The following is a 120652-nucleotide window of genomic DNA, read 5'->3' as shown; positions in this document are numbered from 1 at the left end:
AATTAAGGAAATTTTCCTACCATTTACCGACGTTTCGAGAGCCCTAAAATTCTTGGTTGAATGGAAAGTACCCTTGTAGTAGTCATCATTTTCGAACTAATATATCAAACAAGACTACATTTCCGAGAAGCGGAGCATTTTTCGACTAACTTGAAGGTGTTTGGAATTGTAGTCAAACACGGTCTTTCGTGTCTGATATATCTTTTCAATCGAAACTAAAACTAAGGAGAAAATAGAGAGACAAAATCGTAAAAATCTGCTAATTAATTAAGATCAGTTATCTTACGGTAGTGATTTCCTTTGTTTCTACTTAAGGAATTATTAATGAGTTTGAGAGGTTCTATTCAAAAGAACTTTTTCTGTGAGGTCCGAGCGAGTTTCTTTCGTTGTTGTAATGTTGGACTTTCGATTGAGTCGTCCAAAGTCAACTTCTTACTATTGGCAACTAGCTGAGCCACCAGCGAGTTCGGCGAGAAGGACCTGGGTCCGATGCCGTTTTTCATATCGTGCCTGCTTTCGGTCCAGCTCTCCTCGGTCCTAAAACTATCAATGTGAATTTTGTCTTGACCAGCAACCTTCTGTGGTGAACCGCTCACCGCTTGGTGCGTCCGTGAACTGGGAATAGGTGGTAACTCAAACACTTCATCGACGACTTTTGATTCAAAATTACATTTGCGTTGTTCATGTAACTCGTCAGGGCCTGTGTTCTCCGTCTTCGAGAATTCCTCGCGTGTATTTCTGTTAAGCTTCCCCGTGTTTATTCTTGACTCTGTCTGTTCAGGGTCTGATACGTCAACGAAGTTGCTGTTGTAGTCAGGACGTCCATGATGTTCTGGGATAGAGGGCCATTGAAAAGAAGACAGCATTTGTGCTGGAGCTGAGTACGGTGTTCTGGGTAAAGGGGACATCCAGGAGGGGGACATCCGGGAGGAGGTCATCCGAGAGGTGGATATGCTGCTAGGCGACAATACTGGCAAAGGAGCTGAGTTGGCGCGACAAAACGGAATTTTATTTACCTGTTGGGCAGTAACCAGTGACACGTTGTCGATTGAGATCAATTCTTTAGGACGTCTCCGGGTATGTTTTGCTTTGGCCATGCGAGATTCGTTTTCTTGGAAAAGTTTGTCGGCGCCCGAGGAAGGTGGGGTTTGCTGTTTTCCTCCAGTTGAATTTGGTCCGATAGCAGGCAGACCCTGTTTTCCCGTCGCTTTTGGCTTGGCTCCTTGTAAGCGGTAAATCTTCTCGTCTATGAGAACCCATTCGTTGTCTTTCGACATGCCGTATCGTTTGTGGTGTTTTTCCTAACTAGGAACGATCTCAAAGCCTAATGACCCAGAGCACATCATTTGCTTATAAACCAAACACAGTGAAGTTCATCAAAGCATTCGTACGTCAATGAAAATTATCCTTTGGCTTCTTACTAATTACATTAGAAAATTAATCATCTCAAAAGCATTGCCGATAGCCAATCCCTCTTGCGTTCTTTTGATAGATGACGTCAAGAAGCCATTATAGTGCGTGTGGTAATAATAAAGACCAAACACATTTTGTTTTCTCATTGGCTCGTAGCCAATCACGGACTTCCAGAATGTTTCCTTCCGGCCAGTTTCGCAATAGTCAAGATGAGTTGCAACGTCACATCATAATTAGCATTAATTAATCCCTTTCGGTTTTAATTGATTCATTTTCGCCATCGACAAGATTGAACGACAAGTGACGTTAATTCTTAATTAGCGTGTCCTTGGCGGCTAGTTCGCAATAGTCTAAGTCAGGAACGACGCCACATAATTAACATCTATTTACTTTCTTCCTTAATTCCCTTTTTCCTTGGTGGCTAAAAGTCTAGATCAGACATGTAAGAGCAGTTTGTAGAATGGGAAATATCGATTCAAAGAGCTACCCCAAGGCGACCTATTTTGTACTTCTTGTCAGTAAGTCAAGCTCCCGAAAGTAGTAGAACATCGACCGCGCCGCGTACGCAGGGTCATGGGTTCCACCACATCTGAGAGCTTGCGTCACTGACTGAATGACGTCAGTGCCATTCTGTTTCTAAGAATCTTGAAGTTTATCATAATTTGTGTTTACTTAAAGATATTTTTTGTTCACTACTGTTTTTTTCCAAGCATAGTCCTAAAATGATGCTGGTTCCTGGCATGTTGAATCTAACGCGATCTGATCCCCTTAATTCTTTCGAGATTTGCTTCACACAACAAAAGCACCATCTTGTCTGGGCTAAATCTAAGCTGAACATGGAATGAGATTACTAAGGATGGCACTTTTGCTCTCAAAAAGGATTAGAGGAAAGAAGGATGTTTCTGTCTTCCACCACACCCTGAAAACCTCTCCATTAATTAAGATTATGAAGTGTTCGGTACGCGGAAGTGTAGTTGATGTTTTTCGCTACCAGATGATCACTGCCTGGCGAGCTGATTCTTGTTAACCCGGGTGTTCGACGCGCTTTCGTGCGGCTTTTGAATGCGAATTAATATGGCTACAGTATTTTTTGAAAATACCATTTTGAGGAAGTCGACAAACCGGCTATGAAAGAACGCGAAATGAAGAGGAAGATTATAGCAGGCAAAGTATTTTTTTCGAGTTGTCGAATGCGAGGAATTGTTGAAATAGATTAAACTCGGAAAGGTTATGTTAATTTTGGCCTCGCGAAGAAAGCCATTGTTGCAAATAGGAACCACAGTATATGATCGACGGTGTGAGCTTTGAAGCTGTAGCTTCTGTTGACTGCAGTCCATTTTAGTGACAAAATACCATTTTTGTAGCAAAATTTAATTGGAGCCGAAAAATTTGTTGGGGGACTTAAACCTCCCCTACTACGGCTCTGACATATGAGATAACAAAGTTGTCGCGAGAAAATAAAAATATTAGTACTACCTGGCGAAAATTGCATGATCGCTCAAGGTTTGCTTGCAATCAGAATCAGAACCTTTCGACTATTACTTTATATTAACAAATTTACGGTAACTGTTTTATGTCCTCTTCACGCCCGAGGAAGCAAATTCAGCAACAAATCTGCCATCTTAACCGCTAGCAAACCGCTCCCTTTAACTCAGCTACCATTTTTACTAAAATTATTTGCAAATTCAAAATTCTTATCTTTGATTGTTCGATCCTCATCAAGTGACTTCAAATGCCCTCTTTGCAGCATACTTAAATGTCCTTTCCATCTCTGCAAGTCAGCTTTCCTGAAGATTTATATTTCAAATTATATGAGGAGAAATTGAAACTGCTCAAGCCTGCAAACAGCCGATCCTTTCTGCAACCTGGCAAATAAATCAGTGTTTGCGCGAGTAAAACTTTTTCTGGAAAGTCATTTGTTTGATTTTCTAGATGTGCAATAGTTAGAATCTCGAAATCAGCGTTCGTTTCAGTCATAAGAAAGGCAAAATAAAGCTCTTGCGAAATTTCTCTTCCGATTTCGAGACGAAGCGGAACGCACGTGGTTAATAAATTTGAGCTTTCTGAGCTTTCTAGAGGATTTCTTTTCGAAAAGAAAACTGGAAACCTCACCTTTAGCTGGAACGCAGCGGAGAACGTGTAAACCTCTTCATCTCTCAAGAATTCAAGACAGTATTTCCACATTTACGGACAGCTTTGCTGTGGAAATTCTACGATTTGCCATGGATATGGTTACAAATTAAAAACAATCGCTGACAACTTCGCGACATATTTGGGGCAGAATTTGTTTGCACGCGTTTTCAGCCAGCAAATCACAACACGATCCATGAAAATAACATTACAAGGTGATTGTAACTTATTTGGAAAGATTTGAATGTAAGGCCCTGTCCACCACTACGTCCAAGGAATTTGAAAACGGAAATTTCATGCTGAAAACGCATCAAATGTTTTCCGCCCACACTATGCCGGAGGAATTTTAAAACGCAACAATCACTGGTCTTTCTGGACGGATTTGTGTTTGAGGAAAACTCGGTCAGGGAAATCACGTGATTATCGTGACGCCGTCAATTTGAAAAAGCTCCGTTTTCAAAATGTTTTCCGTCCACACGAAAACGCAAAGCCGGTGTTTTCAAATTCCTCCGGTTTGACAAGCGTTTTCGAAAAGCTCCGTTTTCGTGACGGATTAGTGAAGACGGTAGGCCTAACCGAAGAAATAAAGCTGCGTTTTCAAATTCTTCCGGCGTATTGTGGATGAGGCCTAAATTGAAAAAAAAAAAAAAGAAGAAAAAATTAAACGTGTATGTAGAAGAAAACAATTTTATTGCACCAATTATTAAACACAGAACAGATTTGGGAATTAAATAGATTTAAGGAAATCAGGGTATGAAGTTGTAGATCGTTGAGTGGGGGTTTCCCTGGTTCGATTCCCTGTGTCTGCAAAAAAATTGTTTTTTCCTTTATCTGCAATACAAAAACTAAACGTGGAATGAAATAAGTAAGTGTGTAATCTGGTTCAGGTCCTTGTTAACTAAGCTCTTCCATACTCACAAAATGGCTATCATGTGCTGGTTAAGTATATTACACTTTCCCAGAGTGAGTCGATGGTTCATTTGGGTTTTACTAGCTCAATTTTGTGAGTCAGGCTTGTCCACAAGAGACTGGTCAAGCGACGTTTTAGACCTGCTGGCACACGCATAACGAAAGCGGGTTGGCAGGTATACCTTAATGCTCTCGACAGAACGCAAGCCATTTTGAAAAGCGACTAGAAATGGCGCGCGATGCCGCAAAGGACTAGGGCGGAGGAACTCACTCCCTCTGGCACCAGTCTCTCCCTGGCGCGCTCCTTTTTCTGTAATCACCCCAACGAATCTGGCAGTTACCCGACAGTTACCCACACAAGTTTCTATCAATCATCGTTAACAACTGTTTTGTATATTTCTTTCATAACAAGTACCTCAGTATTTCAACTGAAAATGAAAGAGTTAGCTTGTTGTTTTTATTTTTCCAAACGTTACCAGCCAACTAACGGGTGGAATTCCTTCTTGGGCTTTTGATTGATGAATAATTGTCAAGAGTTTTTTAAACTACAAATTAGCAGAGAAATGCTCAAGGGAATGTGACAGTTTTTCGCGATAACAAAGAGCAAGAGACTGTTCTAAGGTAATTGTTTTGTTGACTTTACTTTGCCGTTTACACTATTTTGAGACCTGGGTAAAGATATCAATTGTGTCGTGCTGTGATATAGAGAAAGAAGGCAAGAGACCGAAAAAAATTATCCTTTATATTTCATTTTATATGCACCGTGAGTGGCTGTACGCCAAATCTTTTACTACAACAGCAAAAACACACAACAATTGGGCCGTCTTTAAAATTTGACACAAGCTTGGAAAGCCGATAACTCAATGAAAGGATAACAGAATTTTATCGATTGACACGGTTCCTTGCATTCGCGTGGCTTACGGCAAGATATTTTCAATGCAAGTTGGTTTTCAAAAGTTAACATCACGTCCCTAAGGAATACTTTCTTAACCCACGAGCTTACGAGATTTTGAGTCAAAAAGTCAACCGATTCGTTCCTTAGACACGTCACACAACATAAACGTTTACAAAACAATACAAAACTATTAGAAAAACACAAGTTTAAAACCTTCTGAAGTTCAAGTATAGCCCATTTTAAAGTCGAAACATTTAACACTCTTTCCCGTTCACGCAGTTTTTATCACTGTATTGACTAACGCCGCGAATGCTGTTCAGACAGTCTGTTAAGTAATGTCCATTAGCTTAAAAGATTTAGCGTGTTAAGCGGATGATATTTTCAATTGTGTAAATCAACATCTCATATCGACAATAAATATAATAGAGTGGAAACCTGTATTAAGCAGAAACCGTATTTAGTGGACACCCTGTATATAAGCGGTCACTACTTTTAGTAGGTCCCAAACGTTTTCGTTCCTTTATTTCCTATAAAACGAAGCCGTATTAAGGGGACACTTCTATAATAGAGCGGATAAAAGAGAGGGTCTCGGGGATGTCTGTTCAATACAGGTTACCCTGTGTAAACATCGTCAATCACCCGTCTTCACCCGAGGGGGGAGAGGGGGTAGCAAATACGTGCTCTCGCTCTATGTTATGGGAAACATGGGCGAGACTTGTACGAAACTTTACCTTATTCAACCCTTAGCTACCAGTTATTTCCAGTTACTTTTATATTTGACTATCTTTGCAGCTTGAAAGCCATGCGGATAACAACTATTTACTTCTTAATCATACTATACGCTTTAACTACCGGGAATAGACCTCACCGGTCACGCAAGACGCGGCATAAATGGAAGTCACGCAATCTTAAGAAGCTCGAAAGAACCCTTCAGTTACGTGACGCAGAAACTCACACACATTATCTTCCGGGAGCGTCTAGAAACTACGTGGCATTAAATAGCAGTAATTCACCTTCCTTTGAAGACGTTGTTTTACAGCTTAAAGAAATTGGAATTCTCGACCTGCCGAATGTAAGGTAAGAATGATAGTACACAAAGTCTGTTTCCCCTTAAAACTTTGATACGCGCGCGCGTTAATGACGCGAGAATCGTGCGCAACAAAATATTTGATCTTTCAGATATTCACTTGCATGCACAATGCAGTTCAGCGGAGTGCAGATACTTACTTATTGTAAATAAGTTTTTTAATTTCTAGTATTTTTTAATAGTTAGTTTATTGTGACTGAAAAGCCCTGTTAAAGGGAGTTCCAATAAAGTACGTATGTATGTATGTAACGGAACCTCCATGTGAAAAGGTCGGGGATGCTTGTCGACTCGCTTACGGACCGTGTAAATCACGAATTTTGGTCTCACTTAGCCACTATTCTTCGCGGTCAAGGTATTTTTTATATAAAAGAGAAATACCGCTGTCTGTCCGTTTCATGGAGGAATCTTTTAGGAGTCAAACCTCGAATCACGCCCAGACTGGTCGCCTTAAGTGGTTGAATTCAAATTTTCCAGCGAGCATTCCCGACCTTTTCACATGGAAGCCCCCCCCCCCGGACCTAACACAGGAAACGTCAGCGTTGTTTTGGTAGCAAAGGTGAGCTTCACGAACACATTTTAAAAGCAACCTCTCTTTCTTTTCAGCGTAATACGCGGGTTAAATTCCTCCCAGTCACGGAAAGCTAAGAGAAACGTTTCGTCCTCTTCCAATGCCTCCAAACGATGCGGTCGGATTGAACTTGGCGGAGCCAATCCATGCGGAGGCTGCCGGGCAACAATAAGTGACTATCCCATCGCAGGGGTTGCGACATTGCAGGCACGTGACTTCGATTGTTCTGCTCAAAGTACCTGTTTTGGTGGTCGGGGCTTGTGCCAGAAGCTGATTCGCAATTTTTACTTAATTGTCCGAGATGGCGATCGGGATGTATCCAAGACACTTGAGGTCCCTGTGGCATGTATTTGTGTCCGATTTCCTGCTAAGTGAAGCACAGGTATCCCAATCGCGGACATCACAGTGACGAGAACACGCGAGGACATGTTTTGATAAATAATTAAAATATGCAAAACCCTAATGCGGTATTAAAATTAAAAGTAAGTGGATTGCAATAATCCGACCAATTAATTACGGTTAGTCACACAATCGCTGCACTTAAAAAATAGAAAATCATTAAATATCTGGGTCCTGAAAGGAGTTGGTAAAAAAGGGCGGGGGGGGGGGGGGGCGTGGGGCTAGCCGTAAGGTAAACACGGTATTTAGACACGGTATTTCCTTCAGGACTTAACAATATTAAATTTAATTAAACTAACTACTTAACTAATAAATCACTAATAACTACTACAATAAAAGAAATGATAGGAAACCTGCTTTACAAGGAAGCCGTGCATAAAATCAAAAGAAAACTTACATAAGATTACCATCAAAATCATAATTCCTCAACTTAGATTTAAATTCATCGAGAGAGGGTGACTGACGAATATCCAAGGGTAAACTATTCCACAGTACAGCTCCGCTGTAGGACAGACTTCTTTTACAATAATTAGTGCGGGGCCGTGGAATGGCAAGCGAACTGTCACTATCTCTTAAGTTATAGGTTAAGGTATCGGAAAGGAAGATGAAGTGCGAACTAAGATAGTCCGGAAGCATATTATTTACAATCTTATACATCATTACTGATTTATCTTCAAGGCGTTCACGGTCCAGTTTAACCCAGTTCACCATTCGCAACAATTCATTGGTACTACGATCGTAATTTGAAAAAGTTATAACACGGGCAGCACGATTTTGTAATTTTTGTAACTTTGTAACCGTGGGGATTTCCCAACCCGCATTTTGCCAAAATCATAGTTAGTCCAACTCCCATTCCGAGGATTAAAACCACAAATTAAATTAGCACATCAAAGTAGGAGCTAAAAAAGTAGTTGGGAGAATTTGAGAAAATATTAAGAGAAGGTAGAGTCGATCAGACGCATCTCGTTGCATGCAGTGTAGGGTCAGTTGCAATAACATGGAAACAGAAATCTCCTTCCCAGGGACCGCGATCCCTTTATCACCAAAATTCGAAAACGCGCGGGTTCTGGGAACGAAACTACGGAAATGGCCAAGAAAGAGGCAGGCAATGTTTGCATGAAAGCACCACCACTTTAATAAATACTCATATCTCAATTCTGGTCCAATGTACATTTTTGTTTACTTTTCTTTGAAAATATTACCTTAATCTCATTACAGCCATTTTCATGAGCTTGTTTGAGCGTGAAGAGGATACTTTGAACAAATTCGAGTCGCATTGCCTTAAAAATTTACAAAACAAATTACTGCAGACGTTAAATTTCTTATAAATAGTCCTTTGATCAATAATAAGTTAGTTACTCACCTGCCAGGAGAGTAATATTGCGCTTAAAATCTTTCACATTGGATAATTGACCAAAATCTATGGTAAATTTCTAGCTATTGTTTCGACGACTTTGAAGGTATTACCAAATTCTTTGCTTTTAAACATAATAAACATGTTGTTCTCCAGATCTACGTCTCGCCCATGATTTTGTCGACTTCTTCCCAATCAATTTGACTTCTGGTACTGCCAGTACTCTCCGACATGTTTCCTACAGCCTCGTCAACTTCAGCCTGTAACGCAACAGGAAAACACCTTATCTTATAAGAAAACACCATCCTATTCCGTTATGTAATCCTATCGAAAGATTGCGTGACTAGCTATGTGAGAATTCTCGTAAAAGTATCGTCACACAAGTGAATAATTAAGGTAAAGTTTAACTTTTAGCATAGTGACCCATCCGGCCAGTGCTTATCTCCGGTTTCAATAGGATGAAACCGCGAGTACGAGTAATTCTCCCACCTCTTGATGGAATGCTAGTCCGTCGCAAGGTCCTCCCTTCTCCCGGCATTTAATTTGCCAGTATTTATGCATAGACCTGGCCGCAGAGAAGCAATGTAAAGAAGTTTCTTGTCCGAAAAAGGAAAACAAAACTAGCACAAAACTTCTTAATCCTTGAGAACAGACTAGACTGCCCGACTGTGCATCGATACAACAACTATTCTATCACTCACCAAGAGCTGTGCAACATCGTCAGACGTGCGCATGCTCTGTCTTGTATTCCACGGGCTGACCTCATCATTAAACTCCGGCAACAGACTGTTGCTAGAAGGCACCGCAGGTTCAGGATGGCGATGCCTATGGTCCTGACTACCTCTTGGTTGCCAATCATCTGAAAAATCAGAAATACATAAGGCACATTGATAAAAAGCTGGTCAAACGAGGTATGACCATTACGGTTAAGGAGAGGAATGATCGTAAAATACACGGGAAATATACGCGACTCGACATTTTTAGTAAACACCACCATTTTGAATGATTCCTATACGGCAAGAAACCACGAAGTCTGGGACCAATACCATCTTTGGGACACGTTCGTTAAGAGTTCGGAATCATCACGCAAATAGAAATCGTAGATACGGACATCCTTACAGATTTGGATTCACGAGCGTCTAATTACTAACCGTGTTGCAAAACTAAATTCCAAATTGGGGGACTTTGTGGACTACTCTGCTATTCACAAGAATGAAATATTTACCTTTTCGTCTTGCGTTAAACGGACTGGATCGTTCTCTGGTTGGTCTGGCAGAACTGTCCCTTTGAGGCTAAAAGAATAACACCCTTACTCTGACGTTAAGAATTGGGTGTTCACCCAGCGACCACGTTGTTATTCAACAGGAAATGTTTGCATAACGTAAACAAGCTACGATCGTGGACAAAAGTCCTTGGGACACTTACGTAATGTAACGAATTATCTGTGTTTACAACTGAAGTTTGAAAAGAGCGCTGCTATCCTTTTAAAAACGCGTTGCTCTTCCCCCTCCCCACCCAACACAATGTTGAAAATCAGGAAAAATTGCAGGTAGTAGTTTTCAACATTGTATGGGGGGTGGGGGGCGAGGTTAGGCAGGTGAAGTTGTATTCGCATCTGGCGTGTGCCCAAAAGCACCAAAAGTGCAAATTTCTCCCAAGACTCTTGTTTAGGATTGTAGAACTCTTATGTGTTTACCATAGCAATGATTGACTAATATTACTTGACCACTACGGTGAAGGAAGATTTAACACTTCTTTTAACAGGAACGGAAAAGGCCACAAAATTTAGTATTTAGCTTGGTGAAACTCGACGTGACAGGGGAGTGACAAACAAAATGACAAAATGACAAAATTAAACAGAGTATACCATCTGACGTGACAGAAATGAAATATGGAATGACACGTGACAAGATTCGTGGCATCAAGCATGACAAGCAATGTGACTTCATAACGAGACACGTGACAAGATGTGACATGAGACGCGACACTAGTCGTGACAAGAGACGTTACATAAGGTGCAATACGAGTGTGTCAATGACATAGTTAGACGTGTGCCATGATACGAGATGTAACCTGCGTGACCTCCCCTATTTGTTGCTACCACGCGTGACAAGAGGCGTGACACAATGATAACACAATCTCTTACCTTACTGATGGCGCGCCAGTCCACATCTGATAACAAATCTCTTAGTTCATCATCTCCTTCTAACAAGCTTTCTATTCCTTCAAGGTTTGCTTGATCAAAGGTAGAACCATCGTCAGGAATATCCTCCAGCAGGCGATCTATTTCCGTTAAACTCTCCCCTCCCGGGAGGAAAGAGTCAGTAGGCCGTGTCCTTTGGAAAGTTCTCCCCATAGCGGATGCGCCTTGGGGTTGCCGGGATAAACCATACGCACCTAGAGCCATGGGCGGAGTTTTCCTCATGGCAGCCTCTCTAGCTCTAAATCGTTTAGGTTGCTCCTTCGTGAACTTCCGATATGTCTGTGTCGTTACAAACTCGGCACCGGTCGGAGACTTCGAGCGCCAAAAGTCGTCGTCGGGTAACTGTTTTTCTTTAATAAATTCACCCTTGTCTTCATCGACATTTTTCCCTTGTAGTCTCCCTGAAGCATACTCAGTTGTAGAGACTGGACTGCTGGTTCTTATAATTTCGTGCCGAGGAGTATTTTGAGATCTAAATCCTATATTTTCACGTCCGTGTCTCGCGATATCATCGGAAAATAGCAAATCAACACGATCCCGTTTCTCGGGTAAAGCATTTTCTTTTGTGTGAGCAGATTTTTCTACTTGCCGGTCCCGTTTGCCTTTAAGCGGAGCCTTAGGTAACTTTTTATTTCGTTCATTGGTTCTTTTCTTTTTTCCTGTAAGCGATGTTGAGTAACGCGAGTTTACGTTCTCTCCGTAACGAAGATTTGGTTTGGGCTCGGTGGGCTTGGGAACCGGCTCGGCCAGCATCTCGGAGAGGAGATTGGACGCGGACTCGAGCCTTTTCTGCTTATGCTGGTCTTCTGTTTTCCTTGGTAATTCAACAATAAAAAAAATCGGATATCAGAGGGAGTCCGCTGATCACAAATATAAGGGTAACGAAACACAATAAAGTCTAATTGCGTTACATCTATAGCGTGACCTCTGCGTGATTGTGCCACAAAAGGTACGTTACACAAAATAGTCATTTAACCCCATACCTGCGTTTGACGCTTCTCTCTTTTTCCATAAGCTTCATCTTTTTAAAATTTGTGGAGCCCTGGAAATAAGCGGTAGTTAGAAAGAAACGAAGTGAAGTCTAGAAATGGGCATACTCGAAGCACACAACTAATGAAGCGACAAATTTGCTTGATTTCCTCCCCAACCCTTCCCACCACTACAACCTTTGCTTAGAACCAATCAGTAGGAATTCTCACTTTATCATATTTAAAGTTAGTTTGTTGGCTGCAAGTCACACACGAATTCTCTCCAAATCAAGATTAATACAATTATTCATTTCATCAACATCACTACCAGCAAACGTAACACTAGTATCATCGGCGTACATCCTTGGTTGAGAATGCTGGACGCAATTAGGAAGATTATTTATACATAATAGAAATAGAAGGGGCCCAAGAACTAAGGATTACCAAGGATTACCAAGAATTTTGATTTCAGTTATGTAACTTATCGGTGAGGTTTTCTGTTTATAATATTTGTCTTTCAGTTTTAAGCTTGATTAAGCTCAAACTACACAAAGCCTAAGTAGTAAAAAACATTTTTATACAAGAGAAATTAATATTTCGGTTAACTTTTAAACCTGGGTTAGCGTTAACTGGCTTTCGAAAAACCCGGCCCCGGGGTGTTGGGTTATTAGGGTATTAGGGAATAGGGTTATTAGGGTTTGGGGTGTTTGGGTTATTGGGGTATTCGGGAATTTTTTTTATACTTTTATATCCCAATACATGAATACCCCAATACCCTAATACCCTAATGGCCTATTAACCTAATACCCTAATAACCTAACGCCCTAACACACGGGTTAAACTCTTTTAAAAGCTAAGAAGGACTTTACAATTTTTCACTTAAAAACTCTTCGTACAGTTTATGAGGTTAGAAACTGTTTAGGTCCATATTTTGTCAGGGTTAAATCTTACATACCTTAGCAGAGGTAGTTAAAATAAATGACGATTCATAATTCTCCCTTACATTTCTTCTGTACTTTGACTGTTTTTAGCCGAGTCGGTTTTTCGGTATATCACAAGAGAAATCTCCTGCGATTTTGAAAGACAACCTTTAATTATTTGTTAAATAACAGAGGAGGTTCGTAACTACCTGTGTGGGAGACATGAAGGGTTGGTGTTCCTGTGCTCGCATTTCTTCCTGTTGGCCTCTCCATTCTGCTTGCCTTTCTGAACGTTTCTTGTTCATCCACTCTTTTAAGTACTGCCGGGCTTCAGGGCTGGGGTCCCTGCTGCACGCAGGGAAACAATGGACTTATTAGTAATCATAGATACGCAACGCGTGCAAAGTACCTATGTGAGATGTGGTCATTTCTACACATGTTAGGGTAATTATCTGACCTGATAAGCCGCACAATTTCAACGCTTCGAGTATCCCCTTAATATTAAGACCTTGGACTACCATTACAACTTCTCACAAGCTACTGCACTTCAAAAATAAATAGTAGGTTTTATAGTGGCATTTGTTCCCTGCCTAAAGAGAGTTTAGTCATGGAAGAATCGAGTTATCAACCAACCAACCTACCGAGTTCTTCGCACTTCTTTGTCTTGAAATATTTCTTTCAGCTTGTCTTGCGATAATGTTAAAGATTCCAATTGAGAAGCTTGAGGTTTTTCACACCTAACGATAAGGAAAAACACAAACAAATGTATGAGTGTCATATCAATGTCTTCATATTGTGTTACTAGGGGTAGACACTTACGTTTCAGTGCTTCTCTCCAACCAGAAGTTTAGACCGCTTACTAACCGAGCTCTAGGTCCGTACTGTAAGTTACAGACGGAGATTTTCCCCCTTCGACTTATGACCGAAGCACAAAGCGCGTGAGCCATGAATCGAAGGGGATAAAAAATTAGGATCCGTGTCTTACAGTAGAGACCGAGAAAACGAAGTTAGTAAGAAATACGAATATCTCTCCCATGTGTCGGACGGTTCAAGTCACGCGGAACGTCTTCAAATGACTGACGTACGTCAAAAGCAAAACGATCAATTACGCGACGAAAACAGCTTCAAATTTTAGCGGGACGTACAGTAGAACCTAGCCCGCTAAATTGACCAATCACAGCGACCGTAGTAACCGAGAATTAAAATGAACATGGATACTAGTGGATTGTCAGGGTTACCTGCAAAGGTTTACCTCACTAGAAAAGCATTTACCTTTCACGATCTTGTGTGAACGAGGGCGCCTTTTCCTTGTCAGCGGATGTTTTCACTTCAGTTTCTGAAGAATCCTGCTTCCGTTTATGAGGCTGTTCTTGATCAGAATATTTTTCTTCCCCCTCGCTTGAGGCGACTTTCACTTCTTCGTCCTCCTGGTTCTGTTCGAAGCTTCTGTCTCCGTCATGTTTATCTTTTTCGCCGTCAATCTGTTCTTCGATGTCTTCATTATCAGGTTCACCTTCTTTGTTCTCTTCAACATCAGTTGCGGCGATTGCCTCGTCTTTTTCTGCGCGATCCACATCAACATCAATACTGTCTTCTACGTCTGTTAGTAATAAAAATTAAAAAAAAATCATAACGTTATCTAGCAAGCGTATGTCTTCAGCAATTCGATATAGAGTATACCTTCTGTTTTCGGCAGCCTCGTGGCCGCTTGCCTTTCAGCCGAAGTTTTCCCCCCTCTTCTCCATGGCGCGGGGTCCCCCCATCTCCGAGGCATTCCCCGACGGGACTCTGCGGATCCCCTTGAGGACGAAGCTCTTGATGAGGGGTTTAACACTTCGTCAATACTCTGAATAGCAGATAGAAGCTGGAATATAAAAATAGATCAAACAGGCAGGGTTTATATTGACTTGAAACACTAAAGCCCCACAGCCCTGGGATTGTTTGATAAGCTTACCACGCGAGAACTTTTGAACTCTCTGTCCATATTGTGCGTGATTTGATCCATGGCTTCAATCCTTTCACTCATTTCTTTCATTCTCTCATTCAGGAATTGTGTTGATACAGCTCGTGCACTGGACTGGGGAGCTGTCGGGAAGAGAAGCGGGTAAAGCCTGGAAAAGAATCGAAGTTACTTCTAATTGTTTATTATGCTGTTCAAGGTGGTTCTAACTTTTAAGTCCGTGGATAAAACCCTAGTGTGTGACCATTCAAATGAAAGCTATTGAGCAGTACTTTCATGTGGTACTGTTTATTATGCTGTTCAAGGTGGTTCTAACTTTTAATTCTGTGGATAAAACCTTAGTGTGTGACCATTCAAATGAAAGCTATTGAGCAGTACTTTCACCTGATACCGTTTATTATGCTGTACAAGGCGGTTTTAACTGTTAAGTCTGTAGATGAAACCTTAGTGTGTGACCATTGAAATGAACGCTATTAAGCAGTACTTCCATGTGGTACCGTTTAATATACTTTACAGTATACTGTGCTGTGGTTCTAACAAAGTTCGCACTTTTGTACTGCTGGCGTATCGTTTACCTTTGTATAGGGACGTCCATGGAGTCCATCATGTCTACTGTGACTCTATCAGGTCCTTCCAGATGTCTCTCGTATTCTTGTTTGGCTCTCTCTTGTTGCATCTCTGGCTCGTAGTTTTGGCTATCTTCTGATGCTTGAGGGAAAAGAGATCAATTTTTCCGTTTACTCCGTAATTTTAGTTTCGATTGAGAACTATACGAAACGCACGAGGACTGTTTCATCACATTTCGAAACACCTCGAATTTTATCAAAAATACCCCGCTTCATGTCGTATTTTCAACCCTCTTCCCAGTGTCTAGAAATGTGAGAAAATGTGCCCTCTTGTGTTTGTTATACTGGAGTCCCGATTTTTCGAACCTCTAAGGGAAATGAAAATTAGTTTGAAAATCGGGTAGCTCGAGAAATCTGGGGTAAAATTACAGTGTTTGATTGAGGGGAGAGAAGGGACTTTTGGTTCGAGTTACCGGAAGGTTCGAAAATACGAGGGTTTGAGAAATCGAAATTCCACTGTATAGCAAATGTACTCAATTGACTTGTTTCTTTACGCGACCACTGTAGCCTAGTTTTCGTCGCAGCCATTTTCAAAGTTGGAGAGTTGCGCGATTTACGGATGAACCAAACGACTGTGAAGACGATTAATTTAGTCTGGGTTTGTGGAGAGAGATAAACCAAAATACAAACGGTTTCTACCTGTCCTTGATGTAAGCGCTGTTTCTGCATCAACGCTCTCCGTCCTTTCGGTTTCTCGTTTTTCTTCATCCACTCCATCTGCAGGAGTCATAGGTGTACTTTGAACCTCTAACCACTGTTCATGATCTATATCAGCCACACTTAGAAACTGCCTCCCCCGGGTCGTTTCAGGAATTTTCGGTGCACCAGGAGGGGCACCGTCACGCTCACTTCCTACATTGACTCCAAGTTGCTTCCCTCGGATAGAAACAGGGCGATCAGTAGTAGCTTGGTCATAATCCACAGCAGCTTCAGGGGGGAGCCCTTCGGAGATCTCTATCATATCAACACCAACCTGCGTGTCTTGATCACGTTTGGGCATTTGAAGGTTAAGGAAAATGTCCGGTGGCAGAACTGGCGCGTGAGACGTCACGTGATCAGAATCAAAAGATTCTTTCTCCGTTTGAACGCCCGACGTTACCAGGTCTCTTCTCACTGGAGCTGGCCGCGCAGAAACCTGGTCAGTTTGAGAACTGGAATTAACTTTCAAAACATTATCTCCGATACGGTCCACCAAACACGACTGAAAAAATCCCACGGATTTTACTTGCGATGGTTGTTTCCCTTCGTCAACTTGAATTCCCACGGTACTCTGCTCTCGGCGGGTTTCCGAAGGCTTTCGTATGCCATCTACAGAAGTTCTCCAATCGGGACTTCCCCTGCGATACGCGGCCACTTGCTGGTCGACTTCATGTAGTTTCCGTCCGATTCTTTCCTTGATATACCGCATGGAAGGCGGCCCCGGCATAATCTCCTCAAATTCCCCGGAGTTCAATTCTTCCTCCCTATCTTTGCGTCTTTTCATCGCCCCAGGCCCTTTAGTGCCACGATCAGGCACAGCAATCGGCTCTGGACTTCGCTCAACACGAAAATATTTCTCTTCTTCGGAACCATCAGAAGCTTGATCGGAAATTTCCGAAAGTTCTAATTCACTTTCGCTCAACGTAACGCTTTTCTTCAAACCTTTCTTTGAAACCTCTTTCTGTTGCGTACGCTGCTTGGTATGTATGGTTTTCTTAGGAATTGGACCTTTCTCCTTCTGTTGTTTTACGGGCAAAACTTTCTCAGTTTTTCTCGCTTTCTTTGCAGGTTGTACAGTAATGATCTTTCCCTGTGAAGATTTGCTGCGAGAAGGTGCCCGTCCTCGCCTGCTCTTGAACAAGGGTGACGTAGAGCGAGGTCGAGCCTGCTTTTCCAAAGCCTGCCTTCTTCTTTGCCTGAAAATGGGTAAGGAAAGCGATTAGGAATAATCATCTACTTGGTGTAGTTTTCTGGACAGTAAATGGAAAGAAGGCCTACAATAAGGCTATAAGATATTTCTAAGAGAACAAAAATAACACCCAAATTTATCCTCCCCAAATCATAATTACTCGAGACCCCCATCCCCCTCATAAAATCGTTTTTGTTATATCGTCCCCTTTATTCTTGGGCCTTGCGTACCCCTCTTTCTTCTCACCCTAAAGATAGTTGCTTTATAGGATTGTTTGGTCAATAATGAATTTAAACAAAACAATAAATCTCTTTTAAATGAAAGAAAAGCCTCTCCACCACTATTTTTTAGCGTAAACCCCAACTATTTGTTTCCCTAGGGAGCAGTTAGCCGGTAACAAGTCAGGATAAAGGAGGGGGCCTAGCAACCGTACCCTGCTAAACGCAACCTTGCTACAAAGCAATGTCAAACATGGATGACAAAAACTCCAACACAATACCTGTAGTTTCAACGAGTATAATGCTTTCTATCTCCCAGTCAAGTCAGTTTTGGTCAGTGTTTGAAAAACCGGGTCGTGGTGTTTTGTGGCTAGTCTACAAACGTTCTCTATTTTGTCATTCTGATTGGCTTACCTGGAAGCTGTGTTTCTCTTGTCTTCCTCTACCAAATTCTCCTGAGGTTCAGCATGTGCCTTCACTAACTTCATTTTATTTTCCCCGGAGGGTCGTATGTTCTCTTTCTCATGGGGGTAGCGCGCAGGCTCACTAAAAGGTGCCAGCTTGTCCCTCAGTCCTCTCTCAAAAGCTAGTATTTTCTCCAAAGGAATAAGCCTTGGGGCCTCTGCTTGTCTTGGAGTTTCTAGGAGCGGCCATGCTTCACGAACTGTCGGCGGATTCTCGTAAAGTTTCATTTTACTCAAGGCGACTCCATTTGGGCGAGCCGGAGTTCCGGTCATGCGCAGTAACGCCGGCACTGGCACGGTAGCAGGCCCTTTTGGTCCGGCAGCGTTTTGCCAAATTTCTTTCTTGGGTTGGATTTGTAAGAACTTTATTTTACTCAAATCCGGGACTGCCGGTTGCGGTGTCGGGTTTGATTCGGGAAGATGTAACAACGGGGAGTCTTCGCTTCGCTTGGGGACTTGAAGAAGCTTCATCTTGCTCAAGTCAAGTTTAGTTGACGCGTCGACAACTGGAATATGAAGCAAGGGCAGAACTCTCCTTTGATTTTGATATTGTGTTGTTGGAGGTGGTGGATTGCCAACAGTGTAAGGATCTTGCTGTTGAAGTAAGGAAGCTTGTTGGTGTTGCAATAAAGGAAAGAAAGGACGAGGAACGTCTAGCTTTGGTTCCATGCTGGGTTCCGTTTGAACCCAGGCCGTTCTCTCATCAACGTTCCCGTCACCACGGGTGTTAGTCATTTGATCAGATCGATGAGTCACATGACCTTGGTCAGATGGAATCCCAGAATGCTGCAGTGTCTGCGAGGCAGCTGACGTTACCCTGTGAGGATCAGTTTGTGAGGCTGTTTCCGCACGGGTCGTTTGTTTTCTTTTGTCGCTAGATGGGATAAACCCCGAGCTCTGACTGTCCACAAGCGTTGGTATTCGGACAAGAGGAATGCCTGTCTGCGTGGTGGATGCCTGACTACCATCGCCTGGTCTGCAAGAGTAATGCAATGTATATGTGTAAAGTCCGTTCATACCCTTTGCCTACGATATCCATGTCTACTGACTCAACAGGTCAGTGCCTTTGTCCGCAGTGAGAGTTCGCCGTCGCTAATTTTCATCAACAATACTCTATCGCACTATACACCACCACAAGTGAATACTGTTTTCCACGCGTTCTCATTGGCTAACTCGGAGGTGATTATCAAAGTACTATTCACCCCCAAGCAGCCGAAGAGAAGTGTCCGACCGTTTGTCGGTTTATTGTCGAAAGTGAGGTAATTATTTTGGTCCGCTTGTTATTCAGCTTTTGTGGTAAACAGTAAAACCATTATTTATCTTTGTGTCGGTGAATAGTGAAGGATATTTGCCTCGCCGCTTCGCTTTTTAGTCGTTTGTCTTTTGGAGCAGGACTGAGAGGAGACCAATTTGGTATGTAGTCATACGAATGACAAACGAGATCGAACCACCACTAAGCAGAAGCCCTATTTGCCATTTTCAATAACGACGAATCTGCAACCAGATTAATGATTTCTGATGTAGTTTTGATCAAAACAGTAACCTCACCTTACGACAAGAAGTAACTCCATTTGTCCTTGAGACACTAGCGCTTCTGTGGCTGAAGACTGACTCCACTCTGCAGGTTCCACTGTGTTCCTCTGCTTTGAATCGTGACTGGCCACTGTACCAATATCCTCTTGCTCTTGTTGTGCTACTGAAGATTTCTTTTTCTTTTTCGCTTGGCGTGATGGAGACGTCCTTCTTATGGGTTGTGTTGGGCCTGCAGGGAGTTGTGCTGCAAATGATGTCTTGTTAGTGGTCTTCTCGAATTCTGTTAACATAATTTAGAAAATAACGTAGGTTTAGCACACTAAATAGTTTGTTTATCTTCTGCTGTAGGGTTACACGCAAAATGCCGCGCGGAACGTATCGCGATTCATAGTTTTGCTAACGAGAGAGACGCGGATAGACAAGAGTACACAGGACTCCAATTTGGTCTGTGATAACACGAAGGATTAAAAAGCGAGTCTGAGTTTTTTAATCACGAGTATTTGACGAAATAAAGGGCTCTTGTAGAAATGACTAAAATGCGAGACAAAATTCGAGGACGAAATTTAGTTAAGGTGAAATTTGTGAACCAACTGTGACAAGTTGAGTATATCAAGAACAACCAAGTTTCTTATGGGCATATTAGGCACTGTATCTACTATTTTTTCAAGCGCTCTTTAAATTCTTCTCTTGCTCCAGAATAGGTCTTCGATTTTATTTCTCCGTTTTCTCCTTTGTTTTAGTTTCGATTGAGAAGATATATCAAACGCTCACGACAGTGTTTAACCGCATTTCCAAAGACCTCGGAGTTCGTAAAAAATACTCCGCTACGCGTTGTATTTCCAACTCTCTTGGGTGGGAAATTTGCTCAAACATGGTCTTTCGTGTTTGATGGATTATATCGAACGTATTACCTTGAAAGGGTTGTTTCTCCCAGTTAGGTGCATCTTCTTCAGATCTTTTCTCTGCCTGTTCTTTCTCTTCACCTGAGATTACCTCCTTTTTACGTTCTTTCTTTTTGCCTTTCCGTGAGCGTTTCGTTTTTGCGGGAGTAGAAGTTACAATTGTTTTGACCGAGGATCTTAACTCTATAGCGAGAAAGAAGAACATTGGCAGTAGATAAATAGCAATGACCCTGAAAATAAAGTTCGGCATACACCACGTTGTGGGGTCGTGAAGCAGGGACAAGCCTCTTCGTGTGTACCCATGGGACGCACCTTGCATGGACAGTATGCACGCTGATGCGCACAAAGTGGATATTGATTCATTTCTATATTGCAGCGAGGTCAGTTTGCAGGAGCAGTACACACAATGCGACATCGAAAAATGAGTTCAATTTGTCCCTGTTTCATGACGCACGAATCCAAAACAGCCGAATTTCACGCAACATCTTTCGTGGACAAAATGTTGTCCCCGTAGCAGTCATTTTTCGCAAAAATGGACATGACACACAAGGAAAACTGTCGCTACAACATGCCCACTCTTCAGGAGTGCGCGCCGACCTTAAAGGAGCTATGCCACGGTTTGCGCACCTTGAAAAGTTTAGCCTACACTTTTCAAGTTCGTCGTTTGTAATCCAACTCAATCTTCTCCATCCTTAACCATCCTTGTTCCTTTATGGTTTATTATAATCTCTTTGGTGTTTGTCTATCTCAGTAGAATACTATTTTCAGGTTTCCTTCAATTTAAAGGTAATTTTGTACGTGGCCAAAATAACTCAAAATACCGTGACATAGCTCCTTTAAAGCTCGGTCATGCTCTAGTATGTGTCAGTAACGAGACCTTATAATTACATTTGTACCTGTATCAGAGTAATATGTTGTTTGGCTGCCAGGAACAACAACAGGTCTCCCATTGTCTTGCAGAAAATGTCGCTTTTTTAACGCACCACTGAAGTCCTTTTCCTCGTCCGTTGTAGGACTCTGTACTACGATGTTCGGGATATTTGGTTCACTGTTTGATTTGGGAATACGATCCAGACGCTGAGTGACTCGTAGATCCTTACGTAATGGTCTTGCGAACGGCCGTTCCTCTTCGTGAGCCTTTGTTGGTACAGACCTGGTTGGTTCTGTTGTCTCACCTGCCAGACTCCTCGCGTCACCTTGAGATTTTCGAAGTATATCTGGAGTTGATTGGTGATGATGGCTGTCTTGTAACCTTTGATCTTCACCCGCTATGCTATTTCGTTTCGTTGCTCTGTTTGCAGACCTTTGAATGTTGGAATCGCTCAAGACTTTTCGCAAACCTTTTGGAGGCGTCGTGGCATCTTTCAAAACGGAAGGACGCTCTGTTGCGACATCAGAGATCTTCTTTTGTGGAGAAATCTTCGGTCGGATGACCTTGATATCAACCAGAACTTCTGTCTCTGATACCCAAGGCCAGTAGACATTCGGGAGCAACCACAGACCGTTGATCAGTAGTGGAAGAGCTACATGAACGCGCATTACTGGATGCGACTCGTTTGCACCAGGAATACTAACATCAAAATTACTTGAAGGCAATGACGAACCCTCTAAGGACCATCTACTGAGCCAAGTGAGACTCGGAAGTAATTCAAGCATCAAACTTCCAAGGGTCCTTATCCCAGGAAGGGAGTCTAATCCTGCGACATCATTGAGGCTACTGCTCCTCTTTATCTCCGCCTCTGAGCCCAAACTCGAAGGAGGGAGCTCCGGTTTAGACCTGGACGATCGCACATCTGTGAAGCTCTGGCTCCTGAAAAGGCTGGAAGGACCCTTGATGGGCTTAGCTGCAGTATCGCTGTGAGCTTTCTGTTGTAGCGCGGCCAGAGACTTTGTGTCTGAAGCTAAGAGATGCTTGCTGTACGAAGAGAGTAACGGTACAGGATAAGGAGCTTTGTTGTGTTGTGTCAGCACAGTTTTGGAGACAGTGATCATGAAGAACGTGTCTAAAAACTGGAAATACGACGGCTGTGTCTCAAACAGAGCTGTTCCCACTGCTACAGCCTGATCTCCATGTCTTGCTACAACACCTTCATCATCAGCTGTAGCCTTCTCAGACGCATCGTCCACCTCGAAAAACTGCTCGCAAACTCTGCCAAAGAGTTTTTCTCTATCCATAAGCTCCTCTTCCCAATCCATGCACTTCTTGCGATAATACACTGAGAGTGGTTCATCTGCCTGGTCTTCATTTAACTCGCTATCTTCTCGCAAACTAACGCCTCGGAATTGAGCCATGAGCCTCTTGAACTTAGCTCGTCCACTCGTTGTTTGTACCACGTCAGGGTCGTTAAAGAACTGAGCGGTCAGTTCTGCTGTTGCATAGCTGGGTGGCAATTCGGATAACAGCGTTAGTAAGGTGTCATTGATCTTGTCTGTGGCTCCAAGCAATGAACTGAAAGGACTCAGTCTTGTGGTCCACAGGAGGGTCTCCCAACAGATGGAGTGGATTGTTGAGGCCTCCTAGCGAAAAAAGTGAATACATTAGCCTACAAGCGAACACACAGATAGATGCTCTTATCTCTTTCTCCAGATTCACACGAAATCTCTTTCTGACGTGTTGGGCGTATGAAAATGGGAAACAATTCGCAGAGTTGAAATAAAACAAAAAACAAAAAAAAAAAACAGAGCGGTATCAAACACAGACCTAGGGTACTTATACTCTAATCACCCTGAAACGATTATAAAATATTTTGTAACTAATCTTAATAAACACAAACACAGCATCAGGGGCGGGCATCTCGTTTATTGATGCAGGATACAGCGAGCGTTACATCATCATAAAGAAAATACAGCAGTGAATAAACAGAAAATTAAAAAGCAAAGTTGAAAGAGATGCCTTCGAGTGGCTCTTGCATAACTTACAAATTCTTAAATAGCCTACTAGCCCCTTAGGGATTCACGCCTAAAATACTTCTACGGTTAACACGAACCATACATAGTGAACATACTCCAGTGTAATTAGCGAAACGTTACAAAATATATTTACCATTTACATGGGAAAACCGAAAATTCCAGTTGGAAAATCAAATGGTTCGCGCCATTCCGTTTGGGAGGCTTCAGAAAATATGGGCTGTGATTTGGGTTGATGCTATTTTTCTGCTCTTTTTAGTCTCTCTAGCTGATGTGGATATACTTTATAGCGATTCCCTCTCCCGCAATGTTCAATTTAATTGTTTAATGTTTATGCCTGAAATTTCCAACCGGATGGTTTTTGTAAATGGTAAGCACCCCTAGAGAATCCGAGTCACCTTGTTTAGCCCTAATAAACAGAACCACATGAAAGAACTGCTTATCAGTTTTCAATTGAATGGTCCCACATTAGGGTTATATCTACAGAAAGATAGAATAACCGTGTACAGCATAATAAACAGTACCACATGAAAGTGCTGCCCAATAGCTTTCATTTGAATGTCACACACTAGGGTTTCATCCACAGACTTAAAGATTGGAACCAACTTGTACAGCGTAATAAACAGTACCACATGAAAGTACTGCTCAATAGCTTTCATTTGAATAGTCACACACTAGGGGTTTTACATTGTAGAGCCTAATAATCAGCACTACACGAAATTACTATTAACGTGTACATACCTCCTCACTGCCCGTTGATTGGCTCCGCAGCTGTCTGTATTTCCTGGATGATTTACTCATCTTATCGCGTGCATGCAATAACCACATGATCGAACAGAATTCACGAAAACTGCACAGGACACTCCCAATCGAAGATGACAGCTTTTCATCAACTTTATCTTCTTGATGGCCAGAACTTTTTTTGCCTGAAATACAATAATTTCAAACTAATTATACCTTACTGCACCATCAAACTAGACGAAACGTAGCTGAAGGGTCTAGTTATTCGAACCCTGGCCCTGGTTATTGTTCTACGTTTTCCTGAGAAGTTTAGCCTCAATTTGTCAAGTTCGTCGTTTGTACCTTGTTCCTTTTTTGTTTATTATTATCTCTTTGGTGTTTTTCCATCTTAACAAACTGCTATTTTCAGGTTTCCTTCAATTTAAAGGTAATTCTGTACGCTGCCAAAAAAAACCTCAAAATACCGTGACCGAACTCCTTTAATGTTCTAAGCACAGTAAAAATCTCAAATCTTCTTGAAGGAGCATTTACCACTCTATTGACTCAACAATTCCGAATTGACCAATCAAAACAAAGGACTCGGCAAGTTACCTTTTCCTTTGGGTGACACGTGACTTCCTCTACCAGCTCTTCTCTCATGGAAGCTGAATCCTCGATTAGCGTACCCAGCCAATGAAGAAGGCAAAGGAAACTCTGAATCTGTTCTGCTCACATTGTACCAGCTCTCTGTAGTGACGATAAGCTGTTCTGTGTACCACCTCACACAGGGTACCAGGCAGTTAGAAGCATTCAGCAAAAGAAAGATTTTCTGAACAATGCTGGCAACTTCATTACGGAGTTTCTCCTCTTTCTCGGCAGCAGGCGATACTATCTCCTAAACAGAAAAAAAGAAACGTTTAACCTTAAATTAACAAATAATATTTTAACGTATATCCTTTACAACAGAAACGTAGTTCATTTTGCTGATGTGATAATTCAGTTCAAAGAGATTTATTAAACACACTTTGTACCAATACTAAAGGAATCATAAAATGTTTTTTCGAAAGGTGATAAATGAGTTGGGACGTGCCATTCTTTTTCTGAAAACTTATAATTTTGTTTAACGACCTAGCTCCCAGCCCCATATGTGTTCTATGTGTGTCCTCAACACCCCCTCTCCGCCCCCCCTTTCGTGGCTAATCCCCTTAGGCATAAGCTCACTCGATGAGCAGTTTGTGCTCTTAGAACAAACGCCGGGTCAAAACTATTGTTTAAATTTAAAAAAAAAACCTTCCCCCTCGAGGACCCACCCCCCCTGAACATTTAACAGAAACCTGGGACCTTAACGGAATAACGAAAGTAATTACCTTCCTCAGATTCATTGGTTGTGGGCAGAATGACGGAGGGTAAGGCAAGTAGAACTCCTCTGGAACTATCCACTCGAACAACGACGTCACTTGCTTTAACTGGCTTACTAAACCAGTTAAAATCGACGGCGCTAAGTCAAGACCAGCCACTACTCCAGCCTCCAGGATCCTGGACACCTCTTTCACAATCTTGTCATCCACTTCAATCCCAAAGTCCACAGCACTTTGTTTGGACCTTTGGCTCTTCCGTGCTGTTGTGGAATGAGCAGCTGACTTGTCTTCAGCAGAACTGTCTGGTTGTTCTTCTCCTGAAGAGGTGGTTTGCTTGAAGGAAGGGTCAAGTCTTGACATAGCTATTGCTTGAAGTTTAATGTCTTCTAGTGGTGCTGGGAACGCCAGCTGAATCTGTGGATCTGAAGCGGTTTGTGAAAATCTAGAGCTCAGCGCATCACTTGCGAAAGAAAGCAACATGGCGTTTTTCCAATCCCCCAAGTTCCTAGCTAACCACGCCCCTTCCGAGACCAGCCCAGATACAAGCAGTAATTCTAATGTGTTGTTGGCACTCCAGAGCTCATAAAGACCCTGGTCCCGGACAGCTTGAGACACCTTGGCCCTATCGAGTCCAATATGTTCCACTGCTTGAGGACCCTCCTCAAGCCTGGCACCAATGTTCTTTCGAGCCTTTTCGTGAAATGGCGGAAGAGCAGTAGGTTGATATGGAGGGTACACATAAAGGGAAAGGTTAGAAAAATACGCCGACATGAACCTGGCAAGAGTCTGCACCACTTTGAGACCTCTGTTATCCGTGACCCTAGCGATGGGGTAGTTCTGAAGCAAGATATCCATGCGATGATTTGAATTTGTGTGATGGCTATGCGCTTGAAAAGAACCTTGGGTATATGGAAGTAGTGAAAAGTTGGTATTGCTTTGAAATTGTTCACACGAAAACGCCGGCTCGATCAATGAGTAAACGAGATCCAAGGCAGATCTGAGGTCGTACTGCTGAAGCTGCATATAAAGAATCGACAAAAGGGTTTTGGAGTCCTGTTCGGTTACATGACTGTTCGGGCTTCCCATAATAGACAGCTCCCCTGGGGAATGTTGGGATTGTTGACTTCCCATGTTGTCCCGAGATGGCGACCCGTATCTCCTCGACGGTACGGGAATTTGCCCTTGGACCCCAGTCTCCTGTAGACTAGATCGTCTTCTGGCGAACAAAGAGTCTTGGGATCCGTCAGGCGGTAGGTTGTGGAAGCTGCCTTCCAAGTAGGCGCTGACGCCTGGAAAGACAAAATTTTACAAGATCAATAAGCAATAAGGTTAAATATTTTTTAGGCATAACATAACGACAGGAACCAAAGGAAGAAAAAGACTTTCAACAGGGCTTTTCAAGTTTAGTATACACTCATCAAGTTTAAACAAAGGAAATCATGACCGTGACGGTGCTTGGATATCTGATCTTCATTAGCATAGTTTTTTACGATTTTAATTCTCCGTTTTCTCCTTAGTTTTAGTTTCGATTGAGGAGATATATCAAACACTCAAGACAGTACTTGACCTCATTTCCAAACACCTCGTCGAAATTCGTCAAAAATACTTCGCCACGCGTCGTATTTTCAACTCTCTTCTTGGTGATTGGAAATGCGGCCAAATACGCTCTTCGTGTTTGATATAATAATTACTTCAAGCACCATTAGCTTGACTCAGCGCATTAGAAATAAAAATTCTCCTTAATGCTTATGATAATTACATGAAATTTTGTGTTTTCCCTACGTTGTAAAAACGAAACAGCAGACAGTAAAAAGACAGATTGAACAAAGGCATTAGTTTCTAAAAAAACTGTTGGGCTGCGTGGGCAGGCAAGTGAAAAACTTAGCTATTTATCAACTTGAAATTAATAATGGTAAATTAACCGACTTAAAGAGTATTTGTAGCTGACGTTTAGCCGGCAGTGCAGGCGCTTTCCTTGTGCCCACGAGTTATGGGTTTCAGCTCGCGATCGAGTAGATTCGCCGCCATCTAATTGTCTTAGGAAAACTCCTCTTTTAGCCTCACTCCTACTCCCTATGACGTCTTTTCATCTTTCCCCAAGCTTCTTGTGAGGTTGAATCCAAGATTAATTAAATTGCGCTCGCTCGCCAAAATACGCCTGCATTGCTGGCTAGCTGACGTTTCGAGGGTTACCCCTTCGTGAGAGCAAAGTGCTGTGCATTGCTCTGACGATTCAGGATGAAATAAAACGCAGGTCTTGGGCTAACTAACATATACTGTCTGTAAAACATGCAGAAAAGTGGATTCCTTGGCCCGTAAAAAGTTAGACTACGAGTAGTCCCTCTTTCGCTTTGCCCGTCGTGAAGACGCGAAAGAAAACCGCGGTCACGCTCGACAGACAAAGCGAAAGAGGAACAACTCGTAGTCTAGAAACAAATGTGAAAAGACTCATTTTCAGCCCTCTGGAAAAAGAAAATGCCCTTTACACCTAAAACTCACCCTCGACATTCTCCCGTTTTGCAACTGTATTACTTGGAATCTTCACACCAAGCATCTGTAATTTCTCTTGAATTTCACAAAGTAATTCAACCATTTTCTTCTCAACTGTTCCTTTACTTTCTCCGTCTTGAGCCGAGAACAAAGAACTTCGTCGTCTTTGCATCTTCTTACAACACTCTGAGGTGAAATTATACAACAAAAGCCATGATCCACCGAGATGCGTTTGACACAAAGATAACTGTTGCGCGTGCAGATTTAAACTACTTGTGTCACTGTCTAGCGAACCTCTAGCTTTAACTGAAGGGCTATTGACAACAGTAGCTCCTTCGAAATTCTCTTCTCTCTCTTTCGTGGTACATTCTTGTTGATCCTGTCTCTGTTGTGAAGGAGGTTCATGGCCGGGTAGATGTGACAGTTTTTCACTGCTTGACGAGTAGACAAGACCAAGGACTCGTTCTGCTAGTTTTAGTACTCGTATACTGCCGACAATTTTGTAGACAGCGCTGGTATCTCTTAGGAGCAGAACTTCTCTTACGATACCATGCGTGAGATGAAACGCCCAAGCGAATGCGTTTCTGTGAGTAGAGTCCCACTGGAAAACTTCTAACACCATTCGAAAATATGCTAAAGCCCTGGAAAGTTGCAAGTCGACAACTGGACTAGAACTTCGCCTTGTTGATAAATCGCCAACGGATGAAGAAAAACCTCTTGCTGAACTGTGTAACTGTGGAATGCTCTCAGCACTTCCAAGAAGGAACTGAAAGAATTTTTTCACCACGTTTACAGTGAGGTCCATAGCAGGACCAACGTCTTGTTTCCAGTTCACACCACACGCGGTTCCCAGAGCCAAAGCCACGATGGAAAGGTTCTGGGCGTGAGAAATGGCGTCCAGGCTCCCAGGTTCGTACTCGTGAAGGGAGCTCTCGAGTTCCGGGTCATTCAGTCCAAAGAAACTCATGCCTTGATCTCCACTTGCCAGGCCGTAACCTAAACAAAAACCAAAAAATGAAAAGTTAACTCTCCCAACTGACTGCCATATGTTTCTTTCAATTTTGGTTGTGAGAATTTGGCGGTATATCAGGACGTTTTCAAAGAGTTGTACATCAGAGTGCACAACACTGCAAAATGTGGTGCCAATTGTCTCCAGATGATTTTGTTGTGATACAAGCACATGAAACGTTGCCTTGTGTAAAGACATAGACAATCCCTTTAAGTCCTTTAAAAAGGATGAAACGCTACCTGTTTACGGTTATTAGACATTTTAAAAGCGAACGCCAAATTTAACCGCAACTTTCCAGCAAAGTCTAATGAAGGATCACCCTGCAAGCAGAGCCCCTTCTTACGGTACATATGCATTGTACCGAGAAGATAAAGCAAAAAGAGATAAGAGAGGCTCTGCTCGCAGGGTGATGAAGGATGAATCCATAAAACGTTCTTCTCCTTGTGAACAAAATAATCGATGTGGTTACCTTGACCGAGGATGCTATGCCGTAAAGGTTTGAGCTTAAACTTACAAAAATTTGTTTCGAATTCTTGTTGTCAGCGTTATACCACTTTCTCAGTAAAATGACAAAAGCTACAACTGCACCGCATTTCTTTCGCCAGAATGACTTTGGTTCAATGCTAGTCGTACTAGAATTTACATAAAGCGGTTTTTAACTGAGTGTCGTAAAACCAAAACCAAAGTAATCACGCTGGCCAATCACAATGAACCAATCAAAACTCGAACTAAATAAGTGTGGCTGACGCAAAGCGCGGGAAAATGTATGCGAGTGAGTCACGATTGGTTTTGGTTTTACCTCTGACTGGATGAAAAAGTGGCGTGAGATTTTCAAGCCAATCGTGTAGCGTAGAAACACATAAACAATAGGCCATTTTTGATATATTAAAATTCTAACTCGGTTCTAATGTAGAGCTTTCTATTTACTGACCTGGAACAACAGATGACCCTGTGGAGTTGTTTTCACTTGGAGCGTCTGACAAGAACTCTGTGGAAGTCACGCCGCGTGACACGTTAGCTTCCGACTGCATGATGTTAATTCTGCTGACAGAGGACACTCGAGACAAGTTCCCAGATTGAATCTCTACATCCACATCCGGGACTAATCTGAAAAAAATAATTACAGTAATAATTTTGGAGGTATTTTTGTGCCGCGCCAAATGCCAGTCTATTACATGTTAACACTGAGGGGTTCAGTCTGCACATTTACGCACCCCCCAATCCCCAACCCCACAGAATATAGGTGGTGATTAGTTTTACATCTGGATAGAGCGGTTTTCAATTGAGTGTCGCAAAACCAAAACCAAAACCAATTACTTACCAATTAGACTACTCAACCAATCTTGACCTGTAGTAAACCCAAAACCAAAACCAAAACCAAAGTAATTGCCTGATTACTTTCGATACTCAGTTGAAAACCGCTCTAGTTTGCTAAAACTGACAATTTCCTCAGGAATATTATAAGTTTGGCATGTCTGGTTTGATTGTTGAGGTGAAGATAACCCTGAAAAGGACTGTTGTATGTGGCTAACGTTCTCACAAACTGGGAGAAAGTCATCCTCAGAGTCAAATAAAATCGCTTTTAAAATGCAGTGCACACCTCGTGATGTCTCTCATGAAGCCTGTCATGATACCATGGTAACTGGCGACAGGCGGTAGCTGCATTACTGTTACTAGGTAACCATCAGAGCTCAGAATGACTGGCAGGTGAGGATGCACGGCCACAGAGAACCTCTGGGAGAGGGGGTCCTTTTCTGATGCGCATGATTCTGATGAGTCTGAATGGAAGGCATTTGTGGAGCTCCTGCAAAGAAAAAAAACATAAACCTTTTTACTCACAAGATTGTGGTTAAACAGACGCTTCTTGTATGTAACAAGCAAACCACGAAATAATGCAAAGCTTCAGCAAGGGCCTCACAGGGGGTGGGTTGTGGGTAGCATGTTTCCTTGATCTCTTAAAAATTTTCTCCCTTGTTTCCTATTAATAAATTCCATTGTTTCCTAAATTTTTTTGCCAATGGTCTTCTTAATAGAAACATTTTGTGTCTTGGGTTTAAAAAAGGGCCAAAAACTGCTCAAAACTGGTACATTTTTGGCAGGTTTGTCCTGACTGTAGGTACTCACTGAAATGTTATCTTGGGATGGAGTGGCAGGAACAGTGCAGGACCAGTGTGTAAAGAACAACCTTCTGTGCAAATCTCCAACGGTTCACCAAGCTTGGTTAAAATAGCCACAGAGCCACGCCGAGTGATGCACAACACCAGAAGACTATCTCTGGTCCAAGCCATGTCGGAAATCCACCAGGATCTGAAGATTGAAATGGATGTAGGGGTCAGAGATTTAATAATAATATTATATGTAATCCTAAGTTTGGCATCACTGTTGGCAGCTGCAGTGACTCAGGAGTTAGTGCATTAGACACAAAATCAAGTGGTCTGGATTCAGGCATCACAGTCTAGAGTATTTGAATAGGGCAGTTTATTTTCACAGTGCCTTTTTCCACCCAGGAGTTTAATAAATGGTTACTGTCAATCTGTAAAGGAAACCTGGTTGGCCACAAACCAACTGGTGCTGAATTGTCATGGCTGAGCTCAGTGAGGTAAAACTCATTGAGGTGAGGCACTATGTCATCATCGGCATTGGCTCGTGTCCGAGCATCAATTTCTTCTAACAGAAAGGTCTCCTCTTCTTTGATGGCCTCGGAGGTGATGCACTACATGTTGCACAAAATGGGAATAAATGGAATGGGATTGTACTTGCCTTATGTCCCACAGGGGATGAAGAGGAACAAGTAAAATTAATAAGTAGTGCTATTAAGGGCAACTGGACAAAGTAGCAGTGGGTAACTTATTATGTACTAAAGCATTCCATTCAAGAGTCAATACTCAGCAGTACTCTTTAAAATTCCTTGTCATTTCACGGCAAAGAAACTAGAACAAGCTTCAGCTATGTGGGCCTTTTGGCCTGACTGCTGAATTTAGACACAGTACCTTTCCAGCATTTTCATTACTTCAGCCTACATAGAAGGTTTGATTACCAGCTGTTGTTCAGGAAAGGAGTGAGAGCTGCTTCTAAAGGAGCGAGACTGGACTCGAGACAATGGCAGAAGTGGGCCTAACTTCAACCTATCCGGGGCTGTACGCTAGAAGCGCCTGGGTGCCACAGGTAACTAATTTTTGCCTTTGGGTGACTGGAAAAACTTACTTTTTTCGTATAAGCTTATGTGCTGGTCACCCAGGATTGCATGGTCAGGAACCATTGGGTTTGTAAGTTTTCTTAGATCACAACCTTGCTATCCTTTAAAAAAGATCCATCTTTAGTTAAGAAATTTTCATTCAGCATGCTTTCCTGGAGATTATCAGATTGCTAATAATCACAATTTTCCCAGATGGCCCAATGCCCATGTGCTGTGCAAAATAATCTGACAAAGAACAAGAATCAGTTTAAGATTGTAAACTAACTTTCCAGCAGGAGCGTGTCCATTGACATTCAGTTTGGCTCCACAACCCTTCAAGTCCGCAATCACTGCTACAGCCGTCTGTGACAGTGAGTAAAACATAACTCTGTTGTGTGCCGCAAGCTTCTGGTTCATTGCTAACACCAAGACTTGTCCATCTGGTGATATCCTAGCAATGTATGCCTTTCTTGTCTTGATAACTCTTTCAGCAGGTGTCAGGTTGTACAAAGAGTATTTAAACGTGTGCCATGTTGGAGAGAAAGATGAATCAAGACCTACAGTAAAGTTCACAGTGACACACACTCAGGTTAAGATATTACATGAGAGGACAATAACTAAAATCAGCCAATCAGAAACTGAACTATGTCTTTTAATTATTGCTGGTCCAAGAGTTTTAGTTTTTGGCATTGGACTGGATGGATCATGTGCATTAAAGGCATCCCCAGTCAAGTGTTGATCGATGCCCTTGATTGATACTTGATTGACATCTTGATGGACATCTTGATCGCCACTCAATTAACATCTCAATCAATACTCGGTCAACACTTGATTGACATCTTGGTTGGCAGTTGGTCGAGAGTCAACTAATTTTTGCAGATACAGGTGTACACCATCGAGTGCTGATTGATACATGACTCGGTCAGCACTAGGCCAAGTTTTCATTGAGGGTCGACAGAGTGTTGACTGGGTGCCCATTGAGTACTGATCAAGATTTCAATCAGGTGTCAGTCTAGTATTGACCAAGTGTCGATCGAGATACTGATTGGGTGTGAATCGAGATGTTGATCGAGGGCATTGAGTGACACTCGACCACGGATGCCTTTAGTAAACATGATCCGAAGGGATAACATCTCTACTGCTCTTTTTCAAATCATAAAGTTGTGTCATACACATGTGGCAGGTTAAAATGAATTTCAGGTCAAAATGATTTTAAACCAGTTTCAATTGTATTCTCCTTTGTTCCACATTTATTACCATAATCCTAAAACAAAGAAAAATACAAATTGAACAAGTTTGAAATCATTTTGACCTGAAATCATTTTAAACTACAACATACACAAGGCTTCAACATACCTTGATTTCCAGCTTGCCTTTTGAACAAGCAGCTCTCAAATTGTGCTTTCTCTGGGTAAGTCTTTGTTTACTTTCTTGATTAAATTGGCAGACGACATTGCCTGGGTCTTGCCCATTGGGCAAGTGAGAATGAAAAGTAACTTGCCCCAGATGACCAGATGGCACTATTTCAAGCCCTGTCACTAAGTACTAGACAGTTCTTTTCTGTACATGTACAGGTCACCTGTTACTAGCAAGGGCTGTATCAGTTGACCCAGAATCAATGTTCTTCCATTACAGCCTTTGCACCTGATTTATATGAGAGACATACATGCATGTTGACAACAGGGTACAGAAAGTAAAGAAGGCTTTGTACACATCAAGTCTTTACCTTCCTCAATTTGGGACTTGGAGCCACCTTCTTGGAAGTTGTAGTTCTTTTCGGGCCATAATAAGTGAAGTGTCGTGACATGAATTCTGTCAACTTTGTTGAAAACCCAGGAGAGAGAACAAGAAGTACCACAAACCTTAAAAAAAATCCAAAGTGAGCAGTTAGAACTGATTAACTTCTTCAGATAGTATAATTTTGTGGTTATTGAAAGATCAGACTATGCCTCTGCCATCATTTCTCCAGTTCCTGAGTGTTTGCAATCACTGTAACGTTGAAACTGGGCAACACTGTGAGCAGGAACATTGTAGTGAAACTGTAACATATCAAACTATCACCCAACAATTCTTCATCATTTTTAATTATAATTTTGTGGTCGTTTAAATATCAGACTATGCTTCTGCCAGTTACACACGACCTCTCAAGCATGTGATGCTCCTACTGTTATTGTGTTTAAATAAAGGATCTTAAATAGTAATTACTTAAACTTACTTACTTACTTAATGATTGTACTTTGGATACTTTGGAATTGTTGCATTTCAACCCCCCCCCCCTCCCTTGCCCCCTAAACATTCAACAAAAATACTGCATGCTTCAATTTCATGGGAAGGGTTGGAAGGGATTTCATTAAGGGCCAGGCAACAGGCAAATTGAGTAGCTGTGGGGATGATTTTGCCTGCCTGGTTTGACCATGTAGAAGAAAGTTTTTCTTACAAAAAAGGTCATTTAAAAAAGTGTTGCCCTCCTGCTAAAAATGTAAATGAAACCCCTAGGGGAGGGGGGAGGGGACATGGTGTTGGCAGGTTACTAGACTTCAGGTCCTCTCATTAGTAAGTTTAATAACTAATTAAAACATTACAATTATAACGTTATAATTTTAATGTTATTTTCTTCAATCTCTAGGAAATGGTTGCTCTAAGAATAAAATGTGCATTATTTGAGGCTTACTGTGTCAGTAAAGAACACTCCATCAATTGCTGTCTCTTTGTTTCTTTCATCTGGTAAAACGTAATTTCCACACTGAATCTGATGCCAAGTGCCCTTCAAAGAATCACCAACTGCTGGTCACATGCAAAGAAATATAAAGAAACCTACTGAAAAAATGGACCAATTAGAATTTTTAAATAATTAGACAGTATGACGCAATGTTTTTCTTACAATATATGCAGCACATACCACTGGTGGTGTTTAAGGCTTCGTTGCTTTCTTGTGTTTCCCAAAGAAACACCTGACGAAACCCTGACAATAGCAACACTTTTTTGCCACAATCTGAAATATATAGCAGTGGGTTGTTGTGTTCTAGAAGATAGACGAAAAATATGCAATCACAAATTATTAAAAAACAATTACAAAAGAAAAAAAAGACTTTGTTTTTGTCTTTTTTTCTGACTGTTACTGAATTGCTGGCCAGCTTGAATAATTTTAATTAATGACTTAAGGTAAAATAACTACTTGGGATGAAGCAAAGAAAACACTAAGCCGGCTCATAAATTCCCTGGATTTACAACTCCATAGTAAACCAAGGCTTTCTTTTCATGTGATATTTCAACTGGATTTAACTTCTCTTTCAACTGGTGTAATTAGCTGGCAGCCAGCCCTAGGCTACATCCCTGAAACACTATCTAATTAACTGAGTCTCAAGTGGTCTGAGTTTTGAAAGTCAACAAATGCAAACGTTTACTGATGTTATGGCTCTGATGTAATCTGTGTAAGGCGTTGGACTGGCAGTTGCTTAATCCTGAAATTTTGCATGCAAGTAACAACCAAATCAAAGATATGACATAGATCTCTGACTAGTTACTAAAACAGCACTTGATCTGAGTAAATCACTCTGACTTGTCTCTTGAGTTTGGAAAGAGCCAAGCACGTGAATAGAGATGTCTCATGTCTGTCTCCTAACAACAGGCTAAAAATTTAGTTTTATTGTTGAAAAGCTGAAATACAGTTAACATCCAAGAATCAAGATGACTTACTTGTTCCAGGCTGGACATTTCTTATCTTATCCAATACAGCTGTTAATTTAACTGTTGCTGAACTTTTGTTCCAGATGAAAACTCTCCCAGAGTTCAATGCACCAGCAACAAACAAACCTGTAAAACAAGAGAGACATTCAGTGAGAGGATAATGCAGTCAGTCAGTCATGACAGTCAGTGACCCAGACACTCAGTCAGTCAGTTGTCAGTCAACCACAGGAATCAAGACAACGTAGAATTTTAAAAAAATTTAGGGGAAGGGGAATAGGGGATTCCTTACCACTTGGTGAGATGCCAAACGCTTGCACTTCTTCTAGATAACTTTGCAGCAGAGGAATTTTTTTCTTTGTTTTTCCTGATGGCAAGTAAAGTTGACTGAGACGGTGAGAGTCAAACAAAAATAGATCTCCAACATCCTAGAATGTGAAATAAAACAAAACAATGACAACAACATATTAACCTTTTGTTTTTTGACCATGAGTCCAGTTTAGAAATGCAAAAGGTTTTGCTACAAAGTGCTAATCAAAATCAATTCAGCAGAAAATTCCCATGCTCTATTGATTCACTTTGTCCCTATCTACTATTCAGACATGGCAACCATCAGGCGGAAATCACTTTTCTTGATTTTTAAGCACTTTAAAAAGCGCTTCAAGCTTAATGGACAAAAAAAGAAAAAAAAAAAATCAGTTTTTCGACTTCTGCTGACCTATGTTTGATAATTAGTAAAATTCAGTCTTAAAACACACTATGGTTTCATTCATGTTAAAGACAAAACAACACCATTATTCTGTACATTCAATTACTTCAGAAAATTTTATATGATGTGACAACTAAAATTTGTACTAATAAAAGATAAATAAGGCTGCCTTGTTATCTTCAAATGAAAGCCATAGAGATTATAGTTTGGTGACCAGTGGCAAGCAATTCAGGCCGATATTATCATTTGCTGGCAACTTTGCAACATTGTTATGCAAATGACAACCCTGTCACGCAATATTGAGTGAAATATGAAACTTGCCAGACATGTCACCCAATGTATTACTACAGGATTATGTTTTCATTTTTTGAAACTGTGTTTTCACAGACAGACTTCATGTAAAATACATTCACTGGATACCGGTAGATCAAATGCTGATCCTGGATGATTGACTGTATATAAATTTTAAGTGACAATAATCAACGACAAGTCACTCAACAGCCTAATAAAAATTTCAACTGTTAACACAAAAATTATCACACTAATATCACACTACCATGCACTTGGATGTAAATTACAAAATTGTTGTGTATATATAAGGGCACATTTAAAAATTTTTTGCTCGACAAAAGCATCCTAAAACCCTTCGATTTATTTTAAAGCAAAACCAATCCTAAGAAACTATTTAAATCTACTGACAAACCTAAGTAGTTACAAATGTTACAATATTTGCATGTTTGGACTACCGTAAGTTGATCAACCTATGTTTTTCTCTGGCTCACTCAACTCTAGCAACATGATCACCAAGAATGAAATAAGGCTATGGTTCCTGTTGTTTGATGGCAGCCACGCTATCGAATTTATCAAGAATTCAATACCGATCGGCATTTTCTAAGCTTACCTTTCCAAGCCACGCGAAAGTTGGCCACGGCTTCTTCCTTTTGATTGTGGTCGACGCAAGTACGTCGAGTTTCAGTAACATAATATATTTGATCTACGCTTCATATTCCTTTCTGAAAGAACTGTTGCGGTTCGCCAGGAAAGATCAAACCAGCAAAACAATGGCGCGCATTTTGTACACAAATATTCGTGTTGTCCGCCATTTTTAGCAACTGACCGCCTTATTAGTTCCCAGTTCCCATCTCCCACTCGTCTGCTTTTTGAGAGTGTTTTTGAATTTTTCTAAAAAAAACGCTTTCATTTAGATTTGTTTGTGACTTTGTCTAACTATTAGTCACGTTAGATAATTATTTGCATTAAAATTCGAAATTTACGACACAAAAAGTAGGAAAAGCGTCTTTTAAAAAAATTCTCAGAAAATTCTAAAAATAGAGATTTACGTATTTTGTGGAAACGTGGAGATCTGGTAACTAAGAAACAAAATGGCGATCTTAGGTAGACTTGGAATTTTGTGTCAATGATTTGTTTTATTTATTATGCTTATAGGCTTGTTGAACAGTACCTGCTTAATGTGTAAATAACGTTACTTTGTTTTTTATGTTCTTTCTTGTGCCTCCTTCATGGATGACTCTATAGCGTGAGTACAATTTTTAACACTTAAGAACTGTCAGCTTTTTGATATTTTAAGCTTACATGTTTCATGAAATTTAAAATCTTACTTTCTTTTGATATTGCAATTTTCTAGAATCATTGCACTGTCCTTCGCGGGAGCAATCGGTGTACTTTTCGTTGTTTTGGGTTGTGCTTTGAAGGAATATGGGTGAGTTAATTTATCAAATCTTTGGATTAAATTTTGAAGCTATAAAAATAGCTTTTGAAAGACAGGGGATCAACTCGAATCGCTGTCTTAGATAAGAATGGCAACTATTCAAGAACGAGACGTAAAAAGTGGTTGTCACTCTTCTTTAAATCAGCTATTCGAGTCGTTCCAGTCGGAGTTTTGTACCAGCTCCCTTTTAAAGCCAAATTCGATTAATTGATAACTTGTGTCGAACTTTTTCCTCCTTAGTAAGCACAAATGATGGGTACATTGTATTGAAAAATGAGATCGTTTAGGTGAAATGAATAATTTATTTTCACTAAGTGGGAGCAAAATAATTGTATTTGAGAACACTTGAAAAAGTTAAGGACTTATAAGCTTAATTGATAAACTAATAACTGTGATATAACCTGTTGAAACTGAGTGTCACAAGATTGACAATCAACTGATCTAAAAGTTCATCAATGCTATAAATTATGTTGTGTAAGTCTTACGTACTGGAATATATGACATTAACTTACAATAGGCTATTAAAATCTTGCTAGAAATTCAAGCAGTCGTACTTACAGTTTTTTAAAGATCTCGCAAGACAAGTGTCTCATCTCTTGATACGAAATTCTCATCTTGTGAGACAAGATGTTTGTCTTGTGAGAGAGGGTGGTAAATTACTTTTGAGCAGTACTGTATAAACATTTATCAATAAAAATTAGTCGACTGTCGACCGACTGTTGACCGAGATGTCGATGATGTATTGATTGAGTGTCAACTGTGGTGTCAGTGGAGTGGTGATCGAGGGTCAATTGAGGGTATCGATCAAGGGTATCGATCAACACTTGACCTTTATTACGCATGATGTGGAATATCTATAATAAAGATAAAAAGTGTGAAGTTTTGATCAACCATTTCCCCAACAATAGTTCAATATTTGAATCTTTTAAGGCTGGTTTTCATTGAGGAGCAAGCATAAGTAGAACCCCCATACGCAGATGCAGTAGAGTGCTGCTAAGTAATGCCTTCTGTTAGGGAATTTTCCAAACAAAAGGTGCTAATTATCAACATCTTATTGCGTCTGCAAATGTTGACTTATGCTTATATGCTTATGCGATGGTAGAAACCAGCCTTTACTCTGTACAACTATTGAAGCTTGACACAGGAGCTTATGTTATAATAATTATTGTAATGCCAAAGTATTGGACTTTTCTGTTGAACTTTTCTAAAGAGAACAGTTTGGTATTTGCACTGATTTTTGTTTATCTGTTTTTATTATAGAATATGGTGGCCTATGTTTGTATGTAAGTGCACTCTTTAATTTGAGTAACTGGAATTGTTGTTGTTTCACTTTGTTCACTACAGTCATCCCATTTTTTGGCCCATTATATTAAAACCTCCATTTAAGAATTTTGCCTGAATGCTTATTGGAATTCCTACTTGATAAATTGGTGATATTTTATTAGTGATAAATAGTTGTTATCAACAAGTCACAATCGTATTATTATTATTTTTGACCAGTAGATAGATTACTGAATAGCATCATTTTACAATAGCAAAAAAATATATATGTGTGTGTGAAATCAGTTAGGCCTCTTTTGACTCTGGATGACTTTGAACTATGACTGTACTTGCATGTTACAGTTAAACCTCCAGTGAGAAGGTTAAATCCCTTCTTCAACCTAAAAAACTACTGCAGGGTAACTAACACAGTGTCTGCGTATGGATGAGGCCACGACGGTACACTGTATACTGTAGAAGTCTAGTTATAAGCCCCTTAATTTATATGCGCACCCTCAACATTGCAATGCAACATTGTTCTGCAGCAAGTTGTGTCATCCATATTTCTTCACCATGTAGATTTGGCTGTACATTACATGATGACATTACCTCACTAAAATGCTGCTATTTTTTTTTTTTTAGTGTTCTTTTATGCTTTAGCCCCAGTACCCACTATTATAGCCAAACGGTTTAGTGAAGACTTTTCTTCCAATGGTTCAAAGTAAGTATCATTGAAACAACACGCAGTAAAACCCCACCATATGGCCACCCCATTAGCAGGGCTACCTCGTTATTATGGCCATTGTATTCTGGCTTGAACAAAAGCTGTCAGTCATTTTCTTATTTAAAAAAACCTCTTTAATACAGCCAGATTTTTTGCAGCCCAGTGATGACCAGATTAGCAGGATTCCACTGTCCTGATTGTATAGTAATTTAGAAGCTGAAGTATTTAATTTAATCAAAAACAGCAGCTCTCAAAAATATATCTATTTAAGAATTTTTAGGACTTTATTGTGAAGTAACTGGAAAGACATTGTAAATTGGCTGGCAAATGTAGTTTGAAGAGTCAACCATCTCCTTGCTCCAACCTGCCAAGGGGTGGCCCTTGATGAATGATGAATGCTTTCTTGACTAGAACTTTATGAAAAGGGCGTAAGTATTGGTATTTCGTTTGTTATCACACAGTAAAATTTGTTTTTTTTTTTTGCTAACAACATTCTCTTTTTTCATCGTAGTGTCATGAAAGAGACTGCAATGTTTCTCACTGCCGGAATTGTGATCTCAGCATTTGGTGAGTTATTATATGTCAAGTTGCTAACTATCAAATGACAATTGTATAACTTTGCATTTAACCTCTTGTAGTTTGGATTTTGCCATGATTTGCTCAGTGAATACATGGTCAAATTAACTTGCATGGTCATGAAGTTATACAGTCTGATGTACATGTACGCTGTACGTTCTACATGCACGAGTTGAGGTCCACTAGCTGAGCATGAAATTTGACAATTAGCACTTGGGGGGATGGATCCATCTGGAAAAGTTTGATGGGAGATGGGAGTGGGGTGCAAACTATACCTCAGATGATTTTCAAAATACTATCATTATAATATTATACTGCAATAATATATAAACTATAATTTCTTTTAGGTCTTCCATTGGTTCTTGCACATACTGAAATTGTAAGTACAATAAATTGTAATCCCATACTTTTTTTTGGATTAGGATAGAGAAAATGTATAAATTAGTAATCTTTTTGGTGCTTTTTTCATGACATCAATATGAAGCAATAATAACATGAGAATCTAAAGCTGAAAATTGTGTACAGTTATATCATAGAATTATCAGTTGTCAATCCTTAGAGTGTCAAGGGACAATTACAACCCAATAAAAGTGAAAACAACTCACTTTCCAGAATCACTTTCAGAGTATTTACATAATAAGAAAGTGCTGCACTGTAAAGGGTCACACACTACTATTTCATCCACAGATGTAAAAGTTAGAATCACCTTGTACAGTATACTAAACAGTACCACATGAAAGGACTGCTCAATAGCTTTTATTTGAATGGTTACACACTGGGGTTTCATCCACAGACTTTAAAGTTGGAATGACTTTGTACAGTGTAACAGTTAGTACTACATGACAGCGCCACTCAGTCACTATCATTTGAATGGTCAGACAGTGGTGTCTCATACCTTGTTAAAAAATGAACCACCATGTAATTATAAAGCGTAATAAACAGTACCACCATTCAAAGTATATGTCAACTGCTGTTAAATAGTTTTAATTTCATCACTCAAACACATTTTCTAAAAGGTCTACCATTTAGTGAAGCCCCTTTTCTAATTTTTTTTCCTTATATTCCTCAGATAAAATGGGGAGCCTTTGCCTTGGTGTCTTCTGGAAACGTCTTCATCTTCTTTACTATACTGGCATATTTTCTTGTTTTCTCTGGTGAAGATGACTGGGGATTTTGAAGAGAAAAGCTACAGTCTGCAACTTCCATTTCTTCCAGAGGATAATAGTAATTCTAATTCTAATTGTTTTGTACAGTCTTTCTTCTAAATAAGTTTACTGAAATATGCAACTTTTTATAAATTATTAATTCCTGGTGTTTTTGAAGGTATACACTCTACAAGAGTGTGATTATAATTGTGCATTATACATCTAATGTTTTCTGTTCAATGGCAAACATGCAGAGACCAAAGAAAACACGGAACAATTTAATAGTGGACTGAATTACAGTAGAATAAGAATAACTGAGGATGCATTATTAACAACATAGCTGCTAACCTTAGCATAGTTTAACTGTATAACCTGCATAGCAGGCATAAAACAGGGCAGAGATGGGGCGGTGGGGAGGGGGGGGGGGGGCAGAGCAGTAGCCTGCAATGTGCAAACGGGGAAGGGGTAGGGAGGCAAAAAATGTGAGGCCCCCTCCTTCTATCCCCGCTCTCGCTCTCCCTCCCTCCCCCATTTTGCCTGCTATGAAGGCCAGGAGAGTGGGGATGCAAAAGGAGGGGCAGTGTTTTGCCTCTCCTACCACTTATGCCTGCAATGCAGGTCACAGCTGTAGAGAGGGTGAGATTCCCTGAGAGTAGAATTCCGATTGGGAGGGGAGGGGAGCTAGGAGAAATAGGTAAAAATTGTAATATTGTGTGATATTTTGTAATATAAAAAGCACTAAGAGGTGGAAGCCACCAACAAAAACATAGGAACTGGGAGTAAATGGTACAGAAAGTTAAAATTTCAAATCCCCTTCTCCCAGGCGTTTCATTGAAGTTTTTTGCAGGAGGGCAACTGGTTTTCAAAGGTGGGCAAAACTGTTTGAACTCTAGTTCTAATATAAGAAAAAAACTTTCCTCTAGATTGTCGAACGAGCTGGACAAATCGTCGTCACAACCGGCCAATTTACCCGGTGCCCTGCACCTCAATGAAATCCCCTCCCTCTCCCCTATGCCTTCCCCACCCCCCAACCCATAGGCTCACAAATGGGGTCTAGCTGTGCAAGCTAACTTGTCTCTGTATTATTACCCCTTGCATGTGACGTCACAGGAGTGAGCTTGCTAGTTGGCTTATTGTGAAGACTACTGGCAGTGATGTGGATGCCCATTTGTAAACCATTGGTTACCATTTAGGTTGGGTTTTTTTTTATATTTAATTTAAAATGATATTTTGCAAGATTTCCACAGTTTGTTTTATTTTAGAATTAACACCCCTTAGGCAATGTTAATACAACATTACAACCATCCCCATTACCCGAATTGCTAGCTGTAATTTCAGATCTAGTTTATACCTTGTGGCATGAAATTTTTGTGGGAGTTTAATTTCATAGATTTTGGATTTTCGAGTTTCGCGGGAACAAATTTTCATGAATTTGGATTTCAGACTTTACTCCTGGGAATAATTTTTTTGCGGATTTCATGTACAGTACTTGAAAGTAACAAAACCGGAAGTCATGTGGTCGTTTTCGTTACACTGTTTGCAACCAATTCCATTGAAAGTCAGCTCTGCAAATAAAAGGTGTAAATTTTTGCAAATTTTTTTTGGCGGGAGTTTTTTTTCATGGGATTTAAGTTTCAAGGATTGATGAAAAATCTGCAAAAATTAGATCCCACAAAAAATTTCATGCCCTGCGGTAATATTAAACAGTATTTATAAGAGAATTCCAGTTCACTAGTATACTATTAGTCCCAAACAGTCAGGGGCAATTTGATTTCTCTTTTTATAGCAATGATTTTTGTAAGTATTTGCTGTTCATTTGAAATACCTGCAAAGTGCGTAATTTGGATATTAAGATGATCAGTGTATAGAGTATAACATTAACGGATTGAAGGTAAAATAAAAACCTTCTGGCATGACCTGTGTACAGTTTTGTATCATTTTGAAAGGCAGCTAAAGACGTTTGTTGCGATTGGCCACGTGAGTGGGCAAGATGGGGCCATTGATTTCCCACATTTTGTTACAAGAAAATGTTGTCCTGTAATAACAAATCCACAAAGTTGGCTGGATGTCTACCATATTTTTGTCACACATTTATGGACCTTGACCACCCTGGTCTGGAAAAGCTGTTTTGTGTTTGCCGTGTTTTTATTCAAGATCGACATATTAAGTTTTGAAACTCAAGCAATAATATATAGATTTAGCCAAGCCTAAAAGTGGAGCTCCAATAACGATAAATTAAACTGGCTTGAGCCCGCGATTCAATCAAAAAATTAGTTCCTGGTCAGCGGTCAACTTCAAGAAAACCACGTGACCTCAATTAATTCTAAACCTGAGCGCGCGATATGATCACGTGATACATAACAATTGACCATAACATGAATGTCCAATATCAAATATGTATGCCGTAAATCATGGTTGGGTATATACTTCATGCTAGCATGCATATAGAGCACTTTATGTTTATACCATATATGGTATATCGTAATATGGCAGAAAGATCAACTCACATACACTTCCATACATTTGTATTCATTGACCCTCACCTTTACGCATTCGCCTTCACATTGATTCACTCTCCTTAACTTTTATTCACATGTGATAACAATGGGTTGACAGGCCTACACAACTCCTATCCACGTGTCATAGCCGCTTTGAGAGTTTTGCTCGAACTAGTATATCTTTGAGGATCTGCCCCTTTTGTATTGTACGATAGGGGGATCTTTGAATATTTCGCTAAGCAATAATCCTGTTTTTAGGAGGACATTTCACCAGAGTAGAGCCGTTAGAGGTCATAGGTCTGCGTGGTTTCCGCTGCTATCCGCGTGTAATTTGTTGAGTTTGACACCTCTGTTTTTGGCCACGTGCTATTTTTTTAGCTCATTTGATTGCAAGATATGTTTTAAGCTCTCTAAATATTAGCTCTGGAGGGACAAAGTTTGAAATATTCCGTGAGCATGTTGGTTACTTGCATTTTGTATTATTTCGCCGGGCCCGGCTGTTTGATTTACTGTTGCAAGTTATGCTGCTTGTTATCACGGGTGTCATATTTATCTTTGTCCGGCTTCGCCAGAGATAGCTGTAGCTTTTCTTGTTGAAAGCTATGAGTCTGTCTTAGAGAGACGTTCTTATGCTTCTTGCATCAATTTCATCGAGCTTTTTGTCCTTCCAGTTTGTTCGTTCTGGAGCTGCAAAAGTAGGTGTTCACGCGCAAGTCTGTGGACCGTTTTGCGTGTTGCTTATGATATTGTGTGGTTTTGTTCAGGCAAAAGCTCTGAATTTAGGAGTTCTTCCTATGATTGTTCATCCAGCTCCACGTTGTGGTTGTCATTGCTTTTATTTGCGATGTTGTCAGGTTTTCTGGAGACTGTTAATAGTCCCTCTTTTGTTAGGAGGCTCGTAGCCTTGTAGATCAGGCAAGACCGCGGTTTCGATCCTTCTGGATCTCATCAGTTGCCGATAAAATGGAGTGGTAGAGACCAATACTCGGTAACACTCCGCACCTGGCATATTTTTTTGGTATTATATACTCGTTCGGCGGATCGAGAATTCTTGATTGTGATTGGTAGTTTTGCCACTAGCGAATGGTGGGCATAAAGTCTTCGATCCTATTGTGCACAGCTTGACACTGTGTTTTCTATGATGGCTATAACGCTTATTTTCTCCAGCATGTGTGATTTGAATTGAAGGATAAAGCGTAAGACAGTTATGCGTTGCATTTATACGGCATATCTCCAAGTTTTGGAGGGCTGCGTAGAGTATTTTGCACGCATTTCGTATGAAGTCTTCACGCTCTTTTTCTCCAAATCTTACCGAAGGAGAGAAGATAAGACCATTCTCGTCCCCAGAGGCCGCGCTCCTTTTGGTCGGCACGAAGAATCGCGACCTCTGGGCTGGTCCAACACCGGAAGTCCGCGATTCTGATTGGCTGAGAATACGAAACGAACTCTCATGCAAAGAAAATCAGGTCCGGCCAGAGGTCGCGATTCTTGGTGCTGACCAAAAGTAGCGCGGCCTCTGGGGACGAGAATGAGATATGACGGAAATGCTGTCTTGTGAAGAGCTTTTTCCGCATTCTGGCCGCGTGCAAATTGTAAATTGCCTCGTCGGTTTTTTATTTTTTCGTTCTCGCTCCAATTTTCGCGCGGCCAGAATGCGTAAAAAGCTCTTCGTTGCCTTTGCTAGGCATACCTACCGACACACAGGCAGCACCCCTCGCGCTCCTCCGCTAAGTGAATAAAGCCTGCGAAGACTTTCAAAATTAGGACAGAGGGAAGGAAGAAAACCGAGCGAGTTTAAGGAAAGGGTTCCCTTCCAATTCTTTTCCCAACCTTCACTGTCTCCTACCTACCGGCTCTCATCTCTCGCAACCTATCGCTTGTTCCCAGTTCTTTCAACCCTATCTACCACCAGGGAACATGTCTACAGGCTAAAGCGGGTAAGTGGGGCAGGCTAGCTGTAGCCTGCGTAGCAAGCGTTTCCGTACGAAGAGCTTTCCCGCATTCTAGGCAGCGCGTAAATTGGAGCGGGAGCAAAAACTCGACGAAGAAGGGAGAGGTGGAGCGAGAGAGGGACCCCTCTCTCGCCCCACCACTCCCTTCCTCGTCGAATTTTTGCTCTCGCTCCAATTTACGCGCGGCCTAGAATGCGGAAGGGAGCGCTTGCTACACAGGCTAGGCTAGTTGTGAATCTATTTCCACCACTGAACAGACAAGTGTTCAAATGTTTTTAATAAGTACAGCTCTGCTGCATCCTTCGTACAAGTAATGCCAAGATTGTCATACGATTGAAATAGTCAGTTATTTCATGTTCACTGGCTATTTTGTTTTTACAATGGCAAGGGTTCCCGTTTTAATACTTCTTCTTACACGTCGCGCAATCTGCCAAAAACCCAAAGTTACGTACAGCGTAATAGAAAATGGTTACAATTGCAGTTGTTTTGTTCTTAATTTATCCGAGTTTATTGTTGAGGGTATTTCAGCAGTGACTTCTTAAAACGCTCGTTATAAGTCATTTAATACTTTCAGCCTAAGAGCATTATACACTGTGGGTCGTGTGAACGAACGATGTGATAAATGATGTATGATGATGTACGATGAACAGTCAAATTCTCCCAGCCAGTATAAAAAGAAATGTACGTAAACCAGCGAGGAGACTTTGCATGTTGACAGAGGAACAGTAACAAATGAAAAGAAAAGGCTTTACGGTTACTCCAGTAAAGTAACTGACCTTGTTACCTATCCACTAAAATAAAATAAAACTATCTTGTTAACCTTAGCTTTTATGTACATCACAACAACAAAAAATAAACTAAAAAAAAATTAACACTGATAAAATACATACAAAGCTTTTTACACCTACTCTACTTTAATAAAGAGAGCTGTTCTTTGAGCTATGGCGGTTGTTTTATAAAAAACAAACACGAACTGGATTGATTTTTTTAAATTTACACGTGGATCTCTGCTAAAAGTTCCCTCTCACTTGATCATAATTTTGAAACTGTTGTTAGCATATCACTTGACTTCCATTGAGGAACCGGTAGATTCTACTGAAAAAAAGCACCCTAAAATAAGTCAAACTGCAACTGGAGAGCAAAGGGGATATAACTGCCTCCTGCAAAATGCACTCAAATTTTGGGATTTGACTGTAGTGAAAGATAGTCTTTCCAGCGCTGCAAAGTCGACAGTACTTTACGACTGAAGGCAAAGTTAAACATGAACATAACGAATTAATACATGGTTAGCAGGATGTACTAAGTTGACGGAGCTTGCACAATAAATAACCGTAACTACCTTAATAATGTATGATCTTTTACGCGGTAAAAAGAACCTATGTACAATGAAATAAAGAGCTGATATAAAATACAACAGATCTATAAAAATGCCTGTACTGTAACCAATTGCAATCTTATAACAATAACTTTTGGTCAATAATGTTCGCGATTTAAAAATTCCCCATTAAACTTAATTGATCTTTCTACGTTAATTTTAAAAGTCTTAGAATTCAGCAAGTATGCAATTCCTTCAATAATTCATATGGCCACCGCTTCATTGACACAGGAAGTCAACATCTTCATCACTCTCTTCCAACAGACTCGGATCCAAATCTATGGACGCGTTTCCACTGTTAAAGACCATAAACAGTTCATTTATCATACATGTATATTAAACAACTATTGGATGAGGTTTTTGTGATAACACTAACCTAATCTTCTTTTTCTATATTATACATGGTTTTAAAGAAAATAACGACAAAAGCATTATCGCACCGAACACAGTTTATTTTCGACAAGCTATGTTCTTACTTCGCTGTCCGTGAACTTGACATTGCTCTTCGAAATCATGCATTGCGCGCGCAACCTACAGATTACAGCTAATTCTGGGAAACAGCGCAACCTACAGATTTAATGATCTGCTAGGCAGATTAGTGAATAATCTGTAGGTTGCGCTGCTACGAGCAACCGACCGACTGTGACCAACCGAACGACTGTGACTAATACGGTCAGCAACTCTGTAAATGTCCAAACTACATCTTACAGTGCTAAGGACTGACATGACATAAATCAAAGGATATTATTTTCTTCTTAGGTCTCTTTCCCTTGGGTTTCGTCTTTGCCTTTGTCTGTCCAGCTGGCGGCGTTTTTCGACCCTTGACGACCTTTCTTGGTTTAGGCGCGCGTTTGTCTCGTGGTTTGCCACCAGGAGTTTTAACGTTGCCCTGAAACAAAAAGCAAAATCAAAACCTGTCACGTATTTGCACTGTGAACTTGTTGAAAAGCGACGGAGTCCAGAAGAGAGGTACAAAATTTTTAGTTAATAAAACCTTGTGACTAGGAAAACAAAACAAGACAAAGGTAAGGAACCATAGCAACGGTCCCGTCCACACAATGCGGGAGAAATTTTAAAACGCAGCTTCATTTCTATGGTTAGGCCTACCGTTCACACTAATCCGTCACGAAAACGGAACTTTTCGAAAACGTTCTTTAAACTGCAGGAATTTGAAAAAGCCGGCTTTGCGTTTTAGCGTCGACGGAATATGTTTTGAAAACGGAGCTTTCGAAATCGATGACATAAAAATAATCACGTGATTTCCCTGGCCGAGTTTTCCTCCAACACAAATCCAAAATGACCGGGGATTGCTGCGTTTTAAAATTTCTCCAGCGTAACTTGGAAGGGGCCAAAAATTGACGGTTGAATAGCATACCTCAAGGTCAGTCATCTGTCCCGCCTCTCCCACAGGACTATCTCTTCCACCATTACCAGAATCATCACTGTCTTCTTCCGATGGATCAAGCTTCATCATCAGAAATTTGAACTGACGAAGACACAATTACGTTTCATTAATACTTACAAATGCACAGCCACAAATGAGACCATGTATTAATGACTGGATTTATGAAAAGAATGTCGATGAAAATGCGCTCCTCTCAAAATAGCTACACACTTTTAGTCACGACTACTAAAGGCCTAAAGGCGCGGTGGCCTCATGGTTAGCGCGCTCGCCACCGGATAGAGCAGTCCGGGTTCGAGCCCTGGCCGAGAACATTGAGGTGTGTTCTTGGGCAAGACACTTTACTCTCACAGTGCCTCTCTCTAACCAGGTGTACAAATGAGTACCGGCGAATTTAATACTCGGGCAGCCCTGCGATGGACTAGAATCCCATCCAGAGGGGAGTAAAAATATTCCTAGTCTCTTCATGCTACAGAAACCCGGCCACTTGGTTCGTATGAAGACTTTACCTAATGGCCTAAAAATCACTCCAAGCAATGATAAAGAAAATTGAGATGACCACGAAAAGGAAGATAAGACCGTACATTAAAACAGACTGTCGTTCCTTTAAATTTTTATATCGTCCACTTTGGAGAGCAAGCATCGTTTCTCATAACCTCAATATAGATGAATTGCTTCGAAAATATTTAAATTCTTACCTCTAAGTAGTCGCGGACTAACTGTTCATGACTTCTCACAGCCTCTGGTTCTTCAACATATCGTAAGACTTGCTCAGGATTAAAGACAACTCCGACTTTTCTTGACACAGTCTTGTCATACGTCTTGGTGGGCTCGGACGGAGAATATTTGTGACATTTACTAGGAACAAAGATAGTCAAATTTATCAGTTACTGAAGCAAGTACAAAGTTGTCACCCGTTCTTGCCCGGCTATTGCCTTTATATGCAAGCGTGACGTGAGTCACACAACACTCTCCTAAGACAAAGAATCGTTGTGAAAAACTTGTTGGTATCCTGATAACAGACGTTTTCTTTTCTGTAACAAAATTTTGTCCATCAAATTTAAGTACACGCTACCTCATGTCAGAAGTAAAGCCCTGGCCAAACGGACTCGCAAGTAGACGCAAGTTGAAAGGTTAAAAACTTGGCTCTACTTGCGACTCCGTTTGGCGAGGCCTTGCGTGCACTTCCGTTGACTTGCGATGACCTGTATTCACTTTGGTCGAGATCAAATTTGCTCGCAAGTCGAGGCAAGTTGAGTGAAATCCATTCGTCGTTATATCAACCAATTAGCCAATCAAATACAGCCTTGAAATGAGATTTTTGGGGTCTTGCATGTACAACTGCGAGTCCGCTTGGCCACCCATCGCAAGTCTCCACGCAAGTTCAACTTGCGGCTACTTGCGATTGCGTTTGGCCAGGACTTAAGAGGAAGAAAACCTCTGGGACCTGTGTACTGGATTGGCGTAAGTAGGTGGCTAACGCAAAATTTGTATACGGTGGTTCGTTCTTGGCTTCTTACCTGTCTGAAAATGCATACAATTCCTTTAGGTGCTGTTTCAAATACAGAAGCAGTAGGCAACCTTGTGAAGAAACGCAACACTGCTCGAAGATTGTTGGGTCTGGGGGAATCCGAGCTGAATGTAACAGAAAACAAAAACAGTTTGGTTATATCATACATGAAAAGAGACATTGCGTTTTAAATTCAGATTAGCATGGACTGATGCTCCAATTAAATCTGATAACCCTTGGAATATGACAACACCCTCGGACACATTTTCTATCGGTGAAACAATTAACTGTGTAACAGCCAACTAAATGCACTGATTCCAAATAGACGGTCGGCTAGGTTTGTTAATTGCTGATATCCACTTCCTCACAAATGTCTTTTTTGAACCTTATTTCACCTACCTAAAACAGACTCGAAGGTTTCTTCTTCTTCAAACTCGTTCTCTAAAGGTGGAGGAACATTGTCAACTCCTTCAACTGTTGGCGTTACTTTGGACGTCATAGCCTGTTAAAAAAACATTATAGGTAACTTACAACAACAATACAACTCGTCATGTTAAGAGGCAACCTGCCTTTTACATGTAACATTAATTGCACAACTTAAAGGAGCTCAGTCACAGTTTGCGCATATTGAAGAGTTTTGCCTCAATTTTTCAAATTCGTCGTTTGTAATCCGTGTTAATCTTCTCCATCCTTAGCCATCCTTGTTCCTTTATGGTTTAACACTATCTCTTTGGTGTTTTTCTATCTTATTAAGCTGTTATTTTCAGGTTTGCTACCATTTAAAGGTAATTTTGTATGTGGCCAAAATAACTCAAAATGCCGTGACTGAGCCCCTTTAATGTTTCAACAAGCCATTTCTGAGTTACCTTGTGTCTCTGTTTCAAAACAAGTCCTTGTGCAAAACCTTTCATAGGAAAATGAGTTTGATTTACACTGTGCAAATGAACCTCTAGGCGGAACACATTTTTGTATGAATCGTTTCGCACGAAAACTCGTTTTCACACAGAGGTAGAAGCCAACTCGGAAATGGCCTATTCAGTTTCCGTTCCGAACGATAAATAACAAGAAACTGGTAAAACACATGAAAGACCTTATGAGAAAATTGTGTTGACATGGGCTAGAAAACAGTGTCTGAAGACTCGAGAAGACCCAAAATTAAAAAGATGTGAAAAGTTCTTAAAATTACGAAATTCCCCTTTCATTGGATCAAATGAGTTCTCGTGGAATTAACATTTGAGTTTTCTCAATTCTTTTTTTAATTTCATTGTCTTAAGGATCGAATTCTGACAAAGGCTTGTGAAACCATTTCCTAATCGCACTCGCAATGAAGATGAAACCGTTTGCTTTGACTATCGTCTTAAACGAGCTACGTCACGGCTTGTGCATCTTGAAAAGTTTAGCCTAAATTTTTCAAATTGTTCGTTTGCAATCCGAATTAATCTTCGCCATCCTTAACCATCCTTGTTCCTCTATCGTTTATTAATATCTCTTTGGAGTTTTTCTATCTTTGTAAGCTACTATTTTCAGGATTCCTTCAATTTAAATGATGAACAAGACCTTGTCTCGGAATCAAATTCACAACGTGAAGGGCAGCCTTGCGCACTGAATTTTTTAAGTCGCCATTTTTTTCCCTAAAATACCGTGACTGAGCTCCTTTAATGTGACGCTGAAACTGAAACTGTTTGACTGGGCTTGAAACTAACTTACCTCTTTGAAGGAGTGGAGCATATTTGCACCTGTCACGGATAGGATGTTGTCAATGTGGTAAATGACAAAGAGTGGCTCTTCTTGAACAGAGTAAGGAAAGTGCGCCATGTTATCGGCCACGTACAGCAGAAGGTCTAATTTGGCACCCTACATGAGAGTTAAGAACACGGTGTGTGAACAATCGCGCTGTTACAATGGCTTTGGTCCCGAGCTCATACACTTCCTCTTATCAAAAAAAAAATAATAATAATAAAAGACCGTGTATAGAGACGCTTCTTCTATTCAGAGAGCGCTTTCCATTCGACCATAAACTCAGGTTTGCATTTCCGGAAATTTCCAGCGGCGAATGGAACAGCATTTTCCGGAATATCAGGTAAAGAAGACAACCTTACGAGGTATACCCAAATATTCGGAAATTTTTTTATCGGGAGAATGTCCATTTCATTTCATTTGATTTCTCCCCCAGCACTTCCGAAATTTTCGGTTGAATGATTCGTTTTCTGATTATTTAAAAATTTCGGGATTTTCCGGAACCTTTCCCAGGAAATTTCCGTACCCTTCGTCGCCGCTTTGTAATTTTTGGTTGAATGGAAAGCGCCCCGAGACTCTCTGTGGTCGCTACGCCCAGGTGAGGTCACTTCACTGTCCATGCTGTACCACCAAATGCGATAAACCGAATATACTGTACCATAAAAGATGTATGGGTTACTGACCAAGTGTGAGGTCAAGATAGCTGGATATTGGCCAAGTTCTTTTTTTGCGTGTTTATGGACCGAGACGGAGTCAAGGGCTATAAACTCGCAAAAAAAGAACGGGGCCAATATCAAGCCATTTTGAGCGAACAAGCTTGGTCAATAAAGGATTTATTATATGGCCTTCGCGGAAAATTTTCTTGCGGAAAATGGCGGGTAGTCCCGAGCGGGCAAGATAGCTCCATCGGGCCCGCTCGGGTAGCCAATCACAGCGCAGGATTTGATTCATCTTACCCGCTCACGGAGCTAGCCATATAATAAACAGTCTTTCAGAATACTGGAAGCCGTTGTCTACTGGACGGTATTAGATCCAGCCTTCCCATGCACTGCACTGATTATGTTGGGCACTGTATTTACCATGGCATGGTATAAAATACTTAACAATTAGACCCGTGGCCCTTGAGGGCGAAGGGTCTAATTGATTTAGTATCACCCAACTAGTCGGACAGAAAAGGCAATAATAAAGTTAGCAAATGTAGTTATACAACGCTTTCGGCTGGTATACCAAGGATCCCACTGGTCACTTATATCCAAAAGGTTCGTGTGTATACCAGAAAATACAAGTGATTCGTGGGATATTCCCTGGTATACAACGAGAGAGCGTAGCATAACTAGTAGGCAACATGGATGAAGAGGAAAAAGAACTTTGATTTCGAATTCAAGGGGAAAAAAAAAAAACCCTGGCGTACCTTGTGATCATCAAATATTCTCAACATAGACTGTAAAAGGGACCGCCTTGGCTGTCTACCAGTTCTTATGATGGAATATAAATGACTTAACAGACACTGGTTTGTATCTTTTCTGAATCCTCGGATCGGTGTTGTTTTATCCTGTGGAATGAACAAACAAATAGGTGACCAAACTCGTTAAAGGGCTCACTCACCAATGGCACATCTTAACCACTTTTTTTTCAAGTTTGCCTTTCGACATCGTACTCCGTATTAATCTTCTTCATTGGAAGGCAATCTTGTTTACTTTCGGCCCATTATCATGATTACAACATTAGACTTACTTTGAGGTTTCCTTTAATCAGAAAAATAAATTTAAATGTCGAGACATATATGTAATTCCTTTAACGTCCGAGCTAACCTCTGAATGAAAGTTAGCTGATGGCAGTAACGAAACAACAAGTAAAACAATCTATCCATCCCCCCTTCTGTGAGACATCAATGATCAAAAGGGTGCCTTAAACCGAAATCACAAACCTTGTGAACTAGGCGTTGAAGTTCAAACGACATCTTTATTCCAGCCAGGGCTTTCATCTAAAATTGAAAAGATATCAAACAGTTTGCCAATGAAAGTATCCTTTTTCAAGTATAATCGTATAATAGGTTTCTGGGGTTTTGGTTACCATGCTGGACTCTACATCGAGCACAAAGATGCATGCGAAACACAAGGAAATCTGACTAAGCTTTGGCTTTTAAGCCAAACTATCACCCAACCTCGTTCCAAGAGTCTCACCTTTCCGCCCTCGCGGAGCGAGAGAGGAAATGGAGGGTGGGAATATGAAAGACCACGGAAACAAGGTTGACTAGTACCAACCTGAACAAACATGGAATATTTGCTGTCAATCTCTGACAACTGTTGGTCTGATTTTACTCTCATTTGTTGTTCTTCATCAGTTCCAATGGCGATCAGATATGGAACACACTGTAGAAAACATAGCAAATAGAAAATCTGTCAAAGCTATAAACCAGTATTGAATTCAATAACAGTGCAAGAACAGTGTAGAGCTCTTCTAAGACAGCGTCCACACTACGCGGGAGAAATTTCAAAACGCAGCTTTATTTCTACAGTTAGGCCTCACGTCCACACTGATCCGTCACGAAAACGGAGCTTTTCGAAAACGCTCTTCAAACCAGAGGAATTTGAAAACGCCGGCTTTGCGTTTTCCTGAGGACGGAAAACATTTTGAAAACGAAGCTTTTCGACAACGATGTAGTCACGATCACCACGTAATATACCGAGTTTTCGTCAAACACAAATCCAAAATGACCGGTGATTGTCGCGTTCTTAAATTCCTCCGGCGTAGTGTGGACGGAGAATATTTGATGACTCTTGAATCCTCCGTTTTCTAATTCCTCCGGCGTAGAGTGGACGAGGCCTAAGATATAATGATGTCTTCTACTGTGACCAACAAGACTGGGTTAGACACACACGCGCGTGTGTAAATGGGTTTGTGAATGCAGACCTACACCTATGCAATTTCGTACGTGCCAAAGTTGTTGTTTCAATTGATAGGCAATGCTACCGACCTGTACGGGATGAACAAGACCTTGTCTCAGAATCAAATTCACAACGTGAAGGGCAGCCATTCGCACTGAAGGCTGGGGGTGTAAAAAGCTCTCCAGCACACTCTTGAGATACACTTGCATCACTGCACTAGTTGTACTGTGGAAAGGAAACCATACACACAATCAACTTCAAAGTTCTGTTAAGGAAACAACGTGCTTATAACGTTTATTTTTCTTACATAAGCAAGGCCCTTAAGGACCTTCAAGGACCTAACACAACCTCTAGAAGACATATTACTCAAACAGCACAGAGCTGCTATCCATCTTACACCTTAATGGCAAACTTGAAAGGTACATCTAAGTTTTTTGGAACTATTTACCATTTGAGAGGTTGCGAATCAATAATGACAACAAATATTCACTTTTAAAAAATCTGTTTAGTCTTTAATAACGAATTCAAGTCTTTTAGGGTGCCATGTATACAAACGTTGTACGTCAAACAATACTCACCCAGACTGACTATCCCCCAACTCCTTGAGGTTTTGATTTTCCTTTTCTTTTTCCGCTTTCCTATGTCCTAGAGTAAGACCACAAATGAACATATTATTCTGTTACCTTGATACTGTTACACCATTCACAATTCGTGACTTAAAAAACTATTTAATCTACATCGTTACTTAACTTCGCCTTAACAAACTCGCAAAGTTCAGGAAAATATTTCAATTATTGTTATTTGACATCTTGATTATAAGCTTGACCAACATCCAGTGTTGTCACAAAAATATTTTCGTGTTTGCTGCATCAGAGGTTCCTAGCTGTTTCAAAACATGACATTGTTCTCAAACTAATAGTACTGACATCGCCAGTGATTGATTAGTTACATGAAGCAAAGGGAGGTACGGTGGCCTCATGGTTAGCGCGCTCGACTCCGGAGCGAGCGGTCCGGGTTCGAACCCTTGCCAGGGACATCGTGTTGTGTTCTTGGGCAAGACGCTTCACACTCACAGTGCCCCTCGTCACCAAGGTGTATAAATGGGTACCGGCGAAATTAATGCTGGGGATAACCCTGCGATGGACTAGCATCCCATCCAGGGGGAGTAGAAATACTCCTGGTCGCTTCATGCTACTGAAACCGGGATAAGCTCTGGCCTGATGAGCCACTTGGCTCGTATGCAGACTTTACTCCCCCCCTCCCCACCCCTCCTTTAACTATACATGCACTATTTTAGTGTTTCTCTTACTGTGATGATCTTGAACATGAAGTCTTTTTTCCTCCTCTAAAAGGTGTGTCTGCAAGTTCTTCAATACCTTACAAAATTAAAGGATAAGACTACGTCACAAAAAAAAAAAAAAAAAAAAACAGCAACTCATCCGCGGCTCTGAAAAAGATAATTTTATTCTGTACATTGACAACAACAACATCTTTAGTTTCTCAATACAAACTATATATATCATTACATTTTTAGGCCCAGGTCAAACGTCGAACTTCAAATGAAACGAACTGCAGTGGAACCCCGTTAATCCGGTCACCAACGGGCCACAAAAATCTGGCCGAACTATCGGGGTGGCCGTATTAACGAGGTTCGTTAAATAAGAAAATGACTGACTGAGCTTTTGTTCAGGTCAGAATAAAGTGACCCTATTAACGGGGCGGCCGTAAGGCGGGGTTCCGTGTAAATCGAAATTTGAGTCGATCCAAACGGGTAAAGAATTTAGATCGACCAACACGTTCTATCCGTCAGAAGCAGACGATCCAAATTCAGTTGCACAAACGCAGTTGAGTCAAACGTCGAATTTATCATGAACTTCATTCGCTCAGTTTAGTTCGTCTCATGTGAAGTTCGACGTTTGACCTGGGCCTAACATATGTCGGTCGTATATTTCAGATAAAGTAACTGTTGTAATCCTGGAGGCTAAATGAACCGTTAGGTTTTCGAGTTATTCTCCAGCCTAGCTATGTCTAATTGTAGGACGGGAGAGATTAAGGAAGAATTGTCAGTCTACAAAAAAAAAAAAAATTTACCAATGACCAGTGCAAAAATTGATGTAAATGAAGTAACCTACCTGCAGTTTAAGCTTCAAAGGCTGATTGGGCTGTGATAAGATTCCCTGGTAAAGATCCTTGGCTTCTCCCTTCAGGAGTAATTCACCATACCTCATACAAAGAAACCCTGAAGAGATACGAATGTGATCATCAAGTAATTTTGGAAAGCCGCAACGGCAATATAATGAACACAAATCTCAGTACTACCGAGTAAATTGAAATTATAGTAATGTTTCTCAAGAATTGACATGTTAGGAGCTTTTAAAGGTTTTGCTCCGAACGTCACCTACGTTTTAATCATAACGGTTTGAGTCAGTGGGACTCTAAGAGACAAAGGTAGAGAGTAGGAAAATTTTGTGCCTAATGCAGCTATTATTAGGGAGTTTAAGCAACGACGACGACACCGAGGACGACGCCCAGTAAAAAATGAATTTATATTTTACAAGCGAAATTTGCAATTGTCTAGATCTGTTAGGTACGCAAATGGCTCTAAAAACGTGTTTAAGCTAAATATGCAAAGACGGCGTTCAGTTCCAAATGGAAATACGAAAAATTAGCCGTCGTCGTCTATGGGGAGTTAACAGGGACCTTACGCATATACGACGGCGACGACGAGGACGACGCCGAGTAAAAAATGTGGTTCTATTTTACTTTGGAATTTCGCATTTATTTGGAACTATCCAGTGTGTCTGTCGGTATTAAAACTTGCCCCTACTGAATATGCTCCGAATGCGTTCAGTTCCAAATAGAAATACGAAAAATTAGCCGGTGTGGTTCATGTTCACCAGACAACGCAGAATATGGTCATTTCACGTTGCTGTTTTGCAGAGGACGGCAAAGAAATGTACCAAGAATTATAGTGCACGTGTACAGCCATTGTTCTGCTTATTAAACCTTTTGTTTGGTGACGTTCTCGTTGCCGTTGCCATCGTGTTTTGCGTAAGGTCCTTAACGAAACCACGACGGCAACGGCAACGGGAGCGTCACTGAACAAAAGATTAATGAGCAGTACAATGGCTGTGCACGTGCGTTATAATTCTTGGTACATTTCTTTGCCGTCCTCTGCAAGACAACGACGTGAAATGACCAAATTCTGCGTTGCCTGGAGAACGTGAACCAAGACGGCTAATTTTTTAATTTTTTATTTCAAATTTATCGCTGTGTTCCGAATTTAGTTTTGCGATAGCTTTGACAGTGATAAACAAAGTAAATGACTTTAGAGTATCGCTAGATTCGTAGGTAAAATATAAATTCATTTTTTAACCGACGTTGTCCTCGGCGTCGCCGTCGTTGTTTCGTAAATTCCCTTCTGTTCCGTAGACCACGCAGAACTTGGTCATTTCACGGGTTGTTGTTTTGCAGAGGACGACAAAGAAATGTACAAAAATTTATAACGCACGTGCACAGCCAATATTCTGCTCATTAAACCTTTTGTTTGGTGACGTTCTCGTTGCCGTCGTCGTCGTGGTTTGCTTAAGCTCCCTATTATCACTTTGTCCAGCACTGTGGCGCATTTTGCGAGCTAAAATGGAGAATTTGGCAGGCTAAAATGTATTATAACCCGCTGAAACACTTACAAATAAGCCTCACCGTTTTTCCTTTCGTGTCTTTAACAATTTTTGAAAACTCAAATGGCAAGATATTGTCATTTCTAGCCAGCTTCGCGTGATGTAAATAAAAGTCAGTCAACTCATAAACGCTCGCGTGATTGTTCAGACTGTTTTGTTGTCATTTTTTGCAGTTTTTCTTTTCTCAATGCCTTCCTATGTGATAATAGTGGTACAGTTTATGTTCTTGGGCATAAATGTGTTTTGCGCCCTTCTCGGAGCTCCTTTTAACCCTCGCTTAGCGGCTCGGGCTAAAATGAGTCTGTCCGAGTCCGGCACTAAACGACACCGCGGAAATACGTTTTTTGACGTCACAGTAACTGGTCAGTGGTCATCACCATCGGGCTGTGTTGTCCTTCGATCGATCAGTTCTCTGAGATCGGTATTTTGCTTCGTTTTAAGGTTGAAAATATCCTTGATACTTCTCGTTATTGGTGAGCTTGACGCCCTTAAATGGGTTTTTAATACTCAAGCAATGTTCGTAAAGAAGGGAGGGGAGTCATTTTGTGTGAAGTAATGTGTAGTTTGCTGACTCGAGCCAGCTCGAGCGGACGAAGCGTGGATCGCGTTGCTTCAGCCGCCCTCGCCTCAGAATTGTCAAAATCAACGATGGGTATCCAGCAAAGCAGAAGATTGGTCCTGTATGCAGGTTTTGCAAGGATTTTGAAGACTGGTTGGATTTAAAGTGTAATTTGCGCGAAATGGTTAAGGTACTACATGTAAGTCGGGACCGTTTTATTCACACTCACTTTGCGCCGACGTGTGGTGCTTGTTCATTGAGATTATATTTCGGAACGCGTCCAAGAAACTTTGATAAGAATTTGTCTTTAAAGACTGGCGTTTTGGCGTTTCTATCACCTTTCTGACTTTCTGCGCCTTTTGGAACGGGTGAAATAAATTTTTTGTACCTGTCGTTTGCTGTCAGAATGAAACATTTGTTACATTTGTTCATTTCATTCACAAGATATTTCTGTATCATTAAAGATTGTTTAAGCCTACATTCATATAATGGTGGCGTTTGCGAAGGGAGTAGAAATCGAAAATATTGTGATTTGTTGGCCGCAGTGAACGCTAGAAATACTGAAAACATTTAAGACCGCTCAATATGTTCGGTTCAATGACAATTTTTCCTTGCTTGAGGTCTTTTTTGTTTACATCGATTAAATGTTGATAGTACATGGAAATTTTCAAGACCGTTTCCTTGTACATGTATGCACATGTAACTAAATATTTTAAAATGGCCAAACACCTGTATTTTTTTACAAGAAACCGCTTCCACTTATGGAATGTGGTCAAGTTTCACTTCTTTTGATGCTGAAAAGACATTCAACATTTCAGAGAGGCAGTAATCAACTCCACAATGAAACCCACTAGTTTATTTTGTTTACTCAGTCATTTGAAGCTTTTCGATTTCTATTTCCCTATCTCACATGTGCATTGTATCAACTTATATATATTTGACTGTTGTTGTTTTTCCTTTCATTTAATTTAATTCAGATGAGCTTTGCTCAATCACTACAAAATAATTTTTACATTGCAATCATACATGTACATATCACATGCTTTGAATCAATATGAAATTAATTATGATCCCCTTAGTAATAATATTGTATCATCCTCCCTTCTGTAAGATTCTTACTTAACTTGTAACCACTTTATTACAAGACATTATAGCACCTGATGGCAATAAATTATTTATATGTAATTATATGTATTTATTTTTTTTTCCTGTGATAAATTGGCTAACAAGTGGGTTTGTTTATGCCACTGTGTCTCTGAATTGGCTTACTGTCGTCTACAAACCATTGGTAATATATCTTCGCTGCATCTAACTCAGATACTAGACACAAAAGCATGTATTAAAGAACAGATACATTTCTTACAAATTAATATTTATTACATTTAGTTCATCACTTAAGTTCTACAACATTGCTTTTCTCCAGTGAGAAATTTTGTGCAAAGTCTGAAGTTGTAAGTTGCAAAAACAAGTTCCGTCAGTAGATGCGAATCACTTAAAATCAGGCTTTGGTACAGTAAACTGAATGGCAGAAAGCGAGGAAATTAGAAATTGTCTCAAATACACAAGTGATAAAAGAGGTAAAGTTGACTGAAATCTACAGACTCCTTTTTTTTAGGTTTAGGGTTAAGGTTAGGCCTAAGGGACAAGGTGGGAGGTGCGGTGGCCTTGTGGTTAGTGCACTCAGCAATGGATCGAGCGGTCCGTGTTTGAGCCCTGGTCAAAGACATTGTGTTGTGTTTTTGGGCAAGACACTTTTACTCTCACGGTGCCTCTCTCCACAAAGGTGTACATATGGGTACTGGTGAATTTAATCCTGGGGGTAACTCTGTGATCAACTAGCATCCTATCCAGGGGGTAGTAGAAATACTCCTAGTCGGTTCATGCTACAGAAACCAAGATAAGCCTGGCCTGATGGGCCACTTGGCTCTATGCAGACTTTACCTTTTACTTAGGGACAAGGTACTGCATCAAGTGGGGGAAGGGACAGTGGAGTCAGAACCTCCCACTTCCCATACCCTGTTCTCCCACTTTCCATACCTCTATCTCTTGACTCCCACCCTTGTTTGTCCTGCTCCTGTCCCCTGTAAATTAAGAGACTCAAAACACATCCTAGTCATTTAGCTGCACAGTCCTTAGGCATTTCCTTTTCTTTTTTTCCTTCATTTTCAGCCTTGCTACTCTTACCCACGTCTTTCAAGTGAATGACCTATGACGTAACCACTATCAAAGGGTTTCATTTTGAGCCTCATTTTGAGCCCAAGGGTGAATTTTTCTTTGCCCATCGGCCTAGAAGTCTCTAAAGACACTAAATGAAAGTCAAGTAACATTTTCAGTTCTTGTTTTTGAAAATATTTGTAATATGTAAACAAATATTAATTTTAGAAAGTTATACAGAGTCTCAGGCTCTAAGGTAATGTGGTCAGAAATTGTCTGGGTGGCCTTATAATCAGAAGATTGTTGTGTGAATAAAGGGGGGATAGCCTATTTATAACTAAAAATGAAATTCATTTATTGAGTTTTAACTGGAAGTTGTCATTACCCAGATTTTATGGTATTTTTATTGTCTTACAATAACATATGCATGTATTTTTAATTATCCTTTAAACAGCTTTGTATTCCATGTCTTCTGCCATCTTAAGATAATCAGATGTCATGTACTTCTTGTGGTTTTTTCTAATAGCTAAATAGCTTTTTTTTTCTAAACTCTAATAGCTATGCAACTAGTTTAAAATAATTTTCACACTTTAGAGGCGCTATAAGCAAAATACAGAACTGCAACAATTCGAAATTATGACAAGAAACAAAGAAACAATAATAAACATGAAAATTTAAAATTTTATTTTCGTCAGCCTCAAGCTTCCTGAAGTACAGTATGATTAAAATTGGATATTTTATGATAAAACATACCTTGATGAATTCTTCCTCGAGTTGAGGCCAAATTTTGAACCCTTTTGGGGATTCAGTCCTACACTTGTTACACCAACATGTCCAAGATTTATACGAAGTACTGCTTCGATTTCGGCCAACTTGGTCTATAATTCGGTGATACCGAGTGAGGACAGGATGACCGTGTTTATTTCCGCGAGTGCCCCCAATCGAACACGAGCATGTCTTCCCGACGAATTTGATCGAAATGCCGCTTACATACCGATTCATACGGTTAAAGCCCATCAATTCAACAAACTTGAGAAGTTGATGTCCTCAGAACACCGCTACAGCAACATAAAAGCTGCCTAGTTTTAGCCTTAGGGCACATCGTAACGTAAATTGCCACTGGCTCGCCACTTGCGAGCATGTACTCTCACGAAACAACAACAATTTCACACCGTGTGCAAGTTCAGTTTGTCTTTGGCACAATATATAATATTAACTGAGAACTATCCAACAAATGAGCGGAGTTTAAAAGTTAAGTTTACAGTGTGCGCTCTAAGTTTTGTATCTTTTTGACTGTCGACAAGACTCGCTCTGAAAACAAAGTAAAAGTTGCAGACATTTTGTAGTTTTGTTAAGGTGTACCGCTGACCAGCAAAATACTGTATCGCGCCCCCAAAAAAGTATTTCCGCGGTGTCGCACTAAACTTATTTATGTGCGCTAACTAAACTCTATTAATGTATCATACTGTAGGTTTTCACTGTTGGCATGACAGATATCGAAAAATCGACTTCACAAAACCGGTGTTTAACCCGATGTGAATTAACCTACCTAGTCCTGTAATGGCTTTTTGACAAACTTCTTCATCACTGTGCTTAGTGAAGTAGATGTACACAGCAAACACTCTGTCCTTAGTGGAACCCTGCTTAAAATAGAGAACCAGCACATCGTCATCAGTGATCGGCATCAAATAAACCTGTCACTGACAATAAGGCCATAGCTTTTTTTACTTTTTCAAACGTAGAAATGAGTTAATTAAGCTGGACATCTCGCAATTCTTAACCTTCAGTCAGGAGCCTTTCCACCGAGATGTTACTGGTAATCATCTGAGGACCTCGCTTGCCAGAACTTCAGGCTTCCGTGACACTTTTTTTTATAAGGATAGTTAACTTGTGGAACGGGTGCCTTATACCATAAAAAATTTCGATTCTCTATCAAGTTTTAAGAATCACGTAAAGAAGCGTTATTTTTTCGTTTGCATAACGTCTTTGATGCAGACAATATCCGAACATGCAGAATTGTCTGCCCCAAACGCCGCCGCATTTTTTCTTAATTCTTTTGTGGGTTGGGTTTGGGTTTACAGAGTTCCACGTTGTGACCGCTGGGGTCGCAAATACCAAATTCTTTTCACTGGCGACTAACTTTCCTTGCTTTTCACTGATTGAAATACTTTTGCTGGAGACTAAATCTGAAAACTTAGGGGCTACCTGGCCCCAAGGTTTTTTCCTTAAAGTCGAGCCTTGGTTTAGGTTTTAACTTGGGATGGGTAGGCAGGCCTTGTAAAGGACTTATATCCGTTTGTCTTTCTGCCGGCCACCCATCAAATTTGTAAATAAATAAACATATAAATTTTGCCGAAATGAAAAAATTACAGCATCATACGACAGTTATTTGCAGGAGCCTCCATTTGAATGGTTACACAAATCAAACAAGTGTTTTATTAAAGTTAGTTTATAGCATTGTTACAGTCATATGGTCGAATGTAGTTTGAAAGATGGAGCTTACCTCATTCTTTGGTTTCACATCACTGTCAAAATCGAACTGCTTACAGAGCAGTCCAAGAGTGAACAAGGATCGTAATAGAGTTGGCCTGTTCACCTGAGCCTTGCCAGGATTCTTGCACAGATCTGCTTTGGACTTTGCTAGGTAGCCTAATAATCACAAGAGTACAACAACAGACCATTGATACAAACAGCGGCGACTTGGTGCAAACTCTTCGACATGTTCGGCTATTTTATAGACTGGTTCTGTACGCTTTTTGTTACATTGTGTCTACCATTCCAAAATTTTTCATGACCAAACAGAAAAGTCATATTTCTCTGAAGGTTTTATCAAGATTGAAAGATCATGTATGCAAGCTTTTTTCTGTAAATTCAACATTACTTCATGTAGCTGAAAGTAGTTCAGGCAAAGTTAACCTCAAGAAAATGTTGGTCCGTGATTGTCCATTCTGGGTGACTCAAGGGAGTCCTTTAAGCCCTGCAGTTTGACTTGCACACGATGTAGTTGCTTATTTGCCGCACATGGGTGCATGATAAGTTAATTTATTTACACTGAATTTTTTGCCCATACGTACTTCATGACTTTCCATGAGTCAGGGTCCGAAATTAACTTTTTAAGGCAGGCGCCAACTGGCGACTGAAAATTTTTTTTTCAGTCGCCATATGGAAAAATGTGGTCGCCAAAAAGTGTCAATAAAATTTTTCCTTCGCAGCGAAAGAGAAACCAAAATTTTTGGGCGCCATGGACTTGCCGGAGAAATATTTGCAATCGATGTAATCAGGAATCAAACCAGTACGCAAATCATCTTTTGACTACTTTGACAGATCTACATTTCCACCTTTTGACGCCCAGAGAATATCTAAATCTTCAACTAACTTCCTCACGGATGTTCCGTCTCCACCTTGTAATAAATTATGGAAAGATTTCAGAACATCTTTGGACACCAAATCGCTGAACAAATATTTACGGCGAAAGAACGCACGTGGCCTCTTGCGCCTGCAATACGTATGTTATGGGAAACCGCTGAAAAAACATGGGGGTGAAGCTTCGCAGTGATCGTAGCTGTGAAACGTTGTGGTAGATTTATGAGGAAAATTGGTTTCATAGTTAAAAAGCAGCGGGAAGGTGAAAAGTAAGTGCCCAATTGGCGGGCGGCTTTGAATTTTATTTTAATCGATTTGGCTGAAAATCAAAGTTATTGTATAATTATCGTGGCATGAAATAATTAATCGCTCACTGGCGACCAGTTGTGAAATTCTGGTCGCCAGAGCAAAATTTTTAGTCGCATTGGCGACCAGGAAAGCGCAATTTCGGACCCTGTGACTGAGTTTTTTTCTCTTTGTTGGCCTTACACTTACCATGGTACTTTTGGAAGTAGTCCTTGACGAGCCGGATGTTATGGGTGACTTTATTTACCACAGCACCTAAACAACTTATGCAACTTTGAACAACCTGAAATATAGAGCAAGAGTACAGTACTTCAATAACAGAACTGAAAGGAAAAACCGCTTAACTTTGACTGCAAAATGGGTCTTTGCAATCACAGCAAAAAAAAAAACTCTCTAAGTGTTAAAACAATGTTCAAATGTTGTTTATAATGGCCAATGCGCTTACATGTAGCTACAACTACAATCATAGACAAAAGGTCTTGGGACAAATTTTACACTTTTGGCACTTTTCCGCACACGCCAGATGCGAATACAACTTCACCTGCCTAACCTCGCCCCCCACCCCACATACAATGTTGAAAACTAGTTCCGGCAATTTCACCTAATTTTCAACATTGCATTGGGTGGGGAGGGGGAACAGCAACGCGTTTAAAATGGATATAGCAACGTTTTTTTTTTTCAAGCTTCAGTTCTAAAACACATATAATCCATTACATTGCATAAGTGCCCCAAGGATTTTTGTCCACGATTGAAACTAGTTCACAGGCATGCCACTTAAACTGAAAGAAACAAATATATCAACTCAACATAATAGGCTGAAAAATCCCCAGTGACAGGAGGCAGACCAGTTGACTATTTACAAGCATGACCGAGTTGAACTAGGGTCTACCGAGAAACAACTCCAGCTTAGTGGTCAGAGCGGTACTTGAACAAGCGACCTCCGGATTTCAACTTCAGCATCCCAACCACTCAGCCACTAGGCCAAGCTGCCTCCTCCTAAAAAAAAAGCACTATCTGGGTTCCTACCGTTTGCCCATGTTTGACTGTAAGTCTCATCAAGTCCTCCTCTAAACTAGCGAGGAATGTTTCACTTGGATGCTCCATCAGTGGAACTACAAGCTCCAAAATGCGCGCAACATTATGAATCACAAGGTAATCCCCTTGGGTCTACAGTGAACAGTGACAGAGGAAAAAGAACAAAATCCAGCAAATAAGTCACTCTAATTTTGAAACATACATATACTGGAATAGGGCGTGGCCTCCTGGAACGAGTTTTGCATTCCAAATAAATATAGTTGAACCTTCATACTAAAGTTACCTATAAGGACGTCCTATGGTGGAATTCAGTAAGGAAACTGAACAATATAATGCAACACAAAGCAAGCTCTTCTGACGCCAAAAATATACTTTCCAAAAGTGCCTAAATATACTCGACTCGCAATATTATCAAAACAAGCTGCTGTCTGAGTGTTACAATCACGTACATGTGAAGCAAGTATTATTTTTGTTTTCTTTACAATCTACATTTGAACATAAGCGGGCTTACATGTATGTTCAAAGGGCTCATATTTGGAAGAGAAAGGGACACGTTTGTAGCGAGAAGCTTTATTTTCAATAGTTAACATTTTGTTTTTCATACTTACACTGCACTTTGTACTGAGGTATGGCTGTAATGTCATAGCATGCTTCACTAACAGCTGTGGTTTAATCTTGCTTATCAGGTACAATGTAGACAAGCTTGACACAAGTCTTTGGCTGCTTGAGCCTTTGCCTTCAGACTGGGCTGCAACAACGAGACACATTACTGACACAAAGGATAAAGACCAAGGTTCTTATTAATGTTTCTCTTCGTGAATAACAGGAAATGATGTTCATCCTGGCATTCTATCCTTTCTCAGTGTTCTCAGAGTGTTCTCAATGTGTTTATTGACTTGGTTTTCTCCACTTGGTTGACCAAACAACTTTTATATTCTTTCTAGTTCTATAGAAGGCTGAATGCAACAAAAAAAGAACAGTTTTCGCTTACCAACTGCTCTCTCTTCCAAACTCAACACATTCTCAACCAGACAATTTACAATTTGTCGACTGGCCTCCTCTGAAGCTTTAGAAATAGAATCTTCCTCATTGTGAAGCAGCTACAAAGAGTATAAAGAATTAATAACACTTTTAGTACCAACCTTGAGGTATTCAATAGCTGCACTGAGAACAATGCATTTTTTTGTTGTTTGCATTTAGTTCTTAGAGTTTGGTGTTGGTATTTTCCTTAACTGTCTTTATAATAACGTAACATAATTCCTCCTTATAAACCCCACACCTCTAAACAAAAACATTTAGCAGTGATACTATAGATGTGGAGCATTTGGCAATTTTCTTATTTTTCACTGGGTCGACTGTAGATGCATGTTAAAACTCCTCAATGTATCGAGGAACTCACATTTTCCAATAGCTGCTCGAACCAGTCCCCACTCTCACCACATGCTGCAACCTACGTTGAAGATAGTCAAGTTATACAGACAGTTTTGTAATTACAATTTTTTAAAAGGAAAAAAAAACATTCACTGCATTAAGGATAGATTCCTGGCAGCCAGTCTTTTCTCTTAAGGGCGACTGTTTATCTGCAAACATGAACGCATAAAGGCAGCAATGATGAAATGGGGTTAGCCTCATTTCGAGAGAAAAACAGGCTGCCAACACTCTACATTAAGGAAATAAAGACTTACCACATCGGTCATATGAACAACACGTTTGACAAGAACATCAGAGTTTTCATCGTTCTTGAGTGGAGTAAACCACATCTGCTGAAACACTTTGGTGACCAGTTCCTGAAAAAATTCATTAAGCAAAGCTGACTTTATTTAAAAAAAATAAAAGGCTATTCCTAAAGGGCAGATCTAGCCAGAAAAAGAGAGAGAAAAGATTTGTCTAATTCTAAAAACCAATCCTGTATTACCTTTATTCCTTCTTCATCGCATATTCTTCTAATGATCTTGACACATATTTCAGTAGCTTTTGGAAAGTCTGGATGACTAATGCATATGTCTCTAAGGATTTTGATCACTCTTTTCCTTACACTGATGCCAGTGTCCTGTCAAAATGAAACAAAACACAAAAGAAACTTATGGATTGAAATTTGGTCTACTTTATATATATTTCCTCATTTCTCCTAGTGGGTACTGGGAATGTAAAGTAAAAATACATGTATCCTCCAGTCAAGGATTTCATTGAGGGCTCGGAACCAAGCAAATTGGTTAGCTGCAAGAATAATTTTGCCTGCTTTCTGGACCATCTTTAAGAATTTTTGTCTTATGAAGCAGTTCAATTCAAAAAAAGGTTTGCATGCTGGTGAAAACCAATTCTCTTCCAGCTGAAAACATCAATGAAACCCTTGTGTCTTCAATGTCACATCCTTAGAACAACATATTTAGTCACATCTTGAATAGCGTCCATTCCAACTGTGTAACTAGCATCAGTAACTCTTATGCTATTGTCTTTTCTCCCTTGTACAACTTCAGCTTTGTTAGAGCAGTCATGGGCATTGCACCATCACAGAAGGCAGACCCTTGACCATGACAATTGAACTTAGTATTGGCTTTCTGTTATCAACCCAAGTTAACCCATTTGAGGAAGATTGCAGCGACACTTGTCTGTGCGACTCCCCTCTAGTTACCAAGATGTATACTGTGAACTGCAACAATATCATAGTTATTCAATATTTATCTTGTACAAGTATATAATGAGAACAACTTACAAGTATCCTCTCAATGATCATGTCATAGTATTGAAGGATAAGCTCTGGTTTATTGAGGACAAAACGTCCAATGAGCTCAACTGCCGCTTCTCTTACACTGGTTGACATGTCCACAAATTTTGAATGAACTCCTTTCTGCATATCATCCTAAACATGGACATAAATATAAATAGGCAAAAGAGTTAAAACATAAAACAAGGTAAAGGTTAGAATAAATCATACGTATTTAGTAGCACAATTTATTTCCCTGGACTAATTTCTAATACTATATTAAACAGTTATTGTACATAGTCAACTAGATAAATTACAAAAACAATGCTAAAATACATGTACATGCATTCTTACCCTTGAGAGAATGGAAGGATCGGCGGAGATGACAGCAGAGAGTGCCTTCATTGCCTTGGTTCTGATGGCGACAGCACTCTCATTCAGCACTCTGAGGATCTGTCCAATGTACAAGTTAACATGTACAGCTGTAGTAATGACAAAAATCTAACTACCAAGTGGTGCTTACACTAGAGATGTGTTTATATCAGGGGGAGGGGGGGGGGAGAGGAGGAGAGGAGAGGAGGTGAGGTCAACTCTGCACATTGTTTGCAAAGGTAGAATCATTAATTTTAGTCACATTTGTGTTTGTTTACATGTTTTCTCAGGAACAACATGTATAAGGCCCTGAGTCTCAGTCTGAGTAACTGTCTTAACAGTTGTCTTAACTGAGGTGTAAAGATATCCACTGTTACTGCATGATGATAAGCCATACCTGGCTCAAGTATGCGTCAAAGCTCCTTGAGAATGATCTTGATGAAGCAAGATGTCTTGTGACCAGTGTTGCCTGATCATAGTCTAAACAGTTACTAGATGATCTGCAAAGATCAAGGTATTTCATTGTCAAAGACTATTCCTGTGAGTAGTTCCCAAATCTTTGTACAATTTGTAATAAACCTCATTGAAGGTCTGACATGCCAAATAGCCACTTCAGATACTTATGGAGTTCAGAAAATGCACATATACATATGTATATAATTTGAAACTGGTATATGATATCACAGTGATCACCACTGAATATTCCTTCAAATTTTGATAACAATATATTTAAGAGTTTTTCTGAGAAATGACTGTGTTGGCTCATGAATGCTTCCTATGTTTCAGTCAATGTTTTAGTTTGAGAAAGCACTTTTCTAAAACCAGGCAATTAATTCTCCCTCAATAAACCTCTGAGAGTCCATTCAGAATATTTCAATCCAATGATGCAGCTCTACAAAGGTCCAGGAGGTACATGTACAGCTTTTTGTGTGATTTGTTATGGTTTGGTTTAAATTAATATTTTTGCACACAAGTAGCAACCAAACAGACATGTTACACAAATGCAAAGAGGGGCATTTGTTTTAATATACATCATTAGGCTACAGCAATGTACGGTATCCTGTTTTGTTTTTGTTTGGTTATAAATTTGTTTGTCTGCTTCAGCCAAGACCACATGTAGCTACGGCTGTATGCCTTTCCACAGCAAAACAAGAGAGCAAGTAGTATTCACCTGAAGTTTGACAGATTTTTTCCATCCAAAATAGACAACAGGAAAGCCTTTTTGTCTTCCAGCTTTGCAATGCTTTGTGCTCCTAACAAGGCATCATTAGTCACTCCTTCTGCAGCATCAAGGGGATCATCAGCAGGACTCCTTAGGGAACGCTCGATTTCAATGTGGTTATCTCTAATCCACTGGGCCAGAAAGAACTGCCTAGCAAACTATGAACGAAAACAAAATTAGCTCCGTAAACTTAGAGGAAACAAAAGCTTAGACAATGAGGGTGATCAATCACGAACTGGCTGTGACAAAGTATTTGGATACAAAGATGAACAAGATTTAGATTTAAGATCAAGGTGATTATTAGCTTCTCAAATCTGGGACCCCTGATGTTGCAACAACAAAAAAGGAGAAAGGAAAAAAATATATTTAACTACCATGAAAGCTGCATCTGTGTTTCCCTCAGAATTCAACCAGTTTGTAACAGCTTTTTGTAAGATCTGGTTTCTCTTGTCAGAACGTTCATCCTTATTAAAAACAAAAGAAAAAAACATAACAAGAAAATGTTATCAATCACGATATTGCACATGTTCAAAGTATGCAAACTTACATGTACAACAACATATTTATTCCTTCATACATTTACACTTTTATTAATAATACATATCATGTTTGTGGATTTTCATAATTGTCAAATATAATGTGTCGTGAACCTCTGACTACCTACTGAAGATGAATGCTATCAAAAATATAAACATCATGTTACATGTGTATGTACATTCTGTGAAATATGTTGAGTTACATCTAATTTGCAAACTTAGCAACAGGGACTTACCAAATGAGAAACTTCATCACTGGAGTCATCAGACACTTCCCCAAGTTGCTAAATAAAAAAAACACATTGTGCCTCTTAATTATTTACAGTTGAACCTCGATTATCTGTACCTCGATTATCTGGATTTCTCTACTATCCGGACTTTTTCTCTAGTCCCAATTTTGTCAAGAATATTTGTTAGTCATGATCAAGATCCGTAGCAATTTATTCTTTTTAAAACTATAGCATTGAAAAGTGCAGTCAAAAGTGAGTTTGCTTTGCTTTTAAAGAGCAAAAGCAGCGCTCGCATGTGCCGTAACTAATGTAGCACACTCAAATGAGTTCTGATTGGCTCAGAGTTGAGTGGTTCAAGATGTACAGTAGACCATATTGTTTTCCAAGTGATTTGTAAAAGTGTTGTTTCACGATTAAATGTTGCTTTATTTAAACAGTTTGGTTCTTCATCAATATTCATATTTTCGATTATCTGGACCCTCGATTATCCAGACTATTTTGTCTAGTCTCAACAAGTCTGAATAATCGAGGTTCGACTGTATCAGTAAGAACTTGATTAGGAATATACAAGAAAATTACTAAACAGTGGCTGACAGACAAACAGACAGACAGACAGACAGACAGACAGACAGATGGGCAGACAGACACTGAGCTTGTAAATCTCTACTTGAATCATTTGTTGAACCTTTATATAGGTACCTCCACTAAAATATCTGTGATGCTTTCTGTATCCTGTTGACTGTTAACAGCATCTTTTCTCAAATGAGCAGCAACGACACCAAGATAGTCAATGGCTGAGACTCTCAGGCTCACATCATTTCCTTTGTTGTTAAAGGTCACAATCTACAAAAGAGTGAAATACATTTTATAAATAACTTTAACATCGATTTTAAAAATACTATTTCTTTTATGCCTTCTGGTCCTATCTGCTACTTGGGGGAAAAGGAACTAAACATGGGCACTTTTCTACCTATATGTACATGTATACATGTATTCAGGGCTCAAAAAAAAAACCTGAATTCCAGCTTGCCCTTAAGACAAGTATCTCTAAAATATTGCTCATTCCAGGCAAGTCTTAGTTTGATCTTTAATGATTTGGTTGGCAGTCAACTTGCCTGATCCCGGGCAAGTGAGAATGAAAAGGTACTTCCCCAGAAAGAGAATCTACTCGACCCGGACAGCCGGACGGCACTTTTTTCAAGCCCTGGTGTATGTAGGGTTGTAGTGAGTAATGTCAACAGCATAACAGTCTTGTAAGGCAAGAAACCAGTAAAGTCATTGTTGTTTGAACTTTCAGCAAGACAACTCAGACAAAGTTTTGCCCTGTCTTACATTGCATACATGTACCTGACAAGCACAGGAAGCTGAACTTACCAACAACCTGCCTAGAAGGGTGAGCAGAACCTCTGCAGCAGGCCAGTCAGGTCTGTTCAGTGTAACCAGAAGGTCTTGAAGGAAGTTCTCAAACAGTGGACGGTAATCTTCTTCATCTTTCCCAACACTTATGCATCTACAATAATTTTAGATATGTAAAAGGTACTGTCAACACAGGTTCAAAAGAAAAGACATTTCAGCAGCCATCAACCATGTTCAACTTCTCAAGCTCTGAATTTTCAAAGGCTTCGATTTACCCGTACACTAATTCCTTGGTAAAGGAAACTTGACTATGTTGGTACATGTACAGTATACATATGTATGTAGCTTAACATTTAAGGGGAAATCTGAATGAAAATCAAGCAATTTCAGTTTAAAGTGGACAAAAACCTTGTACCAGAATAATTTTAAGTATAGTATAGTCCTTTTTGCATAACAAAAACAATTACCCATGGGAACTTGAGGAAATAAATTTCAAAGTTCAGAGAAATTGTGCATTTCACCAGAACTTTCAATTGTTTCACACGAACTTCAAACTTTGTTTTTCGACATTTGGTGTTAACAGAAATGATTTCTTTTGAGATATTTAAAACAGTCACACAGAAGTTTTTAATACGATGTAGACAATCTTGGTACAAAGTTTTTGTCCACTTGTTACTCGACCATCTGGTGGATTCCTTCTCAATTCATCTTCCTACAAGCTCAGTTAGAAATCAATCATTAAACATTTCTCAAAATCAGTTCTACCTTTCCCATTATTGATTAACATGACCATTCAGATTCTTATAAGAGAGGAATAGTGATCTTGTGGTTAGCATGTTGGATTCATCTCCAAGAGAGCTCTGGGTTTAATGCTAGCCACTGTCCTTACACTTTGGTCATTGCTTACACTAACCCTTAGTTTCCCTGGTATTAGGCAGTCAGGCTCAAATAAAGGGTGTATACCCTATCCACTGGATAAATCACTATCCAGTGGATAGCATGGTTTGTTTTGCCAACACTTATCTGGCCTCAGTTGTTTGAAGGCTGGATAATGCTATCCAGCCGATAAATCACTATCCAGCAGATAAGTGTTAACAGAACAAACCACACTATCCGCTGGATAGTGATTTATCCACTGGATAGCGTTATCCACCTTTTGAACAACCAGGACCAGCTAGATAGCGATTTATCCAGTGGATAGCGTTATCCACCCTTCAAACAACCGGGGCCAGAAGTATAACCTCCCCCTCCAAATCCTTCATACATGTAGCTGATGACCTTTAAATTACCATTTCCCTGACAATAATATTAAATGTTTTTCCTGCCGGCTGAGCTTGCAAAAGAGGAAGGAAATGAAGTTCTTTCACACTAAATGGGAGACCTGGGTACAAGTCAGGATGCCAGTTTCACGCTCGTTCACGTGATTCAGTTATTCTTTTCTTGCCAGACAGTGCAACAGTTTTCCCACCCTCCCACCCCTTAGTGAGTTCTTGCCTAAAGTTTATAGACCTGTATCAACATTTGGGTAGTTTTTTCCTGTTGTTGACTCCGATTCTGTTATCGTTGTGATGTTGATAGAAATGTGAATAAAGTGCTGTTGCATTGTCGTGTGGCAGACAAATGGCATTCAGTGTGTGAGAACCAATTATTTTGTATACATGCACCAGGGTGAAGCAGGGTGTCATTGAGTAAAATAACTTACTTGTTTAAAAACATTGACAAGAAATTCTGCGCTGTTCTCAAAGCATTTTCATAGGATGTGATGATAAGAAGGTTCCTGTCAACCTGAATTGTAAATAATATGAGAATTATTAGAAAAGTTATCATTTAATGTAAATCACTCTAACTTGCAGTCATGTAAAAAGAGCTATCTAATTATGATCTGACCCATAAGAAATTAAAAAGGGGAAAAATACACCTCACTGTGAGAGCATAAAGAATACGTAGATATGATTTTAAAATCATGTCCGCGAAGTCAACTTTAGCACAGCCTATAGCAATAAAAGTAAATTTTCTTAATTGTAAGAAATAAATTTTAATGTAACACATGTTTTGGCTACAACTGTTGTAAAATAGTTATTGTTCTGTTTTCTTCTTTGTCCAGTTCTGCAATTTTACACATTCACATTCACATCCTGTTGATGACATTACCAGTATACCATAAGGAGAGAACCTATACATTGTGATCAGGAAACTAGCAACTGAAGGACTTGCATGGTCACAGGAAAGGTCACTCAAAGGTGCACTGTGCTAATATTTTGTTAACAAAGCTTACATGTGGTTTGCTCTCATCTCCTCCACCTTCAGCATCAGGTACATCTTGCATCTCATCAGTTTTTTCTGGGATTTTAACTGAGCACTGAATGAGTTGAAGCACCAAGGCTGTGACCATCTGTATGGATAAGTCTCCACTCAGTCTGAGGATAACACACAAAAATAATAGTCAATGCATCAGCTAAACACATCTGCCCTTGACTAATCTCAGAAACAATCTTCTGCGATTTTAAAATCCTGGCATACATGTACACGTTGATGTTAATTTTTACTTGTAGTAATGAATATGACACAAGGGAAAATAAAAATAATTTCACCAATATTGAACTGAAAACACCATCCCCAAATGTATATGTTGCAGTTCAATATCACTGACATTGGCACAAATTGGTATTTCCCTTTGTTTCATATGCATTACTGACAAGATACAAGTATATTACCATACACCAGTACAATGGAAAATGTCAAATTGCACCAAGTAAAATTGAACCGCAACATCTACTACTACAAACTACAATATTTGTAACACTTCTGTTCATATTATGGTGTATTAACATGTACCATTCTACATGTGTGAGTTTCTTTTCATGACAGAGCAAAATTATTTCCTTAATTATTATTTAAAAATATATATCAACATTCATTTTCATGGCAAACCTATAACTTCGGAGTGTCCTTTTACTACTAGGAAGTTTTGCTAATGATGCAAAAATGTCCTCCAGGATCAAATCCCTATGCTTGATATATTTTCGGAAAATCTGCCAAGAGAAGAGAAACTCTGAAGCTGACTGCACAAAGTACCAATATTGTATATGAATGTACTTGCTTTATTGTTAAATTGTATTATGGACATATATGTAGAACAAATATGAAACCTTAGAAGAATTAAGACTAGAACTGCTGCCATCATGGTGTTTTGACTCCAAAAAAGAAATCCCATCTTACAGTACGAACATTGTACATGTATGCACAAACTTGTGTTACGAGTTTTAGAAAAGAACCTCCAATGTTCAAACTTCTCTGCAAGTGTCTCTTAATATCGTTAGATTTTCAGACCATCAGTCCTGATGGTCTCTCCCAAGGCTCTGTTCAAGTGTATGCAGACACTAGGTGAACTTCAGAGAAAGAAATTAGTACCATACCGATCTGACTAGCTTGAGGGCACTGTGCTGAAGGTCACTGATGTTCTCTACAAAAAATGGAGATGTCCCAAGATTTGATACCTGGAGAGAAAGAATAAAAATTTGTGTAAGCAAAAAAAAAAATTATGTTAAGTCACATACAGGTACATGTACCCTATTCACTATTCACTAAGTTGCAAGCTATTCTGTGCAACAGCAGAATGCAAATGCCTTCTGTTCAAAGGCTTCTTGTCAAAAAAAAAACTCAGCCAATCTACATACATGTACAGAAATGACTACTTTGAAGAAGATTTGAATACAGTGTATGCTCTGTAGGACTGGTAGTCTGGTTGATGGGAGCTGTGCTCTTTAATATGTGGATATTGTCTTTTGAGAAATAAGTCGTGGACTTTCTCGTTTTCTCTCAAGCATGTGCAGTACAATAGGCCTTATTTATGAGAGCCATCATGTTAGTTCAAATATTATGACTCAAATTAGTTAATATGCAGTCCATTACGGATGCGTTGAAATGGCACAAACTTGGCAAAATGACGAAATGCCACTTAACAATGATGTACACGGTTCACCATACAATTACTGAGAACTAACCCCCTTCAAGTCAGTGATATATAGGCTAGCCTGAGCACTATTTAGGATAACCTGATGACATTTTCCAATTCAGATTTTAAACATGCCCGTTCCTTAGGGTATGAAACTATTGTACCTGCAAAACATCTGTATCAGTAAGGGCTTGAATATCCACAAGATCTCCCAGCAGTGAGACCAGTTCACACACTTTGTTGTAAAACAGTGACATAGACTTGAGTTTTATATGAGCAGACTTGGCTCTTTTGGCTTTTGGCATCATAAGGACACTCTCTAGAAAAATCAACAAAATCAATTGTGATAAACAAGTCTGAAACAGTGTAAAATTTCACACGCATTCTACAATATTATATCGGATTTAGATTGAGTTCTATACAACAAATAGATTCCATGTTTCTGTGTGTCTGTGTAGTAACAGATTACAGATGATGTCAAAATGTGTAAGAACAAAAAAGTGGCACACAAGACAGTAGCCAAGTGTGTCACTGATGTTCTTACCACATTTTGACGTACTCTGTGATCTATTAAACAATTAGATTATGAGCTCGAGATTTCTATCGTGTGATAATTGAGGAGGGCACAGCCCGAGTCAACTATCACGCATAGACATCGAGAGCAAATAATCTAATTGTTTTAGTATAAATCTACTAGTTGTTCAAGACTTTAGCTAAACCCTCTTCAGAGACACTTCAAAAATGCCAAGAAGCGGCCATCATTTTGTTAGCAAGAGCACACTGCTACGCTACTCACTATCTATCACAGAATAGATAGTGAGTAGCGAAGCCAATCAGAGAATGGCATTCATGATAGAACACTAATAGATTTATACTAATACTGAACAGACGGATGATAACATGGAATCAATATATCATCATCCATACATCTGTCCTCCAATAGATTGTAAGTAAACCAATCAAACTGCAAGAATAATTTGACTTATTTTAATTTACACTGTTTGCAAGGAGTGCAGTACATGTACACATTTCAAGGCAATCTCACCCTTGCACTTACTTTCATAAGCTGCTGACATATTTTCCCTTCTATTTGCCCTTACCAATCCCATTTGCTGAACTTATTGACTGCTTCTATCACGTAAATGTACTGGTGCAATTATCAGTTGGTCTGGTCATTTTTAACTTCAGGTTCTCCAAAAAGAATCAGTGTGATGTATTTCAAAAGCTTATCACATTAGGAACTTGTCCTCGTTACAATGCTTGCTTTCTAACTCACTCACAAAGTAGCCTTAACAATATGCTCATTGACAAGTTAACGACACTTCTACACTCAAAGGGCACCCAGACTGGAAAAGTATCTACATGTGTAATCTGAGTCGTAGGCAAAATAGGTCTGCAATGCAGCTCCCTCAAATTATAAATTACATCAAGTTACATCTGAACAATGTAGTTTAACTATACATTGAATTGTATTTTAAAGCAATATCTCACCATTAGGATCTGATTCTCTATAAAGGGGATCATATTCAGGGAAAATGTTGGTTTTCAGCTGATACTTTGCAAGAGAAATAACCCTGTTGATGACCTCTTCAAGGTATAACTGTTTGGACATGGCAGGAGATGTGAGGACGATAAGGACAACCAGAGAAGCCTCTACTGCTCGCACCATCCTATCGAGGCATAAGTCACGCCAAAGCCTCTGTTCTTCGTCATCATCCTGAAGTAAAAAGGAACTTGAAAGCTGAAGGTCACTGTTGGACAGAGGTCATTATTGTGTACAACACATTTTGCTAAGACATTACTGTAGAGAAACGTTAACACTCACCTGGTCTGCATTGCTCTGCAACTGTAAATGTAAACCATCTCTTATGTGCCGTTCCATTACATTCAATAGTCTCATCAAATCCTCAGTGGGTACCTGGAACAATTCAGAGTAAATTCATCAAATTTCTTGTGATTAGGATAGATGCACATGAAGAACATTGATTTATTGATAGCAAATTGAGGTGTATTTTTACCTTATGTAATACTCCTAAAGATTTGAGCTTTGCTGTCTCAGTGTAAAATTCCAAAACTATTGATCTCGAAAGAAGGGTTTCTGGTTTTGGTTCCTGGTCATCTACGGGAGAAAACAAGTCAGTGTGATGAAGAAAAGTTCCTATTCAATTGACAAAGGAAAAAAAAAAAAATCTGAAATGGAAAGTAAAGTACAACCCAAGAAAGTCAGAAGTGTCTTTAGCTACATGTACAGTACCTTCAGTGCATTACTTCAAATATAAGACTTACCCAAATCATGAAAACTTGGTGCATCACACTCATCATCAAATTCAAACAAGTTCTCAAGTAAATCTCCAAGCTTTTTGAAGGTTGGTGATTCCATGATATCTAAAAACAGAACCAAGAAAACATTCAACTGCTTATAATTTATTCCAAAATGTACACTTCACTAGCTCTCACAAGACGAGACACTCGTCTCTTGAGATGAGATTCTCGTCTTGCGAGGTGACACTCTCATCTCTGGAGATGAGACTATCGTTGTGCGAGAAATGGTAACTTACTTTTGAGTACTGTAACTCAGAAATAGCCAATTAAACAATCCTAATACACACGTACCTTCAGGATCGTGAGATTCTTGAACTTTCTGCTTCTTGCTTTTGCTTTTCTTCCTAGGCGGGGCTGAAAAAACAGTTATTTCAAAGTTAAATTTTGAACAAATAACCATCTATAGGCAGCCTTGAGTAGTTGGTAGGTTCAGAACTTAAAGTTCTTACAGCCCTGTGAAAATGTGCAAGCAACTTGCAATTTTGCCACATACAGTGACTTATTTACCACACATCCTGACAGGGTTCTTCCCTGAGTGTTCAGAATAAAGAATCTTGTTAGTGCAGTACTGTCAGTGATCTTTACCAATTAGATAAATCCACCACACAGTCAACTTCCCTTCATTTAGTTTCCTCGTCCTCTTTCACCTTACACTGCACTGAACTCCACAGCCTAGTTAACAGGGCTAAAAAAAATTGAATTCCAGCTTGCCCTTGGGACAAGTATCTCTCAAATTTTGCTTGTCATGGGCAAGTCTTAGCTTACTCCTTTAATGATTTAGTTGGCAAATGACTTGCCTCATCCCTTGCCCATCAGGCAAGTGAGAATGAAAAGGTACTTGTCCAGAAGGAGAATCTACTTGTCCCGGACCAAGCCCTGTAGTCAGTATGATGGTAGCCTGGATATTGGGGGTCATGGTTGGTTTGCAAAAATCACCAGCCATGGAAACCGTATTCTTCCAAGTACATGCATGAGCTGACAAGTGAGAAGGACCCCAGATATCAGGCATGGTGAGAAACCCCTCCTTCTCCAGGGCTGTGCTCTAGAAGCGCCTGTGTGCAACAGGTGACTAACTTTTGCCTCTGGGAGACTGGAAAAACTCTCTGTTTCCATATAAGCTTTAGTGCTGGGCACCCAGGATTTCATGGTTAGGCACCTTTGGGTTCCTTGTAATTTTTCTTAGACCACAGCCTTGTTCTCATACTCGTGCAAGGAAGCTGTTTAAATGGAGTGACAGACTGTAAAGGGAAACCGCCATGCCTACTTAACATAGTCAGTAACATACAGTACCTTCCTCCCAGTCATGAATACTACTGTTTCTAGAATTTTCGTCACTTGACCTCCGATGCTTCTTGGTCTTTTGCAAATCACTTTCACTCCCTGGCAAAACTTCTCGAACTTGATGTGTCTCCACCTCCTTGGAGCCTCGACGCTGCTTCACTTTGGTTATAACTAACTTTGGAACATATAGCTGAATCCCCTTGAGAGCAGGAGATAACTTTACCATTGGTGATATGCATTGAGGGTGGTCCCTTCCTTGATCACTATTCGGTGATATCATACCCTCTGTTCTATTGGGTAACACATGCGAATGATTTTGTTTTGCGAGATTCAAGTCCATCGCTGACATGGGTGCTAAATCCTGTGCATCAGCTGTAGCATCAACACTGGTGTCATTTTTCTCTTCCACAGACTTTCTATTTGATCTTGAAGCTCTCTGCTGTGAGCTTTTCTCACTTGGTGTTACATTAAAGACATTGTCATGTTCTACAATCTCTGAATGGTGTAGTTGTGTTGAGCTGTGCTGTACTGGCTCATTCTCAATGTCAGCCTCTGATTTGCCCCTAGATGATTTACGCCTTTTCTTTGATTTTGACTCTGAACTAGTTCTAGTTCTGCCCATATGGCCTTCCTGTTGCTGTGCTGAAGTTTTGTCATGTGGATGAGAATTTCTTTGCTTTTGATTTAATGCAGCAAGCTGCTGCGATGCTTGTCCCAGAACTGAGGCATTAAAATTAAAGCCATTCTGTGATGCAAGTGCCTCAAGAGCATTAAGACTATCATAAGCACCTTGATCATAAACATTTGATGTTCTGTCCTGTGGCTGGGAAACATGTTGATAAAATTGAGTTTCATTCACGTTTCTTTTGACTGTTGTAGATAAATCAATAGTTCTTTGTCCTTTGCTTTGACGAGGAGCTGTCAATGCACCTGTATACAAAAAAGGCAGCAAATACAATTATGTACTGTATGCTACTGTATGCACAACTCAATGAGCCCTGGCCGGGGACATTGCATTGTGTTCTTGGGAAAGACACTTTACTCTGATAGTGCCTCTCTCCACCAAGGTGTATAAATGGGTACTGGCGAACTTAATGCTGGGGGTAACCCTGTGATGGACTAACATCCCATCCAGGGGGGAGTAGTAATACTCCTTGTTGCTTCATGCTTCAGAAAATGGGATAAGCTCCAGCCTGATGGGTCACTTGGCTCTTATGCAGACTTTACCTCATTACTGTATGCTACTGTGTGGGGGTAACCCTGTGATGGACTAGCATCCTATCCAAAGGGGGGGGGGGGGGGTAGAAATACTCCCTGTCACTTTATGCTACAGAAACCAGAGATAACTGCTGACCTAATAGGACACTTGGCAAATATGCAGACTTTAACTAATAATAAATAAATAATTACTTTATTTAAGTGTCAAATGTATTTAGCACTATTAAATGTGCTACAGTAATTGGGGACAATGTAAATAAATAAACAAATATTCCAAATATAGCATAAACTATTAAGAATCCCAACTGGTTGAAGGCTGACCAGTTGGCTATTTACACAACACAGTCGAGGAGTTGAACTCGGGGCTACCGAGAACAAATCCAAATAGCAGTACGGTGGAGGATTAACAGATTTATGAAATTTACAGTAATAGTATTTCAAGTTCAAAACTCTTCCAGCATCTTAGCCTTAAGTTATTTCATAACAAAGAATGACTAACCTTGATTAACATCAAGAACATCCTGATTTGTTTTAATTTGTGGTTCACTATTGGACAAGCCTTGTCTCATATGCCTTGTCTTGACTGGTGAAAAAGTTTGTGTTGGACTCAATACTATGTGAGGTTGCATAAGATGTATATTTGGTGATCCTCCGTTGACAAGTACAGAATTTTCAGCTAAGCAAGGAAAAAATTATATATACAAATCATCATATACTTGTATGTAGACCAAAATATTGATGATATCACAGAACTGCAGTTCTCAGAATGGAAAAGTGTGCTTGACAAATGTCCTTACAAATGCTATAGTTGAAATTTTCTATCATTTGGTGGTAAAAGAGCTGCGGATCTACAATCAGAAGTCTAGTACTATATAAGAACAACATTCCCAATTTATATGAAGTACCGGTACCCTCTTTTTGATTTTCAATATTGCAAGGAGACATTACATGAACTTGTTGGTCGCAATTAGATTATCAGGTCAAGATTTCTATTACACATAGAAATCGAGGGTGAATGACCTAATTGTTTAAGAATAAATCTACTAGTTGTTTAAACCTTATCTAAATCCTTTTACAGACACTTCGAAACTGCAAATAAGTGGCTGCCATTTTGTTAACAACCACACACTGCTAGGCTACTCACTATATCTAAAAAAATATATAGTGAGTAGTGTAACCAATGAGAGAACAGCATTTGTGATAGAGTGCTAGTAAATTTATACTATAATTACGCTGTATATATCCATGTACTCATAAGATCCATATAGAACTTAACAAATAGAAGCACACCTCTTAGTTGTCCAGTGCTGCTATGAGAACCTTGTGCTGTTCCATGGTATGGAGAGTAAGGTGCAGCATGGTTTTGAACTGCAAACTGGTGTGGGCTGGAGGCCATCTGATGTGGACTAGCACCCTGATCTGGAGGGCTGTGCTGAGGAGTGGCACGTTGATAAGGAGAATGTGCCTGCAAAGCTCCTGGAGAGCCTGCATAAAGCGGTGACCTTACCTTTGTTGGACTAACCCTTTGATGAGGGGACATATGATTGAATCCAACGGGAGAAAACCCTACAACGATATGTAATGAAAACAAATTTAGAGGTTTGAAGTAAAAGGCAGGAATGTAGCTAAGGGTCGCCTGCCTGCTTAACAATGACTGAAAGAGAGCTTAAAACTGGCTGGAATTTTACAAGAAAACAAAGACTTGGGGTAGCTTTGAAGACTGCCCTTTAGTGTTTTTCACCTACATCTCTGAAAAGGGCTACATGTTTCAGGGTCCGAAATTAACTTTTTTAGGCAGGCGCCAACTGAAATTTTTTTTTCAGTCGCCATATGGAAAAATTTAGTCGCCAAAAAGTGTCAATAAAATTTTCCTTCGCAGCGAAACACAAACCAAAATTATTGGTCGCCAGATGGAAAATTCTGCTCGCCAATTTTTCTTTTAAGAATCGGAACGGGAAGAACACGTTTGGCGCCGCAATGATCGCGATTTTCCTGCAAATGATAAGATTAAATACAAACACGCTGATTATTTATACATCTACCACTGAAAACCCATGACGAACGAATCGAATGCCAGTCATATACGCAGTTTCATGCGACAGCCAAATGTTTCAAGTCAATTTTATACCTTCTCTTGTCTCTACCTTTTGGAGAAGAAACATACCCGACTGAAAACTGCTGTTTGGTTCTTTGCTCTATGTGCAAAACAATCTTTCCTTTCACGTTCTGTCAAGACGATCGACGGATCGCCATGTTGGATATCGAAATCTTCCACTAATTTCTTCGCAGATGTTCTGTCTCCACTTTGTAATAAATTATGCAAAGAGTTCAGGACATCTTTGGACACCACATCGCCTGAATAAATATTCATGACGAAAGAACGCACGTGGCCTTCTGTGCCCGCAATATGTATGTTATGGGAAACCACTGGAAAAACATGGCGGTGAAGCTTCGCACTGATCATAGCTGTGAAACGTTGTGGTAGAGTTGTAATAATAGGAAAATCGGTTTTATACTTTAAAAGCAGCGACCAATTGTGACCAACTGGCGGGCGGCTTTGAATTTTATTTTAATCGATTTGGCTGAAAATCTAAGTTTGTGTAATTATCGTTGCTTGAAATAGTTAATCGCACGCTGGCGACCAGCTGTGAAATTCTGGTCGCCAGTGCAAAATTTTTAGTCACATTGGCAACCAGGAAAGCGCAATTTCGGACCCTGTGTTTGGGATGACTGTTACAACAATAGAGTTGTTAGTTCAAAATACTCCATCAAAAAACATCACCTTTTGCAATTCAGTTTTATATAAAGATTAGGTCAGACATTGTGTTTTACAAGTTTTTAACTTTCATTCATTTGTCATTGTGTCATTTTATTTCTCACTTACCTTGTGCATCTTGATAACTTTCAGCTACAGTTTTAACTGGCTGGGGACTAAACACATTTGGTGTCTGTGAAATAATAGCTTGCAGAAGCAGTGGACCCCCTTGACAGGAAATGTCATCATCTTGATTAGCCCCATCTTTCAAGATCCTGATCAAAAACACAATACACTATAAACAAAGTCATTTTCCTTTCGGCTTTACCCTAATTTTCCTTTTACACTAATTAATTCTCCTTCTTTGTTTTCTTTTCAATTCCCTGCTGTCTATCTACATTGTAGAACTTACATTGTAGAACTTACATTGTAGAACTTACATTGTACAGGGAGCTAGCAAGAAAACCAACTGGTAAATTTAGCTTTCTAGCTCGCACTTTACTTTCACTACAGATTGAATCAACGTATGTGCCATCTTAAGATTGTAAAATTAGTTAATTAATTATTTATATGGACATGAGTGGTTTACTGGAAAATAAACCACCCTTAAAGTTCACAAGAACTACATTGGGAACCTGAGTGGTGTATTTTGCCTATCTTCTCATAGTGAAGATATTGATGATGAAAGTCAGGACTCAAAAAACTTGAATTCCAGGATCCCCTTCAGACGAGCAGGTCTCAAATTTTACTTGCCCTGGGCAAGCCTTAGTTTACTTTTTTATAATTTAGTTGGCAGATAACTTGCCTGGGCCCTTGCCCATTGGGCAAGTAAGAATGAAAATTTTCTTGCCAGGCAGGAAAATCCAGTTGTCCCGGACGACTGGACTGCACTTTTTACAAGCCCTGGATGTTGTTTCCCACTGTTTAACAGTTGTTTGTGCAAACAGTCAGTCGGTTTGCATAATAAAAAGAAAATTATACTCTGGCTTGAAGAAATAAATTCTTATTTTCCAGTGTTTAAAACGATATTTTACTCACTCGCTGCACTCATCAGTAAAACATTTTTTTACCACTCAAAAATAAAATTCATATCTTTGTGCTACTGTGTAATATCCTCTTTTTGTTAGATAGACACAAGTTTTTTACTAGAAAATACACCACTTGCAAAATTCATACAAAACCACATCTGGGACTTCGGTGGCATATTTTCTATATCCTCACTAATAAAGATATTGATTACTTCACTGATATCATGTTTGACCCTTTGACTGTACTTAAATTTGTTGGTGTATGATCTAAACATCTTTGGAACTCCCTCGAAAGTCTTTGGCAATCTCTGGAAATCTTCAGTAATCTTTGGAAATTTTCGGAAATTGTTTGGAAACATTCATGTGCCCATAGGACAATTTTTGGAGAATCTTTGGAAATCTTTGGAAAGTGGTCCGAAATCTTCGGAAAATCGTCAAAAATTCATTATTAGTATGTCTATATAATAAACAAAATACATGGTTGTTTGTAGATATAGAATATCTCTTCTCATGTTCAACTTTACATCTCACTCGTTTGTTGCGCTCACTTGTGAGATATCGAGATGAACGCTCAAAGATATATTCCATATCTATGCACGCCCATGTATTATCCTTTATATATTAACACCTCAATAAAGAATTATTAATTATTATTATTATTAAATTATGACTAATGTAAACTTCCCAGAAGTTCTGTGATTCTCTTAAAAATTACATACATCTACGCATCGCAATAAGAATAAAATAGAACACAGGCTTACAGTACAAATGTCCAAAACAAAATATTGAGGAAGTACTGTTTAAGAGTTCTTGCAATCTTACATTTTTCTTGCCATTATTCATGTTTTTAACAGTTTACAAAAGTCTGAAAGCTTAAATGTTTTGGTAGCTACATCTAAACCACGTTTTGTTATTTGCCGAAAATAAAACTGTACTGCAATGATATTAAAATACAAGAGGCTTTGTTCAAACTAAGCTAAAAGGTTAAATATCCTTTCCTAAGTACAATCGTGCTCTAACATGTCCATGTAAACACGAAAAATACGAACTCACTGTTTCAAAATAGAAGTTACGTTGAAATCAATTTGATTGTGATTAACGAAAAGACCAATACTAACTACGTTATTTCGACGTTTTAACGACCCATTTGCAAACGAACAATGAACTTTTATCGAGCTTTTTACTTACAATTGGTCTGTCGTCGACTTTGCAATGCAAAGTGCCTGAGAAAGCTGCTGCACTAGTACACGATCAGGCCGATGAAGAATTTCCCTGGCTTCCTCAGCAATGTTTGGGCTGTGCAGCAAGTTATCTGTCCTTTTGGAAGATGAAGGCCCGGGAAAAGGCAATTCTGGTAGTACTACAATGAAAGAGTGATACGTAAGCTAAAGCCTCAAATGTTTGAATGAATCCTGCCTACAAAGCTATAATGAGCTTAAAATTGAACGGAAGTTGCAATTACACCAAGCTCAAATCAGAGATCGATTTTGCAATCAGTTCGTAAATTCTGTACTCGACAGTCTTTAGGACTTTATTCGCTCCGCCAAATGGAAAAGACTGAAATTAAAGGCTTTCGCAAAGTGAAATACTATGTCAAAATTTTACTTACGATCGGTTAGACTGGTGATGCCAGCAAGTGTTGCAATGGGCACACTTGTATCCATCCTCCCGAGACAAAACCGTCAACACGGAACCGAAACGATGGCACACAAGGCGAAGAAATAACCACAGAACCTTTCGGAAGATTTTCAACCCATTATAGAAAGAGACTTGTTGAAAAGTTGTAAAAATTCTCACCGCCGGCCATATTCATTTTAACAACAATGGCGGGAATAATCAACAGTGCCATTCGAACGCGCGCCAAACCACCGCGGCCGCTCAGCATCCGGGATATTCTCTGAGCTGAGAGACTGGGACCAGCGTAGTCGTGTACGCTACACAATGTGTGTCGGACCCCGCCTATTCGAACTTCCCCGTTATTTCGAGCTCAAAACAATTTCCCTTCGATTTGCCCTTCAGTCATTTAATATCGGCTATTTCGAACTTTTTTCCGTTTCCTCTGAGAGTTTGAAATTAGCCTGCGTAACAAGCGTTCCCGTACAAACATTCTGACTACGCGTAAATTGGAGCGAGAGCAAAAATTCGACGAAGCAGGGGGGTGTACGCGCGGCCAGAATGCGGAAAAGCTCTTCTTACGGGAACGCTTGCTGGGCAGGCTAGGAACATGATCATATATTTAAAGGGAACAATCCTGGGGAAAAGGGATATTTTGGAGATTAGTTGGAGGGACAGAAATAGAACAAGAGGAAAAAGTGAAAATTTTGAGGGATCAATGAAACATGTTCCCCTCCCCCCTCCCCCTCCATAGGCCCTCAAACAGCGGGGTCTAAATGTACTAGTGTTTCTTTCGTATTTTTTTTTCCTGGGGGAAGGGGAGGCTAACGCATCTACGTTTACTTGATCATGATGGAAAGCACAAATGAGAAAATAAGACCGTCGAAGAGAAAGTAGGTTTATATCCGCCTTAGGGCTTTGTGATTATACGTTTTGGAATCGAACATCAGCCCATAAGGAGGATAGAATCTGGTTGAGTCAAATGATAGTAAATAAAGGAATGAAATGAGAAAACAAGGAACAGCTTACCTAGCTTTACTTCAGAAACCGCGCAGGGAAAGGGGCTGAGCGGGCTTTAGCCCTCTCCCCCACCCGGTCGTCACTTTTTAACAGTAAAAAATAAATAAGAAAAGAAAAACATTGTATAATATAACAACTTATTATGAATATTATGCAGGTCGTCTTCATTAGATGATTATATACCTTGACGAGACACTGACGAGAAACTCCTTGGTGAGATATGCGTGGGCGTTTTCACGACTGAAAACGCTGTAAGGTGGACAGGGCCTGAGACTTGAGAACAAACATACCCCACGAAAAAACGAACTATGACAGGCTGAAATGTTGTACAGCGTTGATTGAATCTCTCTGAAGGAAAACCGTTGGCCCCCTGGTTTATTACAAGGTTATTAGCAGGGCATTGTTACAGTGGCGTAAATTTCATTGAACAAAGTCGGATGTGATATTGAATTCAAAGGCCTGATTATTAATTTTTAAAGTCCTGTCCAAAGGGGAAATATTTGGCAATCAAACATTGTTTGGTGACCAAAGATTTTCCCGTTTGGACACCCTTTTTGATCGTGTTTGATAAACATTTGATCAAACATAGTTCATTCAAACATGTTTGATACCGGCTGTTTGGCCAGTCAGTACAACATCAACAAGTTTGCATTGGTCGCCAAGCAATGTCAGTTTGATCGTCCCAAAACATATTTTGATTACACAGGGCTTTACACTTGCACATTATTAAAGAAAAAATGCCTCTAAATTGCTGGAAGTTTGTAATCGTGCAACACCAAAACGAAACAGTCATTAACACCGTTTCCATTAATCCAGACATAAACATTGTTTGAAAAGTGTTTACCACTTTCGGTCTTGAAACTAGTTTTTATCATATTTACTGAACTCGGCTATGAATCCATGGTGATATTTTTCCCATGACATTCGTTTACTTCGCTCTAGAAGAGCTTTCATAACCGTCTATAGGAGACGGAGAGTTACAGGTAAACAATTCACTATTCTTAATTCTTTTTTTACTCTCATCCCACTCAACTAGATTGTATGCTTTCTGTGATCAGCCCATGAAACAAAATAGAGGGTTAGTTAAGTGTAATTTCAAGAACATCGACTATTGCCACCAAATTTCCTTCCAGGATTTGTCAAGATCTAGTGAACCTATGCTCCATTAACAAGACTTTTCTCAGTTTTAAGCTTCCAGTTTCACATTGTCTTGTTCCATAATAATGAATACATTTTATTTAATGGACTAAGCGGGCAAACGGCGCTCAATTTTCCACGGACACCAAAGTTGTAACGAATTTGGCTCAGGTTATAACCGAAGAAACTTGAATGAAGGGAAAGCCGGATTTAACGAAAGACTCAATTGTACAAAGTCATATTTTTATATATAGACTTAGCTCTTATTAACCGAGCAGGAGGTCTGTATGGGAGAATCTTGACCGAGATCGTGAGTACAGACCGAACGCAGTGAGGTCTGTACACACGACCGAGGTCAAGATTCTCCCATACAGACCGACTAAGCTCGGTTAATAAAGTGTTTATTATATGGCAAGCAAGAGAAATTTAATTCGTTTAGTATAACTGGTTTGTACTAGCCGACATTTTGCTTGCGAACGGCGATGAGCTGAACTTAATTCTGCCGAAGTCTGCTCGTCCTCTTTACTTTTCTTTTCTTTTCTTATCAGACTTTTTGGCATTGCCATAAATAAATATTGTTCGAAGAAAATAGTCAACATTTTTGCATTAAAGTTTGCAACTTTTTCCACAGCAAAACATTACCGGTCTAGATGCCGGTCTGGGTGCCGCTCTAGACGGGAAAATCTAGACCGTTTTCAACATCGATTTCAGCCAATCAAATTCTTGAATTCGGTAGTTCCCAGTCCTTGTGAGACACAGCCATGTAATAATTTGTAATATTAACCGTATAATTGCCCGCGATTCATAGAGTAACGTCGCGTGAATAATGTTTCCTTCCTGAAGTGAGTTATTTCTTACTCTTCTCGTCAACAAACAAAAAGGCAGCGTTTTTAATTACATATACATTTTTCAATAATGTTCCCTCACAAACTTGTACGTAACTGCCATGATACACTTTCTTGTACCGCTACTTCCATCAAATTTGGTTAACGAAATCCTTTGTCAAGCATCGTAAATTTACTATTCATAAATTGTTCAGAATTCAACTTTTTACAAAATTATTCGCCATGAGATTCTCATAAAGAACACTGTAATTTCTGATGCGTTTTGCCTACCCGTCAATAAGATGGCTTCCATAAACCGTGATAAGGTCGATACACACCCATCTGCGATACGAACGTATAATTTTTATCTCTGCAGACTACGAGACCAAACCGATTTTCTTATCTTTTTCGAGGTTTGACATAAATTCAACTATGTACTGTCTTCGAGTCCTACCGGCTGACCCAAGAAGTCTGGTCGGGATGTTGCGACACTGTTAAGTTTCGACAATACGTTTTTGTAAATTTCCAAACTGTCGTGGTATATTCATTCTTCTTGCTTAATCTAAGGTTGTGGTTATTGCTTTGAGTGGTCAATAATCAATTTTTACCCCTTTTTCGAAAGAACAGCAACTTGAAATATCAAAAAAAAAGTTTTCACTTAAGAGTTTAATAATAATTAGTATGGTGAATTGAGTAGTATCTCTAGTATGGCGAAGTGAGTTGGCAGCATGTGAGCAACATTGCGATAAAACTTTGAATTTACTAGAGAAATTCGGTGCTTGCTTAGAATGGTCTACTATGTTACTTTAAATTACTAAGTGGTTTTAAATAGTCACGTTTTGTCGTGATAGCAACTTGACAGTAGCTTTGAAACATCCACTGACGTCCTTGGCAAACGTTGCCGTTTTCTGTCCGTCATGTTCAACATTTGCCTTGCACTTGGGTTTAAGACTAAAAAATTGTTGGTGAAAACATGTATGATGAGTAAGAATACGTAATTTTGGCTCCACGAATTCTTTTCATTATTTTGTTAAGTAGCCTACCCTAGTCTGTTTGTTAACCCTCGATAACTAGAGGCTTTATTTACTTACTTACTGTCGCTGTTTGCATTTGTCAAAACTATCGATTTCATATCAGTTTATTGTTACAAAATTTGTAGGGCATTTTCCAGGACAAAAGTACAGCTCGCAGTAAGGTTGTCCACAAAGGCTAAATCTATAGCAATCTTTTCGGATTGATATCACTAAAGGCCGGAAACTATTATTAGCGAGGAGACGACGGTACAGTAAGTCATTTGTAACTAGACTTTATATTGTTTTCAATTCCATGAGCCAGCTTCCATCGAGTGAAAGAAAATCATGGTTCAATTTTGAAAACATTTCCTTCAGTATTCGCAAAATCAAACAGATCGACGTGTAACCTGATACTGGATAATTTTTGCAAACTCTCTGACAAAACGTTTTGATGTTAACATATTCTTTGTAATTCTAGATTTTGGTCAATGACGAAACTCGACATCTTGCCTCATGATTCCTTAGACAAGTGAAGAGAAACAGCTGTTTCAACAGGTTCTTTTTTGTCGCATGGTTTCGCTTCGATTGTGTTGAAAGTTTGCGAAAAGTCGAGCAACTGATTTTACTAGAGACTTACCTAGCTGCTTGTATGTGTTTAACATGATTCATTTCAAAATTAGGCACATTCAAAAACTACACTGTATGTTAATCGGCCTACGTACAGTGCTGCGAGGCAACCATGCAAAACGGCCGTGTACACCAGACAAGACAGATTTTGATCACCGAGGTGGATCCAGGGTCATAAAAATGATGGCCAGAGTAAAACGCACCAATTTGAAAGGATTCCTGGAACTGTTTCAACGGCAAGGACATCTATCCTCCATTATAGCTCTCGAAGGGACCTGATTTTGTGCTCCACCTAATGCTACTTTTAGACATCCTTTTCTCTGCGTCTAGAAACACCCCGATGAATAATAGGCTATTTCCGAGCTGCCTTTTGACTCTATGTTAAAACGATATTTTGCATTGTGCGAAACCATTCATATGAATATGTATTTCCCCTACAGGTTCATTTTCATTTAAATCAAACTCCTGCATCTTTATATTTGCACGGGGACTCGTTTTGAAGCAGAAGTAACTCGGAAATGGCCTATTAATCGCCTTACTACCCTGGTGAGGTTTGTTTGCATCAGGGGCCAACATAAGAGCTTCACCAGTTCTTTCTGCCTGTGGGTGTCACCTTCTTGCAGGTTCGGTCTTAACGCTTGTCATTAAGTCTTGTTGAACATCAGCTCGACTCCGGAAAGTGACAAGCAATACTGATAAGCCGTTTTAAGGTGTAAGTATTTCTTATATGTTAACATTGAAAATGAATCGAAGCGCATCATTCTTACAATGCTTACAGAAGTACATCCAACGCCTCAATGCCTAGTTTTTCGGTCAAATGATTGCTTTGATGCGAAAACACTCATAACAAGACGACGTAACTGCCACAACATATTGCTTTACAAAATATTATGTTCATGAGCTTGGCCGGACCGTCTTAAAATACACTCTTTTTTTCATAAGAACACTATTTTTCCGGCCTAGGCTGAAAATTCTTATTTTTCTGCCACTGATTTTAGGCTGAAAATATCATTGTGAATATATTCTTAGAATATAGCGTATGACATTTCAGTCGAAGGCATGTATTGGGGTATCAGTTAGAACGTGTTTGGTGTCTAGATGGTGTTGAAGTAATTTTGGAGCCAGACTGCAGACATCAAAGTCTGACATGACACACACATATATAGTACATAACTTTTTGCAGAAATGTTATTACGGTTATTGCTGTTTTGTTGCTGTTTTTTTTTTTTTGGGAGGTCTTGCCGTTTTAAGATAGGAAGAATTTTAATTATACGGTTTAGTTAAAACATGTGATTCGGTATTTAGAAATTTTTAACACACAAAATTACATTCTTTTTAAAATCTCAGCCTTGGGTTTATTCTTAAAATATTCTTAAAATTTCGCAAATTTCAGCCTCGATATTCTTAAAAGATATGTTTTTATAAAAAAAGAGATTGTAGTGGCCCTAGAACATTGCCTAGAGGATTATTTTTATATCTACATCTAATAGCTTCTATGATCGGTAAAATTACAAATTGCTGCCATTCATATAAGAAAGTGATAGGTTTGAGAAAATTCTGCTCGCAGCATAAATTTTGCTCATTTAGGAAAGTGCCTGTCAACGCTTAAAGGAAGTCTATTTTCTGCTCATAGTTCTGTTCAAACGAATGTATTTTTACTCGGTTGAATATTGAGTGATTTACGTTCAGGTTTGCCGAATTTTGGGGCCAGCGATTGAGGATTCTTAAAACAATTGCAACACCGGGGTTTCAATTTTGTTTATTTTACCAGGTAATGCTACCGGTTGTATGTATATTATGTTAAGCTTTGTCCTCAATGGACTCTCTTTATGTCGCTTTTTATAATTACACTTAACCCCACTTAACATGTTTGTATCGTAGTCACGATTAATTACTGCTGAATTTCTGGTCATTCTGTTTCAAGATTCTGCTTGAAAATTCAGTTATCCTCAGCGCCAGTGATACTAGACTCACATCCAGATGATACAAGCCACAACTATTAATAAGCTAGGAAATTAAAACAGAAGAATTTTCACCTTGTTTCGCGTCTTATCACCGGCGGGCTTGGTAACCTGCGAGCATGCTGTTTATATGATAATTTCTAAATTCAAAAACTGAAGATCCTTATTGAGACATGACAAGAAAGGACTTCAAGTAATCGAACGATGATTCTTGATCCCCTATAAACCAAAGGAATTTTGTTTTGCTTCAGAAATCCATCGGGCAACCGGAAATATTGCTGTAGCGCCGGACAGAGATGGCAGGTACACCTTTACAAGAGCCCTCGGAAAAAAAGTCAAGCAATGTCTTCACATTCTGTTCGAAGCACAAAGCTCGCATTACCCTGGGTCTGTTTTACTTCTTCTTCGAAACATCATTCAGCTTTAAAATGTTTTTCTTGCCCGTTTACTGGCAGCAGCTTGGCTTGTCTCCGACTCAAATTGGGATCTTGCGAGCAGTCTGGGGCGTTGCGTACTCCTTGGGAACGGTCATCTTTGGGAAAATGGCGAGCGAGTGGAAAATCCGGCGGGCATTGTTGCTGATGAGCGTTTTGTCCACGGCTATAACACCGCTAGTTTCCTTGCTTCCAAGGAGAACACATGACAAATGCTTGGAGCAGCTGAGAATGGGATCGCCCGAGCAGGCAACTAAACGTCGCACAACTGTCTTTCAAGACGATCAAGATGATTTTGGTCATCAATGGAGCAACCTTCGCATGGCTGGTAAAATGAATTCAAAAGACCATAGCAATCATCTTAACCGTATCTTTGGCTTTCAATCTCATCTCAACAAGTTAGAAGAAAAACGTATAAAGCGTCGGTATGAGAAGCTTCACCACCTTCAATATGTACATTCATTTGGGTCCACACGACTGGCAAGGCAGCAGATACCTGCCAACAACGGAAGGTCTTGGTTCTTGAGAAGGATCTAGAGGACATTAACAGTATCTTCATCATATTTATCTTCATTGTGTTTGTTGGAGAACTTCTCTCGTCCCCAGCATTCAATTTGGCCAATTCCGAAATTGTGGAATACCTCGGAGAAAATAGTCGAGAATTTGGAAGGATCCGGCTTTGGGGTCCAATCGGTCATATGATTGCCGCACCAACCACCGCTGTATTGGTTACTCACTTCCATTACGTCCTTTGTGGAGAGTACCAAGACAACTTTGCCATCGTCTTTGGTGTTATTTCCTTGATGGCTTCAGCTGCGTTTGTAGCTGTAACACAGTTTGGAAATCAAAAGACAGAGGACACAAGAGATGTGGCTCAAGACAGCGACAGTGACAAACAACTGACTTTGATCAAGTTCTTCTCTCGATATCAAAACTTTGTCTTCATCTTTATGACATTTCTGATCGGTTGCTTCGATGGAGTTGTGTTGACATTTGGGTTCTGGTACACCAAGACTCTGGACGTTTCCATTGCTACCTTGGTGTTCGGCTTCTCTCGACTGACTGCTTCTGCTGTCAGTCTGGTGTTTTTGGGTCTCACAGGGACCTGTGTCAAAAAGACGGGCTACAGTGGTGTCACCGTGTTTTCCATGCTACTGTTTCTGAGTTGGTTTACAGGAATTTCTTTCATGACGAATCCTTGGTTTATGCTCCTTTTTGAGTCAATCGGTTACATAGCCTTTGTGGTTGGCTTTACCGGACTAATAATCTATTTCAGTGAGGTTACACCACGCCATTTGATGGATACAGTACAAGGTATGTAATAAGTACCGTAAAATGGAATTATTGAAAAGTCATTTCTCACTAAGCTGATTTTGGTCTGGGTAGATGCAAGAAGGCAGATCAAAACACGACAGACAAACAAACAAACAAACAAACAATCAATTCCTTTACTCCCATTAGTGGCATTTTTTTTGATCCAGTTAAAGAGTGCCCGTGTCCAGTTGCCTCGCCTTTTTCTGCCTCCTTCCTATAATTTTCCGCGTCTCACAGTTGTCTCCCTTGGGGACCCAAAAAAGCTCGGCATCATTAGGATTCCAGCCTGAAGCCATTACCGGTACTCTTCAAACATGCACATCGAGTGTTCTTTTGGCTTGTAAGTAGAAGAGGCGTGCGGCGCAAGAAAGTGAGCTCGTCCTCTGTAAGTGGCAGGGTAGGTGTTTGTACTATTTGGGAATTCCTTTACGTGTACCTAATTTAGATAACCCTACGACATTTTTCGTGTTTGCAGGAGGCGTAAATAGCTTGTTTCTTGGAGTGGGATGTGGAATAGGAACTGGTCTGTGCGGGTTTTTTTATTGACGCAATCGGTGCTGTAAATGCGTTCCGTTCGTTCGCTGCTGGGACACCCGTGCTAATCATGCTGTTCGTGGCTTCTCAGGTAGCTTATTATTGCTTCAAATCTGACAAACGAGAGGGGCAGGAGAGACTCCTGGAATGAACTGTAAGGATTTTGCATCATTGCCAAATCGCCATACAACTGGGCCAGACAAGTACACCCAAGTAGTCTTCTTCAGAAACGTTATACTTTAATGTCTTTATCTTTTTAAGGAAAAAAGTGCTTTTGAAATTCACAACGTTGACACCTTAGTGTGTGGTCGTTTGCCTAAAATAGGTCGACGACTTTCTTCTGATTACATCTACTCTTTGGTATCGTCAAGCATTCCTCTCCCTGTTTGAAAAGGAACAATTGAACCTCGTCCCCGGGATCTTCTCTACTTTTCTTTTCCCGATCTCAAGACCCTGGGGACAAGGTTCACTACCCCAATAAATTAAAGAGCCCAAATGGTACCTCATGGGACAGTCAGGGGGTCAAACAAGTCAGGGGGGGGGGGACATTTACCCCCTTTCGTCGAGTTTTTGGTACATTTTGTCCAAGAACATTACATTTTGGTATATTTTGGTACATTTTGTTCAACTTTAGATATATTATAATGATATAATTGCTTTCAGTAAAATTGTCAATCATGTGGGAGAACTAATAATTAAATGAAAATGTTCTCGTGGCATTTGAAAATTATGCTGATTTGGGGTGTTAAAAATTTGATAAAAGTTCTAAAATATCTTAATTATTAACAAAAAGAATGGAGTCCTGCATCAATATGAAAATTTACAGAAAGTTGTCTGGAATGTATTATCTAACAGCTTTGCAGGAAAACCTTATACACATTTCATTCCACTCTCTGTGTTTGCCATCTCTTACAGGTATGTAAAATACTCTCTTATGCTCTACTCTACCTCCTTGGGCGACATTTGCATAACTAGCATAATAATTATGCTAGTTATGCAAATGACGTCCAATTATTATCAATTACTAATTATAACTAATGCTTTGTGTTTTTATAGGCCTTTTCACATAGCCCTGTCATGTGACCTTCAGAAATTAATCATATAATATGGTTGTGGAACAGAATTCATGCCAGAAATCAAAAGAGCATGATAAACTTTATAGAATTGCTGAGTCTATTGATGTTTACTGCAAAGAGCTTCCAATAGATCCATTGCAACAGATCCATTGATTCTGTGGTACCTCATACCTGGAGGAGGGGGCGGGGGGATTCAATATAAAAAGGAAAGGGGTGCTTGTTGTATCTTTTAGGGGTTAAAAAAAGTGGTTTTGCTATCTCTTAGGGTGTTTAGCCTCAAAAGGTCCACAGCAGGGGCTTTTACGGTACCTTTAAGGGTATTTAGCCGAGGAAAAAAATATGACTGGATATAGTGTGTTGTTCTAGAATTGATAGTTCTTTGGGGTGAAAATATTTCAAGCCACACCCACAAAGCAGGATCTTGGTACCTCACTTGGGGGTTCTTTTCAAAATTTCCCACAAGCACCCCCATCCCTTTTATAAGAGAGTCTCCCACAGACCTCATACTGCAAAAACATAGATATGCATGTGCAACCCTCATAATAAAAAGACTGCACATGCTGAAATAGCTAAGCAAACTTATGTGGAAGCTGAATGGTACAACACTTCAGGCCGTGTGTTGCTACTGGTAATGATGCAACTTTACTCCACTTGTTTTTGTCAGGATCATAACACTCAGTTTCTAAGGTACAAAGGGCATTCCTGTCACATCCCCCCACAATGTAGATTTTGTCACTCTCCACAGCTATCCCTGCATCCCATCTGGCAGTGCTGGCGGGTACAATCATGGACCATTGGTCAATGTCAGGCTCATAAACTTCACCGCTGTTCAGGTGGAATGAGCCATCCCAGCCACCTAAGGAGTAATTTACTAGAGTTTTTACAAACTTATTATCTGTTAAGCGAGCATGATGTCATGTATTTCAGAAGTTAGAAATGTAAGAATCCTCCCTATAGCACCTAAATTTTTGTGATACAAAAAATATTGAGGAGAAAACTTGACTCTGAGGATTTGAGAACTGGCATGTGCCAAATGAAGGGCTGTAGGCATAACCAACCAATGTTGATGATTAAACATTTTCTTTCATCTTCCCCAATTTGCCTGTTTTTGTTTTTGTACGTGCAATTCACTTGAAGATCATAGACCAATTATGGACCACAATTTTTCCTGGGTTTGACCTAGGAAGAAAACAAGGAAAACAAACATACAAACAAACAAAACATGACCCAGAAGTCAGCCACAGATTGTCAAACACCCTAAGGCCTTCAATATGCTTGAGAATATAACCTTCAACCAATGAGTATCCTTAATCCAAGTAGGGAGAAGGAATACTGCAAGCCATTTTATGCTAAAGAAATCATATTTCACTATCGGCCTGATGAAGAAACTGTAGAATATATCTTCTGACTCACCAATGACATAGATTTTTCCATTTGTAGCTGCCCCAGATGCACTTGCACGTTTGTCATGCATTGGTGCAATAGGCCGCCATGTGTTCGTCACAGGGTCAAGATACTCCCCAGTGTTGAGGGACATCCCAACATAACTCACTCCACCAATCACGTAAAGTGCACGGCATGTCAACACACATGGGCTGCTACGGCAAGTTGTCATGGGTGCTGTGAATGTCCATGTGTTTGTAGAGGGGTTGTAACGTTCCACACTGTTTAGCCGGAAGTTGCTTTCATCACACCCTCCAACTGCATACATATTTCCTATAAAGAACAAATGTTTAATATTGATCAAGGCTCAGGGGTAAAAAGATCAAGTTTGTATTTGAGTGATGGGCCAGTCTGGTCTGCAACTTATCTCTGGATTCAGTTGAACACAACTTTGCTTTAAGAATCTTTCTACTTCACCCTGGGTGGGATGCCAGTCCATTGCCAGGTTACTTCTCAGCATTAAATTTGTCAGTACCCTTAAACACATGGGTGGACAGAGATACTACAAATTATCTCACTTGTGAGTAAAGTGTCTTGCCCAAGAACAATCACTGCGAGGTTGCTTTTCAAATTCTTAATAGAATCATTGACAGGCTAAGTATGGTTACATTTAGTTATGCTTTCTACAGCATGCTAGCCTGATGAACAAACAAACATCCCTTGTCACTGGCTTGCTCAAATACTCTTCTCATGTTAGTGCATCTTTATATTATTATTTAACTGATTAAAAACCTTTTCCTCCATCTTCAACACCTAGATACAATCATAAGAGTATTAGCCTCTCGGGGGGATTAACCCGCATTTAAAATCAGTTATTAGTCTTAACGTTTAGGTGCCTCCAGTTAGCAGAGGGTTTCACCTTCTGCTATTTTACCAAGACACATTGATAAAGTTGTTTCAGGGGCAGATCCAGGATTATTCTTGGAGAGGGGGGTGCACTACTAAGGAATGGCATAACTGACTGGTGAGGTAGACAAATTTTAAAAGCAAATAGAAAGAAGAAGGCTTCATCTCAGGGGGTGGGGAGGTTGCACACACCCTGCACCCTCCCCCTAGATCGGCCCCTGTGTTGTTGTTAACAGTAATCAAACTGCAGAAGAAAGATGATTAAGGAAAATAATTCTCACCATCAAGCACTGCAACATTAAGCAAGCTTCGTCTCATATTCATGGGTGCAACCATTGTCCATGTGTTAGTTCTTGGATCATATCTCTCTACAGAGTTCAGAGAGCTCTGTGCAGCACCTGAGGAAAAGAGAATTCAAAATAATTAACAGCAGTTGTCATTATTATATGGTACATTGATCCAGGATGAAAAGAAGAATTCTGATCAGATCCCTGAGCAGTCTGCATTTTGTAGTTAAACTTTCACGAATGTGCCTGATAAATGTAAATATGTGCTTCACTTTGGTGCACATGCTTAGAGTTGATTCATTAATTTATCAGCAGAATTTTAAAAGAACCATTATGATATAAATACTTTATTCAACTAACTTAATTGGTCTGTATTGGGGAAATATTGCTCTTGTTCTTTTCCTTGCAAGTTTATGGAGCGAGCCACAGGCAAGGTCCAGAAAGTTGCCAAAACAAAAACACTCGACCAATATTTCCCCAATACCAACCTCATGGCAGTGACTCCAATGTGTTTAGAATAAACACTGTCTAAGTTGGACACTTCCATAAACACTGCCTTAGTTGGAAAGAGGAGAATAATTTGCACTTACCTTCACGTGACTGTCCACCCACTGCATACACCATGTCTCCAGTGACAGCCAGTCCATGCCGACACCGTGCCGTGAGCATGTGTGCCAATGGACTCCACCTGTTTACTGATGGAAAATACCCATAAGTGTCTCTCATCACTGTAGACCCCTGAATTCCGCCAGCGGCAAATATGACTGAAATAACACCCATCGACCGTCTAGGCTTGGTTCTAGAACCTTTGATCAAGTGTCTTCGATCAGGAAGCATGTGGTAGTTCTTGGCCTCTAGCAACAGAGCTGTGCATTCGGGAGATGAAAGGACGATCTCTTCAGTTTCGACGTGATCCGCAAGATAATACGGTGACATGAGAGGGAAACGGACGTGTTGTGACAGCTGTTTAAAATAACCTCTCCTAGCGTCCGCATCGTGATTGATCCAATGCATTAAACATTCAAACACCTGTTCCTCTCTCTCGACACGTATGTCATCACTGCTAAGATACTCGGCCAGCCGTTCAGCCGACAGTGATTTAAACTCATCCGTTTGTGAAACAGCTACAAAATTATCGTAGATGTATTCATTTGCCGTACCTCTCAGCGCAGAGCAGTCGAATTTAAACGCCGCCGCTTCGATCCCCAAGCAATTGGAAGGGTTCAACATGGCCTTCATAAAGGAAACGCAAGTTTCCTTCAAACTGGTCATCAACAGATAATTCGAAGCGGAAACAAAATCCTTGACATTGAAAGGAGTGATCTTGATGCTTCCGGTGTACATAAAGTTTAACAACTCTTCCATGATTTCCGCTGTGATGTTTTCAAGGATCACGGGTTTGTTTTCCAACTGTTCTCGCATATTACTCGAGAACATTGCCCGGAAATACGGACTGCTCGCCGCCAATATGTTACGATGGGCGTAGAACTGTTTGCCATTGACCACAATCACTACTTCGCACAATATGTTGTGTTTCCGGAACTCGTTAAGGGCATTCATCATCTGTACACAGTAGTTCGCTACAGGCACGTACACCTGCGAGAGCTCGACGGAGGCCATTTTCGAGCTTCTTGTTTCCTCACTGACCTCACTCGTCACCAGGTTTTCTGCGTTGGACCGAGTAAAATTACCGCTGATCAGATTAAAATGACTGCCGGCTCGAAGAGAATAAAACCAAAATGGCGAACTTCGAAGTCGCGTTGTCCACGGAAGCTAGTGGCGATAATTTCTGCGTATCTTTGTGGGATATAAACTCAGGTATGCAACTGAAAGCTTACAAAGGAGGTGGCTGTCCGTGTCGATGTGTTTGCTTGCTTGGAAATGATTACGTCCTGGCATCACAGTTGAATAAGCCGGTCATACACGTGTGGAACATGGCAAAGGTACAATAATTAAGACAGATACATAGTTTATAAACTAGTGGATTGGAGAAGGTATCGATAGTGAACTTTTCAATAGAAATCGAATTTTAGGGGGATATATTTACAATTTGACAAAGTGTTTGCACCCCCTAGCTAGGGGAGGGGATCTCCCTCGGGGGTTTCTGAAAGGGTTTCGTATGTTTCCCTCAAATTTATTTCTAGCCCCCTAGTGGCATCATTTCTCAAACATAATTAAAATTTCAATGGCTTTTGCCTTCCCCCTGATATTAGAGGTTGAAGCCATTATTATTTCTTAATGACTTTTCGCGGGGGTAGGGATAAATTGTACAAGGGAAAGTCCCCCTAGCTACCAGTTCCTTGGCAGATATTTCCCCCTTAATTCCCAGCTATGGCTTTACAAAATCCCCTTTTGCTATTCCTATGAATTTTTTACTATTCCCTGAATTTTCCCTTATCCTATGCAATTCCCCTGTATAATTTTCTGGGCAGTGCATAGGGTTCAACCCCAGGAAGAAGTGGGTGATATTGAAATAGCAGTGACTAATGCTTTTGTCTAATATCAATAAAGACAATAGTTTTAAATATCTTATTCATTGATTAGAAGTTCCTGTAATACTTTTTCAGGCATAATATCTTAAAAAGTATGGGGACGTGGCCGCCATTTATAGTTCAAATACACTAAGTATTACCAGTTTTCATGTGACATCATCATTTTCCAAAATAAGAAATTACCAATCCTTCTGAAGTTTTACAATGTAGTTTCATCAGATGTTAGACCCTCTTATAACTTTACATTTTGCAACGCTTAAGTCTGACAGGGTCCTCATTATGTAATAAGGCACGTCTGAATTTCCAAGTTTATGCGTTGTGTGACCACAGGCGGACCATTCCATGTATTCATTGTTAATAATTGTGTATATAAAACAAACGGAATCTATGAGGGTTATGAATAAAGCTCTGAAAATTGCATATCTAAATTACATCTCGGTCTGAATATCCCAATAAAGTTAAATGAAATGTTAATCGACTCGTGTGATGCTTTTCCCTTCCCTGGACTGTCTGAAGTATCTTTTTGTAATGCCTTTTACATTGGAAAAACAGAACGTCGGTTGCATGACAGGAAAACAGAACATTTTAAAGCGTTGACAAGTACTAACCAGGTTTCTGCCGTGGCAGACTATATGACCCTGACAGGCTACTGGATAAAATGGGATCACTTTGACATTTTAGCCACCAGATGATCTGATGTGCATTGTAAAATTAAAGAAACAATAATGATTTGTGATTTGCAACCAGCACTTAATGAAACTGTTGGCAATGAGAAACTCCTTCTCTACTAGCCATTTATATGTTTTTTTTTCCCCACAGATTTTAAGTCTGTTTATTTTCATTTATATCTATTGACATTTCTTTACTTATTACGTACCAGTTTTCCTTATTAGGTACTAGTTTTCTCATTTAAATTTATTGTAATGCAGCTAACCATTTAGACTTCTGATGATGTATGTAGAAGCATATGAAACATTAAGTTCTCAAATCAAGGTTTTTACCCTATAGGGTATTAGGGTATTGGGGTATTAGGGTATTAGAGTATTGGGGTATTGGGGTATTGGGGTACTGGGGTATTGGGGTATTAGGGAATTATGGTATTAGTGTATTAGGGTATAAGGATATTAGGGTATTAGGGTATTGTGGTATTTGGGTACTGGGGTATTGGGGTATTATGGTATTTGTGGATTGGTGCATTAGCTATTGGGGTATTAGGGTATTGGAGTATTGGGATATTAGGGTATTAGGGTGTTAGGGTATTAGGGTATTGGTGGATTGGTGTATTAGGGTATTGGGGTATTAGGTTATTAGGGTATTGGGGTATTAGGGTATTAGGGCGTTAGGGTATTATGTTATTGGTGGATTAGGGTATTAGGGTATCATGGTATTGGGGTTCCAGGAAATAAGGGTATTGGTGTATCAGGGAATTGGGGTATTAGGGTATTACAGTATTGGTGGATTGGTGTATTAGTGTATTGGGGTATTAGGGTATAAGGGTATTTTGGTAGTAGGGTATTAGGACGTTAGGGTAATAGATTATTGGTGAATTGGAGGATTGGTGAATTGGTGGATTGGTATATTAGGGCATTAGGGTATTATGATATTAGGGTATTAAGGTATTCTGGTATTAGGGTATTAGGGCATAAGGGTATTAGGGTAATAGAATATTAAGTTATTAGGGTATTAGGGTATTAGGGTGTTAGGGTATTAGGGTATTAGGGTAATGGGTATTAATGTATTAGGGTATAAGGGTATTGGTATAAAGGCATTTGGGTATTAGGGTATTAGGATATAAATGTATTAAGGTATAAGGGTATTAGGGTGTAAGGGTATTAAGGTATAAGGGTATTGGGGTATTAGGGTATAAGGGTATTGGGGTATTAAGGTATAAGGGTATTGGGGTATTAGGGTATAAGGGTATTGGGGTATAAGGGTATTGTGGTATTAAGGTATTAGGGTACAAGGGTCTTAGGGTATTGGGGTATAAGGGTGTTAGGCCATAGGGTATTGGGTATTAGGGTATTGGGTATTAGGGTATTAGGGTATTAGGGTATTGGGGTATTAGGGTATTAGAGTATTGGTTGATTGGTGGATTGGTGGATTAGGGCATCAGGGTATTGGGGTATGAGGATATTAGGGTATAAGTGTATCGGGGTTTTAGGATATAAGGGTATTAGTGGATTGTTGGATTGGTGTATTAGTGTATTAGGGTATTAATTTGTTAGGGTATTGGGGTATTAGGGTATTAGGGTATTAAAGTATTAGTGGATTGGTGGATTAGAGTATTAGGGTATTAGGGTATTGGGGTATTAGGGTATTAGGGTATTGGGGTATTAGGTTATTAGGGCTTTAGGGTATTAGGGTATTAGGGTATACGGGTATTTGGGTTTTAGGATATAAGGGTATTAGGGTATTAGGACATTAGGGGGTCAGAGTATTTTTGGATTGGTGGATTGGTGTATTAGGGTATTAGGGTGTGAGGGCATTAGGGTATTAGAGTATTGGTGGATTTGTGAATTGATGGATTAGGGTATTAGGGTATTAGGAACTCTTATTCTTTGGCCCTTTTAGCTTGACTAAAAATAAAAAATCAAACTGCATTCACTAACATAACAAAACAACAGATGTTGTAAAAACCTTTATTATGTCTCTCAGTTAGTACATGCACTGTGATTGGTCAATTTAGCATGCTGTATCCTACTGTACGGCTTGCTAAAATTTAAAGTTGTTTTCACTGCTAAATTGCTTTGTGTTTTATAGCCAAGTGTTCTTAACTTTTTTAGGATGTAAAAGTTTAAAACTTTCTTTTACTTCTGAAATTGTGTATTAAAAGCTGCCTGGCTAACAACTTAAGAGTCAAACAGCCATTTCAAATTGACTCATTTTGCTGGTGGCTAAAATGTCAAAGTGACCTGTGGCCTGTCAGGGTCATATGATCTCACAGTGGGCTGCTGTGGTATGCCAATCGCTGATTGGTAGATTTGAAATGGCCTGCATGCCTTGAGTTCCTTTGGTCATTAAGTTTGGCACCGATCATATTGAGAAAGTTGTTTTCGTGATTTTAGCATCAATTTTCTTGGATAATATTGGAGGGATAAAGCTCAAATTCGGCAAAGAGACAGAGAAAAATCTCATCGATCAACAACCGTTGCCATTCGGGTGAGATTTTCAGTATTTTGGCATTAATTCCAGCTCGACGTGGAGGAGGTTTCAGCTGGCAGCCACCAAGTTGCAAGCCTTGTCTCCCTCTCTTGGCTTACTGGTCTCCAGCCAAAATTAATTTTGTAAAAAGATGCATCAGACGGCCCAGGAAGGCAAAAAAACAGCACACGAGTCGATTAACGTTTCATTTAACTTGATTGGGATATTCAGACCGAGATGTAATTTAGATATGCAATTTTCAGAACTTTATTTATAACCCTTATAGATTCTGTTTGTTTCATATAAAAAATTATTAACCACGCACACATAGAGTGGTCAGTCTGTGGTGTGACATTAAAATGGTGACCTGATAAGGGTCTTGAGTAGGTCAAAAGATGAGTTATTGCTCAAGTCTTTGCTAACTAAACAGTTCTTGCTCTAGAAGAAGTATTAATTTCAATGTGTTGGAGCTCTAGAGTAATAACTTTTCATTTCATTTTCATGGCAAAACTTAATGACAGATGTTACTGTTACTTTTCGGCCGCCATGTTTGTGTCCCTCCAAGGGGTACAAACATGGTGACTCCATACAAAGCTCTATAAATTTGAATGAAACACTTTTCTGAATAATGCACAAATGAAAAACTGCAGAGACCTAAATCTTGATGAGGGTTGTTTATGTATCAATCATCTTTCATATCCCAGCTTCTTGACTTAATTTATTGAATGGTTACGATTTTTATTTTTGATGGCGTGACACTGCAAACCAACCATTACTAAACACAAACTTTGACCCCCCAGAAGGAATGATAGTCGTCCCCACCAATTCTGTATGATACTTGCTGCCTGGGATGCATCCATGCCAACTCTCCTGGATGCAGAATGAATCTCCTGTTCTCCTGTACATTTCACTAAGTCTCCCGGATGATACAAAGAAAAGCCCATAAAATACATTAATTTTTTTAGACATATTTTGGCCAACTTTGGTGTTTTTGTTAGAAACCCTTTTGGGTATTTGACAAATTTTTGTGGTTGAAACGGTGGCAACTTTGAACAACATTGTTTAAGGTCATGAAGGTAAAATTTGCAATTGATAGTTAATTTTTTAGGTTGGCATCTCTGGAGTTATACACCCTGTTCTAAAAAAGCAAAAGCAGGATTAAGATTGCCACAAAGTTTTGACGCAGGTGGCTTTATAGCTAGAGTGAGATGTTGATTTTGCTATCTTTTCTACTGCATCAGAAGAATAGAGTAGTCGTGCTGGCCTGGTGGGGTGGGAGCTCTTAAATGAAAAGGTTGGGGATGCTCTTGGAAAATTTGAATTAAACCCTAAAGGAGACCAATCTAGGCATGGCTTGAGCTTTATTTAACCCCTTAAAGATATCAATTGAAACAGAATAGGCTTGATTACCAGCTGCTGTTCGGGAAGGGAACCCATGCAAGTAGAACGACTCGAGAGACTGGCGCTAGCCTTAAAAAGGAAATAAGAGCATTTTTGTAATAAATAAATAGAAATAATTATTTCTTCCGATAGGTAGGTAAAGTCTACATATGAGCCAAGTGGCTCATTAGGCTGGAGCTTATCCTGTTTATTTTTTCAAGTGCACCCTAAAAGATACTTTGGCAGCTAAAATTGATGGCATTTTGACATGAATGCCCTAATTGAGACCAGAATCCTTGATTTATACTCCTAAGTGAGATGACGAGCATCCCAAATGTTTTCATACGGGAGTCCCTCCCCCCCCCTGGCGTGCTGGGTATTTGACAGAGTTCAAAATCAGAAGTAGATGAGGATTTTTGCTAGCAGGCTCCTACTTGTGACAGCCCAGGATAAAGAAACTGTGAATAAAGTTAATCATTTAAATGCATGTTGTCTTCAATCTAAAATTGCACGCAATCTACTTTTGACGCAACAATGGATGAAGATGATGACAGATCAATTTTTATGTCAAGTTAAATTTAAAGTTTTACATTTTAGTTAAAAACTGAAATAGATCATCATTTCTTTCATTTCATTTTAGGAGACCGTTCTCACCAAATTAATCTGTCCAGGAAAAGTGACGGCCATGACAAGTTCCCCTGACGGTGTTTACTGTGTAGTGGCATGTGGAGAAAAAATTTACATCTGGCAGGTTGGTTAAATCTACATTAAACAGTTAATTCCTAAATTATCATTTAAACAAGCACTGCCAAATGAAGGTGCTGTTCAGCAGCTCTCCTCTGATTGGTTACTCATTAAAGTTTCATCCAGTGACTTTAACCTATTCATGTACAGCTTTTAAACAATTATTGGATGAGGTTTTTGTGATATCCAGAATAATCAAGGTCGAGGTAGGGGTTATCAGCCCAAGCCGAAGGCTGAGGCTGAGGCTGATAATCCTTACCGAGACCTTGATTATTCTGGATATCACAAAACCCAAATCTAATAATTGTTCTGTTATACATTGAACGAAAAACATGGAAGTCATGTTTTTGCTTCTTCACTGACGGCAAGCCGTCACAAAGCAAAGCACACGAACTTGATGTGATTACCTGTGACCTTGAGTGTCCTTGACATGATTATTGTATAATCTGCAGATATGACATCACAGGTGCTGATTTTGAAAATTCACTGTGTGCTTTCGGCCAATCAGAAAAGAGATTGTAAGTTCAATGTATAATAATAAATGAAAGTACTGCTCAATAGCTTTCATTTGAATGGTCACACACTAGGGTTTAATCCACAAACTTAAAAGTTAGAACCATCTTGTACAGCACAATAAACAGTATCATATGAAGGTTCTGCTCAATAACTTTCATTTGAATGGCCACATACTATTTACTGTGTTGTTACAATGTCAAGTTAAATTTTGATGTTATCTTTCTCAAAAGGTTGCAAGTGGCAATTTATTAGCACTGTTGTCACGACATTTCCAGTGTGTCTCATGCCTAAAGTTCACTGACGATGGATCTCATTTTCTGTCATGTGGTAATGATAACTTAGTCATGGTATGGAAAATGGCAAGGTAACCCATAAGTTAACTCTATATTCATTTCTCAGGCAAGGAGATGGACTTTTGGAATTAAGGGAATCATTAATAATTTAATTAACTAAGACAGATATACAGGCACATTACTGTCAAGATGTACTGTAAAATTTCCAGAACCATCATATATATATATAGAAGAACTGTGGATGACAATATTAAGGTATAGGAAATCATATTGAAGGAACTGGATGGATGGATGTATATGTTTAAGGTTAAAATGAAATTCAGGTTAAAATGATTTTAAACGAGTTTTCTCAATTTCTTTTGTCTTCTAACCCTAATTATTCATGGTCAGGTCATGAATAATTAGGGTTAGAAAACAAAGGAAATTGAGAAAAACTAGTTTAAAATCATTTTAACCTGAATCTCATTTTGACCTACAACAATATATTCATCTTTAAAAAACAATTTATAAATAACTAATCTAAACCTAATTTAATGTAAATTAAGAATAAAATAAAAAGATGCTTTCCTGGAATGCCATGCCTTATGCGCTGAATTGCCCAAGGGACTCTGTTTCCCTAACGTCACAAGGAAGGCTGTTCCAAAGAATGGTGCCACTATAGCTAAATGGTGCATAGTCCAACATGTGTGAAAGCGTCCCTTTAACACAGAAATTAAGGATGATTATCACAAAGTAGACTTTCAGAAGTTTGCAACAGTGCTCCCCCATTTCTGAACCGAATAATAATATACATACATGTACAGAATAAGCGGTGATGTATTTCAACCTTAGAGCTGAAAAAAGTGTAAACTACTCTAGGTGTGACAATCTTTAGAAATGTCTGCTCAGGTTCTTTTTATTCTTTTTGGCTTGACATGTACAGACAGAAAAATTTATTATTATTGTTTGATTTTGTTTGTATTCCAGGGTTTTGTCCTTTTCATCAAGCAGCTTAGGAACATTTGAGTCAAGTCCGTCTCCTCGGTACACTTGGTCTGAACACGCCCTCCCAGTCATGGACATTCACTGTGGCCATGGAGGCATGAGAGCTCATGTGATCACTTCATCTCTTGATCAAACTTGCAAGGTACTGGTGTAGAGAGGGTACCAAATGTTAGCAAGAAAGTACTTGGCCAATATCCAGCTTGTCTTCATGGTTGCCTTTGTTTTCTTTTTGCCTTGATTTTATGCTCGGGCAATATCTCTTATTGTGGGTATCTGAACCTTGTGTTTGGTCAGTAACAAGTATGTTATTATCCAGTTTACTTTAATTCAAGTTCAACACCTCTATCAAGTGGTGCCACTGGGCTGTCATTAAGTTTTAAGTCACCTGTAGCCTCGTTCTCCGTAACAAACTTGTTACTCTGTGGTTGAATTCTATCGACAACAGGCAGTTTCACCCGTAGCATCAAGGAAAATCAAGCATACTCAGCCGAAACAGGTGTTACGGGTTACATCCCTTAATGACAGCCCTGTGCCAAAACAGGCATTTGCGACCCTTCGCCAATAAATTGAGACGGACTCCAGGTTAAATGTCACAATACTGAACAAGACAAAAGACCATGAGCAAGCATGGGATTATATTATGACAACGAGGCATGTGTAGACAAGGGAAACTGTAAAAAGCCGTGGGCATGGTTTAAAAGCAATACAGGAACAGCTATCATGGTTAATGATTTGATCAACAACCTTGTTTGTTTCATAGAGGAAGCCCCCTTCTCCCTAAATTGTGCCAGTGGCATATGTTTGGATGGCACTGTACAAAATGTTCTGAAAACCCATATTTTACAGATTCAAATTTAAGAAAGACACAAGGGAAGTAAATTTCTTTTGCCAATCTTAGTTTGCAGTTAACAATAAGGAAAAGTTTTACAAAGAGTGTGACCTGTGACTGTTTTTTTTGTCAACTCACCTTGAGAACTTTTACTTCCCTCTAGCTGTATGATTTGAGTTCTGGGGAACTTTTATGTTCGATTGTGTTTGATATTGGAGTCACTGCTGTGGTAATGGATGCTGCAGAACAGAGCTTTTTCGCTGGATGTACAGATGGCAGTATATATCAAGTGGAACTTTTTAGACGCGTAAGTGCCTCAATATTGTTGTTACAAATGCTGTGCTTACCGGGACTGTTCAAGAGAGATCTATTCCATGTTGCCATACCTCTGTTCAGTATTAGTATAAATCCACTAACGTTCTATCATGAATGCCGTTGTCTAATTGGTTACGCTACTCGCTATCTATTCTGTGATAGAAAGTGAGTAGCGTAGCAGTGTACCCTTGTTAACAAAATGACGGCCGCTTCTTGGTGTTTTCGAAGTGTCTGTGAAGAGGATTTAGATACAGCTTTGAACGACTAGTAAATTTATACTAGAACAATTAGATTATTCGCTCTCGATTTCTATGCGTGATAGTTGACTCGGGCTGCGTCCTCGTCAACTATCACGCGATGGAAATCTCGAGCTCATAATGTAATTGTTTAATAGATCACAGAAGACGTCAAAATGTGGTAAAAACATCAGTGACACACTTGACTAATGGCTCGTCTGTCGATTTTTGGTTCTTACCACATTTTGACGTTATCTGTGATCTATTACTGAACAGATGCACGGCAGCATTGAATGTATTTTGTAAGTTGAGGTCAGATGTTAGGAACTACACAATGTTTGACAAAATTTCAAATGAAGTGACTGTAACACAGCCTGGTTTTCAACAGTAACATTAGCATTAGTGCAGGCATAAGCACATGGTTAGAGTCCATACTGTAGCCAACTTAGTGAAGGTTAGCGTATGGTGCATCCCCATATGTCACAAAATTCTTGATAGAGGAAATCGTCCTTGTTTGGGAAGCAGTCTAGTGTGGCTGTGAATGCTTCAGCATCCTTAATCATTCCATACTGATGACATACAGCAGCTCTACAGAGATCCGTGTAACATCTCTGGTTGGTTCAATAACTTGTGTAGTGAAACCGAAAACCAAGAAACTACCAATTAAAGACACTCGTGGATCTTGGTAGATCAAGTAGTTAATGTAATCAGTATTGAATTGTTCATGTGGAATGTCAGACTTTTTCGAGGGGGTGATCATGAGGAATTCCTGCATAACTGAGTGTGAGAGGAGAAAAAAGACAATTTACTAAGGCCATATTTAATTTTATAAACAACTGTTGTTTTTACCGGTTAGGGTATGAAGAATAACATTCACATGGAGAAAGAGAAGGCTCTTATCTTTAATGGTCACAGGTAACTATTTTTCTCGTAACACTGTTGCGTTCCATTCAGTCTCATTTGTCTAACATGACCCTTCCTCTTTGGGCTAATGAAATCACTGCATGACAAATTAATAACTTGTTTTGCCACACTTTTTGTGTGGTGGCGCGGTGCTCTCATGATCAGTGCGTTCGACTCTGGATCGAGCGGTCCAGGTTTGAGCCCTGGTCGGAGACATTGTGTTGTGTTCTTGGGCAAGACATTTTACTCTCACAGTGCCTCTCTCCACCCAGGTGTATAAATGGGTACCGGCGAACTTAATACAGGGGGTAACCCTGCGATGGACTAGCATCCTATCCAGGGGGGAGTAGAAATAGTCTTGGTTGCTTCATGCTACAGACTTCGGCCTGATGGGCCATTTGGCTCGAGGGCAGACTTTTCCTTTGGCACATTTTACTGTAAATTTTTTATCTTTTTAGTAAACAAGTTAACAGCCTAGCGGTTTCTATGGACGGTACATTATTGTTGTCTGGTTCAGAAGATCAAAGCGCTCGTGTTTGGCATGTTCACAGCAGACAATGCCTGAGAGTGGTGAATCACAAAGGTACGTTAGTTCGATGGACACCTAGCCATTTTTAAGCAGCGTCCACGCTACGCCGGAGAAATTTGAACACGCATCTTTATTTCTACGGTTGGGCCTATCGTGCACACTAATCTGTCACGAAAACGGAACTGTTCTAAAACTCTCAGCGCTTCAAACTGGAGGAAGTTGAAAACGCCGGCTTTTCGTTTTCATGTGGACGGAAAATATTTTAAAAACGGAGCTTTTCGAAAACGATGGCATGTTCCTCAAACACACATGCAAAATGACCGGCGATTTTTGCGTTTTTAAATTCCTCCCGTCCCGGCGTAGTGTGGACGGAAAACCTCTGATGCGTTTTCAGAGCGAAACCTCCGTTTTCAAATTCTTCAACTGTACTGTGGACGGAGCCTGAGGATGAGTCAGTGATAGCGAACAAACTCTCAACCTAGAAGCGACTAAAAACCTGCGTTGTAAACTAATTTATAAATGGCCTTTGGTCAAGGTGAAAGGGATAAACCCTTGCACGCCTGCCGTGCACACATGTTTTCCTGCGCTTGATATATTACTTCTCAAACTTATTAATAATTCATCAAGTTAAAGCAAAGAAAATCACAACCGTGAAGAAGGTTTGGATACCCGGTCTTAATTAGCATAGATTTTGACGATTTTACTTCTCCGTTTACTCGTTATTTTTTGTTTCGATTGAGAAGATATATCAAACACTCGAGACAGTGTTTCGTCGGCTATCCAAACAACTCGAATTTCGTCAAAAATATTCCGCTACGCGTGGTATTTTCAACTCTCTTCTCGGTGTTTGGATATCCACATGAAACACTGTCTCTCCTGTTTGATATAGTACGTATATACCTGTTATTGTAATAAGCTCACCGTGCGTTACATGTTTTCCCGCGCTTGTTACTCGTTGCATGTTTCTGTAGCCCTGTACGCTTAGGCTTTAGTTTTCTTCAGTTTTGTCTAGTTGGTTACTATGTGTTATTCTCGGGCATAGTGATAGCCAGTTAATCTATTAAAAGAAGTTTCAAACCCTGTTTGTTCACTTTTAAATCTTTTGCTGATTTGATTAAATTTTTCATAGGTGCGGTGACGAACTCTCAGATTATTAAAAAACCTCTGTACCTCGACAACCCGCCTCCGAAGTCCTCCCTCCTTCCAATCCAGCCGTTCAAAAGACACGTGCACGTACCGAACCTATCACGTGAAAAGCACGTGAGTGGTCATTCAGGAACAGCCGAAGGGGATTCTAACTCGGACAGCATTCGTCTTACGCTGAAAGGAAAATTAAGTGAGGTATGGTTCAGTTCCAAGATAATATTACATTACTTGCAAACAATTTCGAACGCTTAATTTTCGGACACTTTTTTTATCTGATTTCGGACAAATTTTGAACAAACATTTCGGATACTTTGCTGAAACATAGTTAAAGTAAGTTTACTCGTGAAATTCAGGAATTAGACTAAAACAACAGCTGTGAAAATGATAGTTTAATTGCACCCTTAAGGCTTTACAGAAACACTAACGAGAAAATAGCACAATCAAATTTATCATTCCGTTACGTATCCCAAGGAAGTGTGTCAACAAGAATTCCTTCCAAAAAGGAAACTAAGAGTTTTGAAGCTACTTAAAAGTTTAATACTGTACTATAATTATTTCGGACACTAACAATTTCGGACGGTTTTATTTTCGGACACTTTTTTTGGTCCGAAATAAAAATCGTCCGAAATGTTTTGCAAGTAATGTAATTCTCCTCAGCGAATGTCATTTATTCCACGTAATGTTAGTTTAGAGAATTTAGTGGTACATCAAAACTGTTTCCTAGTTGATGATTTTGATTGTTCTCCTCACCTGTCTGATAGACAGTGTATTGCTGTTGTAAGGTGAATTTTTATGTTGATCGCCTGGGTGGATGCAGGATTTTGGAGAAGAGGTTCGTGATACGGACCGCCTAAGGCGTTCCTCTGTATGGGGGTCCGAGGCATCCTCCGAAAAATTTTTAAAATCAGTTGACGTCCTCGGAAATGGGATTTCTGGCATTTTGAGGCCAAGCTAGTGTGTTAAATATCTCATTTTTTTTTAATTAGGGGGTTCGACTGAATCCCCCGAACCCCCCTAGAGGAATCGTAATTCTTCCGCGTTTCACTAGATCGACTGTTTACAGTTGCCGCTGTATTTAAAAGACGTATACTGTTTTGTTTTCTCAACAGGAAAGTAGCTTAGAGCGTATGGAGAAGAGCTGTGAAGCAATGGCCCGACCAATTCTAAGCGAGGTAAGTGATCTGCTTGGTGGACAAACACGACCAAAATTACAATAAAAGTATGGAAAAATTAAAAGTTCGATGCCCAATAACTTGAGTGTCTGAAGATTTGCTGTGAGGCGAGGAATTGCCCTTTATATTTCTGGTACAAATGTCTCTAAATTTTCCCACAAATTGCGACTCCGTTTACAGAAAAAAATGTATGGAAAAATGAAAACCTTAATTGTGGTTTTTCTAGCGGGGCTATCTCCCTCAAATTTGATCAGTAAATTATTTTACCTAGCTGGTTTCTTTAGTTTTTAATTCATAAATATTTTAGAACTCAAATTTTGCGTGACGTGAGATTCTCCACATTTTTCTTGTATTTACTACATAATTTGTGCCGTGTTAGTCACCCAAGTAAGATGGCGTCAGAAACCATGAATGGGTTATTCTGTAACGCTTTCTTTCCCAGAACAGAAGCAACGTCCCTTCCGGAACTAGTGGTCCCTCCAAATGGGATGCCACTGTCCAATATTCAGCCATGACGATTGTCGACTGCTCGTCATTTTCGCTTGGACAATCAATCGGAAAGTGTTCCTTTCTTTTTGCGGTGATTTACCGTAAACTGTACGTACTCGTTTCGGCTACAGAATACAAGCTAACAGGTCCGCATAGCGTGCTAATGCTAGTTTCTTTTCGCATCCAGGTGACAAAGCTTGAAGAGCAGGGAACTGCGACAGGAAAAAAGCGACAGCTCTCACGGCAGGAACTTGAAGAAGAATTAGAAAACGTGAAACGAGTGAACAGAAACTTTTACAAATTTGCTGTGGAAGAATTAATGAAAGAAGTGCATCAGGCCACTGAGAAAGATGCGACGTAACAAAAATTTTTAAAGGGGAATCCAGGCCTTTTTGTGTCTCGTCGTGGCTACGGCTATTCGCCCTTCCTCGGGGTTTGTCCACATTATCATGTGACACTTAATGACTGGTCCCGAGGAGAACAGTGAATTTTGTTTCCCGAGAATCTCAATGTCTCCCGAGACGAAGTCGAGGGAAACATTGAGATTCAAGGGAAACAGAATTTACTGTTCCCCAAGGGACCAGTCATTAAGTGATTTGTTATATAGCAAAACAAATGGGTCAAACCTGTGGAAAACAAGTAATCACTTTATTGACAAATGACGTACAACAGCGGTCAACATTTCGCGGGCAACAGTGAACTGTTTCCCGTTTGACGTCATAGTTTTCGCAATGTTGCCCGCTCATGACATTTGGCAGTAAACAGTTTCATTGTTAGATGTCATGTGACCATGAACTAGCCAATGAATGGGCGCGCTGTAGCGGGAACAACACCAGCTATATAACAAAGGAAGTTATTTCATCCCAACGCGGGTAACAGACGAACATGGTATTTCTTCCCTCAAAAGGTCTGTCCAACTTGGCGACATTTTGTTGTCTGCACCATTCAATGGAAAGGGAAAATAAACTGATAGGACGCACCCCTGCCTTAAAAGTTCGACATCACACTATGCAATGTATGGTACTTGTCCCTAACTACTCGCTACAAGCGACACACTTCACGCTACAGTTAAGACAAAGTCATCGTCCTCATCACGAACCAAGCGCTATAAACTATACCAGATCATATATCGCCACGCCACGCCTTACCGTTTTGCACACTACAAAACGCCCAATTTAAACGCCATACGCGTGATTATCTCGCGTTTCACGACTTAACTCTTCTAAGAGGAGAATAAATTACCACTCACTTTGCAAGCTGATCTGGCACCATAGCATGAGTTTTGAAAAATTAGCAGAGTGGTGCGCAGTTTTAATGAAAGGAATGATACAACTGACAAAAACGAAAAGCAACAACAATGTAACAACAACTTCGTGCCTTGCGTTATTTTTAAAGTGCATGGTTGAACAAAATAAAATAATATAATTTCAAGGTGCTTCGCGATCAGTGGAACTTGCTGGAGCATTTTTGTAAGCTATTTGAGTAGAAAACTGCATTTTTTGCAATCGTAAAGGCAGGCGATAAATTAATTTCGTAGACGGAGGTTAGTCGGGATAATCTGTTAGAGAAGGCCTTGTGAGCGAACGGTAATTTTACAATAACTGCAGAAATTCTTGCGCGCTCGCTGGCTAATTTTCATTGTCACTAAGCGGACAGACACATGAATTTCTAAATTATGCGAGGTTAATTTTGTCCCTTCTGCCTTTTTTTTCTTACAAAAAAAAACAAATTGACGTCAGTTTCTTATGTGCCTGTCCTGTTATTGACATTGTTATTAACATTGTCAAAGTAGTTTGTTGATCCAAAGCTACTTTGACAATGTTATGACGAAATTCATGAGCAATAATAGGGAGTTTAAGAAAACCACGACGGCAACGGCGACGGGAACGTCGCTCAACAAAATGTTTAATGAGCAGAACAATGGCTGTGCACGTGCGTTAAAACTCTTGGTACATTTCTTTGCCGTCCTCTACAAAACAACGTGAAATGACCAACTCCTGCGTTGTACAGAGAACGTGAACCACGACAGCTAATTTTTTTTATTTTGATTTCAGATGTTTTGCCCTGTCCGAGATCCAATTTCGTGATGGTTTTGAAACTAAGAAACAAAGGAAAATGACTTTAGACCATCGCGAGATTCGTACGTAAAATATAAAATCATTTTTTAATCGACGTTGTCCTCGGCGTTGCGTCCTGTAAATAAACTCCCTATTAAGGTCATTCCCCAGTATTGCATTGCGCATCCCTACTGCGCATAATTTCACGCGTGATTAGCGCGCGCGTATTAAAAATTGACGGCTTTTTCTTTGCGGCTGGACCTCGCCATAGAGGTAAATCGTCATCTTCTCGAAAACGAGTACGGTGACCTATCATTTTTTTCTGTTGTGTTGAATTGAGTAATAAATTTCTCTACGTAAAATAAATATGAGCCAATTCTCAGTGTTGAGCAAGAAACAATCGTCGGAAACGTGAATTTAGCAAGTAATCGTGACTATAATCATGGTGGTATTGTAAGGATTTATATGGTATAAACAAGGTGCTGTTGCTTCGAAACGAACATGGGGACCCCTCATTTTTATTTCCAAATTTAAGTTCCTACAATAAAAACAGTCAATAGGCAAAGTTTGACAACAATCTCAATGCAGGTTCTATTTCAGTGGAATGACGTTAACAATGACCAATAAAGCAGACGTATGAAAAACTGACGTCAATTTGTTAATTGACACGCACGTGCGCATCTTAGTTGCATTGTGAATGAAAAATGACTTCATAAACACAGAGTTTATAGTAAATAGACTGCTCTTGTATGGTTTGGAATCTGAGATGCTATTCTCTACAACGAAAGAACGGGAAACGATGATGTATCTTTTACAGACACTGACGTGAAACCTCTTTTGGCCAGACGCATGCATTGACTTCCATTCACATAGGTCGATATCAAATTTGCACCAACTCGACGAAAGTTTTTCACCATTGCTTTTCGTGATCCAGTGTAGGCTAATTAACAAATGAAATGTGGTTTAGCGTTGTCTGTACTCTTATCGACAACGAAATGCGTCATCACAGAGGTCGTTTTTTACTTGACTAAACCTAGCTGAGGTACACAACTTCTGTGGGAGATTTATATGTTAATAGCTTTTATGTTAAATCTGATCTAAATCCTTGGCCGCTTTTAGTGGTAAAGAAAACACAAAATTTTCTTTTAAGATGAATATGACGTCAAGGGTCCTTTAACTCATTAGTGTGACATCACCTGTTTGTTTACGTTTTACGTGCGTTGTAATGTTTTTGATCGAAATGGGAATCACTTGTTCTTGCGACAAAGCTGCGCGTTATAAAGATGCATTTGGGCCTTGCTTAGCTTCAGTTAAGACCAGGACGCGATGGAGGAGAGCAAGACAGCAAGATGAACAGAATTCTCACAAAGCGAAACCGGCGGAAGGTGATTTCAGAAAGGCAGTGAGGGAAGATGAACCCGCCGCGCCCAAAATCAAGGAAATTAAAGTCCTACCTCCAATTCGCAGCAGAGCCAACACTTTGACTCATATCTCCTACAAACCGGGTAGGAGATGGGGAGGTAGCGTCAGTTCTTTTCTAGGTATGTCTTCATGAGTCCGGAGCTGAGGCTGTCAAATACGGCACTTTAGGAGAAGAGGGATGGCGCAATGGTGAGAGCGCTCGCCTCTTCCCAGTGTGGCCCTGGTTAGATTCCAGCCCGGTTCCGTATGTGGGTTGGGTTCTTGTTGGTTCTCGCCTTGCTCTGAGGGTCTTTCTACGGATTCTCCGGTTTTCCTCCCTCTACAAAAACGAACATCTCCAAATTCCAATTCGACCAGGATAGAGGACCCCGCATGAAACCAGCTAGGGATGGTTTTCTAAATATCATAATTTTTATTTATTTTACGCATCAGTCAATTCGAAACTTCAACATTCCCCCGCGCAAGTCCCCAGGCGTTTGACATTTTGAATTTTAAGTTGATCAAATTTTTTTCATCCCCTGGGTCATAAACGGTGATCAAAATGTCCCACCTTAGGGTCGTACCAGGCGATCAAATGCCCCTACCCCCGGGACATATTAATGGATTAATTATTAAGTGTGAGAAAAAATTCCCCTCGAACTCCCGCTCTGAACTTCCCCAGTGTCCCAAGTATTGTTTACGTATTCTGGTTGAATTATAAAGAGAGATTAAATTTTCACAAACGAAACTATCCATAGTTACCTTCAAACGCAACAGAATGCGTCCCGAGGCTTTATTTTAATTTCGAGCCAGAACTTTACAAAGAACTTTGTTGTCTCTTGTTGTCCTTTAGCGCCACCATTTTTCGAGGTAACTTTTCCAAATCTCCTAAACCCTCCTCCCTTGTGGCGCCAAATTTCCTACCACAATATATACCACAGGAGTCATATCCCTATATTCCTATTTGATTGATCGGGGGCGGACTTGGTGGGTGGGGGGGGGGGTGGATTGAGTTGCTAGCCAGCCCCCTCCTTTCGAGAAAGCAAAAATGAAAAATTGAAATAAATTGTGAAGATTATAGCAGGAATGAAAGAAAACACTCCAGACAGTTACCTCAATGTCATTTCTCGTTTGTGGCATAGCTATATTTAGTATTGGTGGTGTAGCAGTTTTAATTGGGTTCCAATTCTCAAATTGAAACATTTTTGGGATATGCCCCATTGATTCTACAACCCAAAGGTACAATCTACCCCAGCTTGAAAAATGCTGGGTTCGCGCGCTCCTGTTGATACACTATCTTGGTTTGCGTAGCTTGTAGCTAGCAGGAAATTTGTTGCTTGCTCTGGATGGGATGCCTTTACTCATTTACACTCCTGGCTTAGCGTTGAAAGTCTCTGTGAGGGACAGACTTTGTTGTTCAGGAGCACAATACCCGCCCCCCCCCACCCCCCAGGACAATATCCCCGACCACGACTCTACGCCTCAACACTTGATCGATCTGAAGTCCAGCCTTCTAGCCTCAATAGACCTTTCCCGCATTCCAACAAACAATAGCGCCAAGTCGAGGTCAGGGTGGACAAAAATACAGTAAATGTATGAAATTACCCACCCCAACTTCGCTCTGGTGCTATTGTTCGAACGCATTGAAGTGGAATGCCGGAACTATTGCTTCAACTCCGCACAACGTGCTTAGTTTTCTTTCTTTCGCACTTAGACACAATCCAACGAGATTCTGTCATCGACGAGGATCTCATAATAGGAGGAAAGAGGCGGGAAAGAAGAGAAAGCTCCATAACACATCACACGCTTCAAAGGTGCAGTGAATCTGGTCAGCTGATTGGCTGGGTAAAGCAAGTGACGGTACTGAGTGAGTCGGTTGAGCCACAAGATACAATAAAACATTTAGCTTTACATAAGCGGCGGTTGAGCACAAAAAGAAATTCCGAATCGGTAAGTTTGATAAAAATCCAATTTCTCCTGACAGTAACACAACTTGTCAACGGGAAACGTGAGAGTTAGGGTTAGAGGAAACTACATTACATTGTAGACGCCATATGTAAAACAACAGACGCATAATTTGTTTGGGCCGATTAAAAAGGTTTTCAGTCGAGTGTCGCAAAACCAAAACCAAACCAATTGCTAACCAATTAGACTACTCAGCCAATCTCAAACCGTAGTGAAACCTAGACTAAAACCAAAGTAATTGTCCTATTAATTACCTTCGACACTTAACCGAAAACCGCTCTACGCATATGCCTCAGTCTATAGTATAAACAGAGCCCATTTTTTCGAGAGGGCATGCTGCTGCGGATGGCTTTCCATTGACTGTCAAAAGTCAAACTTTTTCATTATCGACTATCGTACATTCCCGCTTTCAGTCCATACTCTCCTAATTGAGAATAGGTCTCAGTTGTTTCGTTCTTTAGCTGCTGATTCTCTTTCTTTTCGAGACCAAAATCTTATCCGTGCCTTTCATGAACAATTCGAACAATTCGAGTGCACCTCTTTCATACCTAAGTGGAACGAGTCATTGT

General features: G+C 39.9%; 5 protein-coding genes and 1 pseudogene across 9 annotated transcripts; 3 read left to right on the top strand and 3 right to left on the bottom strand.

Moving 5' to 3' along the window:
* Nucleotides 1-8519: 8519 nt before the first annotated feature.
* LOC145468950 (uncharacterized) lies at nt 8520-37596 on the bottom strand. Of its 4 annotated transcripts, none has more exons than XM_081452663.1 (30): nt 37391-37596; nt 36073-36208; nt 35793-35909; nt 34996-35118; nt 34768-34880; nt 33823-33958; nt 32383-32653; nt 31046-31228; nt 30522-30725; nt 29853-30028; nt 27922-28908; nt 25432-26711; nt 24677-24959; nt 24086-24270; nt 21334-22954; nt 20447-20620; nt 19551-19815; nt 17953-18978; nt 16072-17327; nt 15382-15514; nt 14801-14957; nt 14527-14710; nt 14119-14446; nt 13488-13583; nt 13056-13194; nt 11942-12000; nt 10902-11772; nt 9981-10047; nt 9457-9614; nt 8520-9015 (listed from the first exon to the last, which is right to left on the bottom strand). In XM_081452663.1, exons 1-30 carry the CDS (start codon nt 37469-37471, stop codon nt 8914-8916), a joined length of 10911 nt encoding a protein of 3636 aa, XP_081308789.1. In that variant the 5' UTR covers nt 37472-37596; the 3' UTR covers nt 8520-8913. The 4 variants fall into 4 exon arrangements, with proteins under 4 accessions (XP_081308789.1, XP_081308791.1, XP_081308792.1 ...); XM_081452665.1 differs by having other exon boundaries at nt 13056-13191; XM_081452666.1 differs by having other exon boundaries at nt 15382-15505.
* A 284-nt stretch (nt 37597-37880) lies between these two features.
* Nucleotides 37881-44270, top strand: LOC145468043 (leptin receptor gene-related protein-like). The gene is made up of 7 exons (XM_081451702.1): nt 37881-38026; nt 38135-38209; nt 39479-39501; nt 40121-40199; nt 40714-40769; nt 41126-41157; nt 41848-44270. The coding sequence occupies exons 1-7, from the start codon at nt 38010-38012 to the stop codon at nt 41953-41955; spliced, it is 390 nt and encodes a 129-aa protein (XP_081307828.1). The 5' UTR covers nt 37881-38009; the 3' UTR covers nt 41956-44270.
* Nucleotides 44271-46926: 2656 nt separating this feature from the next.
* LOC145467597 (nipped-B-like protein A) lies at nt 46927-88591 on the bottom strand. Of its 2 annotated transcripts, none has more exons than XM_081451172.1 (47): nt 86971-88591; nt 86550-86721; nt 84463-84608; nt 82869-83144; nt 82078-82254; nt 80370-81290; nt 79371-79433; nt 79044-79142; nt 78776-78876; nt 78583-78675; nt 78249-78474; nt 76922-77076; nt 76219-76299; nt 75734-75834; nt 75078-75219; nt 74505-74587; nt 72821-72956; nt 72146-72289; nt 71453-71500; nt 71055-71144; nt 70630-70838; nt 69856-69958; nt 69441-69539; nt 69096-69242; nt 68298-68432; nt 68068-68169; nt 67782-67832; nt 67374-67482; nt 66991-67130; nt 66374-66514; nt 65537-65630; nt 64182-64327; nt 63228-63321; nt 57418-57524; nt 56595-56661; nt 55864-55930; nt 55375-55510; nt 54662-54769; nt 54325-54381; nt 53809-53949; nt 52368-52514; nt 51060-51162; nt 50671-50785; nt 49849-50008; nt 49124-49234; nt 48494-48637; nt 46927-48036 (listed from the first exon to the last, which is right to left on the bottom strand). In XM_081451172.1, the coding sequence occupies exons 1-47, from the start codon at nt 87023-87025 to the stop codon at nt 47968-47970; spliced, it is 6411 nt and encodes a 2136-aa protein (XP_081307298.1). In that variant the 5' UTR covers nt 87026-88591; the 3' UTR covers nt 46927-47967. The 2 variants fall into 2 exon arrangements, with proteins under 2 accessions (XP_081307298.1, XP_081307299.1); XM_081451173.1 differs by having other exon boundaries at nt 63228-63318.
* Nucleotides 88592-93308: 4717 nt separating this feature from the next.
* LOC145467607 (major facilitator superfamily domain-containing protein 6-like) lies at nt 93309-96030 on the top strand (annotated as a pseudogene).
* Nucleotides 96031-96050: 20 nt separating this feature from the next.
* On the bottom strand, nt 96051-101157 carry LOC145467601 (kelch-like protein 20). Its single transcript, XM_081451179.1, has 4 exons — nt 100082-101157; nt 99486-99602; nt 98329-98631; nt 96051-97771 (listed from the first exon to the last, which is right to left on the bottom strand). The coding sequence occupies exons 1-4, from the start codon at nt 101109-101111 to the stop codon at nt 97485-97487; spliced, it is 1737 nt and encodes a 578-aa protein (XP_081307305.1). The 5' UTR covers nt 101112-101157; the 3' UTR covers nt 96051-97484.
* A 19-nt stretch (nt 101158-101176) lies between these two features.
* LOC145467602 (WD repeat-containing protein 18-like) lies at nt 101177-117759 on the top strand. Its single transcript, XM_081451180.1, has 10 exons — nt 101177-101434; nt 107145-107255; nt 107995-108128; nt 109024-109183; nt 110034-110177; nt 111278-111336; nt 111783-111907; nt 112983-113194; nt 114109-114171; nt 114848-117759. The coding sequence occupies exons 1-10, from the start codon at nt 101231-101233 to the stop codon at nt 115019-115021; spliced, it is 1386 nt and encodes a 461-aa protein (XP_081307306.1). The 5' UTR covers nt 101177-101230; the 3' UTR covers nt 115022-117759.
* Nucleotides 117760-120652: the final 2893 nt, after the last annotated feature.

The sequence above is a fragment of the Orbicella franksi genome, chromosome 14 (assembly GCF_964199315.1).
Source record: "Orbicella franksi chromosome 14, jaOrbFran1.1, whole genome shotgun sequence".
In the NCBI taxonomy this organism is placed as follows: Eukaryota; Metazoa; Cnidaria; class Anthozoa; order Scleractinia; family Merulinidae; genus Orbicella; species Orbicella franksi.
This window is presented reverse-complemented; position numbering and strand designations above follow the sequence as displayed.

Bases quoted from the DNA above. Each gene is read 5' to 3' on its own strand.
- LOC145468950 (XM_081452663.1), bottom strand. From the start codon at position 37,471: ATGTTACTGAAACTCGACGTACTTGCGTCGACCACAATCAAAAGGAAG. The intron at 31,229-32,382 runs GTTAGTTTACAA...TTCAATCTTCAG, and splicing joins GGACACGCTCCTGCTGGAAA to ATCCTGGTGGATTTCCGACA. The intron at 11,773-11,941 runs GTATGGGGTTAA...TGAATTACCAAG, and splicing joins GAGAGAAGCGTCAAACGCAG to GAAAACAGAAGACCAGCATA.
- LOC145468043 (XM_081451702.1), top strand. The intron at 39,502-40,120 runs GTAAGTGCACTC...TTTTTTTTTTAG, and splicing joins ATGGTGGCCTATGTTTGTAT to TGTTCTTTTATGCTTTAGCC. The intron at 41,158-41,847 runs GTAAGTACAATA...TATATTCCTCAG, and splicing joins TTCTTGCACATACTGAAATT to ATAAAATGGGGAGCCTTTGC.
- LOC145467597 (XM_081451172.1), bottom strand. From the start codon at position 87,025: ATGGATACAAGTGTGCCCATTGCAACACTTGCTGGCATCACCAGTCTA. The intron at 69,540-69,855 runs GTATGGCTTATC...TACATTGGACAG, and splicing joins TTGACGCATACTTGAGCCAG to ATCCTCAGAGTGCTGAATGA. The intron at 67,131-67,373 runs GTAAGCGAAAAC...TCGTTGTTGCAG, and splicing joins TTTGGAAGAGAGAGCAGTTG to CCCAGTCTGAAGGCAAAGGC.
- LOC145467601 (XM_081451179.1), bottom strand. From the start codon at position 101,111: ATGGCCTCCGTCGAGCTCTCGCAGGTGTACGTGCCTGTAGCGAACTAC. The intron at 99,603-100,081 runs GTAAGTGCAAAT...TCTTTTCCTCAG, and splicing joins GGGTGGACAGTCACGTGAAG to GTGCTGCACAGAGCTCTCTG. The intron at 98,632-99,485 runs GTGAGAATTATT...TGTTCTTTATAG, and splicing joins TAATGTTGCAGTGCTTGATG to GAAATATGTATGCAGTTGGA.
- LOC145467602 (XM_081451180.1), top strand. From the start codon at position 101,231: ATGGCGAACTTCGAAGTCGCGTTGTCCACGGAAGCTAGTGGCGATAAT. The intron at 101,435-107,144 runs GTACAATAATTA...ATTTCATTTTAG, and splicing joins ACGTGTGGAACATGGCAAAG to GAGACCGTTCTCACCAAATT. The intron at 111,908-112,982 runs GTACGTTAGTTC...AATTTTTCATAG, and splicing joins GAGAGTGGTGAATCACAAAG to GTGCGGTGACGAACTCTCAG.